The following is a 144,179-nucleotide window of genomic DNA, read 5'->3' on the forward strand; positions in this document are numbered from 1 at the left end:
TCAAGTGCTAGCCATCTTGAAAAGGTCTAAACTATAACTTGACACAGCTTTAGCTGCTTCTAGACTGCTCAAGCTGTGCAAGGTCTAAATATAACTTGACATTGCTTTAGCTGCCTCTAGACTGCTCAAGCTGTACAAGCCAGGTAGCAACTAACTTGTGCTTCCTGGGTCATTTGACAGCTGCTAAATGAGCCCGCATTTTTAAAATAAAAAGCCGTGAATAGCTACGAGAATTGGAATTCGTCGTATGCTGTCTTCTTCATTTTATAATTCAAGTTCCAGATGCAACCAAATTTAATGCATACATGGTCCCACTTTCCTTTTTACTGCCTTTTGGTGTGGATGACTGAAAGCCTGTGTAAATACAATTAGAAAAAGAAATAAAAAGTGTTTTCATACAGCTTGCATGCATGCATGCATGCATGCAATGTACAATTATGTGGTGCCTGAAATTCCATGTATTTGTAGCCAGTCGAATCACAAAATAAAAGCATTTAATATTGTGTGTATTGAACTGCAGTATACAGTGACAACGGCAATCGTATGATGAAAAATTACTTTGATATGTATTTACAAAATACAAAGTCCTTTACAAGAAATTGTCAACTATACATAAGGTGGCTCTAGTTAAAGCATCCGAGAAACAGGCTACTAATCAGAGATGATAAGCGCTCAGTATAATGTCTGCTTCACAAGTGTAGCGCTAGTTTTAAAGCTCTGCTGATTAGGCCAAGTTAACAACAACCTGCTCAGTGTGATGCTTAGTTGCAACAGATCAGATACTTCTTTAGAGCCAATAGATGTAAAAAGATCATGCTTCCATCTGTACAAATGTACAAAAAACGTGCAAGAAGAACTTTGCACAAAGAAATAGCATCGATGTTGCATGGCATGCAAGAAAACAGTTGCATAGACGGTGCTGCACATTGCATAAGCCACAAAACGTTTTCACAGGTTGCACTTGCAGGACTGCATCTTCACTTGCAACTGCAAAGACATCCCGACTCACACACAACCCTCACGTGCCTGTTGCCAAGTTAAAGAGAAAAACAATGCCATGTTTTCTTTTGAATAAATTTCACAAACCCTTCTTCTGGCTAAGTTTGTAGATACGGACAACCTACATGAGGAAACGCTGATGGTTCAATGACAACAAAAACAATGTAACACTTTCCTTAGAATTAATTTCATTAACTTGCCACTGGCTAAATACACAGATGAAGTGCAGTATGCGCAAGGCAACAATGGCACTGAATATGAACCACCCACCAACCCTAAAAAAATGTGGACGTATGAGCAAACACGTAAGCAACTCACACTGTACATAGCCGACGCCTAATAAAGTTGCATCGACAAATCATGGCAGAGACCACAGCTTATGTTACCAAGGGTTACAGATGTCATGATGTCATGGAACATGTAGGCTACAAAAATCTGAGTGTGCTGGCAGACATAACACACAACCGCAGCACTCAACTTCCTGCTTCCAGGCTAACAAAAATATTTAGCTTTGTATGTCTCCAAGTACTGTAAACTTTTGCAGCAATGTGTATAGTGTTTCCCAGCATGATAAAAGTAAGTATACAAGCTGCAATTACTCTCCAAAGGCCCTCAAGACTCATTCAGCCACCATGCATCAACGTCTGCAAGAGGCAGTTCCTTTAGAATAAAAGCCTCACTGGCACATGCTTGAGCTCAATCAAGAAACAGGAACCATTCCAAATGATGAATCCTCTTTTAAAGTTCTAAAACAACAGTCTCTTAGAGCTTATTTCCAAACGTCGATGCTAACTTTGTATTCCTTGTTGAACCTGAGGGCAAGGTAACTGCTGCCAACACGATACTAGTGCGACAACCTGTAGCTTAAGAGGACGCTTTAGCTCGGGCCCAACTCTGACATGGCCCATTCAAATACATGTAAAACGCAGTTTTTCTGAGATAACCCCTGGACTGATTTTAATGAACTTTGTTGAATTTGAGAAAGGAAGTTAAATTCTAGTGACTGTTTCAAGCAGAATTTCAATTTACGACCTGAATTTTGTTTCAAAAATTTTCAAAAATTAGAAAGTTAGAAAAGAATACAGAAGCACGAAGTTTACAAATGAATAGCTCTGCATCAACAAAAGATATAGCGGTTCTGTAAACAGCATTCGTTAGAGAATTCAAAGTGGACAAATTCGATATGTCAATTTATAGCTTACATTAACTCATTACGTTGTGTACAAGAGGTCTGCAAAAGCTGTATTTTAATACTGCTAAATTTTTTTAGATTAATGTGTAACATATCAATTTTGTCCGCTTAAATGCACTATTATATGCAATTCACAGAATTGTGATATCATTTTTCATTGCTGACTTAAAGAGTTGTAAACTTCATAGTTTCATTTACTGAAAATTTTTTATTTTTGCCAATTTTTAATAAAAGAAATGACTATCTAAATAACAAATTCGAAACCAACAGTCACTAGATTTTAAGTTTTTCTTTTAAATGCAACAAACCGCATCAAATTTGGTGCAGTGGTTGCCGAGAAAAACTAATTCTCCTTTTACATGCATTTCGATAGGAGCACCTGAGCTAAAGCTCTCTCTTAAAAAAAAGTAATTTATGTGGCTGGCAAGTGATTCATTACACTGCTTCAAGAATGAACAAGCAATGTGCTTGGTTAGATACTTTGTAAAGAAGCTATGGCAGAAAAAAAATGAAAAAAGGAAAGCTCATTACACAGGAGACATAGCCATTCGAAACAACATGAACATGAAGCAACATGTCAGTACAAGTCAGCAAAACTCTCAAAACCACCACAGTTCCAGCGAGTCACCTCACCACGAACCACCTTGGCTTGAATCACAGATGCTACCCAACAATGCTTGTAGGCAAAGGAGTCTGGACTAAGGGCACGACTAGATTCAGTAACAAACAGTGAGAGATGTATGTACAGTGAGGTATAGAGTCTGGAGGTTGATTCCACTTCGAATTCGACGTACAGGGACAGAGTCTGAGCTTAGAGGCCAAGGGGCCATGCAGGATTGTCGTTGCCCGGACGAAACTTCGCATGAAGACTTTTTTGTTTTAGCTCTGGCACACTGAAAAACTGGTTTTGGTTCACTTCTTGATGAATCCTTTGGTAACCTGCAAAAGAGATGAAAAAGAGCCCAACTGTAAGCATTGTGCAATATACATAGAGTACAAGCAGCATTGAGAAAAAGGAGCACTGATACAGCTTCCATGCCGCTTAACAGTTCTTGATTCAAATTGACTTGACAGACATGACAAGTTTCCGCGAATGTTGGGCATGCCTGTACTGTTGTCTTTGTATGCACCATCCATTTTTGCTTGGACATTTTATAACTGCCCTGGTAAAATATCTGCAGACAAATTTCTTCATTTGTCCCTGGTGAAGATCAATGATAAACTGTGTAAACATTGATTTCCTCTAGCATGAGCTATAAACACCTGCTATGTCACAATCAGCTCTAAAAACTAAGATGCAATGGGCCTGCTCAGGGAATGAGTAAAAGAACCCAGTATGCCACAAACTGCACAATTAAGAAGCCTTTCTGCATTGTCTCAAGTGCAGTGACTATGATTCAACAATGCCTGAAAGAAAAGTGCATTAAAGATGGCCTGTATGCATGCCTCAGTGGCCCTTACAGTCATCATGCACTTCCGGTCTGAGTAACAAGCAGTCATGGGACATTGACTGGTGTTCACTAACTGCAGGTGTCCTGTCATAAGCCTTCCATGTCAATCACGCTAATGATGAACGCACAGCCAAGTTAGCATCGTCATGCCGCTTCCTTCATCGTGTGGATGTTCCACTTTGTGACACTGACGCACTCGTGACGTGCACACTTTCATTTTGCAGCATCGACACATTTGTGATGGACATATTACTACAATCTGTGATGCTGACACACTTGCGTGTGCAGAATGTTACATTTTGTGGCTTTGTCACATGTGCACATTGTGCCATTTTGTGACGTGACGCACATGCATGTGCACTCTGCCTGCAATGGTGACACTGTCACACTTGTCACTTGCAGTACTCCATATAGTGACAGACTTGTGATGAGCCATTAGCTACATTTTGTGACAATGATGCACTTATGATGTGCACTCTGTTTCATTCAGTGACATTGTCACACTTGTGTGGCACACTGCTCCATTTTGTGAAATAAGGCCACTTTCAATGCACGCATTATTCTAACCTGCAATGCTTACATACTTGGTATGTGCACACTGTTTCCTTTAGTGACACTGTCACACTTGTTGCTTGCATTGTTCCATCATTTTGCGACATTGTTACTTGTGATGAACACACTGCTATATTTTGTGACACTGAAAAACTTGTGATGTGCAGACTGCTCTATTTATGTGATGTTTAGTGCTCTTTTCTACTCACATTTCAAGCTAAAGGTATTAATATTCCCTACTAAAAACTATCATTTGCTGTGTACAAACAGAAGAAAGACTTTGCACCAAGCTTTTGCTAGCATTTTGGGGAGCAGTTTTGAAGTGCATCACTTATGTTATCGTAGTGTTTACTAACGTGACAGTAATCATGGCATAGCAAGACACATTATCACATGGCCAAGCAATTGACAAAAACAAAAGCAGACAAAAGACACTACTTGCCACACAACACAGACAAGAACAATGCCACGGTGTAAGCAGACGTCATGTGGTGACTGCCTGAAAAGCAGACAACACAGGAGTACCATGAGACACTTTCATCACTTTCAACACATAATGAGACACTACAGAAGAACACTAAGTTCACATCTGTAAATTAGCCATTCAAAATTCAATATACAGTTGACTCCTGCTAATTTGACCTTGGTTAGTTTGAATTTTCACTTAATTTGAATGCACTCAAATGCCCCAGCGAGAATGTAGGAAATAACTTCTTTAGTTTGAATGCAAAATCATGCTGCTTCAGTTAGTTCAATCCAACCAGCACCCTGCACGCACAACGGTTATTGGTTTTGGCGCAACGGTTAACGCTTTTGATTATGAAAAGCTTTAAAAAACAAGAAATTCATCAAATTATGCTACTGATTCTCTATGCATTAAGCTGTTATTTTTATCTTTTAGTGTCCAACGCTCTTTCCACTCATGAAGTCATCTATTCCCACTTTCGTGCCATGTCACGAATACGGCTGAAATTGAGGCTAGACTCAATGCTGTGGAACTTTTCAGTCCAACGCTGAGGCAGCATTTGAACATCTCGGTGCTTTCCGCCATATGATGGTTGAGTCATGCTTGACAAGCAAGCAGCAAAGAAAAAGACATTACAGACTGCTTCAAGTGAGAAAAAAGATGTGAATTCGTTAATTTTTGTCGCCACTTGTTAATTTTACCTTTGGTATAATTCCACCAAATCTTGTGGTTCCACAAGGCTTGAATTAATGGGAGTCAACTGTACAAAATTTCTGTAGCGAAAAATAAAGTTCTTTTGAATTTTTCGCACAAACCTAGGCTTTCATGTCAGTATGACGTCATAGACCTATCCGATGGTACTTTCACATATACCTGGGTCTGTTTTGCCCAGATGGTGACTCTGAAATCTACCAGGTCCCATCTTCAAGTGGTGCCCTCTTTCGTTTATTATAGTGCTCTACTTTACTTTATCTGCCATGACAACAAGCTGTTTCAAATATTTTTTTTTACCATGACCCACTTAAGAGTGGAATTACTTGTTTAGTGCTGCCACACGGTTATTACTGTTGATAAATTCGAACATAGTCTATTAAAAACGAAAACCTTTTGGCATGGTATATGGGCATCTATATAGACTAAGAACCCAAAAGGACACACACAACAGCTATGGGAGAAAACAAAATGCATTTTTGGTAGTCTATGCTCCTTTTGTCTACGTCGTTGGACTTTTGTTCAGCCTGTATATTCACAAGGTATACTTCTTAATCGCTGCCACACCAATGGAACCGTGTGAATGCCACGACTTGCCTGCTCGTAGAATGACCAAGCCATGGCAGTGACCAACGTCCTTCGCAGCATCCTTGGCACCAGCCCCCGGAAATAACCAACCATGCCCTCCTCCTGCAAGTGCCATTGACAGGGCAGCACACCTGTGACTATACTCGCCAAAGCACAATGCCGAATGTAGCCGTAACACGAAAAAGCTCAGATGACTGCCGAATCACTGCAGTTAACATACCGCATTTCAATCAAACATCAACGCAGCATCTTCCCAACTGCATCAGCAAGTACGTTGTAGTGCCGTATGCAGAGCATTGCCATCATTTTCTTTCTTAATACATTACTTTTAATTTTCAGCTCACTGAACAACAAGGTCGTGAGGATTTAATTTAGAGCATCCTGGGTGAAATTTTTTGTAATGGATTTGAGGGAATACTTAACGGCGACGTGACAGAGGACTGGGCATGTTGGTTTCAATGCACATTTGTAAATAAAAGTGAGGATGTGACAAAATCTCGTTGGGTCAGCATGAAAACGTTGTGAAATAAAATGGGAAACTGACCACAAAAGATTTAGTGAGGTCAACGTCACGGGAGCCGAAACACCGACCTTACTAAATCTTTTGTGGTCAATGTCTCACTTTATTTCACCATATCTGTAAATGGGGCAAAAAGAACTGCTAGTCTGTGCTATCGGTAACGCTGTACAAGAGTGACTTTTCTTTTATTCTTAGGGGAGAGGACACCATGGCAATCAACACTCTTTCTACTGATTATCATGCCTTGTTCTTTCACATTCTTTTTAAGGTGGCCATCTGCATTGTTTGCACACAGCGAAGTTATGTGACCATTGCCTGTATGAAAGAGGATGCATTAATTTTATTAATGATCTTTCATCTGGGATACCACATTTGTGTGTCCGATACTATTCGTAGTCCTGGGTTTTTTGTGCTATTTACAAATATAAATACTTAATAGATGTTCGCTGTCTTAGCAAAACCTTCTCCTTTAATAAATTGGCAGAAGTAATTTCCAGTGCTTGTTCATAATACTATGGAAACTGTAATGAAATTACTTTTTGTGCAGCTCTTCCCATAAATCTGATAGTCTAACAGCATGAAACACGCTACGCCAATGCCTACTATTCTATTTTGAGTCAGTGTGTATCAATCTAAAGAGCCGACTTCAACTACAACCATAGTCCTACATCATTTTGAGCCAGAGAACAGCCCTAATCGCCTTTGTCTTCATTATTCCACAAAGAATTTTAAAGCTGAAAGGTGTAATGTAGCTGGTTGACTTGAGTGATTCCTAACATTTTCCAGTGGCACCAGTTTTTCAGCTGTGCTTCGAGAGCTGCGCCCCGTACTATACAACCGCTGCTGGTGGCCCATATAGAAAACGTTTTGTCCACACAACTGGGCTCAATACCACAGTTGGACCCAGTTGGACTACAGAAAACCTAGTTGGACTCCTGCAGCAATTACTCAGACTAGGATTCTCTTAAGAGGTAGCTTTACCTTGAGGCCAACTCTGATTTTCCTACTGTAATACATACAATATTCAGGAATGCAGATTACTGCCAAGCCGGTGAGAGTGCATGGTGACGGTCACCATACAACGTCACCAGCTTGGCTATGAATCTCTTCGGCATCGTGCCTCTTGAAATGCAGAAAGCGGATCACTGCTTGTGCCTCAACCGGCTTTACCAACTGGCACTGCCATTTTTGGTTTGATGCCCTAAGGGTGTTTCGCGGGACTATATAGAACACAATTTTTAGATTCTGCTAAAACTGGAGAGACGTGCGCTCATTTTGACGCCTATCGCATATGCCTGCTCCAAATTTATGGTACTGATGAAACAATGTTTACGAACGCCCCTCGTAAATGACTGCACAGCAGGAACCTAGTAACCTCCGTAGTTCCACAGCTCTTCACACACACCTTGGCAATGAGGAGAATGGAGGTGAGGATACTCCGGAACTTTCCCGGCTGAAGCTGCATGTGGGTCTTGATCACGTCAGCCGGCTGCGTGACGAGCGAGGCAAGCAGGCCCGCCACTACACCGCAGGTGAAGTTGGCGGCCACCAGGTGGAGCCCTTCCCTCACTCCTAGACGGGCAAGATTTGCAGCAAAGGGCCTCATTAGCCGATGGCTGCTGCAACAAGGTTCCAAAACTTTTCACCCCAACATGAGAGACAACCTCCTTCCCCAACACTAGAGACCGCTGGCTGCCAGAATAATGTTTTGAAGCTCCAGATCTCGATCTCAAATATAGCAGAGTTTCACCAGGAATACTACCTCCATCAATGTGCTCGTATTACAGAAAGGCTTAAAGCGAGACGTGTTGTTGGGCGCGTTGGTTCATGATACGGAATAAAATAAAAGAGCACAATAAACAAAGAAAGATACGGGCAGGGCAGGGAACAGCACAACTGCTCACTAACAACTGTCACTAACAGCTGGTGTATTTCAGGAAGAAGTGAAAGCACAGTTGATGGTGGGCACATAAAAGGCTAAACTGACGAGGTTGTTAGTTCTGACAAAGGAGTGGCTGGGTTTTTTTTCCCTTTTTATTACCCCTGGTGTTTGTTTGTGCACATGTGCAGACCCTGAACTGTGCATTTTTTTCTTCCTAAAATATATTACTTAACAGTAAGCACTTGTGCTGTTCCCTGTCCAGTCTGCGTCTTTTTTTAATGTGCTCCTTAAATTTATTCCTTAACGCGAGACATCCATTCCACATTGGGTTAAATTTAAACATTCAAGTTAGGCCCATCATGGTGGCTCACAGGCTATGGGGTTCTGCAGTTAGACATGGGAGCGTGGATTACACTGATATGGGAAAATGTGAGAAGTGCTTGTGCGATGAGCTTTGGGTGCACATTAAATAATTAATCAAGGAATCAATCAATCGACCAATGTTCAAATTAATCTGTGATGTGGTCTTATGTAGAGTGGGCTATGAGGGACCCCACAGCAGAGGAATTCAAATGAATTTTGAACCCCGGGGTTCTTTCACATGTGCCCATGCTTGGTATACAAATGTTATCGCACTCCACTAAAATGAAGCCGTCAATTCCTGGGATAAAGCCTGTAACCTAGTAAACAGCAGCAGAACACTACACGCACAGAGCCGCAGCTGTGGGTAATCCTCAAATCAACAAACTCAGCATTATGACAGAATTGTAAAAGTAATTAGGGGCACACGAATGCAATCAAGAGAAAGTGTGCGTGAATTACGCTGCACTCAAAACAATTCAGGAGAAGCATCAGTGCATGGCACAGACTGAAGTTATAACACCTTTGGGTCATGTGCTCTTCTAAATGTGGAAGAAAGACAGGACAGGGGCACTCCAACACTTTTCATCAAAGCTACGACCTTTGTCCCCAAAAACTCTTAAAGCGGCACCCTTGAAGAACTGTCTTGCACATCTCATAATGTCACACATATGATTTTTCATCCCATCACTCAGTGTGCGATCATTAGCTTCTTCTCGAGCTTCCTTGTTAAGCTCCAAGTTTTGTCTCGCAGTTGACATGAAAAGACCGCTGGTGATGATGATGATGACGACGAATACAAGCAGTACGGCCAGCACATAGGCATTCAGTGGATATGGAAAGCACATAACAGGATGCGCTTTTGTTACGATTGGTCTATGTGCATGGGAAAACTCACTTTCAGGGACGAAGTGCTTGGCCTGGACGTAGAAGACGAGGTAGATTCCCGAGTAAGGAGCATCCCGAACCAAAGTCGGAATAAGACCAGAGTAAAGACCTGCAGGTTAGAACAATGGCCAGGTGAGGAACAGTGAGCATTGCAAGCGAAGTGAATGACCAAGCGAAAGGTCAAGAGTATGGATAACGAAAAGTGAAGGAAGCACACACAATCTGCACTTGCTTGCTTTTAAAGGCTGACTGCAGTCAATTTCTGCATGGAAAACAGTGTCTGTACAAAACATAACACTAGAAATGCAAATCAGGAAACGCTAGAAAAAAATACTTGATACTAAACTAAAAAGAAAAGAAAACTATGTCATTGCCACTCACTGGAAATGATGCAGAACCCTGAATAGTAAATAACAGTGCAGCACCTGGGCATTATCCCCAAGATCTGGCAATGTCTGCAGCATGCTGAAGGGTCTCGGAGCCCATGTTCTGGGATTTGCATCATATCTGACAAGGTGCCTTTGTTGTCTACTTAGGAGCTAGTACTTAAAGGCTGTTAATAGTAAAACAAAATTTGCATAATCACCAGCACTGCAGCTTTGCAAAGATTGCTCCGACATAACTACTCATATATAACCAATTTAGCCAAAGTGAAATGCAGTTGGTGTTTAAGTAGCTCCAGCACCTACCTCGTAGGCCATTTGTCCTGTAGATGTCTCTGGTGGCCTCACTCATAGTCCTGTAGTGGTACACTTCACTCTGAAAGTATGAGACAAGAAAAGAAAAACATTAGATTGTGGCATTTAATCATCTCTGAGCTACTCATATGGACTACGAAAAACGTCATTGTGGAGGGGGTTTAGGATGATTCACAAGTTTTTCGCATTATCCCAGTAAATTTCACATTAACGTATACTCGTGCACGAGTATAACAAGTAAAAAAAATACTGAGACACGATGGAAACCATTGAGACCAATGCACACTGGGCAGAGATCTCCCTCCTTTTTCTTTCTCTTGTATTAGTAACACTGCCAGTGTTACTATTCACATTTGGTAAACTTAAAGTAAGAAATTATAAATAAATTACGAGGTTTTAAGTCCCAAAGCCGCAATCACATTACGAGACTCCAGAGTAATTTTGACCATCTGCAGTTCTTGCACTTAAATCTAAGTGCAGGAGTGTTCTTTGCATTTCGGGGCCCATCAAAACGCAGCCGCCACAGCCAAGATCAAATCCATGACTTCGAGCTGACAACTTGTACGTCGGACTGACAGCTTGCATGCAGCCTGTGCATGCAAACGGAAGCTGCCGTTTGACTCGACAAGTGAGATCGACAGTGAAAACGGTGAAGTGGAGTTCTGTTCTCCAAGCGAAGAGGATGATAACATTATCATCAACTACATAAAGTGGTGATCCAGCAAGTGAGGACAGCAATGACATCAAGAGACATTGGTGCAGCATGGACATCAACCCCCTCCCCCTCCTTTCTGTGTCTACCCACTTTTCATACCTTAGCTCGCGAGCTAAGACACAGGAAACGCTTCAGAAGTCTTCTAGGAATTGGTAAGTTTAAAAATATTCCATAAGAAAAGAAGCAAAATAAATTTACTTTTCGTAGGAATATGAATGTTGTCAATTAATGGTTCTGCAAGTGCGGGAAAATCCATCCACCAAGTGGGGGTTTGGGTTATCGGTGATATGGTAAAACTTTAAAGGTCATGCCAGCGTTTCGTGTGCATGAGACAGGAACAACTCCTCCATAGATGTACCACCCTGACACGCCTCGATAAGGCAACATAAAGCATGGATTGCGATGTGCCCGACTCCTTTTCCAGGCACGTGAAAGCAGGGCTTGCCAACAGCACTGCAGCGCTTTTTTTTTTTCATCTAGGCAAACATGCCTTAAACTGTGAATGTAAATATCAAACTGAGAGTCCTTATCATGTCCCACACTTTGCACCTGCTGGGGAGAAGGAACTGCCTAGCGAGATGAAATGTGGTCTGGCGCTTGAACAGGGGAGCGGCAGGCAGTCATGTGTCTGTCGTCAGAGACAAGATAGGCGATAAGAGATAAAGGGACATATCAGCTCCAAGCCTCCTCCTGCCTCTCACTGCTCCACGCAAACATAAAACCACGTGCTGGCATCCTCGTGCTTGCATTCTCGAAGTCAAAGGTGAACGACCAGAAGCGTGTGCGCGAAACGTGGCAGGCAACAGACTACGCCCGATGGGCTTCCGGGTGGCGACAGCCATGCTGATCCCAGCTCACAGCTTCGCCACGAAAGATCACTTATCAGAGGGTAGAAGTGTCTGACTGGCCTCCTCTACCATGAATGCTTTACAAAAATGCCAGTGACACAGGAGACTATCTCTGGCTCACCCCGTACACTAGGCGATGAGCAAGATGAGAATAAGGTAAAAGCAGGAGCGAAAGTTTCGCCAAATGGACTCGTTTCTTTCAAGGCACCTTGAAAAAGACAAGTCCACCTGTCGAAATGTTGGCTTCTGCTATTAATTAGTTCTCGTTTTGCTCATCGTCTTGAATTTCCATCTCCCGCCCTCCCCGTACACTAGAATTATTTGTGAGAATCCTAAATGCTCTCATTGGAAATACAACTTTGAGTGATGCTTTTTAGCCCTTGAACTGAAAAATTAAGTTCAATTCTGGGGCTTTAAGTGCCAAAATCACAACCTGGTTATGAGGCACTCCATAATTGGGGGACTCCACATTAATATTGACTAACCGGGGTTCATCAAGGTACACGAGCATTTCTGAATTTTCGCTTTCATCAAAATGTGGCCGCCGTGGCCGGGATCGAACCCGCAACCTCAAGGTAGCCTCTAATCTATCTCAGTGGGTCTCAAACAGACAATTTCTCTAAAATTTATTTTTCTAATAAATTGGACATGATTTCCTGATATTTCTTGTACGGTATATATATGAGAGAAAAGTGCAATGGTTTAAGTTGCTCAACTGACCAAGCAACTTATGCAGACTGTTGTCAGCACATCCTTCCTGCTTGCATCACTGTCCCATTATCTGCTTGTTCACCATGGTGACAGTGCAGTTCATTGTCTGTTGGTGTCGATTGGTTGTGACACTCCTTCAGACCGCTCTTCGAAGCTGAATCAAGTTTGCTCACTTAGAATGGTTCATCATGATAAAACCTGATAGGAGGTATCTCTTTTTCCTAACCACATTGCCTGCGGCGAGCCAATGAAGTGGACACACTCGACCATAGAAAAATTGGCAGAGGCATAAGGGGGAGGGAGGGGGGGCGTGAGCAGATGCTGCTGTTGACGACAAAAGGCAGAAAGATCGTGCGACTTCCTCGATAAGCGCGCGAAACGAAATAAAAAGGCTTTCGTGGCTTTCCCAAACCCCTGCAGTTTGTTCGCCGAGATAGCGGGAGCCTCAACCCAACTCACACACACACCCTTATCAGTGCCGCTTGTCAGCAGGAGATTGTGCCTGCTGGCTCTGAGAATTGTAGATTCAGCTTGCAAAGACCAAAAAAAAAAAAAAGAAAACTCACGCTTGACGAAAGGTAGGCACTGCGGCAAAACTCTGATTTCTTTCCTTCGTCAGCTGTCTGATAGCAGAAACCGAATGGTTTCCAACATCTTACACTGCACTTTGTGCAGGCTACAGCAGTTTCCCATCGAGAAGGCCATGCAGCACTTTTGCACTTACAGTGTTCTAAAAGGAGGTTACAAAGTTGGAAAGTACTTTGTAATTTAATGAGCGTTCTTTACTTTCTGACACATTGTACTGTCCTGGCTGCATTAAGCAATACCTCCCAGCTGCTCCAACTTCTTTTTTTTCCCACTTTTTTTATTGTTTTAGTTGCCTGTGCCATGGTTTTCCATTGTGTGAGCAAGCCGGAAGCTGTTCAGGGTACTTTCGACACTAAATATTGCTTTACTTTGCATTTAGAGCATTTTACTTGTACATCATCAGCATGCTCTAGTTAGTAAATTCAGTAAATGTTGAGAACACATTTATTCACTGTATGTACTACAGAGTTTTAGTACAGCGCAAAACGCTCACGTTAGCAATGCACGGTGGTGCAATGCTAGCGCTATCATACACTGATGAGCGCAGTGAGAACTAGTCTTGCATAAGCTCGCAAGAGCCCCAGCGTTGCTAGTGTACTGGGCGTGCGGCAGTGTGAATCAATGCAACGCTAATGCAAAATTTTTGCATTTCCTGCTTTACACTGTACTAAAACTCTTTATTACAAACGTTTACATCTAAGAACAGACAACTCAAATGCCTGTATCACGCTTCTGGTGGCCCAGATTGCAAGCAGCATTCAACGCATGCATGCAATGGTATGCTGAATCAATCAAGATAAATTGATAAACAGAAAGACGGAAACATAGTTTGCAATTTTTACACATTAGACATCATAATAGGACCGGCATTAGCAAAACGGAGTATCCTTTGGAGCTAATGTATCTTTCAAGGTGCTATCAGCACTCTGGTAACCTTATCTTTTTTTCATCCTTGTAACTTATGATGCTCTATTCGATGGGCACTTTGTTTTTGTATTGCTTATGCCATTTGATATTGTATTTTGCATTTCGATTTCCCCCAGTTCCATTGCTCAGCTATGTTTTCAAACTGGGCTGACTCTGTCTCACGCTCCCCCTTCTTCGACCCCGCAGTAATGCTACTACAGCGCTGCAGGAGTCCCGTAAATAAAAGATATAATAACCTAAACAATGAGGCTGACCTCGAATCTTGTTTTGATGACTGTGACCGGCAGCAGCACAACACCGGCTATGGACCGGGCGCTGGCACCAAGGAACATGGCTTCGCTTGAGCTTGGGTTGTCAAGGCTGCGAAGTCAAGGCAATCCATCATTCCTGCTGTAGTCGAGAGCCAGACTTTCACTGCGAGTCTGCTGGCCATTCTTGTTAAAACACAAACCATCTAGGCTCAATTTTAAAGCTGGCCCATCACTGCATCAGGTTGATGGCGCACAATAAAGCTCCTACATTTCCTGGTATAATACTAAATCTTCATGTGTACAACCCACGCCAAGAAAATTCAAAAGTCTTCAAGCACCAAATTGGGATAGAAATTGCACGAAAATTTTGCCTTCATGTGTAGCTTCACGGCAATGCCAAAGTGACTGCCGTGAAGACGCACCCAAAGGCAGAATTCGTGTATACAGTCGAACGTGGTTATAACAGGTGGCCCTATATGATAAAAAGAGTTTGATGTACCAGGTAATTCGATATACCCAAACTTGCCTATAATGAACTTATACGAACTTCTGCGATGCATTCATTATACACGGATCTGTTATCTCCAGTGGAAGAAAAAATCAAGGATAAGAAATTTACTGAAAATGATAGCATGCGTAGTAGGCAGCAATTTTTACCTAATCATGGCAACAATAACAATAATAATTACCCTGCACATTGTGTTCATGGCATGCACGCGGCTTTAGAGGGCTGGCGGCATACACTCCATATTTGATATATCCGATTTCCACTTCATTATGAGGCGATTATCTTACAAGGGTACCGGTCAGTAACTTTCAGATGTTCTATATAGAGAATAACTTGTTTGACCCAGACTTGTTACATTCATGTTCGACTGTACTTAAAAATGTGAAGTGCACTGCCGTGAAGCCCAACCAGAAGGCAATTAGCGTGCTTTGCATTGCTGCGAGGACATGCCACGCTTCAAGAGAGAACAGCTGCGGACGCAACGACGAATTAACATAGAAAGTGAAATTGCTTCCAGAGCTCTAACACGAGGAACCCTGCGAGACTTATTATGAAATAGCCCATCGGTATCGCTTGAGGCGTCGCGCGCTCCCACCACCGGCCAAGCAACTCGACAAAACGCAAGCGGTCGCATTTCGGCGACTTCAGACAAACACATACCCACACCCAAAATACATTAACAAAATCACAGGGGGCAAGGAAAGCGACCAATGTAGGCTCTGTTCAGAAACAGGAACACTCACGCACATAATGTGGGAAGGCACCTCGCTCCCGTTCTCTCATTCCAGTCCAGTCCAGGCTGTCCAGTCAGCAGTGAGACTGACTGGACTAACTGGACAGCCTGGCTCAGTTTCGGGGACGTCTACCGACAGCTTGAACTGGTGGACCGGGCGGAAAAGGTCAAGCAGGCCCAGGGCCTTACTTGAGCCCAAACCCTCAGCCACGTCCCCCTTTACCTTTCCCCCTTTCAATAAAGTTTATCACCACCAGCTCTAACTGGCGCCAATGGTGGTGCCAGACTGCTTTCATTAAGATCTGACAGCTGTCGTACGGCAGGCAGGTTATGCTAGGCTTATTTTTTCCTCCTCAGTGTGTTTCAATTGGAGGTGCGGGTTACCTGCAGGAGAGTGTTATCCATATGAAAATACGGAACGTATTCCCACAACTTTGCACAAACACTCAACACTGTACTGCCATCATACTTTCTCACCAGAATTTCTAGAACGGTCAAGAGACTTTCAAAATGGATAAATGCAGAAGTCCCACGAGTCAACACCAAATAGTGAGGGAAAGAAAAAAAGTGACCGGGAGAAGAACTGGCAGGAAAATTTGGCCCGCAGAACACTTTTCAAAATTTGTCGGACTCATGAGAAAAACAGAAAGAGCAAATAAAGCGATCAATGCGTACACATGGATATCTTGCAGCTGTCAAGTGTCACAAGACAATGCAGAGGTTTTCAAGCATTGATAAACCACTGTACAGCAATCAACTTCATGAGAATTGCAGAGAGTAGAGAAATAAATGATAAGCGGACTCAAGAGGTGTTGCGTTCCATTCAGGCAGCTCCCCTACACAGTGCAAGCATAAAATGTAAGGAACAAAAAACTTTAGTTTTAGGCTTCTACTTATTGCAAGTCCCTCTAATGCATGAAGAACTTGAGTTTCTGGGAGGAAGCTGGCAGGCACATGCAGTTTGTAATCGTGATTATTTTATATCTGTCACTGGGCCTAGATACTTTTGCTTTCTTTTATGTTGTGTTCGCGCCTTGTGCTTGTTTTCTTATCCGGCCTTCTTGCCTGTACACTACTTCTTCGTTAACCAGTATAAGTTCCCCGCATATCAAGATAAACCTCGGTTGGATGTTAGCACTCATGTTAGTCTGTTGTTTTCCCGTTCCCTGCTCAGCGTCACAGAATTCTGCAACAAGAATGGAATACCAACTTGTTCAGTCTACCACCCTTCTATCCCTTACACATGACAGCAAAGAAAAGAAAGTGTTTTGATTTTATAAATTTTGAAAATTTTAAACAACTTTTTCAAGATTGTGCACCTGTCAAATGCCAGTAGAGCTTTGTGATGAGCACCAAAATGCATGCTGACGAAGACCGCAGCAACATCTCGGACGAGGGAGTGTCTCAAGACTATCGTAATATCTCAACAAAGATGGTGCAACTGCAGATAACATGTCATTCGAGAGAAACACGCGACTGATAGCCAGACTACGATGTCCGGAAGGATGCCAAATGCAATTGCGAAAACAGCTCGAGACGTGACTTGCGCATTCCTTGCTCACGAGATTGGAGGCAAGTGGCAAAGCAACAAAGGCAATCTCTTGGGCGCTAAGCCAGGGAGAATGTTGTGGCGAGCTAGGTTAATGACCAGTAAATGCCTGCACTCCCTTACATATGCATTAGTGGAAACCAATATTAATTATATAGTATTATCTAATATAGAAGCAAGAAAACTACTTCAACTGTCACATAATTCGTGCAAGATCTTTCTTACAAACCAACTTAAGGCAGCATGAAAGTGAATGAAGTGTGCACATAAAGTTAAAATTTGATGTACAAATACTCTAGTAAAAATATAACCACATACTAAGCACAAATTTGAATGCCTAAACTTGGGTCCCAATTCGTTGTTCTTGAAAACTGTGATCAGAGATAAACAATGAAGAACTTGACAGGCATGCACGACATGTGTTTGTAATTAACGTGTATGCTTCAAGTAAAGCAATCAAGTAAAGCGGTTTCATCCTTATGAAGCATTGCGTTACTGTCCAACTACCTTGTATACAGTCATTCAAGAAGTACAACATATCAGTAAACATATCTGTAAACATGTGATAAACTGAAGTGCAAACTCTTTGGCCTCAATATAACCAGCACATTCCATTGAAAAATCAACATGTTACATTGGCTAGCAAGATTTGTTGTTAATACTTTGTCAGGGATGCAGTATATCATGTGGTAAAAAAAAATGCAAAGTAGTTGAACTGTCTAGAACTGCATTATACAAGAATGATAGGTTTCTCTTAGCACTTTTGCAGTCGTTATTGCTTGCAAAGTGGCTGCTCTCTAAGCCTATACAGAAGGAAAAGCGCTGAAGAATTTTTTTGTTAAAGCTTACTGGAGGCTTGTCTTCAGGAAATGAAGGGTGCAGAAGTACAATCCGACTCCAGGAACGCAGCGAACGATGGACTGAAAACAGGAAAGCCAAACATCTGGCATCACAACATTCTCCACAGGTCTCCAACTTTCTTTTTTTTCGTTTTCACTTTCACTTTACCCAAGGAGCATCAAAGGGTCTAGAAAAACTGCTGTGTTGCTTTAATTTAAAAAATAAAAAAAGGAGAGAGAGAGAGAGAGAGAGAGAGAGAGAGAGAGAGAGAGAGAGAGAGAGAGAGAGAGAGAGAGAGAGAGAGAGAGGTTTCAAAGGAAGAACCTCCACAAATGAACAGCTGCAGATTAAAAAAAGTGACAAAATGTATATGGGGCACGGCAGTGCAGACAGCTGTTATACACATGACAAAGCTTATACAAATGTTATACACAAGACAAGAAAACACACACAGAGCATTTTAAGCTTGTAATCCCCAACTGCAGTTCTACATTAAGGGAAACTAGAACGAATTGTTCACCTTTACTCTGGACACTTGCACTTGTACAAAAATAAACTATGAAGTGTTGTTTGAATTAAACCTTATTTTGTACAGTAATTAATTATTTATTAATCACTTTGTTGAGCCATCCACAATTGGAACCTCGCTCTAGCACATCAAAAACATAACTAAGGGCTTTGTGTTAGCTTTCCTGAGCTTAAATATGCATTGTGAGTCATCAAACTCAGGATAGCATATATATGATATCATAGGCAAAACAGGGTTAAATCAAAGGGTATTCGCTCTCGTAAGAAAAATGAAAATCCCTAAATTTACACCAGATGGCCAATAGGGTAGAGAAACTTGTGTTTTAATGCATTGATAACCGGAATGAGCGCTCAAACAAATATATAAAAAAATATTTGCCCCAAGATTTATTGCTTCTGGCTCTCAGTATTCACAGCACATTTACAAGCTGCTGGAACAAATAAGCCATTTGTCATTCCAGGTCAATGTACCCATGCAGCTCTTATTAAAAGAACCCCGAAACACCCTTCAACAAACATGCGACAATTTCTAATGTAAAACTACACCTACTCACAAATAACTTACAAAACATTTTTCTAGACCATCATGGAGCAGCAGCATTACACATAATTAAAATTATCCCTCTATAGCCCTCGCTGCTTCATCAGTTGAATACACTTCCAAATACCATTATGCACACCAAAGGAAATAAATCTGTTTTTTGAACAATTTGCTGCCACGTTTTTTTCTTCCAACATTTGCACGCAACAAAAAAAATTTGTTTTTTAGTTGAGATTTGAAGCCAGCAATTGTTGTACATTTGTATTCTATTTCATTAGAAAAGTAAACTATTTCGACACCCCTACCTCTGTTATATGCGCTTTCACTGTCTTGGCTGACGAGTGCACACTGTAAATGATCAATCTACAATGCGGTTCCTGTTTTTTTTTTCCTTGCAAGGGTGAAGGGCCTCCACCAACAGCAGCTGGTTGTAGTTCTCCATGATTGATTGACTGACTGACTGATTGGAGTTTAATGTCAATAACATTGAGGGACCAAATGCCTCGCACTCACTTACAGGCACCGTGCCTTTCCACAGACCGAAGACTCTTTCATTTTTGACGACATGGACGACGTGCTTGAGCATACCCACTCTTGAGGTCTCCCTGCACGCAGAGCAAAAAGATCACCTGTGTCAATGAAATTTGACTTGCCTTTCATAAAAGACAGTGCAGCGCAAGATGTTCTAACCCCCGTACTCAGAAATGCAACTTGAGTCGAAGCCCATGCTTGACTTGACTTAAGTGACGCCTGGCATTGACGCCCCCAAAGGCGCTCCCTGCATTTTATTCGGCACGTTCACGATAGGCATCACTTAGATCAAGTCAAGCGTGGGCTTCAACTTAAGTTGCATTTCTGAATACGGGGGTAAGTGTGGTTGAAGTAACTCAGGCAGCAATAAAGCTGCCAACGAGATAACTGTAAATGTTGCAACTGTCAACACTGCCATACGAGTTTAATCCAGCCTCAATCATTTGCTTTTGCGGATTGGCTTTGTTATCACATATTTGCTGCCGCACATGAAACACGATTTCGATACGGCATAATGCACGATTCTTGAACGCTGTTGTTCTTTCCAGAAAGACGGGCCAGTCAATTAGTTCACAAGCATTCTACTGGATGATTGCAGTATGTTCTAGAAATTACGCCATCATCACCACAAATGCATCTAGAAGGTTCGACGGCTCATATAAAGATAGTCAGACGCAAGGGGTGGCATTCAACAACCACATTTATTGCTATTGTAGCCTCCGAGTTGTGCTTTTCCTTAAAGGCCACAACGGCACTCAGCAAATGTTTTGCAGCTTGTCTCCAGTCTCCTCCTACCTTCCTGCATGTGCCGTCACATTCACTAGGCAATATATTCGATAAGATTTATAGCTTTGTACAATGGTGCAATGATTAATGATTGCTGTGACCAAATGTTATGGGAAATCTCACACGCAAAGAAATGAAGCAGATGATGCAAGAGTTTGCCAATCAATCACGGTCGAGTTTGCCTCAGCTGCAGATAATACTTGCAATAATCTCGCCACAAAAGGTAATAAGAGATAAATCCCTAAGTTCATTGATTGGCTTGGTTGTAGTACACCTATACGCACCCAGAAATCTGTGGTTGTTGTAGTCTGGTCTTCAGCAAGTCCAATGGCTGGAACAGTAGTGTGGAGAATGTTCCGCTCAGTGAGCCGGCGAGGAATGACTTGACAAGTGGTGACTGCAACGCAAGCAGAATTTTGATACAATGATTACAATGCACATCGCACGTTCAGAAAGCAAGGCATCTCGTAATAAAACTTCGCCATAACGAGGTCTGCTATGAATGCATGTGCCGCATATCCCAGGCGAGCTTCGATAGACGTATTCTGGCTAATCACGAATGCGACCCTCAGCAAGTGCTGCTATATATGATAGGTAGTACACGTACAAAGCTTTAGGTAAGGAGCCAGTCGAATGATGCCAAAAGCCCGATATCACGAAACAAACTTAGCAGACGAAGCAGAGCAGACGGCAACTATTCCTAGCAGACGACGCGCGGCCCGCCCGGAGGCAGGAACGACGACACCGCATTGCTCAGAGGTCAACTGCCCCGGTTACGCAACGCGCCTCGGTTTCAACCAGTGCAATGTCACGAAGATAAGGACAGTTTAGAGAACGCAACGCCTTTAATTGGCCGATCGAAACGATCGGCGCTGTAGAGAGAGCGCTATAAAAATAAACGCGATAAGCTCACGCTTATGATGACGTCCGCCATGGACTTGCTTTCGCTGCGCTCCTCGGTGCCAGACTGGCGCATGAAGGCGCGCCGGCCGTCAAAAGCCTTTTCAAGGCGAGATAAGAAACCTTATCTTCGCGTAGCGGTCGTCATCGCTCGGGACGCACGCCCATTCGTCCAGGGCGGAGGGAGACGTCGCAGCGTCAGCGATAAGACGCCAGACGACTGCCCAGACAAGGGGGGTCTCGCAACGTAGCAAAAAGGGCAGGGCAAGTCGCAGCACACGCACTTGACGACGCTCGGAGCACAGCACTGCATCGAGCGCGGCTAACCTTGCGGCTAAGTGCAGTGTTTTCAGGCGAAATGCAGTAAACAGGTCAAAGCTAACGGCTTTGTATCTGGCTTATGTCGACCGAAACGCTGAAACTGAAACTAGAAGAACATGTTGTTCGCTGTGATTTTGTGAACATTAATCAACAAAGCGTCATAAGTCTTCGTTGTTTTTGTAAAAATTCGAAGCGTAATTCACCACGCGGATGGCATACATTTATGAAAATGGTACTTTTTTTTTCTTTATCAGAAAATAAATAAATTGAAATCGAAACTGACGCTGCCGAAAGTGCGCAAACATTCAATTTGTGACGCTGCCGTCTCAGGGCGCTCACAAACGTGGCATATTTTTGAACACCTCAGTGGTAAGAGCAATTTAATTAAGTATGAGGGAAACCGCAACAACAGAGTTATGACAGGCCTAAAGCCAATAAAAGAAAAAATAATAGGCACCGAAAACACAAAAGGAAGCGTATTGAAACGGCAATTATATAAATTTAAAAAAATGTACCTGAATGGTATCTGTAAACCTAATAATGGAACGAATAAGAAGTAATTATCGTTATTCAAAATTCAAAACACATACAAAAGACCGGTCAGCCCAAGCCATGGAGGCTTGCCCGACAAGCCTCCGTGGCTTGGGCTCACCGGCTTTTTGAATGTGTAATATTTTCATGAAATAAAGGATATTATTATTATTATTATTATTATTATTATTATTATTATTATTATTATTATTATTATTATTATTATTATTATTATTATTATTATTATTATTACCTGTAATAGTTTGGCGTGTGAGATCAGGACAATTCTACCGTTTTATTTTATCGACGATGCGAAATTGGAGAAAATGAAAATACAAGGAGGGAAAATCCGACAGATGTCTTGAGCTGTTAGCAGCTTTCACGAACTCGGTCTGGATCATGTCTGGATGACCATGGGCACACTTGATCGCTGACGGAGCAGAGGCAAGGGCAATAAAACTGGCAAGTTTCAATGTAAGAGACAAAGAATAAGAAGCTGAGAATAAGGTACGTCGAATGAGACTTAAGATCGTGGATAAGTGTGAGAGGCGTGTAGGAAAGAGTTAGCAAAGGAATGGGAATGTTGACAGAAGCAATGATGTAGCCATGACAATTCGGCTGTCGGACCACCATAGTTGGCTGTATCATAGGATCCGACAGAACGAACGCTGACGCTGACACGAAAGAAAAAAAAAAGAAGAAGGAACATGAACTAGTAATGAATGTACATATCTAGATGCTGTTAGGGGATGAGCCCGCAGGAGAGGTAAAAGGAAGTAGCAGCGACGGCCAACGCAAAGCAGTGATTTCTTTCACGGGCTCCAGGCCTTGCATTCAGACTTAGATTCCCTTCTTTGAAGGATCCGAATACCCTTTTCATGGGGTACAATTGAGCGTGATCAGAAGATTCGGTTAAATATGATAATGGGTCCATCATCATCATAACCATCATCCTATTTTATGCCCACACCAGGACGAAGGCTTCTTCCGGCGATCTCCAATTATCCCTGTCTTAAGATGTGCCTTAAAGTGGGACTCGCGCAAAAACCACGGGTAAAATAAATCAATCAAGATAAAACAAACATGCACTGCAGATATTCAATGAGATGTCAACCCGTCTAGTTTTTCTTTTCTTAATTTTTTTTTGTCCGTATTGCTCATAGAGCTAGGTCGGTGTGAGAACGCCTTTAGTGCGTCGTATGTATATATGACATATTGACTTAAGCTCTGAATGTTGTGCTGTTTAATACTGACATTATAAAGGGTGAACATCTTTAGGTTTTGCGGAATTATTTTAAAAAAATTGCCTGTTGCAGATAACATATAATTCTAGTCCTTGAGCTGGATCATTCAGAGAGGTGGACATTACTTGTCCGAGAAATCGAAACACGAAAATTCGCTATATTTGACTTATCACTTAATTACATTAGAGCACATACTGCAATTTACGAACTGTAGCCGGTGGCTTTTCAAAGCTAGTATCCGCTTGAAATGAATTTCTAGAATGACATCAGTTTGGATCGAGATATGCGGCATCAAATTCGCCGTAAAAATGCGGCTTCGTACATTCTAAAAACAGTTGCACCCTTGGGGAGTATACCTGCCACACAACGATAATCATCATCTGTCTTGCTTGCGTTTCCTTTTTTGAAAACACTACGCTTGATAATTTCCTGTCGAGAAAGCTCTGTCAAGCTGATAACGCGCAAGCTGTTCGTGACTACACTCTAAAAAAAGTTTGCACCCTTTAGGTATCTCTGCCACAAAACGATAATCGTCATCTACCTTGCTTGCGTTTCCATTCTTGAAAACGCTGCGCTCGTTACTTTCCTGTCGAGAAGGTTCGGTCATGCTGATAACGCGCATTCCGTTCGTGACTTGGAAGTACCGGGCTCGCAGCGTCGAAGAAAGGAAATGCGGGTAAGGCAGATGACGATTGTCGTTGTGTGGCAAATATACACCCCAAAGGGTGCAGCTGTTTCTAGAGTGTACTCCTCGCTGTCGCTGTGTGCTAGCGGCTGGCCACCGCTGGGTGACGTAAGCAAAGAACGTCACCTCGAGGTGCTTTGCGCTCGCCGCGGACTCCCAGTTTCGGTTTCGCACTCTCTGAGAGCTGAAATTCGTCGTGTCACGGTTCCGCTGGGAATGCCATTTTTCCAGATCCAAAAGTTGATAGAAGTTGTACGGAGAGCTCGCTTCGATTTCCTAACTACGATGAGCCTGCTGATACAACAAGCTATAAGTAAATTAATGAATTATTTTGTTAATTAGCATCTCATTACCGCGCGTTACCCGTCAAACCGTGCTATCCGCCACTGACGGCGTGTCTCCGAAGGCACCGTCTTCTTCCTTTCAAAACGGCGCTATTTTTAAGTAGCGCAGTATGTGCTGCGTGTTGATGCCATGTCTTCTTTCTCTACCTTCGTCTATGGTGACTGTGCACATTTTAATCGTGAGTCCGAAGCAACTTCCGCCGAAGTGCGCGTGAAGGGCGTGCCTTTTTCTTCTCCCTACGTTGTATATACAATCGCATTTGTGCTCTTGGTATTCCTCCAGCCACGCTGATCTGCTTGCCAAGCCCGCACGAGCGTTATCTCAAGCGATATAGTATGCGATAATACTTCCCAGCGGCGCCGCCACTAAGCCTAAAGAGCCTGCACTCCCCAACTCCGTGCGTCGTCTGCTAGCCGCCGCGAACACAGTCGTCTGCTGCTGGTCGCGTGCCAGAATCAGTTGCGCAATACGCTCTCACGTCGCGTCACGTGACGGGGCTCGCCTCCTGTTCCGTGTAGTTCCGTGGTCGTGCGCCATCTTTTCTTCCCTGGCGCCTGTTGTAGGATCTCCGACATACCACATGCAGTCTATAAAACTAGCTACTTGTCTATATACATATCGCTCATACCATGTCAAATTATCCAGAGGTTTTTATACTTCCTCAATGTTTTGCTGGAAAAAAAAAAGACATCGCGTATTCTTACACAGTGCGTCGGTTCTGCACGGTTTTACAGCGAATGTTCGGAGGAGTGTGGTCTGCGTGAATCGGACGAAGAAAGACGAAAGCGCAGGCGCGCGTCCGTTAATTGTCATGTCGTCGTCGGGTCATGCATGATCGTCACGCATTACAATGCCGTCATTCCATCGCCTTCGCGCGGCATGTATCGTCGTCGTCTAACTGTCGTGCCGTCTACGAAAACACGTCGACGATAATTTGGGCCGCTATCATCGCATACCGTTATGCGTACACACACACACACACACACACACACACACACACACACACACACACACACACACACACACACACACACACACACACACACACACACACATATATATATATATATATACTTCGTAATTTATATTGCTATAAGTGCGTCCGTTTTATTTCTGCGGTCCGCATTAAACCGCCTTCGACGGTTTCTGAAACAATTGTTTTTACTCATACACGTACGTGCCTTAATGCGCGTGCTTCTTTTTTTTTTTTTTGCTTAGGTGCGCACGTGTACGCGTTGTTATAAGCGTGTGTGTTTGTATTTTGTCAGCCGCGCGCGTGCGCCTTCGCTGTGCCAAAAGATGTTTTGGCGGCGCAGCGCATTATCGCGTCTGCAACACACTCCCGTCGTCTGCTCACGAATCAGCGCGCGTTGTCGTTACAACGTCCACAACGTCTGTTTAGAGTCGTCTGCTGCTGGCGTGCCACGCGCCAACTGTGCGACATGAGCCTATCTCGTCGCCTTGTGTGCTCGCCTGTCTCGCTGTCACGAGACGCGTTATGAAGCGGTCTTTCTTTAAAGCGATGGCATGGATAGGGGCTCTCCCAATTAATTCGTGGCTGGCTTCATCGCCTTCGTATACACTCTAAAAACAGTTGCACCCTTTGGGGTGTATATTTTTCCCACAACGATAATCGTCATCTGTCCTGCCCGCGTTTCCTTTCTTTAACGCTGCGAGCCCGGTACTTCCCAGTCACGAACGGCATGCGCGTTATCAGTGTGACGCAGCATTCTCGACAGGAAAGTAGCGAGCGCCGAGTTTTCAAGAAAGAAAACGCAAGCAAGGCAGATGACGATTATAGTTGTGGGACAAATATACACCCCAAAGGGTGCAAACTGTTTTTAGAGTGTAGCCGTATTGGAATAGCTAGGGCGCATCGCGCTATTGATAATCACAAGCGTACACCGTATCGAGACCACCGCTTTTAAACTAGGCCTAAAAAGAGAACTATTAAGTATAGACTCCCGTTGAGACGAACTCGCAGGGAGAGGGTATAACTTGTTCGTCTTATCAGAATTTCGTACTAGCAGAAATTCGTTCGTTCATCTGTCAGAAATTCGTCTTTACCAACACCCTCGGATTCGGCTCCCACCGTCGGCAAATGCTTTTTTTTCCATTTTTTTTCGTCCATGTGCACGTTCATTTCCGTATAGCTTATCATTTGTACACATCATTTAAAACAAACAATAATTTCGCACACGTTATTCCTTTAGCTTCATTATCTGAAGATTAAGAAAAAAACAGCCAATAAAAGACGCACACAAACATATAAGAAGGCAGGAAAGAGGCGACTACCAACTGTTTATTAGTCCAGCCTCTTTCCTGTCTCCTTGTATGTTTCCTGCGTGCGTCTTTTCTTAGCTGGTTTTTTCTTAATACAATGCACCAACTAGCCCAACAACGTATTTTATTAGAATACTTTATTATATGTTGGCTTCATACGGCTGTCACCGAGAAAAAAAAAAAGAAAGAAAACGGGCCCCTCTGCTTTTCTTCTCGCATACATGTTAATATAGGCGTTTATTGGATTTTTGACGCGAGAAACTATTTTTTTTACTCACTCTCATGCATAAGAAATAGAGCAATTATTGTTGCTTGCCGACACTGTGCAGACATGACAGCTGTCATTGAGCAGTCATATGAAAGTCATTTCCCCTACAGCTTGCTCTAAAGCTTTTCAAGTTTCCTTATGTTGCTGAGAAAAAAATGTAACTAAGTATTCAGGCCATTATCAACTGCATCATAAGTGAATACCGCTGGCTCTGGGTAGTGCCTTCACCATAATTATCAGCATGCAGAGTCACCTATAGAGGACCTCCTGAATTATTATTAATGTTTCTGCAGTGCCAGCCGTGGAGGTTTCCCCGTCATCGTCGACACCGACATGGCTGTTCGTGTCCTCGGAAACGCATTTTGCATTTCATGTAGCTATGGCAGAGCTGCCGCCTCCAAGTCCGGGCCTCTTGCTGAGTCGAGTATACAAAGCGCCAGTGGATGTTCTGAAAGTTCGATTTAACCGAAGTATAGCGGTTCGTCTTAAGCGGATTTTTTTCCATTGGGTTCATGGGAACTACTCACGTCCCAGGTAATCCCGCTTCGGATTAAGCGGGTTCATTTTTACGGGAGTATACTGTGTATACACTTTAACAGATCGTAACCACTTATTTCGCGCGTTCTTTCTTTTTAATATGAAGGGCAAACAACGGGTATGTCAGCGTATTATTTCTGTTAATTAGTTATACCTAGACGCGCTCACAAGACGAGGACAAACAGTTAGGCCCATTCGCATAACGCCCTGCAATCATCATCACCATTACCCCTACTTTAATAACGCCATAACGGTTCAAACAGGCTCACTAAGTTCTCCCGCTTTGCTTTCAGATGTGACGACTGTGTTGTCTCTTTCAAGTCTTCTCCCTGCAGCTTATTGCTCTATTGTAACTAGTGCATGCGATGAGGACGTAACGGGTCCATCAGTTCAAGGAGATCGAGTCTGAATGGTATGCACAAATAAATCCCCCAGTACGAGCCCAAACGATTTAAATTTCCCTATTGGTTCTTTACGGAACTTATAACAGCTCAAACGGCGCACCTATAGAAAAGCCAAACGTTTCGAGCCTGAAAAACAGATAGAATTCCGCCTCTTGGGGTCCCTCTGTAATGTAAGGACGTGAATTAGACACATTAACACCCTTATTCGCTTTTAATTGGGTGTAAGGGTGTGAGTTATAGACGTTTTACACCCTTATTCACTTTTAATTGGGCGTAAGGGTGTGTGTGTTATAGATGGACTTACACCTCTATTCACTTTTATTTGGGTGTAAGGGTGTGAGTTAGAGACGTGTTTACGATATTACTCACATTTACTTGGGTGCAAGGGTGTGAGTTACATACACATTTAATCCCGTACTCGTTTTTATTTGGGCGCAAAGGTGGGAATTATAGACACATTTACACCATTATTCACTTTTAAAAACGTGAACTATTTTACAGTGACAACCGGCCGGTAGACTTTTCCAGCAAACAAGGAGATCGTGTCCGTCTGCTCGACTCCTGCGATGCAGAAGTGGTATAGCAGTCGCCGATTCTTTCGCTGTTGATTTCTTTCGCCTCTCCGCAGAATGCAGAGTCAGTAGAACACTCATTTTCTCCGTATTGATATCGTTCAAAACGTGTTATCTTCCTTCTGTACCTAGCTTTGCATTTTCTCTTGGGCGCTCTTTCTAGCTATACACTCCTTTCCTGCTTTCAAATAGTTTATCTCTCATTCCGTATGTGTTCTCTGTGTCACAACTGTGTGTTACTGTTTTACTGTTGTTCAATGTGTAGCTGTTCATCGATTTCTTTGATTTATTCTATTTTTTTATCCCATAACTTTTAGTCGCAGTTGCTTTACATTTTTACTCCTTTCTTTTGTCCTGTGCACCAACACCCACACCTCAGCTGTAGATCTCGGATACGTTATGTAAATTATTGGTTATTATTATGGTAGCGATGTATATCTGGGGCACAGTACATGCTTGTGCATATAACATAGCGATGGTGTCCCTTCAAAAACAAGGTATTCTCGTATGCATCGATCCGACTCGAAGTGGAGATGCTATTTACAGGTTAGGAAGAACCGGGGCCTCTTGGCACGCCTCGGGGCACACCCACGTAAGGAGTCCATGTATAACGCGCCCAGCGCGGCCTTGCCGTGAAAATCGATGACTGCACGACCGACCCCGAAAGCACGTCCGTCTGCATGCGCGCTTGCGGCGCAGACGTGCAAAGAAAAGCAGACGAAAAACAGTAGACGAAGCAGACGACATGTTTTTGTGCCAGTCGCCCTGGCTGAAAACAAAACGTGCCCTCCCGGGTTCTGCATAACGGCAGTACAAGGAAGAAAAAAATGAATAAATAAAAATCTCGGACGTTCCTATTGATTCCTGCTGAACAAAAAAAAAAAAAAAAATAGAATGTGAATGTCCGCACCGAGGACCAGTTTCTGAATATCATTCGTTTCGGTTATTTGTTTACGGCGTTTTCCTTTTCGTGTTACGCGTCGTCTGCTCGGATGGAGCGCGGTCTCTTTTTTGGGCTTGTCGTCTGCTACGTGCACTTGTGCCCGAAACCCCGGAGGCAGTTCAGCAAGATTTAATTTGTGTAAGTGCTGTAAGTGGCAGCGCTCGTAGTTGCGATGTTTTGCGTCTCTCGGTATATGAATGTCGAAAGTGTGATAAAATGAAATGAAGGCGCTTTACAGCAGTCGTAGCGGTCGTAACAATTCTGCATACACGCATGAACGCATGCAGTGGTTCACTGTTAAACATCTCATTGCGTGATATATATATATATATATATATATATATATATATATATATATATATATATATATATATATATATATATATATGATGTATGTATTTATGCATGTGTGTGTGTGTGTGTGTGTGTGTGTGTGTGTGTGTGTGTGTGTGTGTGGGTGGGTGCGTGTGTGTAAATACGGATTGCCTTCTGCGGCGTTTCTTCTTTGCGTCGAGCTCTAAAATGACACCATGATTTATAGGACGCACGATGAAGCCACTATAGCTTTTACCACGATTAAAACAGTTGTTCCACGTTTTCCCAGCGCAGTTTGCGCACCGTCTGAAATTGTAGCCTGTCTACGCTTAAACATTGTTCCAGTTCGGTGTTACAGACAACAGCGATTACTTTACTGGAACGCAGTTCCACATTACGTTTTGTGGAACAATGTTCCGCGTGCTTCAATAAAGTACGGGGTCCCAGTACATTTGACATTGTTCGATATATTTTGTGAATTTATGTGGAATTGCCAGTGCCATTTAGATAAATGTGGGATCAAAATTGAAAAAAAAATCCCCTTACTACTTGAAATCTAATTGGAACGAGAGGAAGAGTGTATATAGTACGTGTGGGTACATGCTAAACGTTTTAACACCCTTAGGGTGTTCACCTTATCCTTAACACCGCAACACTGTTCACCGTAACACTTTAGGGGTGTCCAAAGGGTGCTTCGTTTGTCAGATGGCTAGCACCCACACCTTTAAGGGGTAAGATCAACTTGTAACTCTGGAATCGTAAGATCGACAACTCCGGAATAAATTGATATATCCAATTTGTCATCTTTGGACGCTCTAACGTATGCAGCGTACAGAACTGCGATATTAAAAACAATTCTGGGGTTTTACGCGCCAAAACCACTTTCCAATTATGAGGCACGCCGTAGTGGAGGACTCCGGAAATTTCGAACACCTGGGGATCTTTAACGTGAACCTAAATCTAAGTACACGGGTGTTTTCGCTCCCATCGAAATGCGGCTGCCGTGGCCGGGATTCGATACCGCGACCTCGTGCTCAGCAGCCCAACACCATAGCCACTGAGCAAGCACGGCGGATCTGTAATATTTGTTCTTGGTGCAGAGCTACGAATTCGTAACTTCGAACTTTCTAAACATTGTACTATGTTTTCGAACTTGCCAATTTCCGAAAATTCGTTAAGAAAATTCAGGTCTTAAATCCAAATTCTGCTTCATCAGTCAACATAATTTAACGTCCCCTCTCAAACGCAACGAATTTCATTAAAATCGGCCCAGTGGCTATTTCAGAAAAACGTATTTTTTGCGTTACATGTATTCGAATGTCCGACATAGTTCGGTCCGACATCGGAGTTCGGTCTGACATAAAGCTTACTCTTAAGTGAAACGCGTATCCGTTGCCACATCTGCTACGAACGTTCGCTTTGTTTCTTCAATTTTTCGCTCGGTAATTTGTAGCATGCGATATCGTGACGTCACAATTTCAGTACTTTCGAGTCGCACACGTGGGCACTTTTGCGCTCACATGATTGCGCATCATAAAATGCAAAAAAAAAAAAAGGAAAGGAGGGCTCGCACGGAAGTTATGCCTTAGTTCGTTTAGTTTTCCTGCATGAGCTGCGCAAGTTTCCTGAGCGCTGCTTCTTGCGCCATTTTGTTTTTAACCTCCGCTATCGTCTGCACGAGGCAGCCGTGACTCGTCTGCAACATTTTTGCCTCTCGTCGTCTGCTGCGCGCACTTCAGTGGATTGTAACCGTCGAGGGCTCGGCGTGTCATTGACACACTTTTCGCCGCTTGTGTTGCTCGTATATATATATCGGGGACGCTATCTGCATATCCGCTCTGCGGGCGTTAAACACGGTTGTACGTATGTCCGGTGTCTTCAGTTATCTGGAGAAGGCCGCGGGAGGACGTGTTTCCCCTTTCCCGCCATATTGGGAAAGGGGGAAAACAAACTCTGTCTCGCATAAAAAAAAAATGTTTAAATTTTCGCTAACATACTGTCAGGTCAGAGCTGAGCAGTGCGGTCATCCAGCGTGACCGGAGGCCGCCGGTGGAAGAGACGCAGGGGTCGGCACTGCCCGACTTGTTTGTTAGGTCCCGACACTCCCATAACACGTGACTTAGTGTGGCAACCTCGCCACACGATGTGCATCTCTTTGTAGCGTACAAGTCTGGATACATGGCGTGCATGAGTCTGGGGTTTCTGTAAGAGTCTGTTTGTAATTGTCTGAAGTGTACTGCTTGCGTCCTGTCTAACCTAGCGTGAGGGAATGGGTATATGCGTCTTTGTAATTGGTAGTGTGCCGTGATGTCGTGAAAATTGGTCATACGATTCTCCCATGCCCAGACGTTTGCAGTTCCCCGCGGGGGCTCTTCCTCCGATGCTGCTCGGTGAGTGAGGCCTCGAGCAACGCCGTGAGCCGCTTCGGGTGCTCATTCCAGTGTGTGCCGGGATCCATAGCAAACTCAGCTCTGACCTGACAGCACAACTCTGGGCCGCCCAGCGAGCCGAGGAAGCCGCTTCGAGACAAGGTCTCGGAACCGCGTCCGCGGCGGGTGCCCAGACCCACTAAAAAGACGCCGGACTCAAATCTTGTTGATTTGAAATAAAAGGTTACGCTCTCTCTCGCTAACGTATATACTGCCACTGGACTTGTGGAGTGAGGCAACGCATCGATTGCTGCTAAGACCCAAGTCATATGACTTTCGCACGCAAAGTAGCATACATTTCTGTTTCTTATTCAGTAGATTCTGTACCGTTGCGTCAGGTCTGTGAAATCAATGATCTCGATGTACCTTTTTATACAACCTTGCACTTTCCAGCTCACGCTAAATGCGTTGCAACGGGTGGTGTGCGCTCTGTTGGCTCTGCTTGCCGACTACCGAGATAATTCAATTATAGCCTACACCATGCGGGCCGCAAGTTGTACGCAACAATCTGTATTCTTCGACCCGAATAAGCGTCGGTCGTCTGGAATGACATTTTTAGGTCCAACAACGACAGTATATAGATCGGGCACAGAAAAAGTTTCTAAGCATTTATCATCACCGCTTTGCTATATAGCAGGGATAGTGGACCTTCTCCTATAGCACTGTTGCATTATTGTCATTGCCACTACTTTGCTGCTGACATAATCGCGCTGGCCTTCTGTTTCTTTTCAAACTCCCTCACGGTGGCCTCACATGCCCCGAGCTCCTCAGTTGTATCATGCTTCGTATTCCGCGCAAGATCGCCAGAGAACATAGACCTTTCCTTGATCCTGCTTGCCATCACCAACCCTCCAGCGTCCATAGAAAAGCGAGTCTTTATAAGCCTTATATTCAAGACCTCAATATTTTTCGTAACTCACTGTCATTGTTCTTTTCTGAGCTTTGCGTTGTTGCGTCATAGTTTTACGTGTTGTTTAACTGCCCTTTTCCTCCTTTTTCTTTTACGTTAACCTTGCGCCTTGCTGTACGTACAATATTTTTTTTCAAGATGGTTCTTTTTGTTAATTGTATTTTTTGTTTACTTATGTGCCCCTTCTGTTATTTTTAATCAATACGTGCGCCAACACTCAGACCCCCAGGTTGTTCCTGGCCACATTAAATGAATGAATAAATGAATGAATGAATGAATGAATGAATGAATTGCATTCTACTGTGTATCTTCCTTTACTGGGGTAAGCCTTTGCAGTTTGGAGCGGCACGTGCAAATCTAATTCGGACTTTCATTGAACGCGTACAGAACACACACACACACACACACACACACACACACACACACACACACACACACACACACACACACACACACACACACACACACACACACACACACACACACACACACACACACACACACACACACACGCACGAACACGTGCACACGCGCACACGCACACGCACACACGCACACACACGCACACACACACGCACACACACGCACACACACACACACGCGCACGCACACACGCACACGTATATTCAGTCCTCTCAGGTGCACCTAGACTGGCACCGCAAAAATCAAGACGTATTAAATCAGACCTCTTGTTCCTTTATATGGTGGTCCATAGCGCCATACTTTGCCTAAAGCGCCATCATCATGTAGAATGTTCAGTGCCGCAAAAGTATACCAGGCAGCGTTCTGCGTTTTCTGCATGTGGTCGTTGCCGTATTCTCACTGTCCTATATGGCGTCAAAAAAAAAAAAAAAAGAAAGCAATAAGTATTCTGCCTGTATTGACATATTTCGAAGTTCATTCCCTGTGTTTTGTATATGTTTAGACAATCCTGTTGTATGAGTACGTAACTCCATTTTACTTTCCTCTCCTCGTTTTCTTTTGCCACATGTTTGCTTTTCCTGGATTTGTGTCTTGCGTATTGCATTTTATTTGCGCCAGTACAATGGCTCCGTAGTTGTTCCTGGGCGCTAATGTAAATATGCGATTGATTGATTGATTGATTGATTGATTGATTGATTGTCACATACGCCGTTGGCACCAGAAGACCGGAAGACAAAGAATGTCTTCTGCGCTGCAAAAGGCGTCTAGATGTCTATCTCAGGAATGATCTCACATTTCAGCCCATTTCATACATTGAATTCCGACAAAGGTGCCGCAGGGTAACAGCCGTGGCAACACGGACTTTTTCCTTTTCTATATACTGCGTGGAAGAGGTTCGTAATCACATCTGCTTGCCCTGTGTGCGATGTTTTCAGTGCTTTACAGGGAATTATGAGTTCATTTAGGAGGATCAGTGGAAACCAAGCGATTCCCGTTCCTTCGGAACCATAGTCACAATTCCATTCCCATACAATTCTTCATTCCGGGCTTCCAAGGAAGCCGGAATGGTTTTGGAATCGATCGAATACCGAGACGGCAACTCCGAAAACTCTGGCCGATATAATTTGACGATTCTGTTCCAGCGCGCTGTTCATTTTCGCTCTTCGTTCGACACAGAGTAGCCAACCAGACTCTTGACTGGTTAACTTCCCTGCCTGCCTGATATATATATATATATATATATATATATATATATATATATATATATATATATATATATATATATGTGTGTGTGTGTGTGTGTGTGTGTGTCTGTGTGTGTGTGTGTGTGTGTAACGTATATAGTCACAGGTCTGAACGTCGCTCCGCTCACGTTATCAACCAGATCCGCCAGGCGTGATAAAAAATGATAACAAGAATGATAACAAATTATAAGAGATGATAACAAATGAATAGAACCAAGCGAAAGAAACCCTTGCGTTATACCGCGCCTTGAGTACATGTTATTACATTCGTCTAACAGTTTATTCTTTGCTTTCCTCTAATATATATCTCAAACTGCGTAGTTTGGTTTAGGTACGTACACGCATGACCATTTTCTTTCTTAACTTGAAGTCTAAGCGACGACATATATGCGTTGTAAATAATCTTTTACTAACGTTTCGGCATTGACATGCTGGGCGTCTCAGACACGTTTCGCGAGCTCTGGGCCCTAGTGACTGCATACCCGCGGCCAAAACTTAAGCGAACTTCTTGCAAAAAGGCAGCACTGTCCGGACATTGGCATCCATCGCATCCAGTGTAACAACTCGGAGAAAGTTCCAGAAGGCTAGACTCTGTAAGCCTAGCGCTTAGCCGTCGTCGTCGGCGCAACGACGCGTTTTTTGAGAGAAGAAAAAAAAAAGAAACAAAGAAAAATAGGAGAAAAGCCTCGCTTGATAAAAGACGTCGCACTCGCTCGCGTATCGTCTGCTCGGCGCAAGCACGGGCCATGCCAGCCTCGAGGCCAACGGAGCCCCGGAAACAGCCCGCAGCTCCAGCTCCTCCCAAATAAGGAGTTCGTTCCGCCAGTCCGCACCCTCGTGCGATCGCTCCATCGCGAAAACAACCCTAGCGGGGTCGCGAGGAGGTTTGTGCGTTTGTTTGACCAACGATGAAGGGGGGAGGGGGGAGGGGTGCGAGGCCCGGCTCGGGCGTCTCGAAAGAACAAACGCGATAAAAAAGAAAAGTGATATGCTTCACCGTGCCTACCGGAAAACAACCTAGCGTTCGCAAAAGTGCTTCATGCGAACTCGTCTCGGCTCACTTATGTAGGACGTCTTCGAGGGTCTCGACACGGTCGTCTGCTACACACTTTTATATGGACGTCTGCAAAGAACAACGGGGTTCCTACGCCCGACTTAATCTTGGCAGCTTGCGAGACGGAAAAGGAAGCAGAAAAGAGGGAAAGAAAAGACGCAAACTTTCTTTTTTTTCTACCGCAGTAGCTGTTACTGTCTGTCAATACACCGTCAAATTGATCATCATCATTATAATAATTATCATCATGTTATTACGATGATAAATATATCAGTGATAAAAGACACCACGCACACTCGGAGAACCCACTTGTTGATAAAGACATCGCCTTCAGACCAGCAAACACCGTTTTGAGGGATACCTTTAGTTCTCTACAGTCATTTTGAATTATTTCCAGACGTCTTACGCGATTCTTGATGCGAGTTTATAAGCAACTTATTACATAGCGAGCCCGCTCAAAGTTCTTGAGATGACCACCCATAACTGTGCGGGCTTATCGGATCCATGCCAGCACCAACGACACATGCTATTTTTTTTATTTGGGGCACAGGAAAGTGTTCCAAAATATTACGCACGCTTTTAAAATTTGACACACTGAATATTTCATTCTGTTTTGCCTTGAAGCAAGCTCGAGCGCGCCCGCATTTCTGCGCGAGTGCGGCCTGAATATTCGTCACCTGGACATCTTATCTTCGTTTTGCTTTGTTCAGCAGAGAAAACAAGTAAGGTAGAACAAGAGAAGCCTATTAAAAATATGTAAGTGGAGTTAAAGTCCCGCCACTGCGACCGTCACCTAGGACTGACGCGCATCGGTCGCGTCGTCTGCACCGCTCGAGCAGACGACAACGCGCGCGGACGCGCTTCCCGTCACCGCCGCCAGAAAAATTCGAGGGCGCTGCGGTCGGTGCAGTGCGGCGAAGCTATTCAAAGATGGGGGAGCTCTAGTGAGGGAGGCGCCTTGCGTGCGCCAATTTTCGGTGTGTGTATTGTGTTTTAGGCCGTTTTATGTTTAGCTTAGTTTCTTGTTCGCTCGGATATGTGTCTTCTTTTTCTTCGCCAGGGGCGTAGCCGTTATTGTTCTAGGTATAGGCGCGTAGGGCCGTGCGTAGGTTAGCATGTAGCGTGATCGCGACAGTCGCTGGTCGAGATCAGAGGCGCCCGCAGCCCCTTCGACGTCGAACGCGTTGAGCGGACATGGCACTGAGTCGCAAAAAACAGCGGATGAGGCAGCCAGACTACATGGAGAACGGCGACGGCAACCACAAGACGAGGACGTTCGTCTTCGAGTCGCACAAGGAGTCGCTCACTGTCAAGATCATCGAGGTAAGCGGGCGGCGCGTTATCGCGATGTGCTATCAGTCTAGGGTGCGCTGCGCGCGCAAGAAGAAAGCCGGGAAAGCCAGTTTCGGTTTCGGACATCTTGTTTACGCAACTGGTGGCTTTAATTTGATTTGAGCGACCGATTGGTAGACGAGGCCGTAGAGGATAAGGCGCGTGTAACCACCGCACGAAGAAAAAGAAGAGCAAGAGAGAAATCCAATAACTTGTTCTACATTGTTCTTTTGAGATTACTGTCACTTTTGCCTCGCGACAAGCTGTTAGATTGTATGCAGACGTAGATTCTCGTCGACCGATTTCTGTAGCGATCGGTGTAAGCTTGTGTTGTCTATCTCGTGCGATATGCATGTACGAAACACAAATCGCGCGTGATAAGAGAGGCCAGAATTGCGTGCCACGTGATCGGCGGCTTGCTGGGCTTGCTTCTATGCGACATGTCACGATATCGGCATGGTGCGCAGGCCACGCTATGAATATGATCGATGTTTCGCAGTGATACGTTACGCTTACGCCAACAAACCTTAGGCTATCATCATATTTGTACATGATTGATATATATATATATATAGCTGGAGAGTTTTTTGACACAAGCTTTATAAACATGCGGCCATTTAAGTTCCATATTGCAACCCCCCTTGGCTTGTGTGAAAGAGTTAACAACACAGCTGACCATTGAGTTACAGTTGAATATTTAGTTCCGTCGTTCTGACGTACATTGTTAGACGTGGTGGAGATTTCCCTTTAAAGGACCTCTTTTGATCCGCAATGGAAAGTGTCTAAGCACGTACCCTTCACCCAACATGCTATAATGTGAGCTTTCATGTGCTCATATTATAGCAATGCATGAATGACTTTTCGAACTAGCCGGCCAGGTATATTGTGGTATGGGAAATGCCTCTCATTGATGCGGTAGAAATGTCCCAGTCTCCTCCTAATGACCTGGGCAAAAGTGTATATAGAAATGCACGAAGCCATATATATAGCTGTTTACAAGAGTCTTCCTATTGCCAGGTTTTACACACCACACATTTATTATTTTGAGGCTGGAATCATAAAATAATAGGTTTAGTTTGTCTGTGAACGCATTGACCTCTGCCGAATGCTGGTTTACTAGAGACGTAAATATGCGTGGCACATATATTATAATGCCTGTAGCATAGAGCGTACATAGAGTTAATACATTAACATGAGAGCACAGTGACTTCTTATTGTTGTAGTCAACCATATTCTGCTTAGCCGCTGGTATAAATTGTTCACAGGAACGTAATTGTTAACGTGCAGCCTCAAAAATGTTTCTTCATTAAGAACACACATGTACATGGAATCGTGCCTAACACATTGTGGTTGGAGAAAGCATCATGAGATGTTGCTACTACTGCCATTTGCTGCTGTCCACATCTCCGGTAAACCCAGATTCCATAAAAAGTAATATGTTTACAGATAAGCTAAAACTCTTTAATAAAGTAAACACAGTGTGAATGCATGCATTTTAGTAGTCAAACTATATACATTGTGCATGTACATTATAAGCCACTCCTAAAGACACTGATTTAGTATTTTGTCATTGATTGTTGCTGAGATGTGACGCCTACTTGTAAATTATATATTTTTATTTTTAAATGTCAACCCAAAGTACCAGATCAGTCACCTTTCTGAGGAAGTTGAAGAAATGCTCCAGTAGTATCAGTGTTATTGCCATTTAAGTCTTCCTTTACCGGGCCTATATAAATTGATCAATGTGTTCGACACTATTTCAACACAGTGTTAATCATTTCTGTTGGAATAGCTCTGCTGGCAACGCCATGCACCTACTGAAATGACGACTGAACTTTAACTACTGCTCAGATTTGACCATCTTTGGCAGATTGAGGAGTCTGGAAAAATAAAGCTTCCACTGTAGGTATTGTCAAAATCAGTCTCCAGTGCTCCTAACACTTCCTCAATGAAACAACGCAAGATTAGTGCTTTGGTTGACTCGGCAACACAGTTTTGAAACGACAGCAGCAATGGAGACACTGAAGCCTCTTTAGTGTTGTCTAATTTTGGGACCTGAAGTCCAGGCTGTGTTAACAATGTCTCAGACTATGATAGATGCTCATGAATGCATGTTGTATGGATAATTCTCTTCGACTAATGAAAAGTGCAACATTTTTCCCCCGTGGCTTGCTTTTATTCATCAGCGTTTCGACAGCGTGTGTGCAAGGTATTGCAAGCAGTCTCTTCTTTCGTTTGGGCTTTTCGCTCGCACGAGTGCATGCAGTCGATTTCAGAATGACCTTCGACCGAAGCTTGACAATCAGTCTAATCTCTTCATTTTGAACACCGCCTGTGCAAGTGCCCGCATTATTTACTGTACATTATTGTGCAACACTCCGCATTAATGTCCGTACGCCCGTACGGGAGCTGTACAAAGCATGTGGAGGCTCCAGTGCCACTCGAACACGTACTAGACCAGCTCGCTTGCGCAGAAAAGCTGATCGACCGCAATATACAAGGAGAAGGAGGCTTCTGCATTCTCCCTAACCTGACAACCGTTGCTTCAGGTGCCTAAAGAATGAAGTAAAAATCAGGTGCCTGCTGCAATTTGCAAAAACAAATGCCCCCTGCACAATAGGAACTTAACTGTTTTCACATTTGTGAAAGTGCTGCTCTGCCGCATAATATGGGCATCACCGTGGCTTGTATTGATGCCACCAAATCTGCATGATAATTTTGTTGCGTGGTCGAACTTACAACAGTTGGGAGCTAAGAGCCAGGTGCATAACTTGTGCATTTCAGAATTTTTTTTGCTCGTTTAGAACTTATACTAAAGATAGCAAGTTATTACTTTAATTCAAGTTCCTTGAGGTGCTCCTTTGAAGTTTCACATAAAAATTATGAACGACTGCCTGAGAATTTATCACTGCCTTACATTCACTCAATACACTGAGGCTAAGACTATAATTTAATGTATCATGGTATACATTGCGAGTACTATGTCTTGAAATAAAATGGTAAAACATAACAAGAACAAACATGAGCACATTTCTAGCAGTAACAAAACAGTTAAGTGCGCCCCTCAACATTGAATCATACTGTACCATGGCAAAGCTAGAGGGACCTCTGCTGAATATTAATGGGAATTCCGCACTCCATTTAATTTTTTTTTCCGGACAATTAAAGGAAAAGGTGTAGTCGTGCTTATACATGAGTTGAGCAGCCATTTAAAGAAGGTCAGCCTGAAGGTCATCATGTGTAGCATTAGCTGCATTCAGTTAATTAGGCTAATTAGGCTCATGTCCTGTATTAAGTTTGATTTATACCACACATACATTACAACTGTTACTTGTTCTGGCACCGTATTCTTGGTCAGCCACTTTTATTCATACTTTTGCCTAGCAAAACATCCAGCACAACATGTCATTGGAGTCATGGGCATCATGCTCGCAGGCTTTTCCAATAAATCTGACATCCCAGGAACTGGTACTGAAACTGATATCTCCAAAATCAGCCCAAAGTGATCAATGATAGTGAAAGTGATACTGGCACTGAAGCTCATATCCCCAAAAGTGATTGATAATAGTGAAAGTTATATATTGGCTTAGAACGACAGAAAGTTGAGCTAGTTGGTAAGGATTCATTACGAAAGAAAAGGTGAGCTGTGCAGACAGGTCACAAGAGAAGACAAGTGGACGGCGTTCGTTGTCTGGCATTCCTGTTGTCCACTTGTCTTGTGTCCTGTCTGCACGCCTCACGTTTTCTTGCATAATATATACCGGCACTGACATAAGTACCCCAAAAGTGACTGATAATAGCAAAAGTGATGCTGGCACTGACATAGATATCCCTGAAAGTATTTGATGATAGCAAAAGTGACGCTGGCACGCACATAGGTATCCCCGAAAGTGATTGGTGACAGTGAAAGTGATTCTGGTACTGAGACTGATGTCCCCAAAAGTGATCGACCAAGAATGTGCCCTAGTTCCTGCAGCTGCAGGTTTCCAAACGCACGCATCCTGTCACGCTTGGTGCAGATGCTGGACCCAAGTTACGGCATGTACGTCTGGCCCTGCAGTCCCGTTTTGGCCCAGTACCTCTGGTTCAACCGGGAGCACATCAAGGGCAAACGCATTCTCGAGGTGAGTGCGATCAGGCTCACTTCGCTCGCTGATGACTGACAGCACGTCACATCGCTTGAGGTGAGACCAAAATGAAAATGAAAACGAAGTTAAGCTTTCGCAACAGCACAACAACCATCCTTACTTCGAAAGGCTTTCCAGATCGGCAAGCCAGAAAAAAAAAAAAAATTCAGAAATGAAAGATGGGTGGGGACACTGGGCCCGAAGTTCCCACATCAGCTTGTTGTGACGTCGCAGATTTTTACGGCATCTGCTTGGTCAGTAGTTAACAGCAAATAATGACCATGTCACATTTTTAGGGGGAACCAAAGGCTCAGCCTAGCAAGTTGTGACAATTTTTCCTGCCCCCAATGCAAACCAAGTGTGAGAAAATACTTTAATCTTGGTGTCACACTGACCTACTGGCCACTTAGCCTATGGCAAGAAAGTGAAGCAGGGTCCTGAATTTGCTGCAGTGATAATCATTAATGAACTCTTTTCTAGCAACAGAATGAAAATAAGGTTTTGAAGGCATGCTATCTCAGTTTAAGCTTGACTTGGTGTCCTCAAGTGTCCTCATTCCAGCTAGGCATTTACAGCAATTTGGACCCTCTCATACAATTTCCATTGGCTGTACAATCAAACAAACAGCAGATTTAGTCCTATGCATATGCTTTGGCATTGCTGTTTTAGCAGAATACAGGGATGAAAACGTCGGCCCCAATTCTGATGGTAAAATATGAAGATGTGTTCATATTAGGCTCTGCTGGAGCATTCTTCTATTGTGCAAGACTTCTTGCCCGGGAATGGTAGAGTGTTTGAGAGGTTGCTTTTCTACGAAAAGCTTTGTCTGCAGATAACTGCATTCAGCCACTTTATGTGAAAAGAGGCCGATGTGGTTTGGCTGGGCAGTTATTCTTCACCAGTCACGAAGCTAACATCAACCATAGCAAAATTTACAAAAGCAGTTTATGGGTGACTCTAGTGCCAAGCACCATGTTGACACCTAGCTGGCAACTTGATGTGTTGTACTACAGCCAATTATGAGTTGCTCCTGTGCAAAAATGAATTATTGGTGTTGCATTTAGATCTGAAGAAAAATCAATAGAATGTGAAAACTAGCACCACAATTTGTGGTAACAGCTGTGTCACCTGTAAATGTGAAATTGAGCACCTTTGTACAGGTTACTGTGATATGAGAGTTCAACAACCATTGAGATAACTTACGGTCACTATTAGAATTGGTGTTTCCTTCTGGGAGTAAACGTTTCAGGCCTGTCAAAGATGAGAGTCTGGTTTGATTGGAATGTCCTTCTCATTTTTGTTCTTTTTCCCATTTTAATCAATATGGAGAGTCGAATTTCATACAGAAATGTCATTGCAGGCATCTTATTTACTCTTTTAGATTGATAATTCTCATTGATGGTGTACTGCCAGACAGGTCCCTGCAGGATCCCTTGAACCTTTGGAGGTCCGCAAACCATGTGATCAGAAAACACTGTCCTTGACACATTTTGACAGGTCGTTCTTTTAGGCATGCTATGCGCATGTTGTTTTGCACACATTGTTTTTTGCATTTGCTGTAGAAACACAAAGACGGTGTTCTTAGCTTGGCTCATTCGAGGACATGACAATGGCCATGGAAGAAACCAAACTGGCACAGAGCCTTGGCCTTGTTTGCTTGAATTGTGGGTCTTTGGTACACTTCTCGGGCTGGGCCGTTATCAACGCTTCCTGTCGTGTTTGCCACAAGATAACCCGACTGAATTCCTGCCAATGACCCATCATTGTTCATTGTCTGGCTGCAGTCATCTTTGTTTATTACTGATTGCAGCAATGCTCTTCCGGCACGTGCAAGTTCTTTTGGTGCAATTTAATGCAGCAGCTGTACTGTACATTTAGTCGTATAATGTGCCATTTAATTTAATGGAAGTTTTAGGTACAAAGCGAAAGTTTGAGCTAAATGCAAATTTTGGCCTCCAATGCAGCTTCACGGCAATGTAGAACACCATTGTTGTGTGATGCATTTGGGCCTTCAAGGTGATAATAACTGAAATGAAATGAAACCCAACTCAAACCTTGTACCTAATAAACGTCTAGAATTTTCGATGCAGATTATAAGTGCAATGATGCAGTAATTTTTTACGCTTCGAGTATGTAGAACACGCAGGCAGTTGCCAGTTGTGTTAGGTGACATACTTCATGTTTTGCACTGAAGCACGCTGTGTTCAACCTGTGTGCGTTCAGGTATTAAGTACAGGACATGCGTATCTTGCTTAAGACGTTCGAAAAACGATTTTGCATTTACCACTGCACTGTGATTGCTATAATTTTGCAGAAGGATCACATTTTGGTATCTACATCGTTTAGTGCAACACATGCTACAGCTAACTGCCTGATCTTTTAGCAAATAGTGCAAATTTGCCTTCGTTTATGGGGATGCGAGCTGATGCCATGACGGTGTAAGCGTAAACCTGTGTCACCACCTGCTGGCAGCTGCAGAAAGCAGCCAATCAGGGAGGGTTGCCGTGCGTTGCCCGCTCCTCTGGAACTCGCGGCAGCCATCCCCAAAACGCTGCTTTCTGCAGCTGCTGGCAGGTGGCGACACAAGTTTATGCTTGCACCGTTGTGGCATCAGCTCGCATCCCCATAAATGAAGGCGAATTTGCACTATTTTCTGAAAGACCAGGCAATTAGCCGTGGCATGCGTTACACTAAACGACGTAGATACCAAAATACGATCCTTCTGCAAAACTTTATCAAGAACAGTGCAGCGATATGCGTAAAATCTTTTTTCGAACACTTTAAGCGAAATATGCATGTCCCTGCATGTCTGTCCGGTAAAGCTAACTTGATAATTATTATTACTTTTTTTCTTATAAAACTGCTGGAAGTGGCAAAAATGTGCATGTTCCGATAAAGTCAGAATGAAAAAGTACTCGAGCATGTGTATTTGACTCCTTTTGCTATTTATTTTTATGTGCCTTTGCATCAAGTCCACCAAGTATAAATAAAGAAATAAATTAAATTAAGGAGTGCTTAGATATATATGTGCATTGAAGAACCCCAGGCAGTCCGAATTATTATAGATACCTCCGCTATGGCATCCCCCATAGGCAAGTTGTCACTTTCTTCTGTTCGACCCACTCAATAAACCAATCGCACAGTGAGTCAACATGTCGCCATCATGTTGACAGTCAATCACTATTTTGGTTTACTGCACCGCTTCCTGGACGCAAAAGGCAACACCAAGAGGGATGAGGACACATGACTTGTTTTATCAACTAGTCAGTATTAGCTGCTCTTATTTCACAGCTGTTGTACTGAAAGTTGAACGAGTTGGTGTTAGAAAAGCACGAAAATACAGGACATAAATAAGTGCAAGGCAAGACTGTGCTGACTAGTAACTAAATGTTATTAAAGCGAGGAGTCTATGTACATAGTATAGGGCAATACTCAACTTGGTGGTGATAAACAAGTGCACAAAGCATCCATGAAAAATAGACAAACCACTGCCGCTTCAAGGCTATGACACATCTGGAAGCAATATTTCTTTTTTTCTTTTCTTTTCTTTTCTTGTGACAGGGTTATACTTGACTGGCTGACACAGGACTCTACTTCTTTGTTGACGTCATATGCCTCAAATGTTATTTCGCCAGTGTTTTGATTGCAATGCCTGCATGATATGATATCTCATCGCGTGCCCTTCGTTACGTTCCAAATTTTCACACTGTTCTGAGGGTGTTTTAATGCGTTGCTTTTCCGGTGGAAAATGCAACATGAATGTTTTTGTCAGCTAGCCGCTGACTGAATGCTTTATACCGTATCACTGGCCGTGCGTTGCATTTCAGATCGGTGCCGGCACTGGCCTGCCGGGGATCCTAGCGGCTCTTCTGGGAGCCCGAGTGACCCTGTCGGACAGCTCGCCACTGGGCCTCAAGAACTGCCAACGCAATGTGGAGGCCAACGGGCTGACGGCCAATGAGGTGCCCGTGGTCTCCATCTCCTGGGGCCTGTTCAACCCGGCCCTCTTCCAGCTCGGGCCCATTGACATCATCCTGGGGTCGGACTGTTTCTACGACCCCAAAGGTACTGGCTTGGAAAAGTTGTTTAATTTACAAACTTGTAGTGCACGAAAACAGCGCAAAGGAAGACGTTCATGTACAGTCAGCCACGAAAGTTTTCAGGTGACGGGGTTGTAGACAAAGCTGTATATCTCCACAGCCTCTAAATACAGCCTCGTGTTCGGATTTTTCATTGTATACTAGTAAGTCGAACCCACTTGTAGTAATATTCAATTGCCACAAAATAAGCAGTCAAATAAGAAACAGCACACGGTACATTAGGAAGTAGAAACATCACTATAGATGTTGTTCTACGAAGTGTGAAGCAAGAGAATAGGAAAAATAAAGGACAGAGAACCGCCAGCTACCAACTGTTTAATAGTAGACCCAAATACAAAACGAAGAAGACTTGCATTTAACTTGCTTCGAGCAAACTAATATTGTAGGGAAGAGCAGGGACCCTACTGTGAGGGTTGGAAGCTTTTTCGGAAGCTTTTCATATCCTAAGAAAAGGGTCAAGCTTGCGTTAATGGCACATCTATCACATTTCTTTACTTCTGCAGCGTGCGTTTTCAAAAGGCAGCTTTCATGATGCCGTGTTTTTGTGTCACACGTTCTCTGAACTGCGCATGTCTGGAAGTCTTCTTCATTTTTGTATGTGGGTCTGCTATTGGACAGTTGGTAGTTGGAGCGTCTTTGTGTCTTTCCTCTTTCCTGTTCCCTAGCTTCATGCTCCATACTTTGCGCCAAGAACATCATGTATGATAAGCCTCAACACCAACTTGCCCTAGAACAAGTACTTTTGGAAGTATATGTAGGAAGAGTGCAGTAATGAGTGCAATGTTAGTACTAGCTGATATTTTAGTAGAGATGGAGAGACAAAATTGCAATAGGCCAGGCCATGTAAAATGTCCAGCAGCTTACTAGTGGCCCAACAGAACGGGTGCCAAGGAAGGGAAAATGAAATTAAAAGTGGCAGAGGCTTGGATAAAGTGATGAGCCTTTTAGAGAGATTTGTTGTTTGTGGTGGGTTAACTTCAACAAGGACAGGTAGAGTAACTGTAGATTGCTGGCATAGGCCTTCATTCTGCGGTGGACATTATAATGCTAATGATATGATATTCAGCTTCGGGCAGTTCAACCCTGTGATATGTGCTCACTAGGAATTTGAGAACCCATGAGTCAACTGTACATTGAGAACACCAAGCCATCTGGTATCTGCAACATGGCATGTTTGTGTGCATAGGCCTAGAATTCCTCTACTGTAGTGGCCTATTTCGTTTGACAGCTCTGATCCTGTTTTTTTCTCTACTTGCACAAGCAAGTTTGTCTGAAGCCTCTTGTGTGTCATATGTGCCTCAATATGTGTGATCACACATTTTACTTGCAAGAGCAAGTTATACTCAGTGTTTGTACTGGTCTGCGTCATCTTGTCTGAAGCTCTTTGTGTGCCATATGTTTAATAACACATGCACAATAAGAAAGGTGGAAAAAGAATGAAGAGGAGGCAATGTTTGTAATTCAGTGATTGAATGTTAGATGATGCTGCAATATGGTACCACAAAAAAGTTGGAGGGCTTTTCGAGGTACTTAGTAATCATGCCTTGCACCTCTTAGTAATAATATTATTTCATTTATTATTACTCTCAGGGCTTAACAGCATTACTGAGGGGAGCAGGCATGGGCAAAATGAAAAAACAAGGTAAAGGAATGCAGTTACAAACAACTAAACGAATATACAAAGTACAGAAATAGCTGAGCTAGGAACACAAGTAGTACAATGTAAAAACAAGAACATAAATTACTCACCATTAGATAAGGCAAGTAGCATATTTCGAAAACAGGAAGGAGTCAGTTATAAGAATAATCTTTTCAGTAAGGCAATTTCAATCAATGCGTGCTTTCGGTGATGGGAATTTCAGCAAGGGCATGTACATCAGTGGCAATGCGTGCAAGCCAGGTGTGAACTTTCTGTTGCAGGTTCCTTTAGTCAGAGTTGTATGCAAAGAGCCTCTAATATATACTTTTTTCAATCTTTTAACACGCACTTTGTCGCAGACTTCGAGAACATCATTGTCACAGTGTCCTACCTGCTGCACCAGAACCCTCACGGGCGCTTCTGGTGCGCCTACCAGATTCGAAGGTGAGCATCCCATGAGCTAAACAACTGCTCTATGGGGAAAGCAATGCAGATTGCTACTACAGGTCATGCAATTTAACTCTAATTGGTTATTTCATGATGTGTTCTCCAACGACAATTGAGGAGGCAACTTTGACTCCCGGCTTTGTATAAGACGACTTATGCTGAGTTAACTCATAGAAAAGTGTCAAATGCATAGCAGTAAGAACAAGAAAGAGTGGCATCACAGTGCTGACTTCAGCAGAATTTCATTGCATTTGCCAGTCATATTTATGTAGTGTATATAAACAAAATAACTAATAAAACACGTGTTACTTATTCCTTGCTGTACTAATTTGCTGTTTTGGCCATGTATGTACGTAGACCAGTCAAGGTAATGACATTGTGTTGAAGTCAGGATTGCGGTGTCATCCTCTCCTCTGTATGCTTTATGGACTGTTCCACTTCACTTCGCTTCCAGATTTGTAGATTTGTACAAACTACTTACATATCAAAAGTACGGATAGCGGGGCAAGTTGGCACAATTGCATTCTTGAAAACTGAGCAGGTGAAGTGAAGAATTTGCATACATTTGAAGTATGATGCATGAGTAATTACGTTTCATGTTGATCATTGCTTTTTTTTGTTCACGTTTGACCAGATAATGCGTGTAGGAGGGGCAGCTAGCATGCATATATTGTGTTTTTTTAAAATAAATTCAATTGCAACTCTGTGCCCGGCTTCGTGTAGTTTCTTTTGTTTGTTCCGTCTTCACCTGCTCAGTTTTCAAATATGCAACTTGCGAGTGTTTTAGTTGATCCAAGCTAGCTTGTTGCTTTTTACCAAGAAATCAATTATTCATTTAGTGCACTTTTTTTTTTAGTAGTAACCCATGAAACACTGTAATTAGGCAAATTGCGATGAACCCACTGCAAACAGCTGCTTGAAACAGACGGTAACATGAGGGACAGACAAGCCGTGCACTGGTATCATCTGCTTCTATGTTTCCATCTGTTTTGTGCTTCCCACAGCCGTTAACTTTACAATTTTGTTATTGCTTGAAAGTTTTTGCTGGAAACCTTTGGTCTTAATGGCATCTTGTATTCACAAGGTGCCCACTATGTTCTTCGTCTCATTTTTAAGCCATTTGGAGACAAGATAGCGGCATTGTCCTGCAGAGGCGGGCACTAGGAGGCAAAGCCAAATTTCTCTCTGCCTTACTTCCAGTGCGGACTACTCGATGGAAGGCCTGCTTCGGCAGTGGAATTTGGTCTGCGTCCAAGTTCCACTCGAAAACTTTGAAGCAGACTCGCCCAACCTTGCCGGCTCGGGCCTTCCGGGCTCGCACACTATCGAGATGCTTGTGATGAGTGTCAACACGACTGTGGAGCCGGCTGCCTCGGACAAGGCGAAGACGTGAACAAACGGACCCGCGGTGCATCGCGTTCGCTGGCAGCCGGGAAAAGCGACCGCGGCAGTGGCAATGTGCCATTGTCGTCATCGTCGTGTGTTGAATGCATCCCAGCCGTTGTTGTGCTGTCTTGTTCCCTACTTTCCCCACTTCCTGAAGAATGCCTCGAAGAGGCTCGATTTTCACAAAGGCTTGACACCCTCACCTGGACATCTGGACACCTGGGGGCCACATTCCAGACGTCAAGATGTGCAGACGAAGTGCCACATTCCAGATGTCTGAATGCCATTCGCGTATGGTGGACGAGCAGACGACTTCTTGTAATGGCATGAAAGGTTGCTTCGATTTCCTGTGAACTCACTGTGCTGTCGGGGAACCTCAAGGAGGGCTTGGTCTTTGAGGTTTTATATCCTCACCTGAATATCCAGATATCTGGATGCCATTGACTTCTGGACATGCAGAATTGTTCCTGTTATTACACAAAAGCGTTACTCCAGTTTCCTGTGAACTGGCCAAGCTGTCTCTCCCCAGTACCGTTTTCTGAGCACTGAAAGTTCATGGTTGACCGAATCAATGAGAGTCTCGCCTAAGTCAGCCTTGTGACCCAAATGATGAACTCTACAGAATCAGAGCCAGCTAATCTGTGCCATTTTAGATCAGTGTTCATATTCCTTATGTCAACTCATGAAGTTGTCATTCCTTGGTTATGCACTGTATTTGCAGACATATGAATTGCAAACAGGGCAATTGAAACACCAACACAAAATGATGACAGATTTCCTTGCTGGTTTTCACAAATAGGTGTGTAATAAGATTTCTCTTCAAACAATGTATCGTGTGTCACAGTTAAAAATCAACCGTGCTAGAACTATGTCACTTACCTCAAGTGAAATTTCCTGAGGCTTAAAATATTCCCCATTCAGGATTCATTTGTCCATTTGTCCATGGTAGTGCTATGGAAAGCTCTTGTGCGGTCGAAACGTATATAATTGCTCTTTACACTGGTGCAGACTGTGTTTTGGTGACACGCAGAACATAGAAATATACTCCGGACCTGAATGCCACTAGGACTACTTGAAATTGAGCACATTCTGGCCAGTCCACAGGCAAATTAGAGGCTTCATGGAGTTGTTGCAACCATTTCTGACGTGAACATTCGGGCTCATCCCTGTTTGTTAATGTAACTCCATTTCATAACGCTTCATTTTGATGCCTTCTGTGTCATTGCACGTTGAACCCACACCATGTCCCACCTCGGCACGTGCTACCACACTTTTCTTCTGTACAAGACTTTGTGACCGTGTCTCACACAACTACACCACATTGCCTCTGCATTGTAACAAAGCTCTTTCTTGTCTTTTCTTCAGCTTGTTACACAATGTTTTGATGCCAGTTTCAGAGCATTTCTCAACCTTGTGAACTTGGCATACGAACTTGGTATCGTGCCGTATTGTATGGCATGCCATATTATATGCCATTATTCCTTGACATTCTGTGCTGGGTGTTTTTGCGTGCAAAAAGGTATTGCCTGCCCGCTGTCAAGCAAACAACGATCACTGCAAACAACTAAGATATCTACAGCTTCTGATATCTATTGTATCTCTTCTATTGCCCACTTAGTTGTGCCTGTGACGTTGACGCAGCTTGGAATGCTTAAAGTAATCAAATTGCTCAGCCTTCTTAGGAAAGTGTGCGTTGTGATCCTGTCTGTAGACCCACCCTAGGACGCTCAGGCTCATGAATGTGATTATTAATGGGCTTGCAGATTAGCATTGTGTTAGAGTAGTGGATAAGGACTTTCCAAGTTTTTTTCTTGCTATTTATTTGTTCATTTTACAAACAGAGCTTGCTTACCACGTTCACGTTGTGTGCACTGGGCCTGGTATTGACCAAAAAAACTTTGTTGATCAGTGTGTATTTGACATAGCTGCGAGAAGCAATGTCTCCAGGGTCTCTGTGGCTTGGGGTGATCTCTAACCTACCCCGTATGTGTTATGACACATTGTATGTATATATGATCTACACAGCATTTTCTGCTTTTTAATCCTACGCACTGCCTCGCTGCGCGTTTGGCATGGTGTCTGCAGTTTTGCGGTTGCAGCTTGATGATGTCACATCACGCTTCTAAAAGGGTAAAACACTGCTTGCTTGGCAAATGGGAGCACACATTCTTACGACCCTATGCCAAAAGTGTCATTTCCTACTGCCTGTTTATAATGGACCTAAAGCACGCACTGCATTTAAGGGTCACAAAGTTACCATTGACAGGTTGTAACTTCCTTTGAGAGGAGGAAACTGTTTTTCTAACTGTTGGAAGCACGCGAAGGATGCTGCTTGAGTGCTAGTATTAGTGACTATGAATGTAAACTTTAAGACCTTGCTAAATGCATTCTGTGCCAGCTGGTTAAGCATCCTGTATCAAGAATGGGGTTAATTTTAAGAAAGGTGGGCGCTTTTTAAAATGTGCTAATTTCTGAAATTGCTGCCAGGGACATCAGGGAAGGACTCAAATATAGACAATAAGAATGACACCCCTGTCGGGAAGTTGAGCAGGAAAAAGCCATATTTCTCTGGCTGGAACATTGAGGCAAGTGCTGCCAAATTAATTGTTTTTCTTAAATCTAATTCTTTGCTCATTCATTTCTCTGCTGAAGCTTTGGAACAAGTTTTTTGAACGCAACATTTTCTAGATGACAATATCACTACAGGCGTGTGCTGGTGGAAAAATTTTCTCGTGGTGGAAAAATCTTTCCTCATCGCATACTAGGCGTGTTTAGTTTGCTGTATTACCATAACGTGTTACACATGATTTCTTTGAAAGCACTCAGAAGTACTGTGACCATTCATGTGGGACATTGTGGTTGCAACTAAATCTGCTTGTTGATATCAACCTTTCTACCCTAAGGGCTGTTGGAATCACTCTGCTGAAAATGTAAGCAGCGGTATTAACGTTACACCATGGACGTGCCAACTGTGGTGGTTGATTGCAGTCTAGTGAACCCTGTCAACTCTAAGTGACTGTTGTCATTTATTTCTAACAGAAGGGGCCCGCAGGCCTAGGGAAAATGTAAGAGGGCTTAACACGGGACAGGTAATTCAGTGTCTGACCGCAGTCAGGGCTGTCATTTAACAATATCTTCAAAGTCGTGATTACTACGCATAATTCATCGAGGCATTCCAAATTAACTTAATTTACCATTAATTCAATTTGACTCGAAAAAACTAATCTCAATGACCGCAGCTACTACACGTGCTGACTCGCAACCACGCACGATACTTACGGTCTTGTGAATTTCAAGGAAGTTCGACAACTGCTAGTAGCTAAACCTGTAGGAAATCAAAATCTGCAGTACGCTGCGCCAGTGCAGAAATATATCTTTAGCACATCAGAGTAAAATGCAAGCGTTAACTTTTTCCAGGAAACAGTATCCAGGAACTGGTTGTTGTTTATGGTGATACCTAATCTTCATTCTGTGAGGGCTTGCATCGATACTAACGATACCAGTTTGCACCCGGCAAAGTTTGGTTTCATGTAGTGCGCTGACACACGAAGACAGGTATTTTGCCACCACATATATATATATATATATATATATATATATATATATATATATATATACACATACACACATGCACAAAATGTTAAGAAGATATTTAATATTTGTCTTAATATTAACCTGTTGCCCAATGTTGATACATTCTATTCTTCCTCATCAACTTGCGTGATGAATTCGTATCAAAGCATCTTGTTGTATACCAATGCACGTGCGTCTTTTAAGAACGTGTCAAGTGTTTGCGTATGGCTGATGGCTGTCCAGTTGGCTGTAAATGTCAGCTGCCATGTTGTGTTGCTCATAGAACATTTGAGCAAAACGAGAAGGTGAAAGCAGGAGCCAACGTTTCAACAAGTGGACTTGTCTTTTTCAAGGCAACATACGCTTTCCTCGGCGCAGTATATATAGATGCGGTTCTTCTAAAAGGGGGGAGAGAGTAAGGCGGGTGGGCAAGGCAATGATTGAGAATGTGTTAGTGTGTTAGTGGCAAGGGTGTGTTAGCGGTGAGGGTGAGGAGCCTACAGTGACATGTCAACCGGCTGACACATGCCGCTACCTCACATTCCTCCACCGATGTCCAGTAGCGCACCTTTCTTTTCGATTCCACACCCTCGCCGCTAGCACTCCCTCGGGTCATTGTCTCACCCACCCACCTTGCCCTCTCTTCCTTTTGTAAGAACCATACCTATACATACCGTGCCGACGAGAGCTCATGGTACCTTGAAAAAGACAAGTACGCTTGTCGAAACATTGGCTCCTGCTTACACCTTGTTCTTGTTTTGCTCATCGTCTTCGAATTTCCATCTCCCACATTCCCCGTGTTTTCCATAGAACATTTGTAGCTCAACAGGGGACTGAGGTCTCTCGTAATCTAAGTTAAACCTGCAACGTGACTGACTTCAGGATGCACCTTCTTCATTCATCTAGCTCAGGCCGGCACATTAGCTCTTGGCTCTAGCTGTAACATATACCGCATTTAATGGAGTCGCATGCATACCTCAAATGCATGCTGTGGCTTGCTCACACATTTTTTAACTTGCACATTTTTAACCGCGAGCATGGGAGAATGAAATTTCGCTCCAGCTGTCAAAGATTTTCAGCAATGCAAGCTTTAAGTGGACGTCCTGTAGTCGAAAAGCTTTAAGTGGATGCCCCGCTGGTAGTCAGACTAAATGTACGGGTACTTGCACCCATGCACCCAGGTACTTGCACCTGGGTACTTGCAAGCAAAGTTTGAGATCGCCAAGTGTACCCAAGTAGCATTGGAAGTGAGGCCTGTCTTGGATATTAATAGGGCCAGTACTGCCCAATGTAAGGCCTATGTGGCTCATTGTCAGGTGCACATTGGTCAGGCTTTCTAGGCTTCTTGTATGTTGTTTACGTATTAAATGATGGATAAATGAATAGGCCGAACATTCCTTATCAGGGTCTGATTTCGCAGTGCTAGATGTCCTGTTGCCAAATATGGTGTAAGCTCTAAACTAGGCATGCTAGTGGATTTTATGCTGACATCACATAATGTGGCCAAAGTGAAAGGATGTTTCCTGTCAGGCTCAGCTTGTGAGGCCTAACTTGTTATTTGGCTTGTCTGCTACAGTACATTCGATAAGGGTGGTCTGATTTTGGGGTCACAATGTACTTGGACACACTGCGAAAGTTTATTCCATTTGTCCAGATTTCCAGCATTCAGCAGTAAACTTAGGATTGGCATGTTAGACAAACCCCATTCAAAATAAGAAAATTGCTCGTTGTTTGGGATATTTGCAAATTGTTAGGATAAACGTGAAGGCCGCCGTACAGTTGGTTTTCAAAATATTGGAAGCATACATGCATAGCCCACTGGAAGGAAATGGTTGTAATTACTCAGGAAATAGTGTTCCCCAGACTGTTTGCGAATATGGCATGTTTCATTGGTGGCATTGAATTTACCTAGTGATAGTAAGTCACCTGACTGTGCCACCTGTGCTTCCCCACTAGTAGTTCTTAGATTGCTGTAGCTTGTATACCACGAAGTAGGATACAGTCTAGGCTGCTCCACCATCAATAATGCCTCGCACTAGCGCACTTGCTAATAGATCTCACCCAACTTGCCATCGCTACGATATGTAATCGCGGTCACAGATACAGAGAATACGCTCAGTTTGGCGAGCTTCGATCGCCTTGTTACGTCATGGAGCATCTCGTATTGACCGTTACACACGTTTGTTTTTTATTCACTTCTGTCATTTTTTTCTCACAGAGTTGTCGCCAAGCCTTGGCAGACGGAGGGGTAGTCTGCAGGGCAAAACATGTTATCACGAGACGAGAGCGATTTGCTTTTCTGACGTAAGTGATGATGTAAAACTCGGATCTGAATGATGGAGGTTTTGCCCAGGTGATGCAGACATTTTGCACCTCTGTTCACCTACTATCAACGATGTCGCGGCACGGCGCGACGTGGATGCTAAGCCGGTCTGGTGGCGTTCGCACTCTTCCCAGCCATTTGTGAACCAGTGAACAGAGGAGCTGTGATGGTAACTTCACTAGCTGCCATTGTCGGACTTCTCCGACTGCTAGGCCTTTGCTCGTTTCAATGCCGCTTCTGGAATCAAGGATTGTGGTTACCTGCTCCACACCTGCCGCAGTGCTTAGGCAGGATTTCTGCATCCATGGATGTAAGAAGTCGCCTCTCTTCCCAATGCTGCTTTTGAAGTTGCTGTTCCCTTGCAAGAACATTTCTCCAAAGTACATGCTCGGACCATGCTAGTCTCTCTCCCTGACAAGCACGGGTTGAGGGTTGTTGTTGGTCGTCTTTTTCACATCTTCCGTCCCCGTTCCGAAGAACGCGCTCACACCAGTGAACTTTGGGGGTAGAGGAAGCTCCACACGCTTGAAGGAATGTTTACGATTGCATTTACAAGCTGAGGTTTTCGTTTGGGAATCTTTTTCAAGTCAGCACAGGCTCGTGAAGGGGCATTGGCAAAGAAAGGTATGAAGGCAGAAGGGGTAACGGCGGCTGGAGGGTTACTAGCTGTCTATTGTGTTGTAGTCGTCTCACTGGATTCACGTCCTTTGCTCTGCTGGAGTTCCCTGAAAAACGTCTGGTTCACTTTGTTGCCCTCGTTGCCTCTTGTGTGGGGATTTTGAACATAAGAATGGACAAGAAAGGTTAGGGAGATGGTACCCCCATGCTTCACTGAAGAAGTGAGCAAGTATTTATACATCTAGTCGTGAATAATAACGAATGTTGAGCTCGTGTTATGTCTGAAATGTGAAGGCAGCTTGTTTTGCAAGGAGATTGAAGCGCCAAGTGACTTTAGACAATGTGATGTCCAGTACGTGCTGTGTTGGTGTGTTTAGGGAATTTTTCTAGAGCTGTCACAGAGCGTTCTTACGACATGTAGATTCTCTCTCCTTTTCTTTTTTTTTGTGAAGACTTTCTTGTTTGAATTTGTCATTCACCATAGAGTTGCATGTGTGTGTGTTGTGTTAAGTTAATTTCTATCCCTATTTTGTAAGCGGAATGTCCAGTATCTGTGGCATGCTTGACAGAGGTGAACTCTCCTTTCCTTCTTACTGTACTGCACAACCTTTCTGATAATTTTATATCGTAGATGGTTTGGTCACAAATTTGAGTATTTGGGGTGTGAAAAACATTGCAAAGCCACAGAGTTTTCGATTAAAGCCCAGCCAAAGCAGCGCAGTTTTCTTGAATGAGCATTGCATATCAATATGGCAGCCACTACACATTGTTGTTTGACATTACTGTACATAACTACAAACTGGATTAGAGTGAAGGAATAGAGTTAAGTGCCACAACTATGCCTTGTTCTCAGTTTCTCTTTCTTTGCTTTCGTGCACATTTCTTGTATTTCTTGCTGCATAACAGTTACATTACATCCTAACTAGTTAAATTAATTGTTTGTGCTTTTGAATTAATAATGTCGGGTTTGCATCTCTGTTGTTGGCATTGGGTTAATGATGGAGTGCAAAAAAGAACAGATGACTGAAAATGGAAACAGGAGTTCCACTGCCCTTTTTGTAATCTCTTCCCATAACAAAAAGAAGCCAACAAAAACAGCAAACAGAAGTTTCACCTTCTTTCGTGTCACCTGTTTCTATTGCAAAGAGGAGCAGACAACAAAACGAGGAGAAAGAAGTCTCACCTCCATTTTTCGTCTATTGCTGCTGCAGAAACAGACGACAAGAAAGGAACAGACAGGAGACTCCATTTTCGTCTGTTCCTTTTTCCATTATCTGTCGTGAACATGACCAAGTTGCCCAGTTTTCTATTCCTCAACTAGTATCGGTTATGAGAGTGACTTGGAACTTTTGAGTCTGTCACTTCAGCTTTAATATTTCAAACCGTCTGGATACATTATTTTATTGCTGTTAATGTGTAGCCAGTTGTGGTTGTGCATTCTGTGTAACACACAGAGTTCCTGCAATTAGAGGTTGTGACATTCTTGCCTTGATTCTGGAGACGGCACCCTGGACGTTGGCACCACGTATGCTGCTGTGAACGAGGGGTTGTAGATAATCATTGATGCTCCACTGTCCTGGAACTACTTAAGGCTGCTTAGAGAGTAGAATAAATTCATTTGCAGAGGCTGTTTCGTTTCATTGTAGGTTCTTGTCAGAAAACGACGGGCAACCTTGTAGTGGATGCCAAAAATTTTGCAGTGCTTTCTATACAGACTCTGGGAGAGGACATGCTCAGTGCTCTCAATGTCTGTGTTGCGAGCTCCGTAAACATTTTGGAATATGTATTACTAATTAGTTCGGCGCTGTTCTTTGGGTAATTTTCTTAATTTGACAGCTTCGACTGTGCTTTCCATCAGGCGAGTGGGTCCATCGTGAACAATGATGAGCATAATAAACAGTCAGAATGCAGAAGGACACAAAAGAATAGGACCATTGCTGAACATCTTCTTGGTATTTTTCATCAGCAGCACGGAAGACTGTTTTGCTGTCTTTCTTCACCTCCTGTTTTTCTGCCTCATCTGATCAAGGGTAATGACGGAAGTGTTGTAGTGCCTCCATCGGGGGCTGTTAAAGTGTGCATCTTCTAGCCATAACAAGCAACGCAGGTTAATGCGGTTCCTTCGTATTCGCAGAAATGATCCAGATGCACTTGGCATTGATCAAGCATGCTGACCTAACGTCGGTGCACACGAAAATGAGAAAATGTTTCTTACGACCCAGCATAGTAGCACCCACAGATTGAAAATAAAATCGTCCAATTTAAACTACCAGTCTGAAGTTCAGTGCAAGGTCCTGTCTTAGTGCATCCACCTGTGTCCTGTTGGTTCTCGCTGCTCACCGCCACTCGTGTAACACCACTCGCATAACAGCCGAGAACTCTGCCAGATCAGTTCTTTAGTTCGCATTGGCTTGCAGTGTGCCACCGTATCTGCATATCGTAGTCCTGGATGTTCTGTATGCATAATGCGCAGCATGGTGCGCTATGCAGCAAAACGTTCCTCAAACATTCCAGTTGCTATAGGCTGTGTACTTCCAGAAAGGCTGTGTACTTCCAGAAGCTGACGCGACTTGTCGAATGCATTTGTGTATTGCAAGGTTGCGGCGTATGTACACGAAGCCACATCTAGTTCCCACCTTCTGCTTGTACTTCAATGGCTTGAATGAGTATAATTGAAGTGGTGTTCCTAACTGGACAGTGTAATTCACCCTAGGCTTATCTGTAAACCTTTGTAGTTGCTCAACTGTAACAATTATGAGTTAGCTAAAAAAATACAATTTTTTTTCATGATATTCAACTTCAGATGCTTTCATGCCTTATGAAGTAATGCATGACTGTCATTATTTTTTCTTGCCCTAAAGAGCCATTGCAGCCAAAGCTAGCGAAAGATCAACCATTTTGATCATTTGATTTGTACACTGGAACGTCGATCCATTCCTGGTTTGTAAAACATATTGGTTTAGCGTAGTCACAAGTGGAAGATATTGGAAATGTCCCATTTGGGGTATAATTTGAATATAATTTGCCCTACATTTCTTTCGCCATTTATTTTTAACGTTTGTCAGTCTGCTGTACATGAGAAAAATGGTTTACGCTGAAATGTTGCAATCGTCTCTCAAATCAAGCCTTTGAATACCCTTGCTTGCTCTACCGCTTTGCTACTTTCTGTTCTTAGGCCTCAAAAGTTTCGCTCTAATGGGTGAAACAGTATGAAAGTTAGGTAGATGGTTTCACACCAGTAGAGTGAGATGTCGGAGGTATCGCCTCTTAAAACCCGTTACCCACAGGGCACAATCCATTAAAGGTTGTGCAGATAAAAGTGTTAAATAGACCGAACTCTACTGGCTAAACAAGAGACTCCACTGTGTTCAAATTTCTCACAGAAATGTTTCACAATATGTGCAGCTTAATGCCATGTTTGGGGGCATTGCACACCTGTATTGTGCAGAATATATTCGCAAGTATGGGTCGTCTACAGCGATGCGGAGCCTGGAAATTGTCTCGGGTGAAAGTAATGGTGGCGCCATCTGAAACTGTAACGATGAACCGTGATGCGCACTGTATTTGTCAATGATTGTGATGTGAAGGAGTCACTGCTTCGTAGTAGAAATATTTACATTTGTTCTCTCTGGCATTGCAGCAGACGGCCACATGCCTCTGATTTATTCTGGACGAAACAGACAAGCAATGCAGCCATGGGCCACAGGGTGCCTGTTCTGTGAAAACTGAGCAGGAATACATAGACTATTGCGTTAGTCAGATAATTAATGCACACCAAGTGCTTTTATTTACATTACACCACATATGTACCATGCCACTGCAGTTATTTAAAGAGTCTGCTAAAGCTTACAATTATGTTTGCATGTAGGTATCTTGATCCAGACGGAATAGATAAAGTTTAAAATGAAATAATTTGGAGGGTTTGGAGAGTAGCATGGTGGGACTTCTCGCAGAAATTTGTTCCCACTCAACTTTATTGCCGGGATCATTGTCACGGCATAACTGTAGCGCCACATGCTTGTGGCAAATATAACTTTTCTGGCAAGAAAAGCTTTTGTTATTAAAAAAAAAAAAAGAATTAGGATCGCGTTTTTCTATGCACTTCTGTGAAACTTGCATTTCGTGTCGTCTTCACTTTCCGAACGACGAAATTTTTTTACTTTTTCTAGCTGCTGTTCAATCGCCCCAGTACTTCTTTGAAGCTATGCAAACTTGTATGCTATTTTCGTCATACCATTTATGCTACATTATGAGCAGTTTAGTAATGAGTCGTTTCTAAGTGGTCTTAGCGTGTTTTTTTCATTGAAGGCATATTAATCTTGCTTGGTATTGCACAGCTGTTGGGAAAAGGAGTGAGAGAAAAGGTGTGCATGATGTGTACCGTGAAGAAGGAAGCTTTCTGTGCCGTTGGGCCTATATGCTGTGTCTCTGTCTGCATCTTTGCCATGTTGAAAATGCCTGACGTGTTAACCTGTGCCTCAACTATTATTGCATCTACATGCTGTCGAGAGCGCTTATTGTTTCCGCTTCTCAAGCTGTTTCAGCCTGTCGCCCTGCGCCACCTGGTGTTCTGCCCCTGTTGTCCTGCTTTGCATGCGTGTACACAAGAAAATGTGTCCAAGTGATCTCTCCATTAACTATGAGCCCATATGAACTGTATTACTAGGCGCCGGTCTATATAATGAGGGCCTTGTAAACACGTGAACTCTGTGTTGTTGACGACTTAAGGCCGCTGTAAGTTATAATTGAGCAGTGAGGTACACCTGGCTACAAAATTTTACGTACCGCGGGATCTCGTAAAATGTTGAATTTCCGAGCAGCATGTAAAAGCAGCCACAGAAACAGTGCATCACTATGTTGTTCGCATAAACTAGCAGCGACTGCAAATGCGAACGCCACGCTCCATTGTTAGGCTGTATTGAGCTTTTTATCAGTTTTCTTGGTCCGTAAAATTTTGTGGCCTGGTGTACATTGATCTAGTCTTCATTTCCTTATGCTTATACATAAATATGTTTTGTTATTCACAAATTGTTTCCGCTATCAAATGAGTGGTGTAATGCCCAGGAAAATAATGCCTTTCTTTTAATAGAATGTTCAGATGCACATGTTCCAGTGTGACTCTATCACATTTGATAAAATATTTTGTTGTGTTTTTCCTTAGTTTTCATGTTGCTTTTGGCAACATAATGCATTAATTTCTGCTCATAAAATTTAAATGTCATTTAATGTTTGATAAAATTCTTATAGATTTATTCAGTGTATCTATAATGATCACATGATTCCTCTGGGAAATTTTCGTGCAGTGCTTCAGTTGTTTGTTAATGAACATTAAAGAGACTTGTTCTTAAAGTAACAAACTTTGATGCTAGTCATATTTAACATGCATGTTGCACGCATTTTTACTATTGGAGTAGGCACTCCTGCGTCGCATGCAAGTGGTCTTCCCAGATGGACTGCATCATTGACTCCCGCTGCAACTGTGAGCTAATAAATCGAAACCCTTCCGCACAACGTTTGTGGCAGTTTTATTTCATCGCATGGTCAAGCCTCAATATGACGCTTGTCCTGAAGTTGCACCAAGTTAATGTCGTCCAAGTGTTAAGTGCCTTGGGAGCAAACACATATGGGCAACTTTCATTCTTTATATTATTCAGAACGATTGGATGGCTATTTATAAAATTTGAATGGGCAAATTATTGTGTGAAAGGATGCGTTTCCATTCACCTGAACTAGGTGTCGCCACCACACTGAAGAAATGTGTTTACTATGCATCTGCGAATGTGTGACGGGATCATATCGACTGTTCATCTTGTGTGATCCAAATCTCTTTGTCTGCGCCTGCGCGCCTGTACAATATAACAACATGGCGGCGCCCTTGCGGTTTCAATGCATGGGTGCCATAGAGTTTCCTAGAATATGTGCGATGGGCGCTATGGTGAGCTCTTCCCTCTAATATATTCTTCATGTCCAACCAATCATAACAAACATAATAAGTCACGTGCCTTTGCTTCAAATTTGTTGATGAAACTAGTTCATGTATGACGCTGCAGCCGACAGAGAATTTCATTTCAAGAGCAAATCGATGGTGTACAAAACGTGTTTCCGGCTTCTGCAATTGCGTCTGGCGCATGGTCTGGCGATTTCAGCCAGCAAAAGCGCAGTCTTTAAGTGCCACACCTTTACTCTAGAGGGCGCCACCCCAAGCGGCGTTACAAAGGCTCTAATCCCTTTTAAAGAGTGCATTGGTAATCTCGAGTATGAACAAATGAGTTTATATTTGAGCTAATGAGAACCTACGAAAAGTAAAGACTAATTCAAATGATCCGGATAGCAAACGACGTGCACATTGTCGCCGGTTAGCAAGTCCGGATTCCAGGTAAATTAGAAGCAATGTATTGAATGTACTCCAACTGTAGGTGTTCTCTGGTTGCTAGCATCACTGATGGCTCATTTCTGCAAGCGAAATTGCGCATATCTACTGCCGACAAATACAAGTTTTTTAGTGTCGTTACTATCATCATCATCGACCGCTTTGACGGAGGCTTCCGGTTTGTTGCTTGCCTGCGTAAAGATCCATCCGCAGCCGACTTCCGCTGGATGGGTCAACTGATCAAATGTAAGTTGGTGTTCCGCTTACGCTTCAATTTTTCCCACTTACGCTAGCGTGTTGCGCGATCAGAAGCCCCTTGGGGGACTCCTGTTGTCCCCAAACGTTCTTCACGTCTCCTTGACCACCTGTCACATTTCACCTTGGCCATCCACGCGAGTGACGTTTGCTGTTTCGGCTAGGCCTATCGGCGACAGGGGGGCCCCTTTAAAAGACTCTCGCTTCTTCGAATGACAGCCGGAGCTTTTCCTGTGCCGCGCGGTCTGGCGCACGGCTACGTTGACGATTGTTCGCGCGGCCACCTTAGTATGTCGGGCGCGAGCGACAGCCGAGTTTTGTGATGTTCTGTGGCCGAGAGCCGTCGTTCAGCTAGAGGAGGAGGCTGGCTCGACGGAGGCTAGATACCACCCGAAAGAGTCCCGTTGGTGGGCTTGTGTTGTTTGTGTGTTGCTTTTGAGTGCAGAAGGAGGCGTCTTGTGCAAGCAAGGCCGTGTGACTTTCGAAGAGGCAACCCCGTGAGAAATGACGCGGCGCATGGCGCTTCCGAGAAACCGAAATTGCTCGGGGTTGATTCGTTCGCTAGCTAGCTTCGAGTCGCGTCCCTCTGTGTCTGGGCTGGCTGCCTGCCTACTCCGCCAAGTCAACCACCTCGCGCCGAAGCGACGCGAAGCTAATTGCAATGAGTGTAGGCGTGCGTCTTCCGTGGGTCGTGAGCCAACTTGCGGGCGCACCCGCATTCTATCCACTACTACTACGGCGTCGGCGTAGTATCTGTCGACCTGGCAGGTGTGTCAAAGGGGAGAACGTGAAAGACCGATAATTTTTTTTTTTGCGCCCACTTTGCTTTTTTCCTCCCCTAATATCGGACCGCTCGGAAAAAATCGCCGTGACTTGTCCCTCGTACCCTTTCTGTTTCCGTGTCTCCTTTCCCCAGACCGTGCTATGCCGCGTGCCTCTTTATTGCTCTTGGAGGAATGCCCGTTTTTTAACCTCGCGGTGGTGAACAACTCCGCAGGGTCGGATAGGGCGCTCCGCAGCAGCTGCTGTTATCTGCGACCGACACGCTCTCTTGGATCCCCTGACGTTGTCAGAGGAACGAACAAGTCCCCCAGGGCGGGCGACCGAACCGCGCGAAGTCGTAGCTAGCGAACCGCGGTCGGAATGTCAAATCGATGCTTGTTGACTCCCCGGGCGGGCGGTGTCGTGAGGGGGCTTCGGTTCGCTACGTAAGCAGGAAAAAAAGAACCAAAGGAAAGCAGCGTGACACGTCGAAGGGTAGCGTTTCGTTGAACGCGACAGTGCAGTGCTGATCGTGCAGACGAAACTGGGTTTTAATAAATGCCACTGCTACCGATAAACGCTATTCATTTTTTTTCTCCTTTCTTTTCTCTTTCTGTGCACTATCAAAACGCTACGAATGCGGACGATCACGGAGGCTAGCATCCAGTGCCTGATGAACCTGACATCCTGATATGTTAGCGAGGGTCGACTTTGCGGTGGAGGTTAGCCGCACAGGATTGAGGACAAAGAAAAAAAAAAAGTCGAGCACTGAGCAGTGTAAACAAACGGGTGAGCGTTTCAGGAACCTCGGTGTTTCTTTTTTTTTTTTTTTTTTCCTGTCGTATTAATCGCTCATTCTGTATCGTCTCTTTGTTGCCACGGCGGTCGCATTTCGATGGGGGCGAAATGCGAAAACACCCGTGTACTTTACGATTTAACACCCGTGATGTACGATTTAGGTGCACGTTAAGAACCCCAGGTGGTCCAAGTTATTCGGGAGTGCCCCACTACGACGTGCCTCATGATCAGATCGTGGTTTTGCCACGTAAAACCCATTTTTTTTTCTTCTCTTTGTTCAACCATTTGGGGCTGCAAGCTCCTCCAGCGCAGTTGCAGTTTCGGACAGCGCATCGTCACGTAATTGGATTCCATGTGTGTCGCTAACCGCCGGAAAAAAATAAAAATAGAAAATAAATGACATTCGGTTTCGCCCAGGTCGAAGTACTGCCGCCGCAGCGGTCTGGCAGTGCGAGGTTACAAATGTAGAGAACATCCTTGTGGGTGCTAGTGCGGTTGTGCCAAAGGGCTGTTGCGTTAGTCATTCGACATCGGAGAGGAAGTTTTTTCCAGACCTTTCGGGATGCCGGTGACGTCGGTGTTTCGTATCGCGTTCGGCCGCGGTATGCGCGACTCCCATTAATGCGAGCGTTGCCGCAGCAGACGATAAAGAGAAGTGACGCAGACGGCGTGTCCAAAGGTTCGAGTATCGCTATCGCTACTGCTGCCATATATTTCCCAATCTTTTCATGCTCTTTTGCTCAGTTTCTTGTTCGGCAATTTTTTTCTTCTTTAAGTTAAAACGAGCGGCAAGGGGAGCTTACGAGGCCCGGGATCCTCGTTCTCCTGCCTCGTTCCGTCGAGCTGTGCTCAGTGTTCGACGGTCGTTTTATGGTGCCCGACGCAGCAAAATGATGTGACTGAAGCTATCCGCCAGCTTTTGTAGTACGTATATCTCATTTTGAGCACAACCAGACGTGTGCTTGCGTTGATCGAGATACGTCTTATCGAAAAATGCAGCTTCGCTGATATAGATATACACCGACCCGTACCTTTGTTAATGGGTAGGCGCGACCTTCTATTCGACCCGATAGTAGTTTTGCGTGTGGGTCGAACATGTTTATCTGCCCAGGTATGCTTTTTACGGTCATTCGGACTGAGCTAGGCGTAAGCTTGATGGCTTCTGGTTATTTGCTGCAGGCACTATAAGTGCTCTGATGTCACCAAGTGCGTGTTATTCACACTGTGGCTTGCCATGCTTTTTGTTTCTTTTTTGCATGGGTCTCTTTCATGTTTCTACTAGTCTACAGCGTTAACGCTCAGCTATAAGGCAATGTTTGCCGATGCAGTTACCAAACACGCTATGCTCTTCACATGTTCACTGTGGCACGGGTCAAGGCAGTTATTTATTCTGTGCAGGGCTTTCCTGAGGCGCGAAGTGCACTTTTTGCTGGAAATAAGTCGACAGAAAAAAAAAAAAATTTGTTGCACCTGATTCGACGTGTCGTGACACCTTCTTTCTGGAGCTTGAAAAAGTTTCAAAAGAAAGTTTACACAATGGTGGGCCTTATTGCACCAGGGAAATTTGATGCTTCATGCCCCACGGAGCCATTCTGTGCAGTAATCGGGAAAAGAAGTTCAGACACAGTGAATGTGTTTCAGGTTATGCCGCTTTCTGGTTGCGTGGTAACCAACTTGAGTTGCCATTGTAGAATATGCTTTCTCACATTTCTTATTGAAGGGAAGAAAATAGCCATTTTAGCCTAACTTCCCTGACACCATGTCAGTGTCTAAAGTGGGCGAGGATTGTTATCTTTGATTTCACTGATTGGGCAGGAACAGACTTGTGCTGTTCTTTCATGGGGATACAATGAGATTTTTGCTGTCGTGGTAAAGAAAAGCAGAAACAAAGCCGGCAATGTGCATGCGAACACGATGCTGGTCCATGGAGCACGCATTGAATGCGACCTCCCTAGTCACTCCTGATGGCCGCGTTGTTCTATTACAGATGCGAAGGGCACCAGAATTCATTCTTGTGAAACAGTCCAAAAGTAAACGGGAGGGCCATCCTTATGCTTCAGAGTGAAGCTTCTAAAAATGTAGTATTACACTATTGCGATATGCCAATACAACATCAGTGGCACCACCTCAAGGAAGAGAGATGGGAGTGGGGGAGGGGAAGGTTGGGCACTGTTCTGGTTGTCAAGCAAGCAGTTGTACTCTTGCAAAAGAAGGTAGCGTGATCCGTGACGTAGAGAGCAGCTGGGTGTGACAGACGCTCGCACAGTCAAACTGTCATGCTATATTGCAGCTGCTGCTGTCCTGGAGTAATACCTCGCTGGCTACTTCCGCGTGAAGGCAGGCTTTTTTTTGTCCAGCATCTTTGTCGCATTTGGCAGCTGATAGAGCTACGTTATGAAATATGAGTTTAGGTGAGAGAGTGAAGTTTTTATAATTAATGGCCTGGTGCTTCACCTCACCAACTCTGCGCGGTGCAGTGAAGTGTATGGCTAACATAAGGCAGGAGAGAACTGGCTGCAGAGGCCCCTCAAGAACAGGAGCCTGTGCAGCCACCGTGTGCGGCTTGTCTTGCCGTGACACCTCCATTGGGCCAGCACTGGAGGATTAGCGGCAAACAGTAGGCAAGACATGCAGATATGCGTTTGATCAAGAGATTGATGGGGACTTCACATTTTGAAGAAACATGAGCCTGTACTTTGCCTCGCCAACTCCATGCAAGTGCAGCGAAAGCCATGGGTTGTGTGAGCAAACTGGAAAAGAGAATCGGAGGAAGTGCTCCTTCATTGGCTGCCCTCTGTGCGAACCCGACTTAATGGAATGGAAGAATTTGGTGTGTGCATTGGGCGAGCCCTTCTCCCTCCTCACTGGCTTTCCGTTTTGATTAGCTTACATGAGCCCCGGCCTTCATCGCACCGCGTGGAGTTGACGAGGTAGAGTAAAGATGCATCATGGTGGAGGAACGTGAAGAAAGGGGGTTAACCGAGGGGCCCAATTTTTATTAATCATATCATAAGAAGGCCAACAGACAAAGATAGCAAGGACAACATAGGGGAAATTACTTGTCCTTACTAATTGAATTATGTTGCCCCTATGTTGTCCTTGGTGTCTTTATTTGTTGGCTTCTCATGATGTGATCATGGTGGAGGAGTGTCACATGGGTAGACTGTGACTGCCTTAGTATTTTTTTAATCCAAAGCTCGCTTACGCGGGCATTTTGGCAATCGGCCCGCTTTCTGAAATGTGGCCGCAATGACATGGGAATTGAACCTTCGCCCTCGAGCATGGCAACAGAATGCCATAGCTGTGGAGCCAACATGGCAGGTCACACTGTTGGTTCCTTTCCTTTCCTATTTGACTGATTTGATGTGCAGCTTTTGCCATACTGCACAATGTGGGTCAAATGGAGCACAAACCTTGCACTAGTGCATCAAAATAGTTTGTGCCAAACTTGCCTATGTCTTGCAGCGTAATAAACTGGCCGCTTCAGATTGCTGTGGCAGTGCTATTGAGGTAGTGCCAGATGGCTTCGAAACTGTACCGTGTTATTGGATACTTTTGGAATAGTGTGTACAAGCAAACAGATAGGCGTTATGTGCTTAAAGAAATAGCGCTCTTCTTACTGCACATTCTGTGTGTATTGTTTTTGTGGCTACTATAGTCTACGTTAGCGTATGTTAATTGAGGAGCTGAATGTACATAGTGCATACATATTCTGAAAACTAACATTGTCAAACCTATGGCACTTGCCGCTTCTTTTCCTGTGTAAATTGTCATAGTGGCTGCACTCTCTCTTTATTTGATCACAAGTAATGTAAATGATAAATTAAGTCTGTAGTACTTCTTGTAAACCTTAACCGCAAGTAATGAAAGGCCAGCCCCCCCCCCCTCACCCAATTTCCTCAATTTCCGAGAAATTGTGCAGCAGTGCAGGTGACTGTAAGCTTGACATGACGAATTCGCATAGAAACAGCACGTTGGGGGCCTATGGATTGTCTTGGACAGGCTTCACAACGAGCACCAGGTGGCACCACCCCTTCGTTTTTAAGGTGAAAGCCTATCTTAGCTCATGGTGAAGTTTGTGTCAGCAGACCTGATAGCCGGAGTGACTGCTGAAGTGTCATCGCGCCATATGAGGACAGATTAAAGAATGAAAAATGATTGTAGTGACAGTGAGTGAATGATAACATCATAATAGAGTTTGGTAGAGGTTAATAATGACTAGTAATTACTAATGATTACTAATGACTTGTAATGACTCCAAAATGACCAATATGTCTAGCGACGGCTTGTAATGGCCACAATTGATTAGAAATGTCTAGTAATGAGTAGTAATGACTATGAAATGACCATGTCTAACGATGGCTTGTAATGAGCACAATTGATTACAAATGACTAGAAATGCTTACTAGTGAGCATTAATGACTAAAAATGACTGAAATGACTTGTTATTACCAATATGTCTAATGACAACTTGTAATTACTACAATTGGTTAGGAATGGCTAAAAATGCTTATTAATGACCAGTAATTACTAATAATGTCTGAAATTACTTGCAATGACTATGAAATGACCAACATGTCTAATGACGGCTTGTAATGACCACAATTGATTACAAATGACGAGGAATGCTTACCAGTGAGCAGTGATGACTAATGACTGAAATGACTTGTAATGACCAATATGTCTAATGACAATTTGTAATGACTACAATTGATTAGAAATTACTAAAATGCTTAGTAATGACCAGTAATGAGTAATAATGCCTGAAATTACTTGTAATGACTACTAATGACTGCAAAATGAGCAGCATATCTAACGACAGCTTGTAATGACGACAGTTGATTACAAATGACTAAAGATGCTTAGTAGTGAGCAGTAATGACTAAAAAAAAAAAGAGAAATAGAAGAGGCAAATTATAAAAGGAAGAGTAGGCTTTCGCATTTCACCTATTAAATGACCCTGTACTTTTTGTGCTTGAGTTTCTGCAAGTGACAAGTACTGTAATGTTCATAAGGTGCTTGCATTTAACATACCTAAGGCCCTGTATGCCTTTTTAAAACATTAATAAGCGTGCGGAATAACTGTAGTGGCGCTTTACATCACCATTGGAGCCCACTTAAGCTTGCAGTGAGAACTTGGTTATCATTTCATGTGAACTTCTTTGAAGTGCTGCCGTAACACCAAGAAAGTACCTACAGAATGTGCTATTAAGTGACTTTGTCTGGAATGTGCTTCCTGTGACCCTCCCTTGCACCGTGCCACGCAGGTTGTTTTCTGCCAGGCTACCACTGCGCTTCGTGTCGCTGACGCTCCGCCTTCCCCCGTGTCGCCACCCGGTCGTCGTGGCGTGACATGTTGTCCCGGCCGTACAGTTGACGGCGACCCCTCATCCCCTCCATTCACATCCGTGACCTTCCCCCCCACCGTCTCGTCGCCGGTCAAAATTTCGAAGCCAGGCTGTGACGCTTTCGGACGCGAGATCCAGTGCCACGCCAGGCCCGAACTGTGAGTGCAGGTGTGGTGCCAACCCCACCCTCCCCCCCAAATTTGTGCAGTCGTGTCCTTTTGCTGGCACGAAGTGCTGCTGGGAACATCAAGCTAGGCAACCAACCGTCTTGCTTCAGAGGCACCTGCTTAGGGAGCTCATGTCCAGGATTGGTGCTTTTTGAGACGGTTAGTCTGGCACACTTATTTTGCATGCCTTCGAGCTTGAATGACATCTACAGAAGGGAGTGGTGAATGTGGGATAATGTGTGAAACGTTCGGCACTTGCTGCTTATGCAATGCTATGCTGTGCTTATGCTAAGGGAGAAGAAAATCACAAATATTCGTTATCGTAGAAAAGTCAACAAATAAAACATTAAAGGTCAACGATATTTCCTCGCTATACAATGCTAGCTGGGACATTACAATATTAACGGAGGTTTAAAATAGTTACAACTGATGCGGGGAGGTGATTCCACTAGTTTGATGTGCACGATAGGTAACAGTTATAAAATCGAGTAGTCCATCAATGGTGGAACGCCGACTTTAGATAACTGTGATTTAATCTATGTGAAAAGTGCTGCAGGGGAAGGACTAGCTGTTTATGTAAAAATGGGGTGATGGCATAACTTACGCTGTGGTGACGGTGAAGAGCCAGACAGTATGGCGCAACTGTGAGTCACAAATTCAACACTTCGTTGGCGAACTGCTGCCCAGAAGGAAACAAGTGACACTCAAAGCACCACTGATAGTGGATAGTGGCGACCACAGTTGTAGGTCATCGAAATCTGATCTCCGGGGCAAGAGTGTCGGCTGCTTATACATGACTCATCGTACTTTGCAGCATAATCGCTGGTGCTCGTGTTGGTTGGAGAATGTATGCCACTGCTCTGTTGAAGCAGAAGGGTAGCTTGCGGACCGAGCATGCTCTATTCAAGATGGCCGATCTGCTGCTTGAAGCACTGTGGAAGCTGAGGCATGCATACTGAAAGCTTGGATGGCATGAGGTGGCATGAGTGTTGTCATATCTGACTCCTGCCCGAGGCTTCAGAGCAGTGCTGCAATGCTTTGGGAGATGAGACAGGGGGAAAAATTGATGCGAATGAAAAAGCGTTACGAACGGGTGCTTCGTTTTTACGGTTTTAGGAAAGCATGGTTGCTGTATAAGCTCTCATTTGAGAGCTCTTTTAAGTGTACCCGGCTAGCACACACTGCAGCATGTACGCATGTAGCTCAGTCGTTTCTGCAAGTGGAACTCGACGGGAAACGTTTAGCGACAGTGCCACCTGGGGGTATTTTCGTATCTCATGTTCAGTGATTCACCTTTCACTGTTCCATGCTCTCTCTGAAAATTATTTTTGCATGTTCTGCACATGGTATTTTGTGCATGGGCCTGTCTTGAGCACGCGTCTTTTTCCCTTGTGTTTCTTCATGAAATAAACATTATAGGAACTGTTTCATTAATTTTCTCTTTTTTGTACTTTCCGGTCTTGTAGAACTACAGATCGCTATTTTCGCATCAATCCCATTCCACTTAGTCCAAATGCTGCAAGCTTATTCGCTAGATCCTGCTCTTACTGAACATAATCTCAGTGAACGCTCAAACACTCATACGTGCCAGATTTGATTAGAGTATTCAGGAGCGGTGATGTTTCAGCTAAAATTGGGGGATGAATAAGGGGTGGGCAGGGCCAGTGATGCATGCGGCGCACATAATAGATAACAGGCAGCCCCGTCCCCTCCCCCTTTTTTTTATCAGACTGACAGACTGGATAGCGGAGCAAGGAAGTGAAGCCGGTCCTTGCGGAGGTGCAGACATCGAGGTTAGGCCCTCCACCGTATGGTGTGTTGCACTCTGTGCAAGACCGGAGTGCTCGCAGTGTCTTGGAAAAGCTTTTGGCTTTCGCTGAAAAATTGATGAAGTGCTGAATACCACACATACTTTTGTAATAGCTGAATTGTGTACAATGAGAAAGAAAATGTTGGGAAAGAAAAGTATTCATTGGTGTTTTTCGTTAATGGTAGTCCGAGTAAGAAAGACCAACTGCGACATTTTTTTGGACCACATTACCGCCTTAGCTTCAGACAACGTTGATGTGCGAACTCTGATGGTTGAAACCTGAGTGGATGCATTGGGAAAAGCTTGAAAAATTGCTTTTTAATACTAAAGCTGAGAAATGAAAAGTGTCGCCATTACCACAGGCTGGAAACGGTGCAGAACTCTGACTGCTCCTTGGCATGACTTCCGAGGTTAAACGTGGCAGTGAAAATCTTGGAAGCCATGGACAGAAATTTGTGTCCCATCCACTAACCGCCAGGTGTCGGCGTCATCTGCTGGGCAAATTGTCACCGTCACCAACTCTGCTAAGGTGCTATTTAACGGCCACCAATGCGACAGTTGGACAATTACCAGCCTTGCAGCTGTGCCAAGATCGCTTGAGTATAACTGATTTTAACCAAAGGGAAATTTCATTGCAGTTGACCCCTTTGGCAGTGATGAAAGCCATGTTACTGTGAAAGGAACAATGAACACAATTCAGCCATCTGTAGCCATCAACATAGTCATATGTTAGCTTGTTTTGTACTTTATTGTGGCTATATTTGCCTGTGTAATCATGGAATTTTCTTTTTATGTAGTAAGGTCAAACCTGCTTTGGGAGGAAACTGGCTGAGAATTTAAATCTTGAGCCAAAATGTAACTGATCCATGTATAAGCGACACTTCAACATTGCGCAAGATATGCCTTTGTTTTAAAATGTATTATGGTTTAATGTTCATGGGAATACATGTTTATATTATGCACATAATGTATACAGTGTATCGGTGTATTACATATTAAAATGCACTTACGTTTAAATGTATATAATGTTTTCTGTTCTATTTCACCAACTAATATTTGTTTATCAATAGTTATCTGCATTCTTTTCTCATGGCTGATATTGTATAAGCAGGAACTAGCAATTGTTTTATGCAGTCTGCCAAAGTAACTGCTCCCTTCCATAATGTCATTTGACCTTGGTGGTACTTGAAGTAAATGAAAAAGTAATGCGGCATTTATTTGAAACCATACGGTATGGTGTCGAGCTTGCTTAACGAAATTGTTCTCGTTACATCTTTTTTCTTGCCCAGCAAACGTTTCGAGCGCCACCCCACACCCCCTGCCATCAAGACCTGGAGACAGGCGCCACCAGTTTCAATGTGTGCCATACTTTGAGCCGTTGTTGACGCTCCGTCCGCCGCCTTCTACAAGACGCAGCAGAAATCGCGTCCGCCCCCTTTGGACTTGCCGTCTTCTGGACTCTTCCGCCATCCGTAAAGTGTGCCGATTCCTCCGTCGTAAGCAGCAGCATCGGTCCGCACCCGAGGACCCGTCATCAGTGCAAGCAACAAAAATCCACGAAGGTGCGCCAGCAACGGAGGCGCGAGTTGGCCAGCAGCGTAGCACCACGCTCAGTCGCACGCGAAGCCCGATCGTCGCGTTGGAGGCTTGCTCTGACAGTCCGCGCCGTCTGCCGGCAACGGACCCTGCAGCTGCGCACAGTTGCCCGGCCTGTGTTAGCAGCTGACGCCCGCCAAGGCAGCTACCGTGCCCAAGAACGACCCCCGGCAGCTTCTGTGCTGCGCCTCCTTCGTGCTCATGATGAACGTCCACGGCCTCAGACGAAACGTGAAGAATGTGGTGCGGAACTATTCGGACGCCCAGGTTAAGGTGCGCGAGGCGACCTCCAACGACCCCTGGGGGCCGCCCTCGACCCTGATGGGCGAGATTGCCGACCTGTCGTACAACGTGGTGGCCTTCACCGAGATCATGCAGATGATATGGAAGCGGCTTAATGACCACGGCAAGAACTGGCGACACGTCTACAAGGCGCTGGTGCTGCTGGAGTACCTCATCAAGACTGGCTCCGAGAAGGTGAGTGCTGGCACCTGCCGTGCGGCGGCTGTGGCTTTTGCACTGCTGGGCTCGAGGTTGCGGGTTTGATTGCCAGCTGCAATGGTCTCATTCCAGTGAGTATGGGTTGCGGAAATGCTCTTGTACCAAAATGTGGATGCATGTTAGCTTCACTCAATGGAGCTGAAATTCGGAGCTGCGGAACATGCTAGCCATCGTTTTAGCTTTGTCATGCCCCAAGGTTGCTATTCTCTAACAGCGGCGACCTGTTCTGTCCTTACTGTTAAATTAAATTAAATTGTTGGGTTTTAATGTTATGAAACTGCAGTTGGTTATGAGGTGGTGGTGGTGCAGTGGTGGGCTCTGGACTAATTTTGACCACCTGGAGTTGTTTCAATGGGTACCTGAGCTTCAGTACACAAATGTTTGTGCATTTCGCCCACATTGAAATGTGGCCACGGTGGCCAAGAAACGAATATGTTCATTGCTTCAACACTGTGTAGACAGGCTATAAAATGTGTGTTGCGTGCGGGTTTTTCCTTTTTTTTTTTGTGGTCTATATGTCCTCTGGGTTATTGGCTGGTTTAAGGGTTTTGTTCGTTGCATCACAGGTTTGCTAGTTAGCTCTGTTAATCACTTGTTACTACATAAACTTAGGCCGATAAGTGGGCAGCCAGCTGGTACGCTTGCATCGTGATGATAGAAGCGTGAAAGACGCAACACAGAGTAAAGGACAATGCGGTGAGAGGTGCTGACAGTCGGGCGCCTCTCATACTGTCAAGCCCCTGCCCTGTGCGCTTTTCCACTTTGTGTTGCATCTTTCACCCTGCTATATTTATGATAGATAACCCCCTCCAGGCGTGATGTACACATTCGTGTAGACAATTTGTTTTTGGAAGTTATAGCCAGTGGTGGCAAAGAAAAGGCAACAGTCATTGAAGTTCAGGTGGAACTTAACCCCCTGCCTACTCAGTGTGACTTCTTTCCACTTTGATGTGCTGCGTATTGCTACAGACTTCGAACCATTGGTTTGTTTATATCGATAATGAGGTAAGAATTAAGAATCACAAGAGATGTATATGTACAAAAGGAGGTCACTTAGTTATAAACTGAATGGGAACATCCTGCGGGTGATTACAAGAATTACTGAAAAATAACAGCAATGACAACTAACTGATCGTTAGCGTACAGGCACAGTCATTGCATCTGAGCAGGCGTGCAAGCATGATATAAGGTGGCCAATTTCTCCATTTGAAGAGTTCTCTCCTTTTGGAGCGTCTTTACAGAATTGCACATATTTTTTGAAAACCTGACATTCAAATTTTTTGAAGTTTAATTTGACAAAGCCGAGTTCGAAAGTTGGGGGAGTTGGTAAAAATTTGTGTTTTTAAAAGCAGGCACTAAAGAAATAAAAAAAAAAGTGCCAGGAAGGACGACACTTGCTTTGCCCTTTTCATCCCTCTCATCTAGTGCTTTTTTTTTGCACTTGCTTTTAAATCATTATTTCTTGAAAGGGTTAAGGTTTCCTTTGATAATCATACCTTACATCTTTCGTAAAATCACGTGCCCCATAAGTTGCTGGAATTTGTCCTTTCCTTTAGAGCATAAGAGACTTCGTTCAAATCATTGCATAACGTGAGCATTCGCGCATTCTTTTTAAGTGCTTGAAAAGGCAAAGTTGGAGTTGACCACAAACTAAGGTTTCTTCTGAAATTTGTGGAACAATTGAGTTATTGCCACTGCGACCTGGCCTTGTGCATGCTGAAGCGTATGCGTCCTGCGGGGTACGCTTCACGACGAACGCCTGCATTGCCGTATCCCACGAGTTTCTTCCTGTGTGTCCTGGAGCAGGTGTTTGTTGGCTGCGTAACCGGAGGTCATGGGCGTGCGGCGGGCTTTCGGCATTGCCTGGCAATGCTGTAGGCCAAGTCCTTTTCCTTTCTTCATTTTTTTTTAAAGTTTAGGTTTAAGAAACTGCACAGTGTAGGTTAGGAGGCTCCTCGTAGTAGAGGGCTGCGTATTGTTCTCAACCATCCGGGGTTCTTCAATGTGCATCGAATTGCACAAGTATCTCTGCATTCCGCACCCATCGGAATGCAGGCATCGCAGCTGGGAATTGAACCCATGACCTCATCGACTGTAACAAAATGTGCACTGATTGCATGCATGAACCTTAAAAAAACCTTTGTGATGAAGAATATAACAGAAAAAAAGCATTGCCCGACAGTGGACTCGTCACTCTCATGCATCCTCGAGTGAACTTTCTTTCACAGAAACCTTGACCTAATGACTTACATATGAGATATATAACTTAAAGGAGTTTTCTTGACTACATGCATGGTTTCTTTATATCAAGGTTTGGCTGTATTCACTTTTTGTAGTGGTTCATTGTGTATGTCGAAAGTTCGTTTTGTGGCAAATAACTGTTAATGGTTAGCGCTCGGTGTTTAGTGCTCAGTGTGCATGCAGGCTGTGCGCCTGACTGTGGCAACAGCCACAGGCCATAAACAAAATATCCTGCTTCACCTGAGAGTCGAGCTTGAGTCAATTGCACTGGAGGCTAGTATTCTGTTAGGCAGCGACTGCTGTATCGGTGATGCAGACTTGTACTACATGTCTTCGTCTACTAAAATTGCTGTATTTTAAAATACTTCTGCAAGTATTTTGGTATTTCACAAGCACTTTAGCCTAAATAAGTCTTTTTGGTGCTTACCACTTTTGAAGGTACCTTTCCATGTACCTAAACCAGAGTTGAACTTTTCAACTGTAGAGCAACTCCTCAACTGTAGTGCTTCTTTTTAGTGAAGGCACCGATATGACATTTTCATTGAGAACAGCAGCAAGTTGTCAAATGAAAATCTTGCAAAGCAACAGTTCTCTGAGGGCAACCAAAAAGCTTTTGGTAATTTGGCCCTTTGCTTTGTTTGAGAATATAAAGCACTTCAACGGTGCAAAACTTTTTATTTGCCTCTTGTTTTGTACTTTGAAGGTATCTTGAAACCGACAAAACACTTCTCTCGCTGTAATGTACTGCACTTAGCTACCTGTGGAATCCGAATGTTTTGTATTTACTGAGTAATCTTTATGGCCTAGTAGTTAGTATCTTATTTCAGATATCCTCTTTCAGGATCCTTTGCCTGTCTTCTGTGATGCCCTTTGCAAATGGGCCCATCTTGCCATGTTCAGAGTAGCCTTGCTGGCTAGAAATTAAAAAAAAAAATGCTCTAGTCAAGACCCCAAGAAACTCTAAAGCCCCCAATATGAGCACCCAAAGTCTGTAAAAACTCAGTAAATGCAGTCAACTATCATAATCATGTTCAGAACATGTTTAATTGCATCTACGTAAAACACAGCCAGAAAGAGAAAATTACACTGGACAGAAAGGTCTGTTTCTTTTCAATCATAATGGAATAAACTAGATAAATAATCAATATTAAGAAGTGCTTTTTTGTGTGACTGAAATTCATAAATGTATTGCAAAACAAAACTAAAAAATAAGCGTTTGTGAACTAAAATGACTTATAAAACAGGTTGAGCAACCGGGCACTGATTAAAGTTACAGAAAAATTACCTCTGTTTCATCTTCATATGATCATGGCAATTCTCTCTTAATTCCAAAAGAGGCATGGATAAGCTACATGTTTGCCACACGTAAAGTGCAAATTATTGTAAAAGAAATCATACTGCCATAGAACAAGCCAACATTGCAAGAAAACAGCTAAGAAACCAGTTGCCCACAACAGAACAAACTTTCTCACTAGGCAGCACAAGAAACCCCCAAATTTAGCTAGAAATAAACTAAATCAGAGAAAAGTGTGTAACAGCTGTGTCTTACCAGTACTCACATGCGGGGCAACAACCTGGAGGCTTACGAAAATGGTTCTACTTAAATTGAGGACGACGCAACAAGCTATAGAAAGAAGAATGATGAGTGTAACATTAAGGGATAAGAAAAGAGCAGATTGGGTGAGGGAACAAACGCGAGTTAATGACATCTTAGTTGAAATCGAGAAAAAGAAATGGGGAGCGTGGGCAGGTCATGTAATGAGGAGGGAAGATAACCGATGGTCATTAAGGCTTACGGACTAGATTCCAAGGGAAGGGAAATGTAGCAGGTGGTGGCAGAAAGTTAGGTGGGTGGATGAAATTAAGAAGTTTGCAGGGACAACACGGACACAATTAGTACATGACTGGGGTAGTTGGAGAAGTATGGGAGAGGCCTTTGCCCTGCAGTGGGCGTAACCATGATGATGATGATGATGAAACTAAATCGGCAACACCGGTTCAGAGGGCAAGTGTAGCTGCCCTGTCATTGCCATTGTCCACTCTGCTTCCCTCCTGTACTTCTGTTCTTATCATTGGTTGCTATCGCTACCAATGCTTCGCCTTTCAGAAGAAACTGCAGATTTCTTCTTAAGCTGCAGTCGTTGCACTGCTTTGAGTGCACTGCAGAGTGTGCATGGACTGACGGAATTCCGCACCCTGCTCTCTCTCCTTCTCTCTCGCTGTTGCACGTTGCAGGTGAGCCAGCAGTGCAAGGAGAACATCTTTGCGATCCAGACGCTGAAGGACTTCCAGCACACGGAGGACAACAAGGACCAGGGGGTGAACGTCAGGGAGAAGTCCAAGCAGCTAGTGGCCCTGCTCAAGGACGACGAGCGGCTGCGCGCGGAGCGCACCCGCGCCCTCAAGGCCAAGGAGCGCTTTGCGCAGGCCACGGCCCGCGTCGGGTCCGAGGCCCTGGCCAAGGTACCGCAAGCCCTCGTAACAAGATCAGTTTATTCGAAGTACTGCATTGTACAAAGCTTTTTCGCAGTCCCGACCGCCATGCATGCTATTAGAGCCATGCTTTTTTTTGAAGCATAGTAGCGCTGGACTTGTAGCATAGGGAAAGTTATTTGTTGTTTAATTGAACCGTAGAAATGATAAGGTAAAGGGAAGTGAAAGTGGACAAAGAGACAACTTTCCGCAGGTGTGAGAGCTGAACCGACACCTTGCACATTATGTGTAGGCAGCTTCACCAATGGAGCCACCGCATCAGCCACCCTGCGGTTCACTTTCTTAAGTACTATTTGCGTACAAGGTTAGCTCTGGAAGTGTTAGCCAGCGCCGGTCTCAGCCAAGGCAGCGTCTTTTTAACTGCAGGCATGGTCACTTGGTACCTGAACAGTGCCAAGATTAATATCGTATGCATATGAAAATACCCGACGGAGAGTAGTTTGAAGGATGGTTGTTGTGGTAGCTTGATGTGAAGCACCACCTGTGTGACGCGGAAGATGTGCGTTTCGACTACTGCCTGGCAGCAAGCTGTTGTTTTGCCCTCTTACATGATCATTTGTATGTTTCAGCTAAAACAGCATTTAAATTCTCATGTGCTTTCCCTGGCTTCACTCTCGGTTCTGTTGTATGGCAGTGCTTAACAGAAGGTCAAGCCCCTGGCATCCTCTTATTCTTTTCGCTAATTCCATTGGAAACACGTTGTGCTCCTTGAAGTTCTCGGTGCAGCCCTGCATATCAAAGCATCTGCGTGTGCGTCTGAAGGAGCTCCTTTGTTGATCCTCCGTGCAGTGGCGACATTGCTATGTGCCCTTCTACATGACATTGGCACTTTTCCAAAGACACAGTGACAGTGACGGAGTGCGTTCAGTGCAAGTATCCATGTGCACACCTGCGAAACGCCGCAGCGTGGGCTCTTTCACCTGTCTCCAACCCTCCCCCCCACTCCCAACAGCAGTTGCGTTGTGGCCGCCTGTGCAATGCAGCGTCCCCCTATGTTTTACGCTGGCTCTCTTCACTCTTTGCGTTGCTGCGCAGATCGCTTCTCCACTTCCTTGTCTCTTCTCCAGATCTTTCCTGCATTAGGCTCCCTTTGGTACGAAACCTGTGGAACTGGTTAAACTGCAATTGTTGCCAGTTGGTCGTACAGTAAAATGCTGCAGGATTTCATGGAAGTGGAAGAAATCTTCGAATTAACCAAATGTGGAACCATCGATTTGGCCAGGAACCTAACAAAGAAATGCTTACTACTAGGGCTCTCTGAAAAGTGTACAGCCTTCTTTATTTTGGGGGAAACTACAGGGTGCGGGTTGGCCATACCGCATGTTATGCAAGGGGGGCCCTTGATGTGTTTACCCCTGCATGTGGCATTATCTTGAGTTGCATCTTGTTGTACAGGACCAGTAGAGCACTCTTGACTGGTTTCAGCAGGATTCTATGCGGCCCAAAGTGGCGTGACAAATTGAACAAAGATATTGCATATAGTTCTGTGTGAAGCTTGGTAACAGGCTATAAATAGCCAAGCAGGATCAACGGGGGATATCCAAATAGCATTTAGAAATGATGCTATAGGCATGAATCAGATGAAAGTGTGGTAAAACTGCTTCAAGTAAGGCTACGTGTATGTGGAGTGTGAGCCACGCTTTGGGAGGCCTTCGACAAGCAATGATGTGATTGTTGAAGTGCAAACTGTGATTTGGACAGATCGTCAATTGAAAGCTAGTGGATAGCAACAAAGATGCTGTGAATGTCATCTTAAAGGGACTCTAAAAACAAATACAAAGTTTGTGTGGACTGTTTAAATACCATTCCAGAAACCTCGTAACATTTGCTTTGTGCCAAGCAAAGACTTAGTTTACGAGAAAATTGCATCAGACATTTAGTTAAAGTGAACCCATGTGTTCAGCAGCACAATGATATGTTGGGAAAGGTAGTTTCTCAGAACACATGTAAGCGAGGGTACACTCGTAATCCACTGTGCAACTTGCTAATTCCATGCACTTTAAATTGACCTATTCTGTCGCTTCTAGAATTGCAGTTAAAATTTTCAGTGTGTGCTTGTTGGAGTTCTTGTGTGAATCTTTGTTCGGATCATTTCTCACGCCTAATTATTGTTGTGCTAAAAGAAATGAGTTGTCTTGCGTTAACTTTCACATAATTTTACTTTCTCTACAATATATCTTGCTTCTCGATTTTCAGTATGGCAGCTCCAGTCGGCGAGACTCGTACAACTCTGATGTGACGTCACCCAGAGGTGAGATCATCTCTAAGGGTTACAAAACTTTTAAAGGTATTTAAAAAAAAGAATTTTTCTTTTACTGAAAATGTCATAACTGTTTGCGAGTAGGTGTGAAAGCAGAGAATAGATTGACAATCTGAGAAAGCAAGGCACATCAAAGTTATCGCACTACTGCCCAGACCAGTGTGTAGGAAAGAGAGGACTTGATTTTGTCTTACGTTGTGGTCTGAAAGGGACGCAAAGAAAAGTATAGTCTCAAATGTCATAAAAGGAAGCTTAAAGCACAAATGCATATACAAACTATATACAAGTAAAGGTGCGATGGTCAACATCCAAGGTGATGTGCTTGCAGTTCCAACAAATGGCCGGCCATTTCTTCAACATTCTTTCGCACGTGGCCTTTTCCAAATGCTTTGTAACAATAGTCGACCTATGGGGATAGACTAGTGCATCAGTGTGCACGATGTTATGTTGCGGCTGACTCCAAAAATTAGTATTGTGCAGCTTTGTCTTGCCATCTCTTACTGGAAAATCTTGTAAATTCTTGTTAATGTGGTCTGATAATCCTATACATACAGTACCTGGCATTGCCAGCATGGCCTATAGCTGCGAGAGTTGCAGGACTTTGAAGTTGATGCTCTGAAAAGTGTATATGCCTGTGCGTCACCTTTAAGGTCTTGCAACTTTTGTACCAAACTAGACAGAGCCTTCGGTCAACTTGATTATATTTCCTGAATTGTGCAGAAGCCACTGATACCCAGCTTAGTGAAGTCGAAGGAACATTTGCAGATCGGTTCAGAAATTTAAGTACAGGGAATAGCACGTAAAACTAGAACCAAACGAGATAAAAAAGGGCCTCATGGCTGAAATGAGCACGTAAAACTACTGATCAGTCTGTCCTTGTAGTTTGGCGGTTTGATTGATTGACGTGTGTGTGTGGCTCATAGGCGAGGGTGATGGAGCAAGCGGCCTCTCCTCAGAGCTGGAGTGTGCGCGGCCCCAGACGGCGGGTGAGGAGGAGCTTCAGCTGCAGCTGGCGCTGGCCATGAGCAAAGAGGAGGCGGAGCAGGAGGAGCGGCTCCGCAAGCACGACGACCTGCGGCTCCAGATGGCCATCAACGAGTCCCAGCACACGTGAGTTGCCGCCCCTCCCCCTCCAACCCATGTCCCGCGAGATGCCAGAGAAAAAGAAAAAAAACCACAGCGGCTCTTCTTGAGTTCTGAAATTACCAAACACTTGGCAGAGAGAGACAAAGAGAGACTACTCTGTAACGCATAGGGTATTTAATGCTTTTAGCATTCTTTGGGAACCAACCAGGATTTCTTGTAAATGTCTGACCCGTTTTCGTGGGCCAATCACAAAGATTGTGCAGTCTAACGCAGCGGTAAAATTTGTGCAGTGGTAGCGAGGGACCACAGGCATTTGCAGATGCTGCACGACGTTGCGAACTGGTTCTTCAAGAGAGACTAAAGGCAAATAATAAGTCAACGTGGACTGTTAAAATACCAGCACAGAAACCATGCAGTGCTTGCTTCATGCCAAGAAAAGAGTTTGTGAGAAAATTGCGTCTGAAGGGTACGCATACCTTTAGCGCAATTTAAATCGCCTGCCTCTGAGCTAGGAGTGGTGACATTGCGTACGTCATCACCGCCCTCTACAGCCGTCCGTGGGTAAAACGGCACCCAACAGACGGCTCTACACTTTTGAAAAATGCAAATGTGCTGCCATGGAGAAACTGAGCCAAGACGGCGTTGGATTCGCCGCTGCAGCTGCTCTTGGTCAAGCGGCATGGACTGTTTGGTCGTTCCGCGATATCACATGAACGTGGCATTCGCTGCTACTTTTAGTTTGCTGTTGATCTATCCCCGCAAGCAGGGCACACGTCATCAGGGTGAATCTCCTGTTATATAGCATGTACCGTATAATGCGGAATATAGGTCGAGGCGGAATATAGGTCGACCCCCTTACATTGAAGCAAAGAAGTCAACATAAGAATTATAAGGCACAAAACTTTGTTTTATCTAGTGGTGCCGCCTGACTCATCACCTGCTCATTCGTTTGAGCTGTCTGAACTCTCGTCTGAAGACGACTGCTTTTCACTGGCTGCGTCCCACAATATGTCATCCTCAGTGCCGTCCAAGGAGTTGCTAATGCAACACTTCTTGAATGCCCGCACCACCGTATCATCGGGCAGCGAGCGCCAAGCCTGCGACACCCATGTGGCCACAGTGGCGAGAGGCGGCCTGCGCAGCTGGCCGGTTGGGGTCGTCGGGTTGTCGCCGGCCATCCACTGATTATATTGTTCACGGACACAATCTTTAAAGGGCTTTTTGAGCACGACGTCCAGTGGCTGAAGTGTTGAGGTCATGCCTCTCGGAATGACGGCGAGTTCCGTCCGCCCGTCGCGGAGTGCCTGCTTCACACCTGCGGTCAAGTGCCCGCGAAAGGCATCCAAGACGAGCATGCTCGGACACCGCAGGAGTGCGCCGATTCCAGATGGTCTTAATCCAATTGAGTATGAGGGCCTCGTCCATATAGCCCTTTTCATTCACGCAAACGACAACATCCCACGGGAAAGCCTCTTTCGGCAGCGTCTTCCTCTTGAAGATTACGTATGGGGGCAGTTTTCTGCCGTCTGCAGTACATGCGAGCATCACCGTGAAGCGTGAATGCTTGTTCCCCGTAGAAAGAAGCTTGACTTTTTTTGCGCTGCGTTCGCACACTGTAGTGGGCGACGGCATGTCGAACCACACCGGCGTTTCTTCAGCGTTGCCGATCTGTCCCATCATGTAGCCATGCTGCTGCCGGAGACAGATAACATAGCGCTGGAATTCAACCAGCTTGTCCTCGTATGCCTCTGGCAGCTTCTGGCAGATTGATGTGCGCCGTCGAAGTGCGAATCCCTTGCGTCGCATGAAGCGACGAACCCAATAAATGGAGCCCTTGAATTGTTCCTTGGGCAGTCCGGATTCTCGGGCGATCTCAATAGCTTTGATGCGGATAAGTTCCGCTGTCACTGGCAAAGATCTGGCACGATGCTCGCGGACGAAATCCGCCACTTTGTCTTCGAGCTCCGGGTGCACCGCGCGGCGCCTGCGAAAGGACGGCTCCCGCGCGTTGCAGACAGACAGCTTGGCTTTCTGTGTTTGCCAGTACCGGATGCTTTTTTCCGAGTCGCCAAATTGCCGTTGGGCAGACATGTTCCCATGCATTTCAACATATTCGATGACTTTTTAAACGCCGCAGTGAACTGACGTCGAGTACTCGTACTCATTTTGTTGGCTGTCGGGAAATTAGCAACGCCAGGAACGATCGCTGCACAAAAAGGGAAGATGGCGTCGGTCCAACTGCGTAGGCCGTGTCGGTCACCAAGGAGGCGATAACGATGCGGATGCCGAAAGGTCTGCGCTCCTACATGTTACCAGACGACTATTTATGTTGTGCCAAGGGCCGGTATATAAGTCGAGGGGTGACGTTTTAGTAATACCTTTTGGAAAAAACCTCGACCTATATTCCGCACTATACAGTAACGTGAACAGATTGGGATAGGCCTCTGTCTGCACAAGTCTGAATGTCAGTTCCTGAGGCCTGGTGAGCTTGTAGTGAGGAGGAGGGTATTCTCGCCACAATATAAAGGCATTTTGTAAGTTCATTATGAGTAGCGGGCGCGTCCCTATCATCCGTAACTCTCTCCTCAGCCGTTACGCTGCCACCGTAGTCAGCAAATGCGCGCTTTAAGCGGTAACGGAACAACTGAAATGTGAAAGTGCGGCGGCACAGAGTCAAGCGAAAGCAAAACCTTTCGAACATCCAGATCACTGTCAAGGGTAACGTATCTTTTTTCTAAAAATTGAATAGAATTGAACCAGTAGCATTTTCTTTCATCTCATAGTGCAATGCGACTATCTTTTTATTATTAGTGTTTGAGTACTACGACTGAAAGAACTATAATGAGGAGTGCCTACATGATCGGGCCAGTACTTTAATGTCTTGGGGGAGTCTCAAGTTGCATCCATTTACTTCAATTTCTCTTATACTAAAGCTCTGCTGTCAGTAAAATTGATGCCTTATGTGTTCTTGAGCATTAATCTATCACTTCAACTTGGCTTAATATTTGCCTTTAGTGTCCTTTTCACGAACTAGCACTCAAAGTACCTGTTGTCACTAGCATGTGGGTAAGGCACGGTGGCAAGGGGAGTACCGTGCATAACACATAGTGCAATACAGTGCCCCAAATAACCACCTCCCAAAGCACGCTAAATGCATTTTCGAATAGCAGCTGGGGTTGTTTCTTCATAAATTTTTGCAAAAATTGCTAGAGGGAAATTGAGCACTAACGTCTTCAGTGGCTGCTGCAAGTGCGGTAGCTCGGCCAGTGTGGAAACAAGTGGTTTAGGCACAAGTGTTTAGGCACATGGATGTGCCTAAACATCCCTTTTATTTTCTTTCTTGCTTCAAGCAACTTTGTGGCTTCACAAATTCACAACTTTCAGCAAAATGTTGCCAATGTAAAGGCGTGCACAAGGATTATGCATCGGCACAGAGACTTTCTGCTGATTAGTTCAAATTCTGGAAAGGCGAAGTGCAGGCGAAGGCGAAGTGCACAGAAAAGAGCAACACACTGATTGCAATGTGGTTCGCAGTGTGTGTGTCGCTCTCTTCACTGTGCTACACCGGCCAGCCTGAGTTTCTACTCTGCTGAAGGCATTGTCTTTGTACATTTAGAATAGTACTATTGCTTGGAAAATATAGAAAGGTAACGCATAGTGAATAAAAGATAGTCGATCGATTGGTTTGATCCGATGGAACTGCAATAGCGTTAACCCTTCGCAAGCCTCAAGTAATTGACGAGGTGCCTGAAGAATGCCGCAAGGCTCCTTAACGACACCTAAGACATGTCACTTTGCGCCTGATGTTCCACTTGGTATTTTGCACCAATTGCATACGCTCACTTTCGTTCACTTTCATTCATTTTCGTTCAGTTGATCTTTTCGTTCAGTGACATTCCTCAGCATGGCTTTCCATTCTGCTTGTTGATGGCACAGCATCCATTTTAAGTTGTACTAAAATACACAGTACAAACACACGTCTTCACAAGACATGTGTGAACCTTTGAAATGCCACAGTCTATCTGCCAAGTCTGCCACAGTGGGATTCCCTCCTCACCCCTCCTCCTAAGGTGTTAGTCACACCACCTTCTCCCTCCTTTGCATACCCTCTCTCACATCCCCTCCCTTCTAACACTCGTCCTCTCCACTTGTGATGGCAAGCATTTATAGCCTCCTCGCCATACCTGCATCCTCTACCATGCCACAAAGAAAACTGACGGATGCTGATGGGCTTTCATTTGCATGAGTGATCTAATGCTGGCACATTAAAAGACAGGGGAATGTCTGAAACTGCAAGCACAAAGATTTGAAAAATTTGTGCACCACTTGTCCTTCCCATGGTAGCAGCAGCACCAGAGTTCTCTAGTAATTTTTGTACAAATCTCTAACTATAATGGACACTAATAAGCTTATCTTACCACATGTTCAGGATGTTCTTTTTGCTTACCTTGCCACATGTTCAAGGTAGAGCTAGAAACAAAGCTATATTTTGTGAATTAAGATACACTAAAGACCTGGCAGGTATAACATGAAGGGGCTAGAAATGACCAAAATAAAATTCAACAGTGACAGTGCTGTTATAATGCAAAAAAACTCTGAAACAAATTACATGAGCATGTCAGTTTATACAAGAAATGCAATTGTAAACAGTCAGTTGGATTATGAGAATAGTTCATGATGTAGAAGTATTGCTTTGTTTTTAAATAAGCACAGATGCAGCATGCATGAGCACAGTACACACGACTGTACACACTGTATTAGCAGCACCTGGTCGAGGTCACTGTTCACACAGGATGACCTTGCGGGGTCTTAAATAAATAGGAAATACAAACTGTTCCGAGTGGCCAGCGCACACATACAGTCAACGACTGATTTTCCAGACGCCCGGCTTTCGGACGCCTTTGCGGCATCTACACCTACCCCATGGGGTCAATCCACTTATAAGAATGTCTAAAATTTTGGATGCAAAATCCTTCGCCGTCCGATTTTCTGGACTTTTTCCCATCACTGCAGCTTCGAAATGGCATTATCGAAGCTACCACTGGCGACATTTTCATCATCTCGCTGCCTCGAACAGGTGCTCTCGCATGCAGATCTGCTGGCGGCTGTAGCCACCACTGCAGCAATGCTAGGCCTGGCTGTTTTGATGTTGATTACAAGGCTTCTTGCTGTTTGGTGTAATTTGCTGCTGTTAGCGAAGGCTCCGACTCCGCACTTGTAATCCCCGCCAATGACTTCGAAGCTGGGAAAGCACAGCGCATTGCGTAATGCCGGTTTCCGAAAGTCAGCTTCACCTCGATACAGCAGTTTTGTGCGGCGAAGCTGACATGAAGTATTGCGGTGAAGCATATCAAGAGTGGGAAGCGGCAGTTGTCCCGGAACACACTTAGTATTCCTTAGTTACACATGCATGCACGCGCTGTCTCCTGTCAAAGGACAAGCATCGGTACGGCTAACAAGGGCACTGGCAGGCCTTCACAGCTATTTTGGATGTGCCTGTGGCAATTTGCGCCCTTGGGTGTAGTAAAAAGCATGCGTATAATTTTTTCTGGCCTTTTTTTTGTGGCCCATAGGAAGTCTGAAAAATTGAACGTTGACTGTATATCTTGTCTTTGGCAGCCGTAATGGCTTGTGGCTGTGCCAGAAAAAAGAAGTCCGCAGCATTATCAAAATATGATGGTTAAAATGGGAATGTACATCATGTTGAATACAAGTTGCCTATGGCCCGAGAGACTTAGAGACTGCAAGCCGTCAGCAGCACAAAACACATTGGTGAACGCTACTCAGAATTAGTGGTAGCACCCTTGTCAACAGCAATAATAGCAGGTGTATATCGTGTTGCAGCTCATATTGAGTACGGTAGTACATGGAAGAGATGAACCGTGTTAGTCAGGCTGAACCATTTTGTTCTTTATTTTTTCTGTACCAAAGTTAACATATTGAAAACTGGAAGCAATACTGGCAATAGGTCCTTGCTTATCATGAGTGTTCCTAATACCTGAATAACTGCAAGGAATTAAGCCTTTGGGGCAGCATCTTTTTTATTTTACTGAGGCTTGTGATGCCAATGTTGTGAGCTTGTGTTTAAGCCAGCTTTTATAAGCTGCCATTAGCTTTCGGCAGATCGCGTTCAAAACCAGCTGCACAAAAAGCACAGCAAGGCCAGCCAGGCCTAGTACCGGACTTGCGTCGCCACCTGCCGGGAGAAAGGTGGAGAGCCATTTTCTGCTTTGCCCGGTGGATTCCCTCGGCAGACGGTGACGCCAGCCCGTTGCAACTTCCATTTTTGCGCCCATTCAAATCTGTCTCTCTCTTCATTGACTCCACAGTTTCTCGCTCGAAATGCACATGCAGCATGTGCTTCGACACCCAGAACTGTAAGCACAACCATTTTCTTTCGTTCCTGATCCTCCGTTTCGGAGTGTAAGGGCGTTTGTTCCTCACTTGCTGGGCCTGCCACATTCGCAGCACGGCGACACTGCACAACGGGGCGACCTCCTCCTCCTCCTCGGCAGGGGCTGGCCCATCTTCGTCACACCACCAGGCTGCATCAGGCCTTGACGACCTGCTGGGTCTCAGCCTGGGGGCCTCAGGGGGTCCCAGTGGGGCCGAGCCCCCATCGGTGACAGATCCCTGGGGCATGCCGCTGTACGACGGTGCTCAGGTGGGCAGAATTAAAAAGAGGTAGCGGAGAATGAAAGAGCATGAAGAGGAAACAAATACAGCGCTGTGTGTGTGTCTTTTCTTGTGCCTTTGTACATCAGATTCCTGCACCGTTTCTTTGTGACAGGGAACAGACAGCAAGCCCAACTCAAAATGCCGCTCAACTAAAAGCTATGGGTGTGCAAATGTACAAAACTTTTGAACAACAAATCGAATGGTGTCCTATTCCATGCTATCAGATTTGGCCTTTGAATCGTATAATCAATATGTATCCGTAACTGCAAATATTTTGCTAATAGTTTTTGAATGATCTTGGAACCGTCAACTGTGCGCCACCTGCAGCAGGGAAAACAGTGGCTCGTATGGATTATCGCCGCCTACTAAAAGCATGGAGTACGCTACCAATGGCACTGCACATCGTGCACTGTAAAACAGATAGGTGAATTTGCTTATCGCAATAGGTTTGGCAGCGATAGCTGTGAATGCAGCATGCGACGACCCGGGTGGAGATTTGCTGGTACCAGAATAAGAAACCGTGTGCACCGTCATTTTCATGTGACACGGGCGGCTTATACTGTTCTCGATTGCGTGCGCCTTGCGCCTTTTCTGGTTCACGCGAGATCTAGCGGCCGGAAAGCGTATTATACGATTGCAGTCTGCGGCAGGGAAGGGCAGCGTGTTTTGGTTATTGCCTATTAAAAGCATGCGCTACGCTTCCAGCTGCACTGCATGCTGTGAAACAGATAGGCGAAGATGCTTGTCGTAATAGTATTGGCGGCAATAGCTGTGAATGCCACGTGCGATGACTCTGGAGAAGATTTGCTGGTACCAGAATGAGAAACCGAATGCGTGCCGGCGTTTTTATGCGAGAAGGGCGGGCGAGTATTGCAGTGAAGCTGCTGCGGCAGACAGCTATGTACTGTTCTCGATCGCTTGCCTTGCGCATTTTCTTGTTTACATGGGATCTAGTGGCTGGAAAATGTATCATACTATCACAGTTTGGTGATGCACTGAACATTTGTGCCGAAAAATCTTGTTTTCCGGGAGCGTATTAACTGGTAAAAAATGAGTGTAACTCTATTGGGTCATTTTATGTGTTCTCGATTGCGAATGTTGACGCCAGGAAAGCATGCGTAACGGGAACATATCAACAAGCTTTACTGTATTGACAGGGACCCAGATTCCCTCACTAGCAAGCACTGCGGGGCCTATCCAACGAATTCTCATTCAATTGCGATTCATGCAATTCTCGTATTCTCGTGACTGATTAGCACTCGCAGCGGCAAAGGCCTTGCAACTTCCTTCACAGCACGGCCGCAGCACGTTTCTGCATCTGAGAGACGTTTTTCACTACTGTGCACACATCTTCATTACTTTTTCGCCAGCATCGCCAGGTCACTGCCCATCGCGATGTAGAAGGTGCTCTTCATCCTCGACAGCTTTGCACTGAGTGAAAACGAAACTGCTGTTTGCCGCAACCGCTACAGATGAAACTGTGGCCACTGTCAACACGATCATGCACAGTGACCTTGCGGTTCTCATAGCGTGTGGCCGACATGGTGTTACGTGTGGAAGTAAACGCAAGAATAAAGGCTTTAAAGACACAAATAGGCACGAAGTGTTGTGGTGTTGCTGTCATTCATGTACGATTTCCACCGACGACTACGGCGATGCAAACTCTGCCACCTTGTTTCGGTAGATGCTGACGCCGTTCTTGCTCTCTTGTGTCGCACATTTGTGGCGCTCCGCTCTTGCCGAGCTCTGAAAGTTGTTCGAGTTAACCGATGTGTGGCCAAATACGTCCAAATTAACGAGAGTTTCATTGCATTAAATGATGCATACGCCTGCCAGGATCAAAGGACAATTCCAAATTATCTGATTTTCCTAATTAATTGGATTCCAGCTAACGACGTTTTACTGTAAAATAAAACCTCATTATAGTGAAGCCAAAGGGGGAGCCAGAATTATTTCATTATGTCTATTATTACATGTGCAGTTAGATTTCTAGGGGATTTTCACTTCATTATATCTATTATTTTGTTGCCAGTGACATTTGTCTGTATAGTCAGCGGCCGATTTTCCGGATGCCTAATTTTTTGGACATGCCCGATGATTTGGACACCTTTGTGGCATTGCCAAGTTCCCCATTGAATCAATGTATAAGAACGCCTGAAATTTCGGATGCAAAAACCCTTTGCAGTTCGATTTTTACAACTTTTTGCCGTGACTGCGTGCCCAAAACGGTAACAATGAAAGCCAGCACTGCTGCCATTTTGATAATGCCCCTTCTAAATGCAGATCCACTGGCAGCCATAGCCACCACCACGGCAACGCTAGGCCTTGCTGCTTTGATGCTCATTACAAAGCTTCTTGCTGTTTGGTGCCATGTTTTTCATTGAAATAATTTGTTGTCAGCAAAAGCTCTGACTGCCTTTTTAATCCTCGCCAATGGCATCGAAGTTTGAAAGCACAGCACATTACACAACGCTGCTTTCCGAAAGTTAGCTTCGCCTCAACGCGTAACTTCTGCGCGGTGAAGCGTATGTGAAGTATTGCAGTGAAGCATGTTAATAGGAGGATGGTGCAATTGTCATGGGACACATTTAGTGTTCCTTAATTACATACGCGTGCACTCACCACCTGCTGCGAAAGTACGAGCGTTGATGTGCCTAATAAGTGTGCTGGCAGTCCTTCAGACATGCTTGTGCCGATCTGAGCCCTTGAGGGCAGTAGAAGGCAGACTGCCGGTTTTTTTTCACATGTTTTCACGGCTGCTAGGGAGTCCGAAAAATCGGACATTGACTGTATTTGAATCAAGAGATCAGAGTTAGCCATGACCTCTTAAGCCCTGCCATCCTTAATGTTCCTTTGTTGGCTCTGAGGGTATAGTAAATAACTGAATGTAAACGGCATGGCTGGTAGACAGACTCTTTTCCAAAGCGTGGCCATCTTTTTTTTTTCATTTCACGACCAGGCTGCTGCTCCGGACCCATGGTCATCACCCACAAGCAGTCGTCCGAACGCAGGTAGTCAACCAGGCGACCCTTGGCGGTCGCCCACTTCCAAGCCAGGTGTGCTCTCTTTTGGCGAGGGACTTGTTTCAGTACTGTGCGCAGTGTGCTAACCCCGTCCCATTCATGGCAAGCAATGCTTTGAAGGCTAAATACTTTTTCTTAATGCTTGTATTCATGACCAAAGAATACTGTCTTATAAATGAGAGATAGTGGACTCTTGTTAATTCTAACCCGCTTAACTCGAATTTGTGGTTTAGTTGAGCCGATGACGCAGTGGTCCTCTCAAAATGATGTGTACTTCAGTGTGCGAAAACGCCCAGCAATTAAAACGCCTAAGCGTTTGTGATGGTTAATTAGAACATACTGTGCTTCCAATTGTGCTCTCATCAGTGTGCTAACTCGTGGGGCGGTGCAACTCAGGCGATGTCTCCTGTTGCCAGTGCTCTATTTTGTCGCTGTATAACCTGCACCAGAAGTTTTTTTTATGTAACCGTAAAGTCTGGGTGCGCTTTATATGCGAATTTTAACTTTAGGCGTGCCTTCACAGCAGCAAATGTTTTGCTTATAAATGAGGCTTCACTGCAGCACACGCTGTGCTGCCGTGAAGCCACACTTCTTTAACTCGTCACTTGTGTTAGCGCAGTGCACAACTGCTGCCTAATGGAGCACATCGAGTAAGTCCTCCATTTAATGAGGTTCATTTAATTTGAACTCTGTTTAATCTAAACAAATTTTCGACTCCCTCGGGGTTGATATTATCGGGATTCGACTGTATTGGCCGCAAGATCAAGCTGTAAGTGGAAGCAATGTTGCCATGTTGGTGTGGACGGGCAGTTGGCGGCACGCAGTGAAATGTATACAGCAGCATTTCGTTGCGAGTGACTTGGGATAACTGCTTAGGAAGGAAATGTGCTGACTGCAGTAAACGTACTGTATTACCCACCAATGCCACATCATTACGCAAGGTGCACAGAACGGGAAGGAAGTGCAAAACATAGTTTCTGTTTCTGTACTTCCTCGGTGCTTTTTGTTTCGCGTTCGACTCGCATTCTTCCACTTTGTTTTGCGCGACTGAACTTGTACTAAAGTTGGAACAAAGAGATGCCTGTATTCTGGTACCATGAAATTGATGTAGCCAGTTATTGAGCGCTGCGCTTCAACACTTGTATGCATACATAACTGCCTTTTTTTTTTCTTTCTTTCCTAATTTTCTGTAAAATAAGAAACAGTTACCATGTTCAGCTAAACAAGGTACGTCACTATGAGTAATAGTGCAGGGACAGGATTGCCATGTGATCTCAAAAATTTTTTTTTTCTCAGTGACTGTAAAAACGTAGCATTTAAGTGTAAAGCTTGTCCTTGCATGACTAGTGCATGAAAGTGATGTGAGAAAGTTCAAAATTATTTTAAGGACCAAACTTGTGTCATTTGCTTTATTTAAGGAAATGATGGCTGCTGCCAAGCACATTAACAACCACACTTAAAGCTAACAGCCACACTTAAATGTGCATTATATTAGCTGCCAGTGACTCAGTTTTATGACGTCCTGTGATTTGCGACTGCAATGTTACACAGGATCCTTTTGGAATACTCTATTTCTGCTTCTACCTTGTAACAGATAATCGAAGTACCAAAGGGATAAAATTATATTGCAAGGGCAAATTATTTTTGTGTAGTGGGATATCAACGAACTAGGGCACCTTGGGAAACAGCTAAGGATGGTTGCATAACCACTAAGTGAAAGTGAGGCAATTTTACTCCTAAGGTCAAGTGGATCCTACGATTATAAGTGCTTAAGGTTCCTTTTTGCTACTGCTGAGTGATCTTCATGCCACCTCGTTCGTGTTTCATGGTATTGAAAAGATTCTGTAATGATCAACACATTGCAACGAGAAGTCGGTGAAGTGCGGCGTTTAGGCTTAGCAGAGAACACTTCGTTTGTTTAAAATGACACTGCAAATGTATTTTGTGATGTGATGTTCTTTAAACACAATGTGGCAACAAAATTGAAAGAATTCTAGAGAATAGAGATCGCGACGATCACACATAGAGTGCACGACACATGCTCTCATTGATCTTCTTACGGCGCAAAGGCTGCAGCTCGAGGCAAAATGCTTCTGTACTTCATAAGAAAATAATGCATACCACCATTTAAGACTGTGCTGCAACCGCACAGCAAACTCGTAGGATAAGCCTGCCGTACACCCACTCTTGAACGCATAGTGGCTAGCAGACGACGCATCGTGCCATCCACACTAAGTGTGAGGTTCAGCTAGTGTCCACCAGGTGGCGACTCTGGTCAGTCTCGCGGTCGATAGATATGTCTTTTGTAACTTGATGGATTGAGGCGCATACCTTTTTCGTTGCAAAATGTGGCGCATTTATTACACGGAAAGCGTCACAGATATGAATCTACCCTATTTGAACAAATGTAGCAGTGCTCTTGTAGTGATTTTTTCTCTCATTTTGTCTTCATTCAAACAATTATGTTTTGGTGAGTCAAATGGGTGGCCTGCTGTTCTGTCTTGCATTCTGATGGGGGGGCGTGCAATGCAAAAAAAAAAAAAAGGAAAGGTTTGGTTGTCGAGGTTTGTATGTGTATTACTTATTCCTTAGTCTTTCACTTGACATCATAGCCCTTGGGTAGTTCAGGGATGTTTGACCCAATCAATCAATCAATTGTCTGGAGCAGCAAATCATGGAGACCCATGGTCGAGCAGCCAAGACCCCTGGCGATCTTCAGCCACAGGGCCCACAACCAACGGAAATGACTTGGACGAGTTTGACACGCTGAGCAAACGATCGGCTGCTACCAGCCCGATCTCAGGTGGGTTAAACATGCTCTTGTTCATGCTTTTTGTATTGCATAGTCTTTAAGGGCACAATCAGAATTTTTGCAATATTTATACGAAAGTGAGAGCATGCTTTTTCTATCCTTCCAAAAATTGTCAATGTGGAACAGCAAACAGCAAACGAACAGCAAACATGCACCAATTGTCTCATTACTTGGCGCCTGGCTGAAGAAGAACTCAAACCAACGCGAGCTGCTGCTGTAGCCAACATAAGCGAACACTGTTGTGTAATGGTGAGCATCGATAATTTTCTCTGGGGGGTGTGCTGTTAAGGAAAATTCCTGCAGGATGAGGCATGTGGGCCATATGCCAAGTCTTTGGTGCTTTGAACAATTCCTAATAATGTAGTTACGTAGTGACATCTGTGTTGCCATGGCATAATTTTTTTTTTCTGCAACAACACGATTATGCCACTGCCGAAAATTTACACCAGCAGCGAAGTCGAATACACTTGGTTACTGTAATATTAGCTGTTTTTTGTCTGTCTGAGCACTATGCCACCACGTGGCCAATTTTTAACAGTATCGCGCGATCATCGACCCGCGTGCTTGTCAGCACCTTATTAACGACGCTGAGCGGCGAAACAAACGAGATACGCACATGTGTACACGTGCGCCTACTTTCGCTATTTCACCGCTCCGTGCCGTGATGATAAGGTGCTGACAAACACGTGGGTCGATGGTCGCGCGATACTGTTAAAAATTGGCTGGGTGTACAGGACGCAGAAGGGCACGAAGTGCGCAAACGCTACTCCGAATTAGAGCAACGTGTTTGATTAGAGTGGTTTGAACTAGAGTCGTATGACGAGTGCTTCTCGCTGCCCAGTCCAGGGGCGCGTGGGATCTCTACCGCTTTCAAACGGATGCATTTGGCTGTCACAGGCAGCGATCTTACATGCAGCTCCCGGACGAACTCCGCAGCCTTGTCTTTCAGTTTTGCAGTCCGCTGTGGTCCGCCCACGAAATGACGGTTTCAATTGGTTTGCTGCTTCTGTCTCCGCCAGTACGAAATGCTCCTTTCAGATATTCCAAATTCACGCTGTGCCGCGAGGTTGCCGTGGACTTCCGCGCACTCAATCGCCTTTTTCTTGAAGGCGACGATGACTTGTCGTCGGCTTCTGCTCATTTTGAAACAAAATGTGAAAAAGCAGCCTTTAACCAATATAACTGTGTGACAATGTAAACGCAAATTGGCGGTACCACAATGTCGTCACGACGCGCTGCTGCTGATGGCGATGGCGAAGGCGCTTCTTTACTTCATTTGCCCATTGTTGCAAGACTTCCGTAGTTTTTCCACAAATGTCCGATATATAAGACGAGGGTCAACTTTTCGCAATAGTTTAAAAAAAAAAAGTTAGACCTATATTCCGGTTTTTACGGTAGTAGTTTTATCTCGCTCAATGACCGCGGGAACTCGCTGTCAGAACGTTGAGGAAGCCCGGCAGCAGCAGCGAGTGAATTGACCTTCGTGCTGTCTCTTGCACGCGAACTAAACGTCGAAAGCACAGCGCATACGAAGCTCCCAGCACCGGTAGCTTCGTCCACATCGCAGATCGCTTTGAAAATACGGCGGCTGCACAGTTGCATCATAAGCAGCAGCCGCTGGATAGAACCCCCCCTTTCCCTTGCCTCCCCCGGCGCCTCGCGCACGAAAGAAGACTGCATGTTTCCGCCCCGCCTTCCTCTCTCACGCACACGATATTGAGCTGCGATTGTTGGCTGACCCTCGCAAGTCAGTTGTCAGCCCGTGTCGACACTGCAAAACCACGTTTTATACACCCAATTTTGAAAAAAAATTGCCGCAAATTTCATCCGCTGTAGCCCGTAGTCTGTCGTAGCACCGTCCATTAAATGTGAACTTCGTTGCATAAATAAAATAGGTAGAACAAACTAACGGTGAAATATGGTCCATTATATCCGAAAGTCTGTTGTACGCAGGTCTGTTGTAACGACCGTAGACTGTAGTTCATCTGGCGCATCTGCATTACAAGTGGTGTGTGTTCTATGGGAGAGTAAACAGGAGTAAAAAAGGGCGCATTCTAGCCAGTTCTGCACTATAAACAGTTACGTTATAAGGGGTGTAAGCTGTATTCACTACATTTTATCTGATATGTCAGCCACATCAAATGTAGCTGCAGTTATCGCAACAAATTGTTATATCCGTGTTACCGTATTTACTCGAATCTAGGCCGGCTCAGATTATAAGCCGACCACCAAATGTCTGAAGCTAGAAAAAAAATTTTGAAAACTTACCTCGAATGTAGGCCGAACAAAAAAGTAAGGACGGCATTCACAAAATGATAACAGCATTTATTTAATATGAACATGCTGATCTCAGTCTACATCGTCACTGCCGTTAGCCTCGTTCCTATAGCCCAGACCACACATACGCTTGCAGACACACGCAAGCTCACGTCTGCGCGCCATCGCACGCATCAAAACGCAGCGCGATCTCTGTGAACAGCTCATTTCTTTCATTGCGCGCTTATCTTCCTTATTGCTGTCATCTCCTTGTGGCACACGCAAAAGCGTCTCCCGTTGCCCCTTCCAATGACGGACCTTTTTCTCATCGATGCTGAAGTCCCAGCTGGCTTACTATGCCTCTGCGGCAATTCAACTTTTCGTTTGAAAGCGGCATTATAGTGTGCCATTATGGTAAAGCCACGCTGTACGCTGATACCATATAACTAGCTCTGATACAATACAGGTCAAAGCGACAACATCGCTCGTGTATTTGAGTTGGCTACTGGCCTGGCTAGTAGCGGCTGCGATACTGACTTTTCTAGATGGCGCTAGCTATGGACCATATTTATTATTTTCACTTACAAACTAGCACATTCTTTACGATCCTCAAATCTAAGCCGACCCTAGAGTTTTGTATATGATTATTTGGAAAAAGCTATCGGCCTAGATTCGAATAAGTACGGTATACAGTTGAACCCGGCTATATCGAACACACTGATTACCCCCCTTGAACATACTATGCAAAAGTATAGGACAATTGCATAGTATTTTCAAGGGGGGTAATCAGTGTGTTCGATATAGCCGGGTTCAGCTGTATACCGTACTTATTCGAATCTAGGCCGAAAAGTATAGGACAATTGCATAGTATATCGAATTCCATTTTCGTCGGACATTCGATATATCGAACGCCGCGTCGCACCACGCCCCTGGAAGGTGCGCTTTTCCCAAAGACATTCGTGTCCGGTCCTCAGGGGAAAACATTTCTGCAGTCAGTCAGCAGGCTCCTCCTCTGCACATGCGCGGCCGTCGCCTAGCGACGGAGACGCAGAGCCTTTCCCCCTTTCTTGTGCCCCACCGGCGCGCGCTCTCTCGCTCCTCCTGTACCGCCGGCGTGTGCATTGGGCAAGGCCATTGGAGCTCAACAAAGAGAGAGTGCGGCACTGAGACGCGGCGACGTTTCCAAGCCACGCTTCCTGAAGAAAGGAAGAGAGAGTGAGGGGTCGGCACGGTCGCTGCCAGAGAGGGCTCAAAAATGAAGCATAGCGAAGCAGCAATTGCACCCCACCCACAGCGCCTTTGACGGCATATTCCGCCGATCTTTTTCCCCGCTCTTTTCGTTCTTTTCCCTTTGTCGTTCCTTTGCAGCCGCGTTGACTGCCACTCGAACGTTGGTTCTTTATTCTATGAACATGCTTCGCTCGGACTGCTCCATCTGCGCATCGCGCGTTTTCTTGTGTGTACCTGTGTTTAAACGTGTCGTGTGTAGCATGTATGATTGCGGTCATCTGGTGAGCTATGGCATCCGCGGACAAAAAAGAGGAAGAATCTGGACTTTGCAAGAAAGTTTGAGGTAATCTGGCATGTCGAGAACGGAGAAAAGTCCTCCGTGGCAGACGCATTCGGCATTCTGCGGTGTACTTTAAATACATTGTTAAAAAATGAGCAGGACATCAAGCTTAAAGCAGGTGAGGAAAGTCGCTCGGGAGCGTGTCGTGTGTGCCCTGCTGCTTTTGACAAAGTGGAGAAGGCACTCTATACGTGGTTTCTTGAAATCCGAGCAAAAAATATTCCCGTGGATGGCCCGATGTTAATCGAAAAGGCCAAATGGTTTGCTACGGCTCTTGGTGAAGAGAACTTTTGCGGTGGCACTGGATGGCTGCAACGGTTTAAAAACCGCCACGGCATTGTAGGAAAGGCCATTTCAGACGAAAGTGGGGCTGTCAGCAGCCAGGAGATGCAGCAGTGGCTTTCTAAGGAGTGGCCGAAGATCACTGTGAAGTTTTCGCCTGCAGAAATCTTCAATGCAGATGAAACTGGTCTCTTTTGGCAAATGTTGCCGAATAAGGCACTCGCTTTTCGTGGAACCTCATGTCATGGCGGTAAAATGAGCAAAGTGCGTGTGTCGGTACTGCTTGCAGCCAACATGGACGGCTCGTGCAAGCTACGGCCATTCGTGATCGGGAAGAGCAAGTCACCGTGCTGCTTTAAGAACTGTAAACAGCTTCCCGTCCGCTACGGCTGTAATAGGAAGGCCTGGATGACACGTCAACTTTTTGTTAAATGGCTGCAGGCTTGGGACGCTGGGTTGGGCAAGTCGGGCCACCGAGATATGCTTTAAGGCTTTTCCCAATGTGTGGTGTTTTAAGACGGCGACGGAAAACTGAAATGAAATCGAGCTGGTGGGCAACACTGGAATACAATGCTGCCAGAGCGGAAGATGATGCTTACCTTGCGCTTCCTGCAGCATAGAAGAGAGCGCGTTTGGGTTATTGCCTACTAAAGGCGACTTGCATGCTTCCAATGCGCTGTGTAACAGATGGGGGAAGATGCTTATCGCAGTAGGATTGGTGGGGATAGCTGTAAATGTGGCGTGCGATGAACCGTGAGGAGATTTGCTGGTACCGGAAATGGAACCGAGTTCATGCCGTCGTTTTTGACACGAGCGGCTGTTTGCAGGAAAGGTGCTGTGGCGTGCATCTACTGCTCTCGATCACACGTGCTTTGCATCTTTTCTCGTTGACACGGTATCTAGTGGCCGGAAAACTTAACACATGATCGCAGTTAGGCGATGTACTGAATGGTGATGCGAAGAGGTCGTGTCTTTTAGGAACTTATGAACCGGTAAAGAAAAAGAAAGAAGCGTTAGTGTATTGGGTTATTTTTTGTTTTCAATTGCAAATGTTGGTGTCTGGAAGTCATATGAAATGGGATCGTATCAGCAAGGTTATACTGTATAATGAATTATATTGGGAATGTTTATCACTGATATCAGCATGTTTACACGTTGATATCATTATGATTTTAATGGATACCAGTGTGGGGGGGGGGGTGGATGTAACAGATACTTTCATGTTGGATGTGACATTGCTATAGCAAGGTTTGACAGTATTGATGCTCACCTTGCTTCCTCCAAAACTTTAGAAGCTATGTGTGTAAAGAAGCATGTCTTGATCAGCCATGCGTAATCTTTCCAAAAGTGCTGTGACTGTGACTTCTCCTGTTTTCTTCTGTGGTGTTGTGTTGTCTCTGATTTGTGTGTTTTGTGTTTTATCTCTTCCCGCTCCCTCTTTCCCATTCCCTTTCGTGTCTACCATCTTCGTCTCACACCTTCCTCGACTTCATCGCGCGGTGCGAACGGCATCTTGTCTGCAACAATTGCTGCGTTCACCTCCAACCGTGCTGCATCACCGTGGCAACGGTAACGTCTCGTCACAACGATGCGCAACGTGTGCTCTCATCGTTGTTCGGCCGATCGCTGACAACGTTTATGGTGACACCCATTTCTGTTTTTCCCTACTTCTCTCACGCGCATTTCATTCCGTCGCATTAACTTCTTAACAATTCGATCGGTAATGTGCTGGTAATGTCCTGCGCTGAACGCTGTCATTGGGCACTCTTCTTTCTTCTGTTTCGCGTTTCACATTCTGTCCTCTGGTATGTGGTACCTCTTGATCCCTTTGAAATAACACTGGTACGATTTGGGCTTATGATGTGTGCTGGTTATCTCATTGCAAAAACAATATCCTAAATTGCCTGTAAAACTTATCTTAATTAACTGATGTCTTAAATTGTGGCGTTTGCAACGCTATGACACTTTCATTACAATGTTTCCTTGCCATTGCAATGCTTTCTCACCGCGTCCATCTTGTGGCTCCAATCTTATCATCTTCCTGTTGCACTAAACGTGTCTTGTCTCCGCTATCTCTTCAATGCATGCTGTCAACGCACTCTTACAAAATATTGCGACGTACTTGCCCGCCACGAAACGAAATGTGCAACCACGGTGTAATGAAAATGGTGTATCGTGTTCCAACGAATGCATACCATGAATGCCCTGTGACATGAAATACCCTGACTAAACTGTGCCTTGTCTCGGGGATGTTGTCGGCACGTGCACGCCTGTAGAACAAACTGGGGCGGTCGGCGATGCGTTGGCATTGGGCGGGCTGCGCCGCGCCTTGCCCAGTGCAGAGGAAGAAGAACTGAGCAAACGGAAAACACCGGAGAGCTTCCTAGGTCCCAATTCGAACCTGGTGAACTTGGACGCACTCGTCACGACACGGCCCGCAGGTGAGCCGGGCGGTCTCGTGAACAACGAAATGAGATCGCGCCTATTCACCTAGAGCAGAGAGTAGCATGGTGGTGTGGCTTCATGCATGGCAATGCCTGAAACTAAGGGTCTGACGGCTTGCTCGGAGAAGGTCGAGAATCGCTGCAACAGTGTGCATCCTGCATTCTGTGCTTTGCTGCGTTATGATGCAGTCAAACCTTGTCATGGAGGACTCCCATTTAACATGTAAACACCTGTGTAGCTCACTACCTGTGTTGCTGTTGCTTGCTTTGTTGTGTCAACATGTACGGAGTCTACAGGGTATTGACAAGACTGTAAGACAGTAGGGATAAAATTTTTGCTGCAAGAAAGGAGGCAGATAGGCACTGTAAGGCTGGAACAAGGCTAAGAGACATACACATGCTCTTGCAAACACATGGGTGATGTGTTTTCAATATGCGTTTCTGCTACACGGCGCAACCATACTTACTTGGTCAAGAACCAGTCTCTGCATAACATTTCATTGGTTTTCAACTGTAGTGCTCCTGGACACTGCCACATTCTGCGTTAGGCTGTTAGATGCACATGCGAAGAACTCTTCAGAAAGCATTAGAAATTTGGAACACCTGCCTTCTTGCAACAGTCCCAAAAATATGTGTTCAGACGCCTCTAACATGCAGTTCAAAGGTGCGTAAGAGGCCATGGGGGTGTGTTAGGCTAATTTACTTCCATGCCAGTTTGAACCACAACGTTGGTAACTATAAAAGAGCACTGAAATTGCATTTCAGACTTTTCATTCTGTGCAGTGAATGAAGGTCTTGGGACCTCCAAATCCTAGAAGGAACACTGGCATGCCAAGCAGCACCGTAAATGACTGACGGCCGACTTTGTTAATTCGTCCCTTATGGGACCGATGAAATTGATTGAATTACATGGCGGGTCATATTAAACAAGATGCAGAGAAAATGGCAAAATACTGCACCGGTTCGTTCGAAGTACTGGTGGCCCGATTCTAACACGCCCTCGAATCATAGGTGCGCCCACTTTCTATGTGTCCAAAGTATAAAACTAACATAGAAATGACATTAAAGCCCTTAAACAAGTAGAAATCTAGTGTGCACCCGTTTTTTGAGCAAGAAAAATATGTTGCATAATGGCAGGTGGGGGTGGGGGGTTTCCCGAAGTCGGCTTCGCCTCAAGGTTTTATAGTCAACCTTGCTGCTCTACATTTGTGTTAAGTGGGGAAGTATATAAATAAGGCAAAGGCGGTTTTGGTTTTAGTGCTTATCAGAATAGGATAAATACCGTAATCAGACATGTTACCGTATTTACACGATTGTAAGTCGACTCGAATGTAAGTCGACCCCCCCTTTTGCTTGACCGGAGAAAAAAAAAAAAAAAGAGCATACCCGAGGGTGCATTTGATAGCGAAAATTTATTAGTAGCTGACATGATCACTGGACTACACGTCTTCACTAGTGCTGCCATCGTCATCGTTGCTGCGGTCCCACAGCGCGTCGTGGTCCAGCGAAATTTCAAATTTGGCAAACGACCGCACCAGGACATCTTGTAGAACAGCAGCCCACGCCAAATGCACCCAACCACACGCAGCCATCAGGGAGGCTCTTTTGACAGGTCCGGTTGGCGTAATTTCGCAGTCTTCTGCCGCCAGCCACTCGTTGTATTCACGGCGGAGCAGAACCTTAAAATTAAGGCGGAGGTCCGGGCTTATTTCATGACCACGTCGCACTTCACTGGCAGGGACCGATCATGCATTTCAGCGACGTACGCCGCAAGCTTAGCCTACAGCTCCGGAAAGCGTCCATACTTCGGCACGTGGGACACAGGTGAAAATTTCGCTTCGTTGCAGTCGCCACTCTCGCACCACCCGTTTAGAAACATCGAAATTGCGGCCCGCTGCGCAATGATTTGTTTCTTCAGCGTAAAGGATGGCAGCCCTCTTGAACGCTGCTGTGAACGAGTGCCGAACGATTAGTGTGCCAGGAGCACTCATGACGACTGTGGAAGCATAGAAGTAGCACGTAGCCGGCAGTCAAGTGGAACGCGTCAAACCAATACCAATGCCTTTAAACAGAGAAACAGAAACTCGCGAGCGGTGTCTGTTCTTCCATGAACTACCGATACTCCCTGCAAGCACCGCCGTTCTGAGGGTGCCGCCGCAAATGAGGACAGCGGCGCTTCCATCAACTATCGACACTCCCCCATGAGTGTTGCATGCACTGTAAGACTCTCAAAAATGTTGAAAAACCCTTCCGAAAAGCGAACAAACACGCGGGATAGCGAAAAGATACGGGTAGGGCCATAGGGCAAACATAAAATTGTAACTACGTTGTAGCTCCCGTTGGTATCGCTTTTTTTTTGGCGGGGCCATGTTTTGGTTTCGATTGTAAGTCGACCCCCCAACTTCAGACTTTCAAATTTAAAAAAAGGGGTCGACTTACAATCGTGTAAATACGGTAGCTACGATTATTGCTTGAAAATCTTCCTAGGGCAGGGCAAAAATAGGCGTCCTTGGCGGGAGATGACGTGTATTTAATTTGTTCACTGTCCCCTAAGCTCTGCCGATAACAAATGCTACCCACTTAAAGGGTCGTTATTCCGGCTCGCTCGGCAGTCTGCTGTTCATTCATTTCACGGCCCGATGTAGCAGTGTAACTGACGCCAAGCAAGCCAGAGCAAATGCCATAATGTCACAATGTCATCCTTGCACCCAACCGCTTTCAGTGGCTAGCCACAAATGCACCTCCTTGGAAGCAAAACTGGAACTAGTTACTGTAGTCAACTATTTAGCTGTTACAGCTAAACAGTTATTATAGTATAGCCAAATAGCTAAGTAAATAGTTACAGCTAAAAAGCTATTATAGCCAACTATTTAGGTATCTCTAAGGCATGCCACTGTTTCTTTCTGGGTGTCGTGGTCCAAGACCTTCATTTAGTGCAACCCTTTTTTTTCTCCCTAATTTTTTATGTATCTATGTAGCTGTAGTTCCCAGTGTGTAGCATATCATTTTCATTCTTTTAGGAAAATTTGAAAGCTCTTTGGTAGTTTTGGAAATGGTGCATTTGTGAAAAATCAGAAACAAAAATAACGAAACACAAGTAGCTTTTTTTTTTCATAAAGATTTCTTGTTCTATAACGTAGCCCAACTATGACTGATACAACAAGAATAATTTAAAAAGTACAACCGTGTTCATGACCCCTCCGATTTCAGTCCTTCCATACTACCGTTGAAAGTTTCGCCCCAACCAGTCAAAGTTCAAACGTGTTCTGCCTTAAAGGGACACTAAAGGTTACTATTAAGTCAACGTGGACTGCTGAAATACCATCCCAGAAACCCCGAAACGCTTGTTTCGTGCCAAGGAGAGACTTATTTTAAGAGAAGATGCGTTCTGAAGCGTCCGCGTACCTCTAGCGCAGTTCAAATCGCCCGCCCTCCGATCGAGGAGTACTGACATCATGGTCTCATAGTGACGTTGCGCCATCGGTGAGTAGAACGGCGTCCGCAGATGGCGCTACGGCTTTTCTGCGCAAAACGCAAACGCGCAGCCAGAAACACAGCCAAGACAGAGCTGACAGCAGAGCGAAAGCGGGAGTATGGTGGCTAGCGGAAGGAGAAACGCGCAACCATAAGGTACTTCATTCTATGACGCAAACTTCGACGCTCGTCGCAATGGACCCTGACAACGACAGATTGGCTCGCGATGGTGGGCCCAACTTCAGCGATTTGAGCACTGGTGAGCGCGACCTGCAGCTGAGGGCTCGCGCTGCCGGCGTCGTTGCGTACTACGACGGTGGCCTCGACACCGGCTCTCCGGAGCGGGAAAGCAACGAGGGCTTCCCATGACATCACATATGTACGTGGCATTCTCGCTGCTTCTTCCAAATGAAAGTTTCGCGAGCCAGCAGAACCCTCACAGCGCGACGCGATAACGAAACTACTGAAACTCCAAAGCGTGAGCGGCGCAGAGTTGAGCGCACAGAGTCAAGCGAAAACGAAACCTTTCGACCACCCATATTACTGAAGGGTAACGTCAAAATGTTATTTTTTCTTAGAATCGAATAGACGTAGACAAGTAGCATTTTTTCCTTCTTATAATCGAATGAAATGATATTTTTTAATACGAGTAGTTGAGTATTAGTAACACAAATTATGAGGAGTGCTTTCGTCATCAGGCTAGTACCGGAATGTCGCTGGAGGGTCTCAAATCGTGTCATGCATTTACCTCAATTTCTCGGTTACTAAAGCTCTGTTCGCGATTATATTGACGCCTTAGACGTTCTAGAACATTGCTCTACCACTTTAACTTGAGTTTCTGGTAACCTTTAGTGTCCCTTTAATACGCTACGCAAGGGTGTAACCTCGAGGGTACTCGAGAACCAGTATGCTCTTGTGCCAGTTTCCTGACGGCAGTGGCTTTCATGTACGCGAGGTTTTTAAGCAAGACTTCACCTCTTTCATCCGCAGGGCCAGGTACGTTGGGTGCCCCGGCACCCGCTGCGGCAAACCCATTTGCGGCACCACTCCCTACGCCATCGTCAGGCCTGGTGGCACCTGCCACGACAGCGGCGGCAGCAGCAGCAGCAGCGGCAGCAGCAGCCAGCAATCCGTTCCAGGCGTCCAAGCCACCTACAATCAACCAGCTGCGACTGCAGAACAGCAGCTTCCCGCCGGCACCGGTTGCCCCGACGACGACGACACTCCTGACGCATCCGGTCGCCACCGCCACCCTGGTTCCACAGCAGCCTTTGCCCCCACACAGTGGCTACGTAGGCCTGCCTGCAGGTGCAGCTGCGGTGGGCCAGCAGAACCCCTTCCTCTGAAGGAAACCGCAGCAGTAGGGAGGGGTTCTGTTTTGCACTAGGACCGCGAAAAAAAAAAAGAAGCGCGAGAGTCGGGCCCGCCGCTGCCTTGCCCAGCAGTGTCTCTTCTTTTTCTTTTTAAATGACCTACCTGTCGCTCTGAAAAGGCCCTTGTTTCTTCTTAATTGGTGTGTGCATAAAGAGCCAAGATGCTGCTGCGCATTCTGCTTGGTGTTCGCCCATCTTCTTCTGAGGTGCAAGCGAAGATGGAGCCATGGTGCGAGTGGTTCCTCCTCCTACAAGTGAACTGTGAACTTTTTTTTTTTCCTTGTCTCATGCAGAGCTGGCCAGACTAATGAACTCACCTGACCATCGAACGAGGCCCAGCGGATCGATGTAGTGTGCGCTCTATCTAGATGTTTTCTCTGAGGCGTGAAAGTGTACGGCAGTAGGTAAAGGGGTTGGTTGGAAAGTGGAAAGTTTTAATATATAGTATATATAAATATATGTTCTACAAATTGAGCGCGGTTCCAGTTCCGAGCTGAGTCTCCCAAAGGAGAGCGGTCATACACGCGAGATCTTGGGAGTGCCAGCGGCGTTTCTCCTTTCCCATCTTGTGAGAAAGAGCATTTACGGGGTGGCGGAGTAAAGGGATGAAGCTCAGCACCACGTCGTCACGACCAAGCTCGCTTGACCTCTGGCCCGGTCAAAGCGATGTCGGACCACCAGCACAACCAGCCCCTGTCGTGACTGTCTCGTAATAACAGAAGAAACGAAAAACAAACTTGCATTTCACGGACTAGCTCTATTGTTATATTTTTGCCTTCCCCACCTTTTATTCTTTGGATTGGAGGACCACTATGTTGTTTTGCTTAGGAGCGAGAAAGTGTCTGCGTCAGGCATCATTGACGGATGCATTCTCACGTGGTGCTCCCTGTTCCACCTTTGCCATTGAGTGGAGGCAGAATGAAGGCAGTTCTTGAGCATTGTGTTACCGTGCAGACGGCAGGAAAGGAGCCATTTCTTTATGGAGGTAACACTGAGCAAAAATGGGGAAAGGTCGTTGCGCCTGTTAACATCTGTTGGAGGCGCTTTCCCTCCACTGCATTCATCGTTCTAGTTGGTGCTTGTAGCTACCACATTTAGCACGAAAAAGAACCGCTAGACGTGAGACGGCAAACACGGGCGCAAACTTCTCATCTGGACTTCATTAGCATGCAATGCCGGCAAAGTGAGATCATAGAGACCGTGCAGTCCATTCTTGTGGTATCCCAAGACATTTTTTTGTGGTTTTGGCTCAATTATGCATGTTCATGACGTATGCTTATGAAGCTTGCTTAGGAAATTTGCACTCGTGCTGGTCGTTTTATGCCAAGTCTGCAGCTCTTTTGTGATAAATGTCATAGTTGGGCACTTCCCCTTTTGGAAACTGAATAGTGTGGCCCATTTCCTGCCGGTATGTCTGCGTTGGAGAGTCCTTCTGGTTGTGGGTAGCAACGTGGGTAGCAAAGCTCTTCTTACTTCTGCCCGATAAATGCTATTGGGCTCGCATGGATCATCCGAAGCTGCCGCGTCCTGAACGGCCGATATGCTCGTGATCTTGGTGGGCTAATGTTTAGAAGTGTGGAGGGTAGCAGGTGGGCGGCCTTTTACATAGAGTTTGAGAAGTCATCCTGCACTTCAGTGCAAAAGGCTGCGGTTGTCCCGTGCAATTTGATTGTGCACCGTGCACTTGGGGCTGGGAAGAAACACCATTTGCTCTTTTCCGTCGAGGAGGCAGGGCGTTGAAAGACTAGCCTTCTTTGCATCGCGTAGCTCGCTCAAAATTTACGTCGGGGCACATCTTCCTTCGTTATCAACCTGTGCCATTAGTCGAAGTTCAGTCCACTTATTTGGTTTGCGCAGCCTTGCTCGTTTTGCTGCGACTGAGACTGCTTGCTGGCGGTTGCAGTGGTTCACCTTTTCATATGCTGTTCTGCAGGCGTACATGCATTTGTACATTGGCTGGAGAAGTCTGTAGCGGAGGCTTTTGGCACTAAAGAAAAGCGGTGCACACCTGTGGCTGTCACTAGTTACACTTTTCAACTGAGCACTTTTTACTGTACCACTGATATAACCACCTCTTGACACGTACGGTGGTACGCGTGGATGTTTTCTTGACACTTGGAAGTTTGCCGTGACGTGTGGACTCTTCGGCGGCAAAAGTGAGCATTTCGTTTTGTCCTCGCCATGTTGCTTCGGCACGAGACCGGCTTGTGTCACTTGCGAGAGACGTCAGTTTTTTTCAGAGTGTGAATGTGCTAGCATAAATCCTTTGTATCGCCTGTTCCTAGTTAAAAAAAAAAAAAAACTTATCTGTGCTGAAAGCCGTGCGCCGACATTTTACGTGTTCTAATGTGGACGTCTCATGTCGGGCTTAGTGTACAAAGGTGCATTGTCTCTTTGCTTTTACAAGAAGGGGTGGGCTTTGGTAGGGCACGTGTGTATGCTGACTGGGCAATTATACAAACTAACGAAATGGGGAGAGTGGGGCTGTTCACACAGTCCTATGCACTGTGACACGTGCTGGCGGTGTTTCTGTCGTAGCAAGGAGGATGTGTTAGCGAGAGTTTTAGGAAGCTTGTTGCGAAGAATGGTAACCTCATTACTATAAGCTTGTACAAAGTTGCCCGAGGAGGGATTCAAACAAATGTGTATGTGTGTGGGATTTGTTTCTGTGTCAGGTGGTGTTCTTGCCATGTCATCTGTCTGGTTAGTTAGAATTGAGTTGTGGAGCCAGGGGTGCTGCGGCACCAGGCCACGTCGAAAGTGTATGGTAGATGAACAAAGCACACGAGCTTCCACTTGATGGACGCAGGACTTTTGACACTCCTAACATGTCTAATCCACTTGTGGAACGGCTGTAAATGAAATTAAGTGAGCCATCTTGAACAGGTAATTGCTGATGCGGCTTAGAGTGGCCGTCGGCAGGGAGCTTGCTGGCACATGTACGATCCTCTGCTTTTTAGTTTCGATCGGCACGGGGGGGTGCCATTGAGACGTGTCACGAAATTCGACACTGTCTGGCATGTATTTGGTGCGATAATCGGCAAAACCTGCATTGCAGGGCTGTCCTGAATGAACTGTGTTTTGCCTAAACTTTGAAAGTAATGTTATGGTCTAACGAGGTTAGAAAGAAAACACTTATGTTACTGCATGTGAAGACGTTTTCCTCTAATGAAATGGACTATTTCTATTTACAGAGTTTTATTATAGCTTTTATAAATATAGAGATGCTAATTGCTTATTCTGCAAGTCCTCTGAATGAAAGGTGTGTGGCTTGTTGCTCCTTTCGTGAGACACTTTGTTCTTTTTTTTATTTTTCTGTTATGCGTGGTGTGGATGCGAATGATGGCATGTCTGAGTGCATTGCATAATTTTTTTTTTTTTGAATAACTGAGGAACATTGCATGGTGTATCTGTTGCAATGCCGGCCAATGCTAACATAAAACGTTGCCGAACGTTCAATCAGCTGTGGAACTGGAGAAAAAAAAAGTCTGCCATGTGTCACTCAACGATACTGGGAGGAATGAAGAGAAGAAAATAAAACGATGCGCTATGTTCGATCAGTGTTTGAGACACACTCTCACTTGCTCACTCTTGCCTTCCCAAACAAGTTGGGATGCATTTTTGGTTGCTCTTCCTGGAGCGTATTGCGATGCAGGAGCATTTCTAATATATCATCTAAGCGCAGTTTCATGAGCTCTAGTCTTGGGCTCTGTTTCGTGGTTTGGCAGGCACGTAACAACTATTTGAAATCGGCTTGTTGCTCACCTGTGTATGCCTGTGTGAACTGCTTCAAAACATTTTTTTTTATAACCATGTATAAAACTGAGAGTGAAAGGAATTGCGACAGCAAGTTCAGGTATCTCCTGCGCACAGGGCCACTGAATGTCATCGAACTCAACAACACATCTAGCTTTTTCATTTAACTTTCCTGAAGACTCTGGTGGTGCAATTGGCAACATGTTCTGGAAGGCTAGATCAACCTGTAGCGAACATCGCCGTCATCATTAGTATGCAGGCCACTGTAACTTCAGCCTTTCTCAATGGGGAAAAATCTGTCTTGTAGCCCCTTCAGGCTTGAATTATGAAGGACTGTCTATAAATGTGTCAAACTTTCAAAACTCATTCCAAGGCACTTGACACTACTGCTAGAAAGACAAGGTGGTAGCATGGTACTGTGCATTTTCTGGCAAGTTGTACTGTGAGAGTAATTACTGTGCAGTCACTAATGCTCAGTTTTTGCATTGTAAAGGTTAAATCACATGCTTGAAACACATGCACAATGTCATTCCTGACTGCATGCATGCTGTGGGGTGTTGAAAATCCCATCAAATGTGGTAGTACGTTCAGTAACGTGGTTGGCTGTAGCAGTACGCAGCGCATTGGAAGTCAGATCGAGGCACGTTGAGCAGGCATGAGACTTTAGTTCACCTGAAGCTTTCTCTTAGCCATCACATGACCAAACCATCAAGACCAAGTTGTGTCCACAAATGTGGGTACGGGCACCTCAAGCGGATATGACTCCTAACGCAGATATCTAATATTTAAGGATTAGTTTGCTGAATTTCAAGCCAAGTTTAGGCAACTATAGATGTTTGAATACTATATGTGGTGTTTAGCCTAAAAGCGGGCCATTCTGTAGGTGCTTTTGGTCATCTATTGCCGCGTCAGCAGCACGTTGAACTGGTAGCTGTGCATGCGTCGTCGTCTAGCATGCATTCAGCGAATGACAGCTGTTGCCTCCAAGGTTTATGTGCACACTCTTGCATTTTCTTTCTATCTTTTTTGCGTGCTTTGACATATGACAAACAAATAGCTTAAGACAGGATAAGAACCAGTGCAAATATGACTTATTGCAATGCCTGTGGGCACATCTCGGAGGCTCATATGATATGCAAAAGGTGTTGTGAATGTTAACAAGGCACATCGTGTCGCCATGTGCTGTGCTTTGGCACATTGATTGAATTGTTTGCCCATTCACTTATTCTTGATATGTCGGCATTAAAGTGACTGTCTAATAGTTTCTATATATATAAACTATTAGGCAGGCAACTATTTTAAGGAGGGTTGTTCGGAGCCCCTCAGTCCAGGGCCCCATTGGCTTCTGCTGCCTGCCTGACCTGGCTAATTAAAGGGACCCTTGAAATGGTTTTGACAATTTCGTACAAACGTTAATTGATCATTGACGCATCTAAGTCCACCGCGTCAAGCCTGTAATTTATTATAAGGTTTCAAAAATGTACATCGCTGCCGATCGCAGAACACTGCTCGGCTGAATCTTCAGCCGCCCTTACCCATTTGGCCTAAATTGCCCTAATGATGTCAGTAGCGCAAGCTATATGATTGGCTGCCCAGGGTGTGTCATCAATCATTTTTCAAACTTAATGGCTGCCCAGGGTGTGTCATCAATCATTTTTCCAACTTAATGGTGTACAGATGTTCGTAATAGTTGTAATGTCAGTTAATTTGTTTCTATAAAAAGAAAGTAACAGAGAATGCACAAGAACAATTTCTCAGTACACTTCCGGGGCAGAGCAAGTGTCGTGTGCATGTGTCAACGTGCTCTGTCTTGAGAGCTCCGCAGTCCGTGTCAGTCTGTCTTTTCACGAGCACCATGATTCGACTTTGTTGCATTGTGGCCTGCAAATGTAGCGACTGGCAATATCTCAACCTACCTCATCGTCATCGGATTGTTGCTATCCAATTGGCACCAGGATTTGCGTGTTTGCGGCTGTCACTTTACACCGGAAGATTACTACCACAACAGCGTTTCGCGAGTCCGGTATTCGGGTAAATGCAAGCGCAAGGGGACAGGGCCTGGCCATTTGTCCGTGCCGTTTCACGGGAGGAGCAGAAGCGCAAATGTGAATATGTACGGTGCAGCCACCTGGTGGCACAGAACTCAACCAAACAAAGTAGCAGTAACGAAGTGTATTCTTTGCTGCTGGTGTAAATTATTTGCAGGAGCACAATCGTTAACATGCTGTTTTTGTAAATGTTTAAAATGTTTTACACTTGGTTAAAGCAATTTTAGCTCTTTGGTTGGTTAAAGGGACACTAAAGGTTACCAGAAAGTCAAGTCAAAGTGATAAAGCAATGCTCTAGGACGTCTAAGGCGTCAATATAATCGCGAACAGAGCTTTAGTAAGCGATAAATTGAGGTAAATGCACGACACGATTTGAGACTCCACCGCGACATTCCGGTACTAGCCCGATGACGAAAGCACTCAACTACTCGTATTAAAAAGATCATTTCATTAGATTATAAGAAGAAAAAAATGCTACTTGTCTACTTCTATTCGATTGTAAGAAAAAAAAAAAACATTTTGACGTTACCCTTGAGTAGTATGGGTGATCGAAAGGTTTCGTTTTCGCTCGACTTTGCCCCGCGCGGGCTTTGGAGTTTCAGTTGTTTCTTTATCGCGTCGTGCTGCGGTAGTCCTGCTGGCTCGCGAAACTTGCATTTGGAACAAGCAGCGAGAATGCCACGTCCATGTGATGTCGTGGGATGCGCGAACGGTCCGCGGAACTTGGCAAAGGGCAGTTGCAGCGGCGAACGAGTGAACCTCTCCGTTCGGAGTGGTTAAGTACCGCAGCTCTGCCACAGCGCGCTGGCAAAGAGCCGAAAAATCGGGTAGTGTGCTCGCTTCACTTTCGTCCAGAGGATTACGAGTTCAACGCCGACTTACTGAAGTCGCGTGAAGTGCCTTTCAAAGCAGGCCGTCGTCGTAGTAGTACGCAACGACGCCGGCAGCGCGAGCCCTCAGCAGCAGGTCCCGTTCATCAGTGCTTAAATCGCTGAACTCTAGCCCAGCATCGCGAGCTAATGTGTCGTTGTCAGGGTCATCCATTGCAACGGGCGTCGAAGTTGGCGTCGCAAAATAAAGAACCAGCTTATCGTGCGCTTTCCCTTCCGCTAGCCACCGTAGTTCCGCTTTCGCGCTGCTGTCGGCTCTGTCTTGGCTCTGTTTCTGGCCGCGCGTTTGCGTTTTGCGCAGAAAATCCGTAGCGCCGTCTGCGGGAGCCGTTTTACTCACCGACGTCGCAACCTCACTATGAGACCATGACGTCAATACTCCTCGGTCGGAGGGCGGGTGACTTGAACTGCGCTAGAGGTACGCGGACGCTCCAGAACGCATTTTCTCTTAAAATAAGTCTCTTCTTCGCACGAAACAAGCGTTTCGAGGTTTCTGGGATGGTATTTCAACAGTCCACGTTGACTTAATATTAACCTTTAGTGTCCCTTTAAGCTCTGCGCCAACAGGTGGCTGGATTAAGCAGACCATGGAGGAAGGAAACAGGAGAGGCCCTACCCCCTCCGCGCGCTAGGAGAAAATTGTGGAGGAAGTGAAGTGTAGGTTCTCTCTTTTGCTGTTTTTTTTTTCTTGCTGTAACGGCCACGCCTTTCGGGCCATAATGGCGGCTTTGTTATTGTTCTGTGCTCTCACACGTGTTGCTCCGTAGGTTTCGTACCGTGGCAAAGGCGTCGTGCGGGCAGGTTTGCGTCGGTCTCCGTGTTTTGTTGCGCTGCGTTATCTTGACCGTGCTCTACCGGATGTTGCTATGGCCAGGTGGGACAGGAGGAACTAGAGTCCGTGAAATGAACGGCGCATGCAACGCTGAACGCAATGTACCGCGCCATGGCAATGGCAACGGACGAAGGAGTATCCGCGGGAAATTTTGCCCTCTTTGGCGGAATCATGCTGACGTGCTAGCAATTGTTTAGTATTGCTGCGGAGCGCGCGCGTCTGAACACTACGGTTGCGCGCAGCGCGGCGTGGTTTCGCGAGAAATGTAAACAAGAGAGGAGAGCTGGCCCGATAGGCGGAGCGACGTCATGAGCAACGCCAATTTCCGGCTTCACTTTAGCTTCACAAAGTGACGTCAGGGCCTCTCCCGAGTTTCCTTCCTTCGTGAAGCAGACCGATCAGGCCGTTCACGTACGTCTACGCTAAATTGGCTTCAGCTTGAGTTTATGCCTCCACCCATCCGCAGAAACACGCAGCTAGCCTGTGGTTACCGGAATACCAGACATGTTCGGTGCTGCGACAGAATGCTTGCAATGCACGCTGCTTCGATAGCTCTCGCTTGGGGTCGACTGCCAAGCAGCTGCCGAAGAGGTTGGGGAGGCTTCGCGCGCTCGCTCCTAGAGATTCGGAAGTAGACGACGTGCCATCATGACGTCGAGCCAGTGAAGGCGGAGCTTAGCCCAATCACTCAGCGAACGAGTTGAGAAAATGCGTGGCGAGGGTAACTTGTAATCGTCTGTAGCTCTCTTAATAATATGAGACGCTTCACTCAAATAGTGGTGCGAATGATTAACTTTAGCTGTGCCCTATGCATCTACAAAATTTGTCCGAATCGTTTCGTGGGCCCTTTAAGGACTTTTGTCTTGCCAGGGTGGAGTGGGCGAGCTGTGCCTCTCACTGCTTATCTTGCTTATGAGGGCGCTTAGTGCACTCCCAGGTTACATGTATTAGGGTGGGTGTGCCACTGCACTAAGGGCTGTTGGCCCTACAGCGAGTCGGGTACATGGAGTTCAGCATTTTTAGATGGGGGAATACCCCGCTCTGTATTTGTGCCACTCGGCTTCCCCACTAATTGTGTGTGAGGCCGTAGGTCTGCATGTAAATTGGGGTGGATGTCTGTAGATAGTGTTAGAAGCTTAAAAAATTAGAGGACGCATAAGCTTCGCCTTCAAGAGTGGAACGCGATAGCGTTATCGCACCCCGTTCGCACCGCCCACTCATTCGCTCGGCATGCTCTCGACGAGATGAAGGGGAGAAGCGGGCGAGTGGCGCGCCACCTGTTGGGGCAGTGCCGTACATTGCGAGAAGGGGGCTTCTGTGTTTGCCGCAAGATGGCTCTGCATGTGCGCCAAGCGCAGAAGAAATGTAGCGGAAACGTACTTCGCTACTCGTTTAACTGCGATTTCTGTAATTTACACGCTCATAATTACCGATATATACCGCAGTATAACTTTCGAAGGCAACACCGCATTCACTAGAGGCGCTTTTGTCCCGCTTTGACACATCGAACTCATGGCTTAGTGGTAGTGTCTCCGTCACACACTCCGGAGACCCTGGTTCGATTATTACCCAGCCCATCTTGCCTTCCGAGATTTTTCGCTCACGGCCAACGCCGCCGCCGACTTTTCTGCGACACGAGCTCCTTAACGCAGTCTCGTTAATATGCCAGGAAGCGGCGCGTGTACAACCGAACGCGGAGCGCAGCGAGAGATGAAAGGCGGCGATAGTGAAGCACTAGGAGGAATGTGGAGGAGGAGGGTGTGGCGAAAGCGTGATAAGAAAAGCTTAGCGCCGCGCAAGACGGGCTTTGCGGCGACGATGGCTACGAGATGGCGTAGAGTAGCACGTGTCGTCTGGGAGGTCCGTCTGCGCTGGCTGCTGTGAATCGCGCCCACGCGTCACCCACGCGCTGCCTCTCGCGATATCTCGTTCAGCGAGGCAGTCGCGCCACACTTCGTTCCGTTTGCGAACAGATTGTGCCCGCTAGCCAATATATCGCGAAATGAAAACGCGTATAGAGCTGCGCTGAAATTTAGCATTAGAAAGTATCGTAATCGTCTATGAATTACATTTTTTATCCTTGAAAAAAAAAAGCCGTCCATCGCGAAGGGCCAGCGACAGGCTGTAGTGTAGCAGCGTTCCGTGAACTTGTCCACACAGATTCATCCCAAATATGCCAATCGCTATCTGCACACGTCTTCCCTCTACCGCTCCACATTTTGCAGTCGCGAACGGAGCACACTATGCTAGCAAACACTTGGTTCCCAGGATGGGATGCAGAGGGTAGTTTTTGCAACGTTTGGAATCTTAGCCTGAATGGGCAGACGCGTAGCAAGGTACATCGTGAGTGTCTAGGGGAGCAGCTTCTTCTGCCGGGAGCCCAAGCTTGCTTGGGTATTCTCTTCAATAGCAAGGTCATGGTCCGGATAAAACTATAAGGTCTGGCAAAAAAAAAAAATCTGATCCAGTGCAATGTTGGAAAGCCTGTTTGAGTTAGCGAGGTATCGGCAGTAAGGGGGTGGGGGGGGGGGCACGCGTAAAGCCTCGCGCCACGAGGATGAGCGCGGCACAAGGTTTGCCAACTCTCCCGATTTATGAGCATGGCGCAAAGTTTGCCAACTGTCCCAATTTTCTTCGGGCGACTCCCGAATCGCGACTAATCCTCCCGATTGTACGGGCACGGCCACAAGTATCCGTAAAACTGCCCCAACCCCATCGCAAAAAAAAAGGACCCGCGTCACGCAGCGCAACCGCATCGCAATCGCCACTATGCCCTAGGTGGCTAGCCGAAGTCGGATTTAAATGAAGCCGTTTGTGAGTAGGCAGTGTAGGCCTAACTCGGTTCTCTTCAGAGGCGCTCGTTGAGGAGTGTGCCTGATGCAAATACTTAATGTGCGTTGATTCGTCGTGTTGTGCGGTGAAGCATATTTTAAGACTGGAAAGGGGGCCAATAGTATACATGTCCCTTGATTACACACGTACCGTCCAATGTCATTGTACGAACATCCAGACGTCTGATAGCCAGTGGGAGTCGCTCAGAGCTGTTTCTGGTGGTGCTCTGCCCCCCCCCCCCCCCGGCCCGAATAAATAAATAAGCGGATACACAGGCGAGAGCGAGGAACTCTCGGGACTAGTGCGGGAGTATACACATGCTCGCGCGGCAGCTTCTGCTACGATTTTGCGTGGGAGTTCACGCGCAGTTACCACAGCCCAGAGGGCATTATGGCGACGCCCAGCCGTTCTTGTTGAAAAAAGGTATATAGCGGAAGACAGCGGTGTGGATTAGAGAGCAACCCTGTGCACAATGGAGCTGCGGGCAAACCATGTAATGCGTAGGGAAGGCAACCGGAAGTCAGGGTGGGTGCCGGGCGAAGGAATGCGCATTCGAGGTCTCGGAGAGTTGGGTATGGTACGAAAAGCTTTATTCGGGTCTTTCAGGTCGCGCTAGATCCCTAACCTGAGGCGGGCCGCTCCCACGTCGGGACCGGAAGGCCCAGCCGAGGTCGCGGGCCCGATGGACTGCCCATGTCTGTTCTTCTAGTTCGGATTACGGAGAGCCGCGTTCCAACGCTCTTTGGCGTTGTACCTGTCGCTGCGTAACGCGAAGCACCGCCAGAGCATATTTTCTAAGTCTGCTACGCAACCGAAATCACGGGCAAGCGTACGAAGGCGAGGCTTCGGGAAATATTTTGCTTATCAATAGGGGATTGGGACAGGTCCCCGTCTGCAAGAGCCTCGGGGTGAGAGCTTGCTGCGATGATCGCAGGGAAATTCCCAGGCATAACTTGGAATCAGCTGGCGCAAGATGGGAGCTCGCAGGGAGTAGGCGTTCGTCCCGCAGTGGACCTGAAAATGGACTGATGATGATGACGTCAAAGCCTCTTTTTTTTTTTCCTTTCTCGTGAGTTGAGTTGATTGGGTGCAGATTGACGGATCATGTTGCGCCAAAGAGGTGGTATCAGTGGTAGAACCAGTAGGAGCTTTTCCGTAGCACCAGCAACCCTGTGCCCAAGCTAGGCAACATTGGGTTTTCACACCATCCACCGTGAAGGCAGACTTTGCAGAGCGAGTGCAGGTCCCGCGCGTAGAAACTGTTGATGGGTCGACGCGCGCACAAAGTTGGCTGCGTTCTATGGGTACAATAAATTGAAAAAAAAAACTTATCTGCCTTATCGGAAATTTCGCTTCTACAATGCTCCTTCTCCCCACCCTCAGAGAAACAAAGAACACGACGCGAAAAGAAGCATGGTAAGCTAGAAAAAAGAATTTGGAGGTGATTCAACCTCTGGTTGAAGTCGATGAAAGAATTCTCCTGGGCAAGTTGCGGGTGAGAGTGGGGAATGCGAGCTGCATGCTTTATTCCGAGAGCCGCGCTTGAGCAAAACGTTTGTTCGAGGTCCAGCAGAGGTTGATGAGGCTTCCAACCTTTTTTCATCAGGTATCATAATTGTCAACATCATCATCATCGCCATCATCACAATCTTAATGAATATCATCTTCACAGTCGCAGTCATCAACGCGGCTTCTGGAATTTATATACGATTCGTCAACATCAATTATCAGCTTTGTCATCGCCTACACTGCGCAGTCTTCGTGATCGGCCCACGATAAATTTGAGACTAGAAACAGACATACCCGATACCCGAAATTTGGACGGTGCTTCAACCTTTAGTTGACATCGATCAATGTCCTGAGCAAGTTTAGGGGTGAGAGTATAGTAAGGTCACCCGCAGTGGTAGCGTAATGGCTATGGTGTTGGGCTTCTATGAGGTCGCGGGTTCGAATCCCGGTCACAGCGGCCGCATTATACGATGGGGGTGAAATGCAACAACACGCGTTTACTTAGATTTAAGGTGGTCAAAATTTTCGGAGTCCCCCACTACGGCGTGCCTCGTAATGAGGTCGTGGTTTTGGCTCGTAAAACCCAATAATTTAATTTTTTAATAGTGCCTTGTCGCTGCGCACGGCACTCCATCGCGTCGATCACATCCCCTTGATCGCGCCCGTGTGAAGAGGTGTAGGAGCAGCATTGGACTGCTGAAATATTTAAATGCAAAGCATTTGTTTGCCTAGTCGGAGCCAAGATCACGTGCAAGGACGCGCCAGATTTGTCTCAGAAGAATGTCGGCCGATGCTGAAGATAGTGCAGCTCTAAAAGCCGCTGGACATAGTGCGAACAAACGCCGGATATATAGCAAATTAACGCGGCCCGATTGGCCAGTACTTTTACAGTGCAAACGCCAGATGTAGTAAGAATTAAGGGCCCGGTTGGACATAATGCAAACAAACACCAGATAGTGCGAATTAGGGCAGGACGATTGGCCAGTATTAGTGCGTGCGAATGAAGATGAGCCGATTGTCCAGTATTAGACAGAGAAAATAATAATAATAATAATATTTGGGGTTTTACGTGCCAAAACCACTTCCTGATTATGAGGCACGCCGTAGTGGAGGACTCCGGAAATTTTGACCACCTGGGGTTCTTTAACGTGCACCTAAATCTAAGCACACGGGTGTTTTCGCATTTCGCCCCCATCGAAATGCGGCCGCCGTGGCCGGGATTCGATCCCGCGACCTCGTGCTCAGCAGCCCAACACCATAGCCACTGAGCAACCACAGCGGGTAGACAGAGAAAACGAACGCGGGATATAGTTCGAATTAAGGCGGCCCGCACTTGGCCAGTAATAGAAATAGCGCAAACAGCTAATATGTAGCGCGAATTAAGGTGACCCGATTGGCCAGCAATAGTGCAGACACTAGATATAGTGCGAAGTAGGGCGGCCCGATTGGCCAGTATTAGACAGTGCGTGCGAATCAAGACGGGCCGATTGGCCAGTCATGATCATGAGCAGCAGATTGCCATTATCCCTCAAGAGAAAAGTTTATAACCAGCTGTGTCTTACCAGTACTCACCTACGGGGCAGAAACCTGGAGGCTTACGAAAAGGGTTCTACTCAAATTGAGGACGACGCAACGAGCTATGGAAAGAAGAATGATAGGTGTAACGTTAAGCGATAAGAAGAGAGCAGATTGGGTGAGGGAACAAACGCGAGTTAATGACATCTTAGTTGAAATCAAGAAAATGAAATGGGCATGGGCAGGACATGTAATGAGGAGGGAAGATAACCGATGGCCATTAAGAGTTACGGAATGGATTCCAAGGGAAGGGAAGCGTAGCAGAGGACGGCAGAAAGTTAGGTGGGCGGATGAGATTAAGAAGTTTGCAGGGACAACATGGCCACAATTAGTACATGACCGGAATAGTTGGAGAAGTATGGGAGAGGCCTTTGCCCTGGAGTGGGCGTAACCAGGCTGATGATGATGATGATGATGATGATGATGATGATGATGGGCCAGTATTAGACAGAGCAAACGAACAACGGATATAGTGCGAATCAAGGCGGTCCGATTGGCGAGTAATAGACGTAGTGCAAACACCAGATTAGTGCAAACTAAGGCGTCCCAATTGGCCAGTAATAGAGATAGTGCAAACAGCTAATTTGTAGTGAGAATTAAGGTGACCCGATTGGCCAGTATTAGACAGTGCGTGCGAATTAAGACTGGCCGAGTGGCCAGTATTAGACAGAGAAAACGAACACCGGATATAGTGCGAATTAAGGCGGTCCGATTGGCCAGTAACAGACTTAGTGCAAACACCAGATATAGTGCAAATAAATGTGACCCGATTGGCCAGTAATAGACAGTGCAGACATCAGATATAGTGTGAATTAGGGCCGCCCGATTGGCCAGTATTAGATATTGCAAACAAACGCCAGATATATAGTGAGAATTAAGGCGATCCGATTGGCCAGCAAGAGACGTAGTGCAAACAAATACCAGATATCTAGTACGAATTAAGGCGGTACGATTGGCCAGTAATAGACATAGTGCAAACAAACACCATATATAGTGCAAACTAAGGCGGCCCGATTGGCCAGTAATAGACAGCGAAAACAAACAGCAGACATAGTGTGAATTAAGGCGGCCCTGTTCATCATGCAGTATTACACATCGTGCAAACACAAGATGTATTGCGAAATAAGGCGGCCCGATTGGCCAATATTAGACAGCGCAAACACCATATATAGTGCGAATTAAGTTGGCCCAATTGGTCAGTATTAGAAATGGAGTAAACACCAGATACAGTGTAAATTAAGGCAACCCGATTGGCCGATATTAGACACATTGCGAACACCAGGTATTGTGCCAAGTAAGGCGGCCCGATTGACCAGTATTAGACAGTGCAAACGAAACACCGGATACAGTGCGAATTAAGGCAACCTGATTGGCCAGTAATAGACGTAGTGCAAACGAACACCAGATATATAGTGCGAATTAAGGCTGCCCGATTGGCCAGAGTAGCCAGAAAGTGCAAAAACAGTAGATATAGTGTGAATTAAGGCGGGGACCCTATTGATCATGCAGTGTTAGACATAGTGAAAACAAATACAAGATATGAAAGGGAAAAATTGGCATCCACCTGAATTGTAGCGCGAAGCTACAAAGGAAACCCATGGGGATTTCTCAGAACGGATTTCTCAGTACTTCTGTACGGAATCTGTAGCGGAATTGGTTGATCAATCGATCGATCGATCGATTGATTCGTGTTTATGCGCCAAAGCAACACTGGGGCTATGAGGGACGTTGCGGAGAGCTCCGGATGAATGTTCAAATTAAAAAAAAAAAAAGTTGGTTTTCTTAAGTGCCAAAACCGCGGTCTGATTAGAGGCACGACGTAGTTGGGCAGATTCCGGATGAATTTTGACCACCGTTGTTTTTTTTTTAATTATTATTACGCACCTAAATCCAATGAGCATACGAGCGCTTCCGTATACGAGCATTTCCCGCACCGGCGTCTTCCGTCACCGCGGCGGGTGGAAAGGGAACGGACGCAGGCAAAGAGCGTCTCCGTAATAAGCGAATTTCGCTTCCCATTAAGTGCGGAAAAAATTTAGGCTGGCAGCGTCCGTCTGCGCGTGATGCGGCCGACGGCCGCGGGGGTGCGCCACCGTCACGAGGCCGGGGACTCCGGGCCTGCGGTGACCGCGGCTTCCCAGAGCTCCTTGAAGCGGTCCGTGAGCCATCGCACGGCGGCCACCCGGTCGAAGGCCCCGTACAGGTTGTCCGGACACAGGTTGAACACGTCCTCGTAGTCGATGTCGAAAAGCGCGAAGCTCAGCCCGCGGTGAGCGCGGTGAGCGAGCACCACCTGCTCGCGACCGCGGTGACGTCATGTGAACTTTGACCTTCTCTTTTCGTGCCTAGTTAGCTTTTTTTTAAAAATCTTTATAGAGATTGGAACTGCGTCGTACTTTCAAAGGGGTCAAAAAGAGAGCTTAGTAAGATTGGACAATTTTTTCCAGCGCTCGTAACGGGCGCAGTGAACGCGAACTCCGTGAGGTGGGTACGGCTCATCCACCCCTGTTGGCGGGCAATTCGAAATCGGCAACTGTTTTACGTAACTATCCTTGAGCTAAATTACTGGGGACACGATCGTGCATATGCCGGATATTATTACGGTCCCCTAGGCGATGTGTATTACTTTAAAAAACAATAATCATCGAAAATTTGGTGCCTGCACTTTTTGAACAAACTGCACGTGGGCCGATCGGGCTGAGCCGCGCATATTCTTTGGACACGGGTGCCCCTAGTGATTGCGCCAAGCGCGAAACACGCGAACTGACAAAAACAAAAAGATGTGGTGAGCGAGATGGAGAGAGAGAGAGAGAGAGAGAGAGAGAGAGAGGTTACTTGGCGCGCGCATCCCTAAATTCTCGTGTAGAATGCGTCGCTTACACGAGCGGTACCCGCGTGTGTTATCCGACCTGCCTTGTCCCTAGAATCCCTTACCATTACCAAGCTGTTCTTTGAAATGGCTGCAGAGCGCTTGTAAACTCGATAATGCGATAGCGAGAAGAGACATATTCAGGGCAGCGAACGCATTTTGTATCATTGCTCTGGACTAACGGCAACCTCGATTCCTCTGCAATCCTGCGATGTATCTCGTGTACGTAAGTGGGGAGCATGTCCTCCCCTACCTTTTGCGTGATGCTGCTGAGGGTGTCGAAGACGAAGGTGCGGTCGTATTCCCTGCAGAACGTGTAATTGAAGAAGTGGCCTTTCTCGAAGGTCGTCATATGGCTCTGGTAGGTGGTGTTCTCGCAGACCTGGTAAGAGAGAAAAAAAGAACTCTCGGTAGAACTTATCTCTTGAAGACAACGTCAGGGACGAGAACATATAATGAGGGCTCATCATCATCATAATCATTGTGGGCGTCGTCTTTATCATGGGCATCAACAAGGGCATAGTTGTCATCATCGTGCGCATCTACACCATTACATCATTTATTTATTTATTAGCATTACCCTCAGAGCCAGAGACATTACAGAGGGGAGTGGAACATACGGGAAAAAGGACACGATACAAGTTTTTCTTCTGCTAATACAATGTTAGCTAAAAAGATGAGATAACAGCGGGAAGCAACAAAAAATTCAAGCAATTGACTGACAACAAATATAATTACGCAGTTGGTTAGTTACATTGCAATACACTTGTGTTTAAAACATTATGAAACTGGGAATAGTGAGCAGCGGACGTGATTGATCCCGGAATGTGGTTCCAGTCCTGTGAGGTGCGGGGTACAAATGATTGATAACACGTTTGCGTTAAGCACGACATTATTCCCACCTTTTGTGCATGATCGAAACGAGGGGAGATGTATGATGGAGGAAGAATAAGGTCGTTATGCAGGGCGGGACTGTAGTATATTTTGTGGAAAAGACATAGGCGGAGAAAACTTGCGGCTGCAGGCGAGTGACGCAAGCTGTAGGGACTCTTTCATTAAAGTGATACTGACAGTGCGGCTGTAGTTTCCTAGAATGAAGCGGACAGAGTTATTCTGGACAAGCTCGAGGGCAGAGGTTAACATAGCAGTGCTTGGGTCCCAGATGGAAGAGGCATATTCGAGTTTACTTCGGACTAAAGATTTGTAAAGGAAGAGTTTTAAAGAAACAGGAGCAGATGAAAAATTGCGGTGGAGGTAACCTGACGAGCGGTCTGCATTGCTAATTATTTTGCTAATAGGAAGAGACCAAGAAAGAGAGGAAGTTATGCGGACACCTAAGTAGCAATAGGATGTTACGGATTCGAGAGCGGAATTCTTGAGCAAGTAGGAAGTGGGGCAAGAAGTTGTACGGGAGATACGTAATACCTTACATTTCGATGTGTTGAGTTCCATCAGCCAGACTTTACACGAGTTAGATACACAGTTGATATCGTTTTGAAGGATCGTAACATCATTTTAGTCAATAATTTCTCGGAAGACTACGCAATCGATGACGAATAAGTGAATGTTAGAGGTCACGCATTACGGCAAGTCATTAATATAGATGAGAAACATACAAAGAATTTGTATTTTCATCCACTTTCATTTCCACTGATTTATCGTTTATTTATTTCATTTATTAAGTAGAAGTAATTTCCCTTATGTTCTCCTGGGTGTCACACACACACACAAACACACACACACACACACACACACGCGCGCGCGCGCGCGCGCGCACACGCACGCACGCACGCACACGCACGCACGCACGCGCACACACACACACACACACACACACACACACACACACACACACGCGCGCACACACACACACACACACACACACACACACACACACACACACACACACACACACACACACACACACACACACACACACACACACACACACACACACACACACACACACACACACACACACACACACACACAATTTATCTCAAAGTTATTTATGTATTACTGCGAATGTTCTCGCGATCACGAAGCGAGAGCAAGCGAGAGCTCACATGTTCACGGGAGCCTCGTTAACAGATCGGCAACGTTTCTTTTTTACTGTTTTCCAAGAGCGTTTCAGTTGGCCCCGTCAGGACGGTCACGGAGTGCGCAAACAGGCAGTCTATATAGAGACTACACGGTGTGATGGATGTGCGTACATTACCTCTGTGTAGCTGCCGACGGTCGGATCACCGACAATGTAGCCACACGGCTTGCCCGGAGCAAAGTAGACCTCGTGTACGTTCTTTTCCGGCCTGTACCAAAACCCCTTGAGGGTGAACGACAAGGCCACCGGGATGTTCAGGTCCAGGTATCCCCGGTCGGAGAGCCGCTTGATCACATCGATCTGCGCACGCGTGTTTGCAGGATTGATTTTTTATTTACTGGCGCAATACGGGTTGATCATATTTAAAAAAAAAAGGAATTTGCGATACGTTTAACGACACGTACATGCCACGTTGAAACACGGAAACAGGGGAACACGCGGACAAAAAGAATGCTGCGCATGCGCGATTCTCGCAGGCGATTTATTTTGTGACCGACCACGTATTTTCAAATTGTCCTGAAGGCAGTGCTGCAGGAAAAGAAAAAGAGTGTCTGTCAGCGGAGGGGAGGGGGTGGTGTCACCATACCATCTGCATATATTTATTTATTTGTGTATTGCCGTAGCAATTCCACGGACACTCCGGACGCACATCTGCCGTCGCCGTGATGTTCTGCATAAGGTCCAAGGGCGACAACATCGTCGCCACGTGCCGTATGCTGTACGTGCGAGTAAAAGCGAGCGAGAGTGAGCCGACGACGATGGCTCAATCTCGCCCGCGCAAGGGAGGAAAGCGTTGAGGAAGCGCGCCGTCTTCCGTCGCGCGCAAGGCACCGGGGGAAGGGGAGGGAAGGGGGCTCCGGTTCTACTCCGGCGGCGGCTGCGTAGGGTGCTGCCGTCCAGGCCGTATCTTCAATACGATGTGTGATGAGTACCGTAGGGATGGACGAATAATTCTTTTCTTGGCCAGATTAACGATTAATCATTCATCATTTCAGCATTTAATCGATTAATAACTGTCGATTCGAGATTTCTCGTCGATTAATTGACTGATCTGGTCTTTCTGATTGTAACTACATCACATTTACTAACGCAAGTTGTACCCGTAGCTCCCACGCCTTGAAAATAACGCCGATTTATGCCGGTACTAACACATTCAAGAACAGTTCTTTTCCACGTACAATAGAGCTTTGCAATTCTGTACCCGGTAATATTCGTTCACTATCACTAAAATATTTCGTAGCTACCACTGATAAGCACCTCGCTAACATGTAAAGCCCTTCTTTTTGATCATTCATCTTTCTGTGTTTGTGTGTTTTTAATGTGTATGTATAGTAACGTATAATATTGCCCACTCCTGCTATAGCCCTCTCTTGGGCTGCAGTATATGTTAATAAATAAACAAACAAACAAACAAATAAATAAATAAATGATTGGAACTCAATCAATCAATGATTGGCAAGGAGTTCCAATGAATGATTGGAACTCCTTGACACACTCAGCGATCATCTCAAAGAGCTGTAGTTTGGATTTGGCACGATAGAAGTGTACATGCGATTGTGGCCTGTATTGGTCAAAGCATCTGGATGCTCTGCTGTGCTGGGATTCCGATGTTCGATCCCATCATCGTGCAAGTTATTAATGTTTTTTTTTTGTTGTTGTTAAAGTGTGGCCTATTCGGCCAGACAGCTGCGTCACCCAGCCGCACCCAGCGACACCCAACAGCCATGATCAGAAAAAAAAAAAAAGAATTCGGGAGGGCTCGCAAAGTAAGCTTCAAAAGTAGGCGAATCGTCGTCGTGACCGCGCCTCTACACGCTCAATCGCGAGGCGCCTGTCGAGAAGCGCTATAGGTAATACGGACAACCCACGTGACCTTCGTGAGGTGAGGATGGCCTCGCGAGGGCGCCCATATGTCTGGCCGGTTGTCGAAATCACTGCGACCTTGCAGTCGGGAAATGAAAACAAGGAGGCTGACTCACTATGGGAAGCTCGTGGCTGTCGTACTTGTGGTCCCAAGTGGTCGGTCCCGTGATTCTGCAGTCGAAGGTGTACTGGTACGTTTCTTCCATGTGGGTCGTCGCCACAAGCATGTCCACCTTGAAGTCTCTGGGTTTCGACAATCAGAATATATATACGTACATGCGAATCCCACGCACTCTGGTGATTGCGGTACGGACGGGAAATTTTCTCGTCCGGCTTACATCGCGCAGTCAGTCAATAGGCGCTCTTGATCTCGCGGTGGAAATAGAAGTGCATTCGCAATTTCCTGCGATAAAACATTGAGTTCGGAGAAGTTGTGCCATTCTGACATTATAGAAGCCTGCACGTAAAAAAAACGCCAGTTTCTCGCCTTCTTCCTCGGCGTTTCTACACGCAGCCACGTCTATAGTTTAGGAACGACTTACGCCTCGTTCATACACACGCATTTGCACGGGTGTGCGAACAAGGCCTAAGTGACCCGAAAATATAGACAGGGCTCTGGGTACGACCACTACCCAAGAAGGTAGTACGGGTGCATGTTTTTTTTTACCTGCAGGTCTCTATAGTTTCGGAATTAAGCACCTTGTCTAAACCAATGTTTCGTTGCGAAGCGTTGAGGTCAGTAATGCAAATCGAGGAAAAATTGTGCGACCCGCCCCCTGTCGCGGTGTTCTCCGCGATTAAGTGGTCTCGTGGGATAAAGCAAACTCTGCGAGTTTTCCAGTACCCGAAAGCCCTCTAGACTACCGATTGAACGCTTGGCTTAATTGTTTGCGCCCATTTAAAGGGGCACTAAAGAAAAAAAAATAATTTCAGCTGCATTACACTACGTTACTTTTCTACAATACTAAAATAAAAAGCCATTCTTACCTCTACATAAGGCTTGCTCTAAAAGCGAGAAAAGAAGCATAATAGAAAGGCGGGTGGCGGTGCCGCCTTGAAGTTGCGCCACCAGCAAGCCGTGCTGTCATGAACTTCGACCGCTTGCATGCTCAGGGGTAATTAATTTCTTTATCGGTAAAAAAAAAGGCCCAAATCGTATTCTACAGGAGCCAAAGCCTGAACTTAGCAAATTACAAAAAAACTCTTGCTGAGCCAGGACGGCCGCCCCCCTTCGCCCCTCCCTCCCCCCCCCCCTCCCCGTACCCCAGTGCCACCACTGGGGCTCCTGCTGAAAAAAAAAAAATGGCAATGCCGTTTGGTTTTTATTTTATTTTCGCTTATTGAACCTTTCATGGTCAAATTAACGATGATATAGTTTTGAAAGAATATTTCCTCAGTCTAAATTAACGAGTTCCTTGTCTGTCTGTCCTTATTGCCTTTTCAAGGCCGAAAAAAAAAAAAAAGAAGGGCGTGCTCACTTTACTATGTGGTCGAACATGTCCAGCTGCTGCTTGTTGTACGAAGGCAGCATCCGGACGGCGTACACTATTCCTCCCAAGAGGTACGGTCGTCCGGCGTCCCTCTGCCTCTGGTACTGACGCAGCACCTGGAGGACGCGGGATGGTCACGTGAGGTCACGTGAGACGAAGGAGGCCGCGTTGCAAGTGCGGATCACACCGGACAACCGGTCAGTACGGACGCAAAACGTGCTGTGAAACATGCGTCGCTGTTCCGGTTGTTGTTGTTGTTGTTGTTGTTGTTGTTGTTGTTTTATTTCTATTCTTGCCATACAAATTATCAGACACTGACTGAACCCATAGCCAGAGGCTAGTGTGGGGTTCAGATACAAAAATGCACGATGGCAATGACACAACACTTGTGTAAAAATAGAAAGCCCAAAGTCACGGCGAAAGACCAGAGTACACTATACAATGAGGAGAAAATAATACAATATGCATTTTACAGGAGAATGAATAAAGATCTGTAATGAACAACACTGTACAACAAACATAAACCGCGAACGACTGTCACATAGATCAAATAAGGCTCAAAAAGTATGTTCTTGCTCCCGTTGCTCGCCCAGCGATTCTTGCAGAAAATCGCAAGGTGTATACGCACACACAAAGTGTACAAGGCGTACGGAATACGAGGTGTACGTAATACGAGGTTCACGTATGCAGCCATTGTGGAGAGAGAAAAAAAAAATAGTGCGCTGCTCCCGCAAGCTTCCTTCACATGCGTATACAGCTGCGTATCTTCTACATCGCGGTTCGTGCGAAAGAACCGTGCGCGTGGACCGTGGCGAGGCGAGCGGCCGCGGCTCTAGGCGTCGGCTTGGCAGTGAGTCAGCATCTTTGGCGGCGGCGCACGGAATGGAAGCGCCGTCGTCACTGGTAACCGATAGGCTCGACGCACGGTTGAAAGCGCTGCAATACGATAGCCCACGAGTGCGGTCGTGTGGTTTTACTTCATATTTCGCGGGCTTCCATAAACGAATATATATATATATATATATATATATATATATATATATATATATATATATATATATATATATATATATATATATATATATATATATATATATAATTCGTGATACAGCATGTGCGTTGCCACAAAAAATCGATCGGCCGTTTCCGAACCTCCTCTACAACGCAGCGAAACGAAGTTGGCCCCTAAAGTGAAAGATAAAAAAAAAAAGATTTGCTTAATTCACCTCAGTTAACGAATTAAGCGATATGTAAAGGATACTCTAAGGAGCGCCGCATGACCGCAAACTATACATGTCGTTGGTTTTATTCGGCTGCAGCTAACAATTTTTTTTGTAAATCCTTGGCACAAATTACGTGAAAGACCCTTTATAAATACTATGTTGGTAGGGTTATTATTTTATTTTACGAAGCGTTTAGAGCTCGGGTATGCGTAAGTGGCGACGAACACCGACCCTGAAAAGATTCAGCGTCGCCTTGTGGTGCAGCACGCTGTAACTCCATCCCGACCAGTCGTTCAGCACGCCGTAGTGCACGATGCCGTTCTCCTCGAACGGAGCAAGCATTCGGGTCCCGTTCGGCTCGCTCAACATCACGGCGGCGGCCTCGGCGAACCTGCGGTGCGGGAGCAGAAACGAACGTTGTCGACAGGAACGCTTCACGTTCTCAAAGGGACACTAAAGCTAAACAATAAATCAGTTTAGACTAATAAAGCATTGTTTGAGAACACCGCAGGCAGTGATTTCAAAACAATAGATTGATTATTAGATGAGAAAATGAAGGTGGAAGTATCCGTATTTGAATTTCGCGCCGAAACCCCGAAGCCGCTATGTCAGTGTGACGTCAGGGATTCCAAAGTACGTTTTCGCATTTGGGCCGCGTTGGACTGAGTAAAGGTTCCCGAAACGTGCCATGTTTAATATTAGGTTCCTTTAGAACACGATGTAGTCAATCTGTACCGCTATAAACTTAAGTAGGCCGTAGAAGACGCTATCAAAATCCATGACGTCACAGCGACCAGGTGCGGGAACTTCAAGGAGGTCTCTCCACCCGTCTATCGCTCTTGCGCTTTTTCTTTCTTGCCAAGCGTCTTATTGTGGTGAGAGTGGTGCTTTTGCTGTCGTAGAAAGGTAATTTACTGATAGGGACACTAAAGCGAAAAAATGATTTCCTTCTGCATCAGTAAATTGCCTCTCTACGACACCAAAAGCACCACTCTTACCACGATAAGACGCTTGGCGAGCCAGAAAAAGCGCAAGAACGAAAGACGTACGGGTGGCGACGCCTCCTTGAAGTTCCCGCACCTGGTCGCTTTGACGTCATGGATTTGATGGCATCTTCTAGGGCCTACTTAAGTTTATAGCGCTACAGATTGACTACATTGTGTTCTAAAGGAACCAAATATTGAACATGGCACGTTTCGGGAGCCTTTACTCCGCCAACGCGGGCCAAAAGCGAAAACGCACTTTGGAATCCCTGACGTCACACTGACGTGCCGGCGTTGGGGTTTCGGCGCGAAATTCAAATACTTATTCTTCGACTTTCATTTTCTCATCTAATAATCAAACTATTGTTCTGATATGACTGCCTGCAGAGTTCTCAACGAATGCTTTATTAGTCTGAACTGACTTATTGTTTCGCTGTAGTGTCCCTTTAAACATCCGAGAGGTGTGCGTGAATCCACTACGTTATGTACGGAACGAAAAATTATCCGTTTCTCTCGAATACAAATAAAAAAATTGTGACGGTTGCTATGGGCCACGCGTATCGCATCATCATAAATACGCGATAGTTCTCTCGTCACTCCATAGTCGTCGTCTGTACTTAACATCCCGTTTCGTCAAGTCACAGAGACGCAGCGAAAGCACAGGCTCGAGTTCAGCCAATCAGCGACGAAAGCCGTCTGCTGCGCGTTTCGGAGAATGCGAGAGGTATAAGTATACGGCTCGCCCATTGTGAGTTTACTGGAACGCGTGCGCTTTCCGTAATTTGAGTGAGCACTATAAGGACAGCAAAAGAAGTTGCTTCAAATTTCTTAGCCAGTTATACCCTTCTATACAATACGGAAAGACCGCCATCCTTACCCGCGCCAGAAGACGCTTTGGTAATCGAGAAAAAAAGGCGCAGTGAGGAAAGACGGGGTGGTTAGGGCGCCTCAAGGTTCCTGCTGACCAGCTCGCCATGAAGTCTGCAGACTTCGATAGCGTCCGCTGAGACCTGGTTAACTGCTTAGCGTTTAAAGAGGGACCAAATTTTGTTCTAACAGCGCCAAATAATGAACACGGTAAGTTCCGGAAACTTTTACTCAGCCAAGGTTGGTACCAATGCGAAGAAAAAAAAAGAATATATATACGCAATATACATACATACATACATACATACATACATACATACATACATGCATGCATGCATGCATACATACATACATACATACATACATACATACATACATAAATACATACATAAATACATACATACATACATACATACATACATACATACATACATACATACATACATACATACATACATACATACATACATACATACATACACACACACACACACACACACATACATACATACATACATACATACATACATACATACATACATACATACATACACACACACACATACATGAGGAGGAGAAACATTAAGAAATAAAGGAAAGGACGATACATACAAGCTCTCCCACCATCCTCTCTTTACCTCTACCCCGTGACCGGCTTCCCGCACCTTTCACACACACATTTTCCTTTCCCACTCTGACACTCTCAATGCGAACGCATTAAGAACGAAAAAGAAGAACTCCGCGTGTACTCGCCAGTAGTCGAAGGCGACGCCAAACTCCGACCAGCCCGTGTTCTGCTTGGCGAGGCGAAGGAACTCGTCGAGCCGACTGCTCCGCGTCGTGCCATTCCCGTCTATGCTGGAGCGAGTGATGGAATCGTAGAAGATGATGGAACAGTATCCCAGGGGAGGCAGAGTGATCGATTGCCGGTAAAAGGTTTCACCGCCCACGGTGCACAGCACGGGCATGGGGTCGCAGATCGCATCCGCTGTGGGGACAATCAATCAATCAATCAATCAATCAATCAATCAATCAATCAATCAATCAATCAATCAATCAATCAATCAATCAATCAATCAATCAATCAATCAATCAATCAATCAATTATTCGTTAATTAATTGATTAATTAATGTTTAAAGGGGACTAAACAAATTTTGACTGATGAAGTAGTCTTTCAAACTTCTATTTTCCTTAACTTCGCGGTAATAGGTCGTTTGTTAGAGGGTAAATTCGAGGTCAAATATTCATTTTGTTTATTTGCAGCCCAAAACACACCGCCTATACATGGATGGATGAATAGATGTTATGAGCGTCCCCTTCGGAACGGGGTGGTGGGTTGCGCCGCCAAGCTCGCGTTATTTTATTGCCTAATGTTCTGCCTATGGTAAAAAATAAAAAAAAATAAAAGAAATCACGATTGATTTCCATAACCAATGTTTCTGGCCCCCTATGTGAACTTTGTTTTTGTACGCCTCCGTTATTTGTCGTCTCCCTAATTTTGTTTCATCAATCTTCTTATTAATCTCTATTGCGGACATGTTTACTTTCCCCCTGCTCTCGCTGAACCCAATGGTTTCAAGGAGGCCAGTGGTGCCTAAATAAACCACTGGGCAGACATCTTCACAATCTAATAAAACATGCTCCATCGTTTCCCTAGCTTTACCGCAGCAAGCCCATGCTTCAATTATTCCTTGAGGTAGCTCGCTTTATAAGTGCGGGTTCTAAGGCATCCTGATCTCGCTTCTGAAAGCAGTGAGCTTTCCTTCGAGTTATCATATAAATTCTTTCTTCACTGATTTAGTTTTTTCCCCTATTAAGTAGTTACTCACGGTAGGTTTCTTTTCCATTGCCGCCACCCACGAGATTATTTCAGCCTCTGATTTTCCGCTTGACGTTCTTTATTGCCATGTTGCTCACCATGCAGGCCACATTCTTGCCCGTAAGCTTCCTAGTTCTTTTCCTCCACTGTGAATCAATATTTTTCTTGCACAAATACCCCTGGAAACTCCCCCAGCCCATTTACTTTCTTCCAAATTCCTCAGTCGCTCTTCATACCGGGAGCTTCTCTCATTTCAAAGCTTGTCCAATAACAACAACAACAATAATAATAATAATAATAATAATAATAATAATAATAATAATAATAATAATAATAATAATAATAATAATAATAATAATAATAATAATAATAATACTCAGCCTGGCTACGCCCACTGCAGGGCAAAGGCCTCTCCCCTACTTCTCCAACTACCCAGGTCATGTGCTAATTGTGGCCATGTTGCCCCTGCAAACTTCTTAGTCTCATCTGTCCACCTGACTTCCTGCAGCCCCATGCTACGCTTCCCTTTTCTTGGAATCCAGTCCGTAACCCTTACTGACCATCGGCTATCCTAACTCCTCATTACATGCCCTGCCCATGCCCATTTCTTTTTCTTGATTTCAACTAAGATGTCATTAACTCGCGTTTGTTCCCTCACTCAATCTGCTCTCTTCTTATCCCTTAGCGTTACACCCATCATTCTTCTTTCCATAGCTCATTGCGTAGGCCGCAATTTAAGTAGAACCCTTTTCGTAAGCCTCCAGAATTCTGCCCCGTAGGTGAGTACTGGTAAGACACAGCTGTTATACACTTTTCTCTTGAGGGATAATGGCAACCTGATGTTCATGATCTGAGAATGCCTGCCAAATGCACCCCACCCCATTCTTATTCTTCTGATTATTTCAGTCTCATGATCCGGATCCGCGGTCACTACCTGCCCTAAGTATATGTATTCCCTTACCACTTCTAGTGCCTAGCTACCTATCGTAAACTGCTGTTCTTTTCCGAGACTCTTAAACATTACTTTAGTTTTCTGCAGATTAATTTTTATATCCACCCTTCTTCTTTGCCTCTCCAGGTCTGTGAGCGTGCATTGCAATTGGCCCCTTGTGTTACTAAGCAAGCCACTATCATTAGCGAATCGCAAATTACTAAGGTATTCTTCATTAACTCTTATCCCCAATTCTCCGCAATCCAGGTCTCTGAATACCTCCTGTCTTAAGAGACCTGTAAATGAAGGTTTCTGAAGACAGCCCATCTTATGGTGGATGGATGAATCTTATGAGCGTCCCCTTTGGAACGGGGCGGTGGGTTGCGCCACCAAGCTGTTGCTATTATACTGCCTAATATCCTACCTAGGTTAAACAACGAAAAAAGAAAAAAAATACACTATGATCTACCACGCCCAAATCTTCTGATCCCCTATTGCGAACTGTGCTTTGTACGTCTCCGTCTTTTGTCGTTTCCCTACTTTTCTTCCACCAATCCTCCAATCGCCTCTTACTAATGCCTATTGCGGACACGTTTGCTTTACCACTGCTCCCGCTGAACCCAAGGGCTTCAAGGAGGCCAGTGGTGCCTAAATCGACCGCTGGGTAGACGTCTTCACATTCTAATAAAACATGCTCCGTCGTTTCCCTAGCTTTACCGCAGCAAGCACCATGCTTCTTCTTCCTTCTTATATCTCACTTTATATGTACGTGTTCTAAGGCATCCCGATCTCGCTTCGAAAAGTAATGAGCTTCCCTTTGAGTTAGTTATCATATATGGTTTCTTTCCTGATTTCATTTTATCCTCTTAAGTGGTTACTCATGGCAGGTCTCTTTTCCATTGCCGCCACCCATGAGACTATTTCAGCCTCTCTGACTTTCCGCTTGTCCTTCTTTGTTGCTCTGTTGCCCACCAAACAGGCCGCATACTTGCTGGTAAGCTTCCTAGTTCTTTTCCGCCACTGTGAATCAATATTTTTCCTGTACAGATACCTGAACACCCTCCCAGCCCATTTACTTTCTTCCATATTCCTCAGCCGTTCTTCATACTCAGTTTTACTGCGAGCTTCCCTCACTTCAAAACTAGTCCAGCCCATATCACCCTGCACAGCTTCATTTGTAGTCTTCCCGTGAGCGCCCAATGCGAGGCGACCCGCTCACCTTTGGTTCACGTCGAGTCCTGATTGTACCCCTGATTTAAAGCAAACAACCGCATTTCCAAAATTAAGTCCTAGAACCATTACACTTTTCCACATACCTCGGAGGACCTCGCACCTATTGTATCCCCATAGCGCTCTGTGCTTCCTTATGGCGGCATTTCTCTCCCCCTTTACTGTTATGGTGTTTTCCGTGTTTCCATATATCTATTGCCTCCGTTTATCCATATATCAAGGTATTTATATTCTGTTATCCGAGGTATTTCCTGGCCCTGTATCTCCACTGTCTGTTCACTGTTTTCATTGAATACCATAGCACCTGATTTTCTAACACTAAATTTCAAACCTAAATTGTTGCCTTCCTGTCCACAGATATTAGCCAGACGCTGCAAATCACTTTGCTTGTTAGCTAGCAACACAATGTCATCCGCATAAAATAAACCTGGGAGTTGCTGCTCTACTACTGTACCCGCCTGTTTGTATGAGAGATTAAACCCGATATTACTGACCTCACCGTATACATCATAAAAAGCAGCGGGGATAAAGGGCACCCCTGTCTCAGTCCCTTATTGATATGAACTTTCTCCTCGCTCCTCATCCCTTCTCATTCAACGCAAACGATATTTTCTATGTAAGGCTCTCTCAAAAGCTGTAGACAATCGTTACCTAAGCCTTCCCCTTCCAGAATATCCCACAAAATATTGCGGCCTACGTTGTCGTAGGCTCCTGTAATGTCTAAAAAGGCCACATACAACGGTCTGCTTTCTGCTTCTGATATTTCAATGCACTGAGTACTGAGTATACACTGAGTTCGTTTTATATAGGTCCAAATGGCGCCATCTGGCGGCAGTGCCAGGAAATTTGCGTGACAATGATTGCGTGACGTATGTGAGTAAGACAGATTTTTTGCTCGAGCTCGGGAGAAAGCGTTTCGTGTTACAAATTTTGCTGAATAGTGGCCTAGCCGAGGAGAGGTGCAGTGCGGACTTGAGGTATTTGTAAGGTATTCTATAACAGCATCGCGCGTATGTATTTGTTCTTTTTTGTGTGTGTCCACGTTCCTGCTCGCCCTAGAATACCTTACTAGTTTGGTATGCTGGGGATGTGCCAGGCTGTGTCTGCAATATCGTATCTGTCTGTATGTTTGTGTTTGTATGTGAGATTCGATGCTTTACAAAACTGTACTGTGTTTATCGTACTGCGCATGTGTTTAAGTGCTGCTCGCACTGTACACAAAGGTGTTGGGATTGCTGTCGGTTCGCCTTTTTTCTCAATGCCTCATGTTAAGATGAGACGGAAACAATAAATTGAAGACGAAGTAAGGCTAAAGTTAGGCACAAATGTGTAAGCTCGCACTGTTACCACATTATGTCACTCACATGCAGCGCTGAACAAATACAATATAGTTTCGGATTGTCAAAAGTATATTTGTCAGCTGCCCGGAAGTAGTAGTCAAGCTACAAAGGAGTCGCGTACGGGTTCCTTTCGGGGAATAAAAAAGAAAAAGTAGTCAGCGTCGCAGAAAAAAAAAAAAATGCGCCCCGTTCCGGGAATAAAAGCTTGGACCGAAGTCTTTCTGGGCCGTTCGTTCTACTACATACGAGGTATAACAAGTAATCTAGCAGATCGCAGACTGAGGCCCAAATGAGTAATTGACAACACAAATCTCAAGTACGGAGGATACAGCAGGTAAGTCCTGTGAAAGCGCCAACGTGAAGCATTGTTCGTGGAAAGAAAAACAACAAATTATCTACCCAAAAGCGGCACGATGCCACAAAACAAATTGCCATACTGGTTCCTCGGTGAAGAAGGTTTCACACATAAAGGAAAAATTTGCACATTTCCCCTACACAAATTTGTGATTTTTTTCCATGCAGCTTTCTTCCCCTTGCAGATTTCCACAGAACTCATTTACCTATAGTTTCGATTTCATTCGCATAATTCGGTACAAGTTGTAAAGAAAGATAAGAGGGGAAATTTTCTGCTCGCGGCAGCTTGGACAACCCTAAACCTCAGCTATTAATCGATTCCTCGGTAAGCGTTCCATTCATCAGATATTTTAATACAGAAATTACGAAAGGGAAGTATGGCGCTAGCAGGAGCTGAAAGTGTGGCGGGTGATCTGCCAGCATGGCAAGTGCAGAAAGTATGTGGATCTGCCTAAACTTCATCCTCACGCGCGGCTTTGAACAGCTTTCCGGCTTCGCTATGTAATCGTCGAAACCGCGACCGACGAGAATCGGGTGGTAAGAGGCAAACATTCGTAAGGATCGCGAATATGCGCACGGACTTATTATGCCTTGCCGTGCTTCGAAAATGTTAATTTCTAGGAAATCTCAAAGCCAGAGAGCGTTAAATATAACGCCAAAGCAATGTCTGAAGCCGGAAGTACGAAGATTGTACGCAAATCAGTGTGCTGTATACAGGGTGTTAAGCGAGCACTTTCAAAAATCTTTAGAAGTTGCCTGTTGCAGATATCACAATTATAGTTCGTGAGGTGGTCTACTCGGAGCGGTGGACAATACTTGCACAAAAAAATTGAGATGCAAAATCGACTAATTAATAAAAGTCCCCTAATTAAGTATTTAACCAAATACATTATGGCCCATATTGCAATTTACAAATTCTAGCCGTGGAGTTTGCAAGGCCCTTGGGACGAATTTTCAAGATGACACCAGCTTCGAGATATAAATTCCCGAACTTTGCGGAGAAATGCATTGGCGGTCCAGCTAATTTGTTAACAAAACGTTATTCCATGCACTGAAGCACACAAGTAACTGGAACGCCAATGCATTTCACCGCAAAGTTCGGGAATTTATATCTCGAAACTGGTGTCGCACTGAGAATTCCCTCTAAGTGGATCCGCCTTGCGAAGTCCACTGCTAGAATTTGTAATATGCAATATGGGTTATAAGATAATTAGTGAATTCTTGTTAATTAGTCAATTTTGCTTTTAACCTTCTTGTGCAAGTAGTGTCCGCCGCTTCGAGCAGACCGGCTCATAAACTAGAATTGAGCTATCTACCACAGGCAAGCTTTTAAAAATGTTGAAAGTGTTCGCTGAAACACCCTGTATATATACACACCGTTCCCATGGTAGCTGAACGATTGCAGAGCGAGAGTTCATGCACATGGTCCTTGTAGGCGTAGAGTTTCACACGATAATTACAATTATCATACGAATCTCTATGCGTGCAGGAAAGTCTATGCCTTTCATGTGATATTCGAGTATCGATATTCGAGCGTCTTTCAGAGGCCGAGAGCAGCAGCGAGAGCTTCAGGAGCGCGGTTGCTATGGCAACGTTGACGTTTGGGGCAACAGTCCCAGTGCTCCTTTGCGAAAAAGAAACAGCACGTGACTTCAGCCACTCTCTCTACAACACGTCCGTACAACACGTCCTTACGCTTCCCCTCCTCCACTGGATCGCGTTGATTGTGCGTCTCGTCCGAATCGCATCTCGTTGTCTGCGCCTGCGCAGAGGGTGGCAACATGGCGGCGCCCTTTCGGTTACCGATTTTGATGCCCGGCAACTACGGGGAGCTTTTCCTCTCTAGATTCTGTTATGTTAAATTTATGGTATCCCTGCGCCACGAGCATGTCCCACGACTGTATCCACACCAGTGCGTGTGCGGCCGTGTCCACAAGCCACAATGGAGGGACCAGTGTACGTTCGACACTCACGTGGTTTGCAGGGCTGCGTCATCTTCCGAGGCATCACGTGCGCGTCTCGCTCTGGCTCCGGCTCTGCCCGGAAGAGGTGGCGTCCGGCTTGCAGCGCGTTCAAGTCGCCCAGCGTGTCCAGCTGCTGCTCGTGTTCTGCATTTCCGTAACGCGGTGACAAACACAGCGCCCGGTCATTCAAAGTACGCAAGTTTTTTCCAAGTTGAACTGAATTTGAATGCGAAGAATATACTTCAACTATGCATCCTCGCAGTAAGTAAGTTAAAATTTTGCTCAAACAGATGTGCCGGAGGAACGCTGGCGGGTCTTGGGGCTCATGATGACTACAATTTCCATTGCCATATATATCCCTTCGAATCGGGGTGGCGACAAGTAGTTGCCAAAACTGCGAGAGCAAATTAGGTTTTTCCTACATTTATTGCAGCCTAGAATTTAGCCTATATCTTCTTGATCTTCCCTGTTTCTTTCTTTTAAGCTCTGTATTGTAGTTATCGATCCCTTTGACGACCACTGTCTTCCCGGCTTTTCCCCCCCTTTGTTTCAGCAGTACTCTAAACGTCTCTTGATTTGCTGGACTGCTGACCGATTAGTGCTTCTGTCCGTTTTGAATGCTAGAAAATACCAGGTGGACGTTTCATGCGGATCTTGCTGGGAGAATATGCGGCCGTTCCATCAGGATGGGCCGAATCATTTCCGGACTTGCGCGGCAGCCTCGATCATGCTGTTGGGAATATTTGCTCCGGCGTAATATTGACCTCGGGCAATATAGTTATACACTGTAATACACTTATGGCAAGACACTGTCCTTCGTGTTATCGGGCAGCTTTTCTCTCCAGATTTGTTGTTCTCCTTGAAGTACTTGCAAATCTCCATGCTCCTTTTTGTTTCCATTAGTTGCACCCAATTTATCGTATTTATTTCTCTCTCTTCCTTTCTTTAATTACTCCGGTTGCCTATCTGTACTGTCACTTACTCTGCGCTTGGTTACGAATTCTATTGACCTCTCTATTGAATTCTATTGATTCCATGTCCATGCTTTTGAGGTACAGATATGTGTACCAGTCGTGTGAGACGCCTCGCTCCCTAACTCGGTCGACAACACACGTTTGGGAACAAATAGCCCATTTCAGCCATTCGGTAACAAAAGTCCTGGTTGCGGCGTAGCTTTAGTTGATTACCGCAAAGGAGGAACCATTCAAATTAAACTGCCCGCAGGAACCTAAAGATCAAATTTGCTGAATATGTTCCACAATACGTAATCTCTTATACATAAATTTGAAAGCGCAACTACGTGTTTTGGACATATTAGATTTTTTTTTAAAACTCCGATGGTCCGTTAAGTCCTGCGTGGCCTCCGAGATTGGCACGGCGCAACCACTGGTGCGATCTCGAAGGCCGAGAGTTTACGCGGCACCAAGCCGATGTGCACATGGTGATGGCACCAGACATCTCACGCGCCTCACATCCAGCATTTTGAGGCCACAATGCAGTGCCTATTACAAAAGAGAAAGAAAGATGCTTGAAACTGGGCTGATCGGCGAATATCGTGCATTAAAAAAACCGAGAAACTCTGGAAGCATACGCCGTACAGTATCTCGAACTGTCCGTAGGCGAGGGCGTTGAAAGGCGTGCAGTGTATTTTCTGAGCTGCATTTGTTTACAAAGTAAAGCCGGTCACGTCTATCACTGCCTTTGCAACGGGTTCCTCTTTTCTGACGCCCCCTGCGTTTGCAATCAAACGCCGGTTGACAGTCTGCCCTTCATCTGGCCAGTCTCCGAGTTCAAGGTTTAAGCGCTGTGCTACAGTCAAACATTTCTCTCTCGGGTGGATTCCTTTCTCCTACTAAAATTATTAAAGGTAATTCTGGCACCGCGATCGTTGTTGTGCCATGGGAATTACGGGTGGTAGCAGATGGATGTGCCTAATCTCCATGCTTTTTGGCTGGAGACATTCCTGTCGCACAGGGTTTTCAACCCGGTACAGTCCCGGCCTTGAGTAATGCCTCGACCGATGAGCGGGCCCACATGAAACGGTCAAATGTCCCGACTTTTACTTATTTTTCTGCTGAATGACAACGAATAAAACATGTGTAATGTTTTTATAATGCCTCGCATGCAACTAGCTGCAACATTCTTTTGTCGTCTATCGCATTGCAATAAAAATAAAGGCGTATTCGTTTTTTGGCGCGGTTTTGGTTCTGCTGTAGGCCCTAAACCATTTGTACAGTAACTCTACTTGTATTGTTAGCCGTGTTGGCCAGGCAACTACTGCATAGTTCTTGCTGTTAATCGCTACATGGTGAGACTAAAAATATTGCAACTTTGTTTCAGGCGCGGACTGGCAGGTCCTGACACACGGCTGAGTCCTTCGTTGCTAGTCGCGCCCTCATCCCTCGTCCCGACTTCACCTGCCCGAGAGTTGGCAACCTTATTACTTCATGCCTTTTTTTTTTTCAAGCAATCGTACTTTTCACCTAAACACATTAAAGTGACAAGCTTTCAGACACGCGAATAATAACTGTGTGTTGATGCATTCGTAACGCAATATTTCATTGAAAGATGGTCCCTCGGCAAAATCACCGATTTGTATAGTTTGAAATTAAAGGGGTGACGTTTATGCGAATAGGTCCTGTCCATATCCGAGCCCCCGGCGACGGTTATCATGCGAGTAAACGAAACAGGTCTCGAAGGCTACGCTTTTGCGGGATGCGTCCGCCGGAACTGATTGCATATAGGGGGGGGGGGGAGGATAAAAATACGTAATGGCCGCCATGTTTTCGACATGACCTGCTAAGTAACTATGCCCATCGTAACCGTGCTGGCTGAACTGTCTTACTTGTAAGTTCGCCTGGACGACTAGCGCCAGAATTCCCTGCAGTAATTGTTTTGATTATTTGCGGGAAGCTCTATCAATTCGGCGACTCATGTGACGGGCACATCCGTGCTCCTCTACTACCTCGAAAGCCGAAGACGTAGACGCCGATCGCGACGACGGCGACCGTCATGATGCAGAGCATGACAAGCACGGCTTGGGCGTCTTGCTTGGCGTCCCTGCAAGATGGCGCAGAAACGGTACAGCGTAGTATACTCAGAAAGCGTCCACACGAACAGAATGTGCGATCTCTGTCGAAAAGGGAGGGAAAAGGAGAAGGGGGCAAGGTCGGTGCTTTGTAAAACACTTTACAGCCATAAAGGAGTACTTACGCGGCATTTACGACTTCCCATTCTCTCTTCAATTTTACACCGGTGAAGTTTCGAAAAAAAATTATTGCAAGCGCAAGATAGCAAGTTAAATAGCCTATTGATATTTCAATGCGTTTGCATTCTTTAGATATTTCACGCACTTTCCGGGTGCTGTCTGTCTGTCTGTCTGTCTGTCTGTCTGTCTGTCTGTCTGTCTGTCTGTCTGTCTGTCTGTCTGTCTGTCTGTCTGTCTGTCTGTCTGTCTGTCTGTCTGTCTGTCTGTCTGTCTGTCTGTCCATCCGTCTGTCTGTCTGTACCACGTGTTCTTTAACCCTGTAATGACCAAGCCCAATTCTACATCGAGGGAAAGCATTAAAACTTCTTTACGTTTATCTCTAGCCCCGGCGAGAGAGAGAGAGAGAGAGAGAGAGAGAGAGAGAGAGAGAGAGAGGGTGCGTGTGTGTGTTTGTTTATTTTTGCTGTTTTTTGACACGCCGAAACGAATTTCTCCAGTAGCGAATATTTCAGCAAATCAATTACTAAATAATTACTATTCTAATTAGGTTACAACTAAAATAAGGTTTCACTGTACAAACGCACTCGCCTTGGTCAGGGATAAAGGTGAAGAAGTAATAATTTCCCCTCGATGTGAAATTGTGCTTGGCCACTACGGGGTTGAAGAGCACGTGGTACAGCTCAAAAGCACTCTGGGCTTACACTTCGAAAAATAAATTGGCACCCTTTTTTGTGGCTTAGCTTGACCCCAAAAGGATATTCGTCATACGCCGCATATCTGTCCTGCGTGGCTCTTCATTTTGGTGAACGCTGCGCCCCCCGTACTTCCCAATTCCCGCACGACTTGCGCATTATCAGCATGACGCAGCATTCTTGACGGAAAACTAGCTAACGCAGAGTTTTCAAAGAAGAAAACGCAAGTCAGACAGATGATGGTTGTTGTTCTGGGGCAAAGATACGTCCCAAAGGGTTATTGAAAAAAAGAAAACGATGCAGGTAGTTCACAAACCTGTAGCTCCGCACCAAAGGCAGATATCGCAGTTCAGCAAACTAGATCCGTATATGAGCTTACAACTAGCGACGAATTATTGCAATGCCTAAGGAAGTTTTCCAATATCCCTATAGCTATGGACAAATAAGTGGTAGGCTTGAGAGTGATGTATACTGGATCAATTTTGCCCGCTCTACAGGTTTGAGTAGGCGCAGTTTACCAAGTTGTGATACCTTTACTATTGCTGAGCTAGAGACTTGAAAACGTGCAACTAGAAGTGTTTCTTTTAATACATTTTCAAATTTCGAACACTTTTTGATAAAAAATTGAAGGCCCACACAGCTCAATAAAAAAACTTTAACCCGTTACAGTTACCAGATGTTCATTTTGTTGTTTTAAAAGGAACAAAGTTAATCCAATTGGCACAATGGCTGCCAGAAAAAGAGGTTCTTCGGTTTCCGTGTATTTAGGTACAAGCTGCCTACATAAAGCTTCTTCGTAATCACATTAGTGGGTGTGAAAGACGACCACCCATAGCTGGCCCTTTACAATGCGTTCCTTTTCTGGAAGGGATTAAACAGGAATAATACTTACTCGTCCGCTGAAATTATGAAAGAAAAATTAGGTGGCGATTGGGCGGTAAATGGAAGAGAAACGCGTTAGTATTAAGTCGATATACATATATATATATGTATATATATATATATATATATATATATATATATATATATATATATATATATATATATATATATATATATATATATATATATATATATATATATATATATATATATATATATATATATATATATATGTATGTATTAAAGGCTGGATGTCTCAGCAGCCACGAAAGGCAGGCTGACTTTAACTGGTACCTTTTAGAATAGGCAGTTTAAATCTGTCCCCAAGTATTGATTGGGTTTGGAGCACCTAAATGAGCGGGCATCGTTTACCTGTTCCTTGCCTGTTGATTTGTTGTCATGTCATTTTGTTAGTAATATGCTAATATTTTGTGTGTACATTCGGTATGTTTGTTGTAATTACGTGACTTAAATTTAATTTTAAATTGAAATCAATTTATATCAGTTTAAAGAAGGATATGAACGCCCATCTCTCTGCGCATTGCAGATCGAGTTGCTGTAAGCCACGCTTCTTTCTTTTTTTTTCTGATGTGAGAATCCCAGGTAGGAGCAGAGATAAAACCTCGCGCGGGAACTGCTAGAAGCATATCACATTCATATGAGCGGTCAAGCGTGTGTTAGTCAAACATCTGTTTCGTTATATGATGCGGAAATGAAATAGTTGGCTTTGACACAAACGAGATGACCTGTCGCCTGCTCTTTGCGGCGCCCTGATGTCAAGAGTGTGCGCAGTATTTAAGTAAGCAAGCTTTGTGCTAATAAACAGTTGTGAATGTAGCGCCGTCTTTCCTTCCTTTCTTTCTGCCCTTTAGAATCTTTCTCTTTCCAGCTTTTTGTTGAGCTACATCACCATGTCGTTCAGGAAACACCAACTTGCCCAAGAGAAAGTTATTACGCATACTGGACGCGGCAAAGATACATCGGTCGTTCAATAAACGTCTGGCGCTCTCAAATGTTTATTTCCAAAAATTTTGTCAGCGGCCCTTTTATACTTTTTTATACGCTACCCAGTAAGGGAAATGGACGTGTCCCACTGTTTCTGACCAACTTGGGTATACACGAATCGAGGCACCTTTTGCCACTTACCGAAAAATCGCCTCCAATGTGTTACCTACGTCCGGTTCCATGTCTTGTTCCATGTCAAATCGATGTCCTGTTTTTATCGTTCCGCGAAGCATCGCGGCGATACCCCTCTTACTTTATTTTTTTTTTGTTCTACAGTGCAGATGCGGTACTCTCCGACTTCTTTATGTGCGTCACTCTAAAAAGGGCCATTCCTTTCACATAGAACAAGGCGTAGTTAACACACTGGAGGCGAATTTTTTCAAGTAGGTGTCAAAAGATGGCTTCATTCATGTTATCTAGACTCGCTAGAAATATTGGGACGCGCGCATTTAGCTTTCCGGGGGAGCACATAAAAGGGCTATAAAAGTGCTGATGAACAATTTTTCAGAGATAAACATTTCGAACAATTACGTCTCCGTCTTTATCGAACAATCATCGCATCTTCGTTTAAGACAACGAATCTGTCTTGTTCTGTCCAATTATACAAACATGCTGTACGTTGTTATTATTCTTCGTTCGAGATTACGTTGGGTACATAGTGTTTGAGCAGGTGGCATCCATGAAGTATCTGTATCATGGAGGCTGCCCCCGTACTGTTGCCGATTCCAGGCTCTTCTACTAGGATGTGTCACAAGAACCCAAAGGCTAGTCTACTTCCAAGCCGGAAGTCGAGACGCAGACGCATTGAGACCGCATGCACATACACTGTGTGTTTTTATCTCCGTATTGAAACGCGTTATTTATCCTTTTTCTCGGGGACTGCATTTGACCCGCTAACAACTTAGGTTATCGCTGACCGCAAGGCGCACCTGCATCATTTAGAACCGAGGCGAATGTTATCGCCGATTCTATCTGTGGTGTGTATATGTCCTCGCCGAAC

General features: G+C 45.1%; 4 protein-coding genes across 11 annotated transcripts; 2 read left to right on the plus strand and 2 right to left on the minus strand.

The window, feature by feature from the left end:
- Positions 1-542: 542 nt before the first annotated feature.
- Positions 543-21,625, minus strand: LOC142589963 (mitochondrial glycine transporter-like). Of its 2 annotated transcripts, XM_075701715.1 has the most exons (11): positions 21,277-21,625; positions 20,648-20,760; positions 19,564-19,651; positions 17,987-18,057; positions 14,351-14,456; positions 10,299-10,368; positions 9,620-9,718; positions 7,885-8,051; positions 5,965-6,061; positions 4,637-4,689; positions 543-3,130 (listed from the first exon to the last, which is right to left on the minus strand). In XM_075701715.1, exons 1-10 carry the CDS (start codon positions 21,337-21,339, stop codon positions 4,679-4,681), a joined length of 885 nt encoding a protein of 294 aa, XP_075557830.1. In that variant the 5' UTR covers positions 21,340-21,625; the 3' UTR covers positions 543-3,130; positions 4,637-4,678. The 2 variants fall into 2 exon arrangements, with proteins under 2 accessions (XP_075557830.1, XP_075557829.1); XM_075701714.1 differs by lacking the exon at positions 4,637-4,689 and having other exon boundaries at positions 5,969-6,061.
- A 15,064-nt stretch (positions 21,626-36,689) lies between these two features.
- LOC142589969 (histone-arginine methyltransferase METTL23-like) lies at positions 36,690-60,827 on the plus strand. Its single transcript, XM_075701724.1, has 5 exons — positions 36,690-37,094; positions 41,123-41,227; positions 45,058-45,295; positions 47,329-47,413; positions 48,617-60,827. Exons 1-5 carry the CDS (start codon positions 36,966-36,968, stop codon positions 48,807-48,809), a joined length of 750 nt encoding a protein of 249 aa, XP_075557839.1. The 5' UTR covers positions 36,690-36,965; the 3' UTR covers positions 48,810-60,827.
- A 994-nt stretch (positions 60,828-61,821) lies between these two features.
- LOC142589967 (epsin-2-like) lies at positions 61,822-108,470 on the plus strand. Of its 7 annotated transcripts, XM_075701718.1 has the most exons (12): positions 61,822-61,932; positions 68,769-69,175; positions 70,746-70,809; positions 72,116-72,899; positions 77,400-77,627; positions 79,854-79,908; positions 80,841-81,027; positions 87,472-87,667; positions 90,641-90,737; positions 93,373-93,507; positions 99,901-100,065; positions 104,533-108,470. In XM_075701718.1, the coding sequence occupies exons 4-12, from the start codon at positions 72,624-72,626 to the stop codon at positions 104,886-104,888; spliced, it is 1,695 nt and encodes a 564-aa protein (XP_075557833.1). In that variant the 5' UTR covers positions 61,822-61,932; positions 68,769-69,175; positions 70,746-70,809; positions 72,116-72,623; the 3' UTR covers positions 104,889-108,470. The 7 variants fall into 7 exon arrangements, with proteins under 7 accessions (XP_075557833.1, XP_075557831.1, XP_075557836.1 ...); XM_075701716.1 differs by lacking the exon at positions 70,746-70,809; XM_075701721.1 differs by lacking the exon at positions 70,746-70,809 and having other exon boundaries at positions 90,641-90,692.
- An 11,907-nt stretch (positions 108,471-120,377) lies between these two features.
- LOC142591359 (uncharacterized) lies at positions 120,378-125,417 on the minus strand. Its single transcript, XM_075703683.1, has 4 exons — positions 125,307-125,417; positions 123,445-123,627; positions 121,480-121,608; positions 120,378-120,650 (listed from the first exon to the last, which is right to left on the minus strand). Exons 1-4 carry the CDS (start codon positions 125,415-125,417, stop codon positions 120,453-120,455), a joined length of 621 nt encoding a protein of 206 aa, XP_075559798.1. The 3' UTR covers positions 120,378-120,452.
- Between the last annotated feature and the right edge of the window lie 18,762 nt (positions 125,418-144,179).

This window comes from Dermacentor variabilis, chromosome 8 (genome assembly GCF_050947875.1).
Source record: "Dermacentor variabilis isolate Ectoservices chromosome 8, ASM5094787v1, whole genome shotgun sequence".
Taxonomy (NCBI): domain Eukaryota; kingdom Metazoa; phylum Arthropoda; class Arachnida; order Ixodida; family Ixodidae; genus Dermacentor; species Dermacentor variabilis.

Bases quoted from the DNA above. Each gene is read 5' to 3' on its own strand.
- LOC142589963 (XM_075701714.1), bottom strand. From the start codon at position 21,339: ATGCGCCAGTCTGGCACCGAGGAGCGCAGCGAAAGCAAGTCCATGGCG. The intron at 19,652-20,647 runs GTGCGTATAGGT...CTCTGCGTGCAG, and splicing joins CAACAACCACAGATTTCTGG to GGAGACCTCAAGAGTGGGTA. The intron at 8,052-9,619 runs GTGAGTTTTCCC...TTGCCCGTCTAG, and splicing joins CAAGCACTTCGTCCCTGAAA to GAGTGAGGGAAGGGCTCCAC.
- LOC142589969 (XM_075701724.1), top strand. From the start codon at position 36,966: ATGGCACTGAGTCGCAAAAAACAGCGGATGAGGCAGCCAGACTACATG. The intron at 45,296-47,328 runs GTACTGGCTTGG...ACTTTGTCGCAG, and splicing joins CTGTTTCTACGACCCCAAAG to ACTTCGAGAACATCATTGTC. The intron at 47,414-48,616 runs GTGAGCATCCCA...CCTTACTTCCAG, and splicing joins TGCGCCTACCAGATTCGAAG to TGCGGACTACTCGATGGAAG.
- LOC142591359 (XM_075703683.1), bottom strand. From the start codon at position 125,417: ATGCTTGTGGCGACGACCCACATGGAAGAAACGTACCAGTACACCTTC. The intron at 123,628-125,306 runs GTGAGTCAGCCT...ACGCGTGCGCAG, and splicing joins ACAGCCACGAGCTTCCCATA to ATCGATGTGATCAAGCGGCT. The intron at 120,651-121,479 runs GTAGGGGAGGAC...GGTCGCGAGCAG, and splicing joins TCAGCAGCATCACGCAAAAG to GTGGTGCTCGCTCACCGCGC.
- LOC142589967 (XM_075701718.1), top strand. From the start codon at position 72,624: ATGATGAACGTCCACGGCCTCAGACGAAACGTGAAGAATGTGGTGCGG. The intron at 79,909-80,840 runs GTGAGATCATCT...TGTGGCTCATAG, and splicing joins TGATGTGACGTCACCCAGAG to GCGAGGGTGATGGAGCAAGC. The intron at 87,668-90,640 runs GTGGGCAGAATT...TTTCACGACCAG, and splicing joins CGCTGTACGACGGTGCTCAG to GCTGCTGCTCCGGACCCATG.